Source organism: Fundulus heteroclitus, unplaced genomic scaffold (genome assembly GCF_011125445.2).
Source record: "Fundulus heteroclitus isolate FHET01 unplaced genomic scaffold, MU-UCD_Fhet_4.1 scaffold_68, whole genome shotgun sequence".
Lineage (NCBI taxonomy): Eukaryota > Metazoa > Chordata > Actinopteri > Cyprinodontiformes > Fundulidae > Fundulus > Fundulus heteroclitus.
The window spans coordinates 718,508-862,686 of NW_023397121.1; the positions used below are offsets into that span (position 1 = coordinate 718,508).

Below are 144,179 nucleotides of genomic sequence, written 5' to 3' on the forward strand. Positions count from 1 at the left end.
CTTTAGAGCCAATCCGATCCTGATTCTTCCTATATCAAATCAAAAAGGTGCATAAACCATAGATCTTTGTGTGTCTAAAGCAAACAGTTTCCATTTTTCCCCATAAAACCATATTGATCAACATGTTGTAACATTAAAGTGTAGATGTCATCACACCAACAGTCAAACATGTGAGTCAGTGGAACAGAGCAGTTAAACAAACAGCAACACAATATGAGAAGAGTCCAAAACGTCAAGAACGCAAAGTTAAGGAAGCCTTCAGGCCTTACATGCACAAGGCAGAAAATAATCTAATCGTGCTTAGGGTCTCTTCAGGCAACTCCTCCCGTTGAAGAATAAGGAATCAAAGTTCTCTGGCTTCTTTATCCCTAGTCCTCTTCTGGTTCCCCCTCGCAGGCTGGACGATTGAGCTGGATGGTAATGAATGTTCAGTTCTTAATTGGGCAATTAACCTTTTATTTTGCATTTCTCTCTAATAAAACACTTTGTGAAGATGGTCTGCAGACACGAGTCCTTGTTTCCACTGGGGAACAGAAACAAGGTGTAATTAGTGATCTTATCAAAACCCCCATTCATGTGTCATTTATTAAAAACGTCCTCTAAGCACTTTCACATTCAAGATATTTCTGTCCACAATTATTTAGCGCTCAGAGCTCTGCAATTTAATTATCAGTTAAAAGAGTAATCTTTAAGTTCAAATGTATCTGCAGTAAATTCATAGTAATTCTTAACAGAATGCTTTTAATGTGTGTCTTAACTGTTGTTGTCTGACAGCTGAAGTCCTCTGCAACATAATTTCATCAACATATTCGTTTCATGACATTTCCCGTTTTATTTTGAAAACCCAACTGAGAAAAAGAAAGCCTTTCCATGTGAAAGCCTTTTCCCTCTCTCCCTCTTTTTTTTTTTTTTAAAGAAAGCGAGGTGCTGTTCTGCACCGAAAAGACAAAACATTTACACCATGCTGTTACTGTTCAAGGATGCCAAGGTTCTACAAAACAAAGCAGTGAGCAGGAGAGAACAGGAGCTTTTTGAAAATGTTCTAACATTGTTGAACAACCAAAGCTACTTAAGCAAATCAGAATTAGTTCCCAATGTAATCCTAAAATAAAGTAAACCTTACATTGTGTACTTTGTGATTATTTATTTTCTTAAACTGAGGATTAAGGACTTTGATTAAGAAGTTCTTGGATGAACGCGTCTCTGCGTTCCTATTTGTCTAGGCCTCTGCAATCTGATCTATGATCTATGTATTCTGAGTGCCTGGTCAGGAAGGGTTAAGGTTCTCTGAAGCTTTCTGTTTTCAGCAACCCTGAAAACCCAGAACCCTTTACAGTCAGTGTTAGGTGTCAGGTAACCTGTGGGACCACCTCGTCGTCTCTCTGGTTCCACCAGCTGTGTCAAGTCCACAACAGCTCCAGACAACAGCAGCTCGTCCCTGGGTGCTGTGCTCCAGGGGTCTCCACACCCCCTGTGTGGAACATCTCTCATTGTAAGGATCTCACCTTACGTCCCGTTCAAGATGTTCTTTACACAACAGTAATTCCAATGTGGGGTGTCGTTGCTGCTTTAATGTTCCTCAGAGAAAACAGTCATTCACTGATATCACCTTCAAGCTGTTACCCTTTTATCATCACAGCCCCCCAACCATCCTGACCAGATCCAAAATGTCTCCATAATTTAATCTAATTAAATTAATCTAACTTCTTTACTGTATGTAAGAGAATAACCATTAAATTATCCTTATCTAAAAGCCCTCAAGTTAACAGTTAGCTAAAACTCAGTGTTATGTGTTTTTTCCCTCAGGGTGTTTTAACATCTGGTTAAAAGAGAACTACTGAGTTATTTGTGTTCTAGTGGAGAGATATTAAATCTCCATAAATATTGTAACCATTGTACACTGATGCTTTAATCCCAAAATGTACCCATGTTAGTGTTATAAAAATTTTATTGATGTATGTAACTCTGATCATATCTTGTCTGGATGCACCTGCATATTTCCCGTGTGAAAGAAGCTCTAATGCTCACAGATTCACTATTGTGTTTCCACATCCAAGGACACAGAGAGGAGTTGAGTTAGATAGGAACTGGATCGTACCAGTGGCTGCACTCCTCTGACGATAACTCCCACTTTCTTTGTTAACTCAGAATGTATAAAAGTTAGTGTGTTCTTTTTCTCATTGCTCTGTTTCCTGACTGCGTTGGGGGACAGAGACATTCAAACGCTCATGCCTTTGAATTAAAATAACTTAAAGACAAACGATGCATCATTTGTTTTCATGAGTGGTGTGCTCACTTAATTGATAATTATTAATATCCATAACAATGTTAGTTAGTAGGATGTGTCGTTATGCTAATTCTGCAGCCTTATCCATTACTTTAAGATGTTATTTAAATGTGGTGTTCGCAATTTCCTTCGCATCAGCAGGTAGTTTAAAGGTTCAGGTTACCCACTTAATTTATTAGGTTGCTCTATGATTCCATCAAGCTGCTTCTTTAAAAGTTTTCCACCTTTACATAATGGTAATATGTTTCGTAATGTGTGTTTTAATTGTGTACAACAAAATCTGAAGTGAAATGCATGAAGTCGTGTCTGCAGAACTCATCTGTGTTTGTTGTCGAAGATTGTCCGATGCCTCAGTCATAGTCCTTCAATGTCCATTTTCAGTCCAATGTCTGAGATCAGCAGCACAACATTCTCCTTCTCATCAAGAGTCCATCCTCCAGTCCTCACGCCTGCAAACAGAATTAATTCTGCCAGCATTTTTTGCCAAAGAAACGCTCCATAGGTAGAAAATAAATTACAGCAAAACAGTCACAAACATTTTAACTACAGTGTTCCCTCTAACATGACAAACATAAAAGAAAATAAAAAGATAAAAAAATAAAAGAAAAGTTTGTCTCTGACAAAATAAAACTCAAAACTGGATCAGGCTGAAGTCATAGACATCACCTTTAGTCCTTGTCCCAAGGATCAGCCCCCATGTCACTGTGGCATCGTTTTGGTATTCTCTCGCATCTGGGAATGTCTAAAATGAGACTAAATCTCTATGTTAGCACAATCCTATCATATTGACCAGGTTTATTTGCAAAGAAAAAGGAGCAGAAAGATAGAGCTGTTAATAGCAGAAAGCAACAAACATCTTTAAGACACCACCTTTCCTGCTGGAAGATCTGGCATAGCTTGGTTAAAACTAAGTATAATTTAGTATCCAAATCTGATTATAACTCCTTACCGCACTGCTAGCACTGTCTTTTCAGAGTCTTCTGTTGGCAGAAAGGTGGTGTCTCCTTTAATCTGAAAGCAATAACTCAGAGAAAAACAAGAGTGTTAATAGCATGCAGTTAAAACCCTGGTCCCCTTAGTGTCCCTTTAACGTGATGTTGTTCTGCTTTTTTTTTCTCTGATCCTGGGAAGGTTTCTATTCTTCCTTTGAAACTCTGTTCAAAACGCCTCCAAAAGAAAGAAAACAAAAAATAACCAAAAAACTAAAACAAAAATGTTTCCCAAGGAGCACAATTATGTCTTTTCCAATATGTCATACATTATTAACTTATTACAAACTTTTGATTTCTTTCTGGTCCTTTGACCATGTGTATTTGCTGTTAGTAATACTTTATTCATATATACCTTTTCAATCTAAATTGGTCAAGGGTGAAACTTTAAAGCAATGATTTTCCCTTTTAGTTTTTTTTTTTGCTTCCAGTGTTTCTCTATAAATGATAAGAGTTTTACCCGTAAGCACATTGAGAAGGCTACCCAAAACAAACCAAGATTAGAATTAGAATTTAACCTTTCAGAAGCTGGCTTTATTTTATTTTTTCCCCTCTGACATTGTTTTCGTGCCCCAGGCCAGAACACACAGACCCAGCCTCGCCATAAACATTCAGATGTTTACATCATGGTCAGATTTGTTTATCATATCTATTGTCCTTCTCAGGTTATACTGTCCCTCTGAAGTTCACCTCAGTTCAGCGTGTCTGGGTAACATCAGATGTTTTTGTAACTGATGACGCGTTTTAATGTGAACTTCTGATATTTTGACGCTTTTCAAAATTTCTCATTAGTTGCATTCAAATTACAAGTAAAAAAATAAATAAAATAAATGAATAGAAAACCCTTAGAAAATCAATTCATATTTAGTTCCATACAGTTTGTTTAAAGTACAGTTTTTCCTCATCTGTTTAAATAAAAAAAATCATGTATATCTAAACTTCTTTCAACTGGACTGGTTTGTGATGAATCATTATTATTACAAGCAATGAGATCTCAGTAATTTTAAATTACTTTAGGGCTAAAAAACAAGTTATAGGATCTAATTTCATACAGTAAACTCAAGAAGCTTTATGTAAAGCTTATTACCAGTTCCAATTTCTAACAAAGCTGAAATATTTTTGTTCAAGCCATGTTAATCTCTCCATGTATCAATTTAATTTGGTCCTGATATTTAAATGTAAAAAAAAAATACTTTGTTATTTAAATATCTCTTTTCCTTTACCTTTTTGTTAACATAGTCCATGCTTAAAATGTCATTTGAATTACGGAGGTGCAGTTCTCCCAAAACAAATGAACATTCTGAAACCATGAACATTACTTTTACCCCGAATTAATTCACACAGACGAACGTTTAGTTACATAGATTCATAATTACGTACGGTTACATACAAACGATGACATTCAGACAGACAAACACGTGCAGGCCTGCTTTTTCACCATCTTAAATAGTTCTATGTTTTTCATAATTTTTAAACGTCAACGCCGAAAGATGTTTTCAACGCGTTAAGTTCCCGCTTAGTTTAAAAGGTGGAGAGCGTGCGCTGGTTACGACCCCCCGATGCTTCGTCCACACGCGGTTTTACGCTTCAGTCCCGCAAGGATACAACTCTGTGTCTCGCAGACACTTGGACGCTTACCCATTTTTGAAAGTTATACGTCGCTATTAGCAGTTTAGACCAATTTTATCCACAACGGAAGTGCCTAATCGGTCCTCATGTAAACGCTTCCCCGGTGCAACGCCTTTTTAGTTCCGTTTTTATTAATTTTATTCAATTTTCGCTTTTCTTTTTTTCTCTTAATTATATTTTTATTATTTAGTAGCAGTACCGCAATAAATTAAAATAATAGTAATAATAATAATAACCCCTATGTGAGAAATGTCCATGTTTAATCAAATCATTTCAAATAATTTATGCATGTCATGCTTCTGGGCCCCTACATTTTTCAGCATGAAATCGAACGTCTCACCCTGGGGCAAGGCTTGACCCTGAGAAACTCTGCCTTTTACCCATTACACGGACTCTTCTGCATCCAGACTTTTTTTTTGTTTGTTTTTATTTAGTTTATCCTTTTTTTGTTTTTATTATTATTTTCTACTTGTCCTTAGCACGATCGACCAACTAAATGAAAGGCCTCACATCTGATGGTCGGCTTTTTGGTATAATGGTCGGGGTCCCCACTTATCAAAGCTGCAAACGTCTTCGCAACAGTCAAGGACTTAAGCATCCCTGCCGCTTTCATCCACAACAGAAGTGGTCAGCCTCTTGTACAAAACCAAGACAAGAGGACTTTAATGGACCAGCTGCAAACTGCTCAGCCGGTCACCTGTTCTCCAGGTGAAAATCACTCTGTTCGTGACGCCAAATTGTTATGGGAGTTCTGAACAGATAACTGACCTCCCTGAGTTACTGAAGAAGGAGACGATCGAGTGGATACAGTTCCAGCACTTTTATTGAGAAACAGAGCAGATATTCACATAGACGGAAAGTAATCGCACCCCACGGTTCCGCTGCAGTCTCTGTCTGCCCTGTCTCTGTCTGCCTCGCTTTTCGGGCTTCCCCTAATACTGCACCGTGGCCTTCCCATGAGACATAACAAAGACAGTCTATCATAGACAATAATCATTCTACGCAGCATTCAGCCTTGCACTCAGCAAACAGTGGAACTTATACACAGACATCAGGTCTGCAGGCCTCCTATGTCCAAGTGGTGTGAGGCCATAGTGACTTCAGAATAATAATTCTTATAACAATACTTCATTAACGGAACCAAGTAGAGGAATTCAGCTTGAATGACGCATTAAGCTGTATTACACTAAATAGGAAAAAATTAATACTCTTTTTCCTACTAATCGCGTGCATTTTCTTCAGTCTGGTAAAACCACAACAGACTATTATGACAAATCACCCGAATTATCAACAACTTTCCCGAACCCATGTTTAAAAACAGAACATAGAAGAACAGAAGATCTGTATTTCTGTTATAACAGTACAAGATTTCAGGCAGTTCTGGTACAAGACATCAGCAAAATAAAGATAAGAGGCTACAGCGGAGATTCCTGGAAAGGGTACGATTGGTACTTGGACAGCACCGGCCTAAAACAGTCAGGACATTATTTGGGAAATGTTTCTACAACCACTGGTCAATGGCCAGAATGGTCATATGGCCACTCCAATAGAGCTAAAATATGGAAAAGACGAATGACAATGCATCTAGCAGGAAAAGATTTAATTCTTACATTCAATACAACTAGTGAACCACTGCCAGAAAAACCTGAATCCTCCGGTTAATACATAAATCCTCCTTGTCATGTATTAATGCTTTGTATTAATACATGACACTTGTGTACTTGGAGAGAACATGAACAGGACCCCTGTGGATTTTAGGATTTTGACCTAATGTAACTGCCTTCAATGTAAGCAAAATGGATAACAAAATCTCTGAAGAAGGAACACTCACACGGGGACCCAAAACAGATTCAGAGATGGTACCCTTAATAATAAACAGCCCCCTTACTACCAATGAATGGTTTCAGGTCACAACAGGAGTCTCAGGACAACCAAACAACTGGCTGAGCAAGCTGCTAACATGTCCGGACAAAGCTGCGTAGTGTGTAAGGGGCCCAGGCCGCTACTCCAAGTTGTTCCAGCAGTAATGGATGCTGAATGTTTACTAGAGGTAATGAACAAAACTGTTCCAACTTCCAACTGTTCACAATGGACAAAATTTACCCTTTGGCTACAGCACAAGAACAAAAACCTTGGTTCTTGAATCAGCATTGAATCAGCATTGTGCTGGTGGTGTACTATCAACAAGAATATGGACAGAATAAATGACATTCATTACAATGTGCAACGACTAGTAAATTGGACACAGAGTGTTTTTGAAGCAATACATGGACAACTGGCTGCGACTTTACTCATGACTTTTCAGAATAGAATTGCTCTAGACATGTTACTGGCAGAAAAAGGAGGAGTCTGTGCAATTTTTGGTGAGCAATGTTGTACTTTTATTCCAAACAACCTAGCCTCAGACGGCAGTCTCACTGTCGCCCTCGAAGGCCTACGGTCACTGAATGGTAAAATGAAGGAGCATTCCGGTGTGGACACGTCCATGTGGGACTCATGGTTGGATGGTTTTGGAGAATACCGCACCCTTATTTCACCAGTGCTTGTGTCCACAGCTGTGTTTGCCGCCATCTTGACCCTTTGTGGGTGCTGGTGCATCCCATTTCTTCGAGGTTTAACGCAGCGGTTAATAACAACTGCAATAGCTCTTCCGCAGAAACGGTATCCTCTTTTTGCTCCCAGTGACTATGCAGATGACCAGGAAGAAGAAGACAATTGTAACAGAAAATGTTATTTGTCGACCATGCGTGAACTCACAACCCCTCCAGTGTACGTGGTGATGTTGCTGTTACTCCATGATCTAGCAGCCGAAAATCATCGATGAAGTGTCTGTTTAGTGAAAATTGTAATAGTATTTTTCATCTGACATTATACACCATAAACAGGGGGGAATGTTGGGATTAATGTTTATACTTCATTAATCGATTTATCTTGTTAAGATGTAGTAATGTAAGCTTCTGATATAATCATAATACTCACATGATAGATTAATCATGTCCCCTGTGAAGAAACAAAAGACACTCTGTTTCTTCTCTTCCTGAAACAAGAAGACTCAGCTACAAGATTATGTGCTGACTGAACGTGATTACTCAGCTGTGTATCTTTGTTGACAACTGAGGCTGTAAATTACCTGTTCCCCCACCCTTCAGTACAGCCTCAGTCATGTAACTAGGGAAACGCCCCAAACTTAATAAAACCGAGGAGAACGCTGAGACCGGCAGAGTGGGTTGGAGATTGTAAATGCACGGTCTTCTTCCTACTCTCCTCGAGAATTAAACCAGACTAATTGTCTTTGTGCCTTTCTTTCCCTGTTTATATGATGTTTTAGGTGCTTAGACCTGACATTGGTCCAGAGGGACCAAGAATGTTTGGGTCCCTTTGGACATAGGTGACAGACTGGCAGGTCTGAGTATTTCAGAACCTGCTAATCAAGAGGAGGGATTTTCACCCACAACCATCTGTTTTACAGAGGATGGCCTGAAAAGAGAAAACATCCAGAGAACGGCAGCTATCCTCTGAGCTGAGGTCAGAGGTCAATGGAGAACGGGCCGACTGGTTCCAGACGAGCAACCAGTGGCTAGCAGTTCCAGTGAAGGGTTGTAGAACACTATCTCTGAGGTGGAACCTGGAAGCAGATGTTCTCCAGCAGAGGAAGACCTCATCAGGTACTGCTCTTACCAGCTAACAGGAAGCTGAGGCTACAGTTCACACAGACTCACCAGAACTGGACCAGGTGGTGGTGTCAAGGTGATGGGGAATGTTTTCCTGTCACTTGGGTCCATCAGCACCACCTGGTCATCATTTCTGCTGCACAGCCTACCCAAGTATGGCTGGTGGAAATCTCCTTGCTTTTCTGGCCACAGTGGACCCATCATCTGATGGTTCCTTCCACCAAGATGCTCCAAGCCACAAAGCTCAGATCATCTCAAACTGGTCCCTATAACATGACCATGAGTTCCCTGGACTCCCATGATCTCCATGGATAGAACCCGATGTGCAACAACTGTCTGATACCATCATGTCCATTTAGACCCAAACCCATGAAGTTCCTGAAACCTGTTGTCAATTCAATTTTATTTATATAGCGCCAAATCATGAAACATGTCATCTCAAGGCACTTTACAAAGTCAAGTTCAATCAGATTATACAGATTGGGTCAGATTATACAGATTGGTCAAAAATGTCCTATATAAGGAAACCAGTTGATTGCTTCAAAGTCCCGACAAGCAGCATTCACTCCTGGGGAACTGTAGAGCCACAGGGAGAGTCGTCTGCATTGTACATGGCTTTGCAGCAATCCCTCATACTGAGCAAGCATGAAGCGACAGTGGGAAGAAAAACCACCCATTAACGGGAAGGAAAAACCTCCGGCAGAACCGGGCTCAGTATGAACGGTCATCTGCCTCGACCGACTGGGGTTACAGAAGACAGAACAGAGACACAACAAGACAGACAAACAAGCACAGAAGCACACATTGATCTAGTAATCTGTTCTATATTAGATGGTAGTAGCGGGTGAGCCGTCTTCTCTGGATGATGTCACAGCTAACAGAACGCCAGACCAGGTGTACCTACTATGAAGAAAAAGAGAGAGAGCAAAAGTTAAAAGCTGAAATGACGACAGTCATTTCAATGTAATACAATGCAAAACTGGAGAACAGTAGAACTCAGCAGAGAGAGAGAAATAGACCCTGATGTCCTCCAGCAGCCTAGGCCTATCACAGCACAACTATAGAGGTAGCTCAGGGTAACATGAGCCTGTAATGTTCTGTTTTGGTTTGGGTTTATTGTTTGGGTAGGCTAGTTCTCTCCTGCCTCTGGGTTTATTTCTGCAGTAGGTTCTGTCTTGTTTTAGATTCATATTTATTCTGTTTACTATTTCAGTTATCTGGTCTCTTTATTAGCTCTGTTTTCTATTATGTGTTTTGTTCAGTCTTAGATTTTATGGTCAGGTTTCTGTCAGCTCCCTCAATCGCTTCCACCTGTCCGTGATTAATTAGTTTAACTCTGCTCACCTGTTCGTCCGGTTATTTAAGCCTTCCTTAGTTCTCTGCTCCCTGTCGGTTTGTCACTTGTCACTCATAAGTTTGTTGCCTCAGTTTGGTAAGAGCTCCCAGCACATTGATCCTGTCTGTAACCTGATCTGTTTTGTTCTGCCCAGTTCTGTTTGCCGGTTCACAGTCAAGTTGTCTGGATGTCTGCCTTACCCTTTTTGGACCCTGTTCTGTTTGCCTGTTTTGATTCCCTCTCCTCACCTTCCCTCCATTAAAACACCGTCAAAAGCATTGCTACAGTGTTTGGCTGAATTCTGGGTTCTTCACCACACCATTCATCACAGAGCCACTCTGACTATAAGCTTTGTCACAAAGGAAAGTTTTAAGATTAGTCTTAAAAGTAGACGGGGTGTCTGCCTCACGGACCAAAACTGGGAGTTGGTTCCACAGGAGAGGAGCCTGATAGCTAAAGGATCTGCCTCCCATTCTACTTTTAGAGACTCTAGGAACCACCAGCAGACCTGCAGTCTGAGAGCGAAGTGCTCTGTTAGGAACATACGGGGTAATCAGAGCTCTGATATATGATGGAGCTTGATTATTAAGGGCTTTATACGTTAGGAGAATTTTAAATTCTATTCTTGATTTAACAGGAAGCCAATGAAGGGAAGCTAAAATTGGAGAAATATGATCCCTCTGGTTGATTTTCATCAGAACTCTTGCTGCAGCATTTTGGATCAGCTGAAGGCTTTGAACTGCATTTTGTGGACTTCCTGATAGTAAAGAATTACAATAGTCCAGCCTTGAAGTAACAAATGCATGGACCAGTTTTTCAGCATCACTCCTGGACAGAATGTTTCTAATTTTGGCGATATTCCTGAGGTTAAAAAAGGAAACTCTGGAAACCTGTTTAATATGGGATTTAAATGACATGTCTTGGTCAAAAATAACACCAAGATTTTTAACTTTATTACCAGAGGCCAAGTTAATGCCACCCAGATTAAGTGATTGATTAAGAAGTTTATTTTTTGAGGACTCTGGTCCAAAGATTACAACTTCTGTCTTGTCAGAATTTAAATGCAGAAAATTTAAATTTTCATTCTCTGCCATGAACAGTTCTGAAAGTTCTGATGATAAAACCACTCTGGTGCCAGCGAGGTTCACATTCTGTGCCCAGTGAGCGCATCGTTCCTCCATAAAGTTCTAGATCCTTCTGATGGGTTCCTACCAGCAGGGACCAGAAAACCTCCAAAGGGAGGTCCTCGAGATGGTCCTGATCAGCTGGACCTTCTCAGCTGACTCCTTCAAAGGAGGACCAGCAGCAGCTCTGCTCCAAGCTTCTCCTGGAGGATGAAGCTCTTTATCTTTATGGTTCAGCCCCTTCAGATTGTGATATCAGCCAAGAAAGACAAAATCACCCTGTTTCTGATTCTTAAGAGGCTGCAGGCATGAGGGCACTGCCCCTCACAGCAGGACCACTGCTATGAATCCAGGCTCTACGCCTCATCTTCCTCTTTATCCTTCAGTGGAGGGGTTCTACACTGGAGAGGACCACCAACGTGTTCTCAAGTTGGAAGCGAGGCTAAGTAAGCAGTCTGTCCTCTGCAGAATCAGACAGCAGAGGAAGGAACCAGCCTGCACTGAAACCAGCTTCTGTGATCTTTGTCAGCTGCTCCAGAAAAGCTGAGCCGAGACTAAAAGTGGTTCCTGCGGTTAGATCAAGCTAAGTACGTTGCAACTTCCCAGCACCAAACACAGCTGTGCTAAGACTGCAAAGTTCCCCGCAGCTCTGAGATCCTTCGTCACCGTTTGGTACTGAAGATCCTGGGCTGGGGTTCACAGACAGCCGGCCTGCATGAGGGACCCCAGAGCCGCCTCCTCACAGCTAGCTGCTGTTGCTGCTGGGACAGTCAGCTTTCCCTTGGAGGGATTCACTGGCAACTGGACACCCAGGGCATCTGCAAAATGCATGTTTAAACATAAATGCCTTGCTAAGCGTGCACAGACTGGATCTTATGTTATTTGGAAGTTTTGTCATAACTTGTGTCTGTTTTGTGTTAGCAAGATGGAGCCAGAACGTCTCACACCTGAAGCTGCACCTGTGGTGGACCAAGCAGACATAGAGAGGCAGAAGGTTGTGGTTGCCGACTTCATCAACTTATCTGCAGATGAGTTAAATAACTTAAACTGTTTTAACTTTGCTGCATGCGATAAAAAGATTAAGGAACTAATTAACTTTATTGCAAACCCAACTAAAGATGCTGTGATTACAGGTGTTCTTTGCCAGATCACCCTGCTGCATCAGCAAAGATCCCAACTGAAAGCTAAACAGTTTCTTCAGTTACAGGTTGAGCATCAGAAGGTTTTAGACAGAGTGAGTGCTGCCAGATGTGAGCTCTCAAAGGCCGAGGTGAGGATGGAGGAAGCTGAGACAGAGGACCTCAAAGCTCCTGATGTCAGCGAGGCTGCGTCTCACCAGAGAAGTGAGTCCTCCACCTTTCAGGTGATATCTTCACACAATCAGCCTCAGGAGGTTGATCGTGTGACTCATGTTGATCATACTCTTAAAGTCCCTTCAGGCATCTGGGGTTCTGGTTCCTCAGCGTCTGCCTCGGTGCTCTGGGGGTCTTTGGCTCTCTAACCACTACTGAGAATTTTTCTCATGGATAAACCTCACAGACACAAGTTCACTCTGACCAACACCTACAGGTGAATCCAGGTGCTACAGACCCACTTCTAGCCAGAAAACCCCTGTAATTATCTCCAGCTGTCACTTTCTACATGTCGTAATAATTAATCCTGTTATTATCTCCAGCTGTCCCTTTCTACATGTCGTATTAATTAATCCTGTTATTATCTCCCGCTGTCACTTTCTACATGTATTAATTAATCCTGTTATTATCTTCAGCTGTCACTTTCTACATGTATTAATTAATCCTGTTATTATCTTCAGCTGTCACTTTCTACATGTATTAATTAATCCTGTTATTATCTCCACCTGTCACTTTCTACATGTATTAATTAATCCTGTTATTATCTTCAGCTGTCACTTTCTACATGTATTAATTAATCCTGTTATTATCTTCTGCTGTCACTTTCTACATGTATTAATTAATCCTGTTATTATCTTCAGCTGTCACTTTCTACATGTATTAATTAATCCTGTTATTATCTCCACCTGTCACTTTCTACATGTATTAATTAATCCTGTTATTATCTTCAGCTGTCACTTTCTACATGTATTAATTAATCCTGTTATTATCTTCAGCTGTCACTTTCTACATGTCGTATTAATTAATCCTGTTATTGCCTTCAGCTGTCACTTTCTACATGTCGTATTAATTAATCCTGTTATTATCTTCAGCTGTCACTTTCTACATGTATTAATTAATCTTGTTATTATCTTCAGCTGTCACTTTCTACATGTCGTATTAATTAATCCTGTTATTATCTTCAGCTGTCACTTTCTACATGTCGTATTAATTAATCCTGTTATTATCTTCAGCTGTCACTTTCTACATGCCGTATTAATTAATCCTGTTATTATCTTCAGCTGTCACTTTCTACATGTCGTATTAATTAATCCTGTTATTATCTTCAGCTGTCACTTTCTACATGTCGTATTAATTAATCCTGTTATCTTCAGCTGTCACTTTCTACATGCCGTATTAATTAATCCTGTTATTATCTTCAGCTGTCACTTTCTACATGTCGTATTAATTAATCCTGTTATTATCTTCAGCTGTCACTTTCTACATGTCGTATTAATTAATCCTGTTATTATCTTCAGCTGTCACTTTCTACATGTCGTATTAATTAATCCTGTTATTATCTCCAGCTGTCACTTTCTACATGTCGTATTAATTAATCCTGTTATTATCTTCAGCTGTCACTTTCTACATGTTGTATTAATCCTGTTATTACCTTCAGCTGTCCCTTTCTACATGTCGTATTAATTAATCCTGTTATTATCTTCAGCTGTCACTTTCTACATGTCGTATTAATTAATCCTGTTATTACCTTCAGCTGTCACTTTCTACATGTCGTATTAATTAATCCTGTTATTATCTTCAGCTGTCCCTTTCTACATGTCGTATTAATTAATCCTGTTATTATCTTCAGCTGTCACTTTCTACATGTCGTATTAATTAATCCTGTTATTATCTTCAGCTGTCACTTTCTACGTGTCGTATTAATTAATCCTGTTATTATCTTCAGCTGTCACTTTCTACATGTCGTATTAATTAATCCTGTTATTATCTTCAGCTGTCACTTTCTACATGTCATATTAATTAATCCTGTTGTTATCTCCAGCTGTCACTTTCTACATGTCGTATTAATTAATCCTGTTATTATCTCCAGCTGTCACTTTCTACATGTCGTATTAATTAATCCTGTTATTATCTTCAGCTGTCACTTTCTACATGTTGTATTAATCCTGTTATTACCTTCAGCTGTCCCTTTCTACATGTCGTATTAATTAATCCTGTTATTATCTTCAGCTGTCACTTTCTACATGTCGTATTAATTAATCCTGTTATTATCTTCAGCTGTCACTTTCTACGTGTCGTATTAATTAATCCTGTTATTATCTTCAGCTGTCCCTTTCTACATGTCGTATTAATTAATCCTGTTATTATCTTCAGCTGTCACTTTCTACATGTCGTATTAATTAATCCTGTTATTATCTTCAGCTGTCCCTTTCTACATGTCGTATTAATTAATCCTGTTATTATCTTCAGCTGTCACTTTCTACATGTCGTATTAATTAATCCTGTTATTATCTTCAGCTGTCACTTTCTACATGTCGTATTAATTAATCCTGTTATTATCTTCAGCTGTCACTTTCTACATGTCATATTAATTAATCCTGTTATTATCTCCAGCTGTCACTTTCTACATGTCGTATTAATTAATCCTGTTATTATCTTCAGATGTCACTTTCTACGTGTCGTATTAATTAATCTTGTTATTATCTTCAGCTGTCACTTTCTACATGTCATATTAATTAATCCTGTTGTTATCTCCAGCTGTCACTTTCTACATGTCGTATTAATTAATCCTGTTATTATCTCCAGCTGTCACTTTCTACATGTCGTATTAATTAATCCTGTTATTATCTTCAGCTGTCACTTTCTACATGTCGTATTAATTAATCCTGTTATTACCTTCAGCTGTCACTTTCTACATGTCGTATTAATTAATCCTGTTATTACCTTCAGCTGTCATTTTCTACATGTCGTATTAATGAATCCTGTTATTATCTTCAGCTGTCACTTTCTACATGTCATATTAATTAATCCTGTTATTACCTTCAGCTGTCACTTTCTACATGTCGTATTAATTAATCCTGTTAATATCTTCAGCTGTCACTTTCTACATGTATTAATTAATCCTGTTATTACCTTCAGCTGTCACTTTCTACATGTCGTATTAATTTATCCTGTTACTATCTTCAGCTGTCACTTTCTACATGTATTAATTAATCCTTTTATTACCTTCAGCTGTCACTTTCTACATGTCGTATTAATTAATCCTGTTATTATCTTCAGCTGTCACTTTCTACATGTTGTATTAATTAATCCTATTATCTTCTAACAGATCTTTTAACAGAGTTTGCTGTTAAAAGATCACCAGAGCTTCAGTCATTTCTTTCAACCATTGTCCTGATATCAGCTGATTGGGCTGACAGACACAGAGTTATTTATTAAACATTAAATAACTTAGAACATGTGTAACAGCACAAGATGAAGCTAATTTCAGCCTCTTGAATCCCTCATCTTGTTTCTGAGGACATGATTGATATCTCAGGACCACAGCTGAGGGCTGGAAGGTGAAGGAGGTCCTATCAGAAGTGGGGATGTTTAACTAGTTCCATTTTATTGGTGCTTTGGGGAGAAATCTGACTTTTCTATGAGGAAATCTATAAACTAACTGGGGTGAAAAGCATCTGTAGATAATATTCTATGGAACTCCAACACCCAGAGCCACAGTGAGCAGGACTGATCAGTTCTGGACCATCTGAAGGTCTGGAGATGTTCCTCTGAGGTCTCCTGGTGTATTAACGGGCTGCAGTACTGCTCTGGTCCACATGGGGGCGCTGCGGCACTCCAGATCAAAGCTCTGTGAGGCTGACCTCCTGAACCAGAACCTCAGTCCGTTCTGCTGCTCTGCTTCAGATCTGCGTCAGCTTAGAACCCTAAAACTGGAAAATGTTCTTTAAGCAAAACATTACAAGTTAAGGGAATTCTGCTTTCCTTTCAAAATAAAAGCCTCTTTATTCTGGACTCTGGCTCATTATAGAAATAATGAGACTGGGGTCAAAAACAGACGTGTTGTGGTTGGAGGTGACGGTTTGAGCAGAACCACAGAGTTCTGGAACCCTGGAGGATTTAGGAACCACCTTTGGAACCAGGATGACATGCTGGACATCTTCAGACGGTTCCTCAGGACCAGCTGTCCTTCATGTCGTAGACGTCTCCAGCAGGCCTGGTTCTAGTGAGCGGGACCTCCTCAGCAAGGTTCCTCTTGGTGAAGAACCCCGGTCCCTCCTGCAGATGAACACCCCACAGCATGACGCTGCCACTGCTGTGCTTCACAGCATCTCCTGAGGCTCACCAGCTCCTCTGTTCTCCTGCTGATCTAACGGCCGTTTTCCAGGAGAGACTCCTGGTGTCTTCAGACCAGAGGAGACCAGAGGACATGTCCTAAGTCATGAAGGTCTCTGTCTCCATTTCTAATTAATCTGACTCATAGTGACGGCTTCTTCCTCCCAGGAACCCTGGACCACCGTTCAGACCCTGGTGGTCCAGGATCAGCATCTTCTCCAGGTCTTCTGAAGCCATCAGGGTCTGACCTTCAGAAGGTCCACTCAGGTCCATGTGAGCTACATCCTCAGTAAACAGCCACAGGACACCATCTGGACCTGGTTCTAAGCTGTTCTAATGGTTCTTCCATCTCTGATGTTCTCCAGGTTCCGCTGCACACAGGCGCGGGTTTTATTTTGAAAGGCTCGCGCTGGAAACGTCATCGACCACTTGGAGCCATTTGATCCATGAGCGCGTGAGCGGCAGAGAAAGGAGTCCGCGTGGGGAGGAAGAGGAGGAAGAGGAGGACGGAGCTGCAGACACTCGGGCGCGCGGCGGACCCACAAGAAAGGGAAGCACGTGGAATAACCCGCGCGCCTCTGTCCGTGGACCGTTCCCGCGTGGAGGAAACCTGCAGCTTTTGGAGCGGAAACTGTTTGGATGAGATTAACTGCTGCTGACTCTGCGCGCGCACGGGCAGAGGAGCGCGTGCACGCCGAGGTGTGCGCGTGCGAGCCGCAGGAAACTCATTAACGCCTCCCTTTGTGTTTACATGGAGCGCGTGCACGGAGCAGCAAGGCAGCGCGAGCCGCACGGAGGCTGCTGAGCGCGTGCGCGGCTCGGCACGCGCGGGTCGATGAGGATGGATCTGTGGGTTTATTTCCGGATGGAAAAGCAGGAATGTTCCTTTAAAAGTGGATCAGAGGAGATGGAGAACAGCAGGTTGGTCTCGTGGTTCCGCGGTTTTCAACCAGCAACTGTTCTAGATGAGATGAGTGAAGTTTAGGCACCAGTAGACCAACATTACCTGTAAAAGATCTCACGTGTTTCTGTTTCAACATATTTCTCTGCTGGAGTCCCAGCTGTTGTTACAACTCTTTGTTGTGCGGTGTTCCTACCTGCCGATCAGGTGGATCAGGTGGATCACCTGTGAGAACTGTTAGCTCTCAGTCTGCAGGTGAACTTCTTACAACAACCAGACGGTCAGATGTAGAAAGGTTGTAGAAGTGTTTATTTAATGCTTTTAGAACAACGAACCGAAGTTCAGTTATTATTATTATTATTATTATTATTATTATTATTATTATTATTCAATAAACTGATTCAATGACCCGATTCAATTAACCAGTTTCATGACCCGATTCAATGAACCGATTCCATGAACCAATTTAATGAACCAATTTATTGAACCGATTCCATGAAACGATTCCATGAAACGATTCAGATAACCGATTCAGTGAACTGATTCAATGACCCGATTCAATGAACCAGTTTCATGACCCGATTCCATGAACCGATTCAATTTTACCGATTCAATTTTACAGATTCAGTAAACCAATTCAATGAACCGATTCAATTAACTGATACTATGAACCGATTCAATGAACCGATTCCATGAACCGATTTAATTAACTGATTCTATTAACCGATTCTATGAACTGATTCCATGAACTGATCCAATGAACAAATTCCATGAACCGATTCAATTAACCGATTTAATGAACCGATTTAATGAACTGATTCCATGAACCGATTCCGTGAACTGATTCCGTGAACCGATTTAATTAACTGATTCCGTAAACCGATTCCGTAAACCGATTCCATGAACCGATTCCGTGAACCGATTTAATGAACCGATTTAATGAACCGATTCCATGAACTGATTCCGTGAACCGTTGGTCGGTTCTCTGCAGGAACGCAGTGAAGGCCTCAGAAACGTCTGGAAACGTCCAGTTTAGAGACATCTGAGGGAAAAACGTGTGTTTTCTGCTGTTTTGGTGAATTTTCCACTCTGGTTCTGTTCTCAGTAACGTTTCTATGATCAGTGAGGGAGGAGGAGCTGCCATCAGTCATGTGGGAGGTTGTGAGTTTGAATCCAGTTTCCCCATCCAGAAGGAAACCTTTAGTGTCTGCCAATAAATCCTCCACAGGGCGTTCTGCTAACATCTGGGCTGACATGTGAAGGATCGTCTGTATGAGGATAAATGAGTGAGTGGTGCCTCCAGATCAGAAATATGAGTCAATCAGTCAATTATAGACCAATCAGCAGCTCTGCTGACACCAGTCATGCCTCAGTGAACACCCCTGGCCTCGGTGTGATGAGTGCAGAGAATGCTGGAATAAATGAGTATTAGATACGATGTTATATCCATGAGGTAACACAGTTTATACAATATGAGCAGTAAAAGCGACCAGCTCTTTCTTTGGGTATAAAGTTAGGTTTTTCTAAGGAAACCCAGCTTAATCAAGCCTGTTTATTTCAGTATTGTTGTATCTCTACCCACAAAGGGGCCGGCGTGGTACTGTAGAGTCAGGAATCAGCAGGATGAAGAGTAGAGGACCGGACACACAGCCCTGTGGGACTCCCTTTTTAAGTTTAACAATGTCTGATCTCAGCTGACTGGAGACTCTGGTATAATGTTCAGGATCCAGGTAGAGTAGAGCTCACCCAACTCAGCCTAACCACCCGGTTCTGGGGAGAGGTAGTGGCTAAAGTCCAGGGAGAACATGCTCACGTCTTTATCCACATGGTCCAGGGGGACATGGTGTCCCCTGTGGACTGTAGAGGGACAGGGACTCTGGTCTGGGTCATCTGTGACCCGTCAAAGCACCTGTTCAGATGGTCAGGATAAGTTTCCTTAACGGACGTTACGGCATCCTGTTGGTAACCGACTGACCTGACAGTTTCCAGACCCCTCTGAGATGGAAGGGGGGGGGGGGGGGGGGGTATTTATATTGAAGACCTCTGGGGAGCTTGGTGGATCTCCTGAATGACCCAGGCTTAAGTTGTTGTCCTTTGAATCTGTGGGTCAGTTAATTGTGATGTTATTAAAACCTCAGAAACTGTGCTGATGGCTGTAACAGGGTTTATCACTGGCTTGGAGTCGCAGGTTTCCAAGGATTATGGGATTGAATCTGATCTGATAATTTTCCAAGTCTGGAAAAGTATATCAAAAATTGAGCGTGGAAAATTGTTTTGGTCTTCTGACTTGCGTTCTCGTTCTATGATACATAAGAGAATTTAAGAGCAATAGGCTGTTTTAATTGATTTACATTCAGATGATAACCTCCATTCATGAATGCACCTAAATAGAGCTTGCAGATGAATGCCAGGGTAAGTGACTCCTCCATGGGGATGGTTATCTGCCCCCATTAGGGGGGTTCGGTCAATGCTGAGGGCTGCTAGTGGGTTCATCTTGTGAGCTGTACTGGCATCTACCTGAAACATAAAAAGGAAAAGTCATTCTGATATACAGGTTCAACTGTTGACCTAAGGCCTGTATCCTCTCATGGTTTTATTCTAGACCTGTGGTTGTGGTGTAGATGGAAAACAGGATACCTCTGCACAGCATTTAAATGTCACATTAACGACAGACACAAAGACCTCATCATAAACTGAACAAAGAGGAAATTCTTCAGGAAACTTGGAGGATTCTCTGCAGATAATTTCCCCTCCGATGTAACCTGAAGCCAGGATTGTGTGCATTAGTGAGGACCTCCGTCATCAGCCTGTTTCTATGCATCCAGAACCCTGACGTGACCTCTGTACCCGGCTGGAATGTCCCACCTTTGATGGCTCTATAATGTGTCCACACAAGCCTACGAGGACGCCAGCACACACACACGGCCGTCCTTCAGCAGCCTGCAGATGAGAGCTGTTATTGAAATCCCAGCTCGCTAACAGCCATCAATTACTCGCCGTGTGTGAGAGCGTGTTTGGCAGCCCGTCAGGCAGCTGTGTGTATCCCTCCAGCGCCGTTGGTACGTTTTCTCTCCGTCAGATTATGAGTTCCTCGGGAAAAGTGGTGACGTGCCTTATCAGCCCTGCGGCTGTGCGATAAAACCGACGCACACATGCCGCGGCTGAACACAGGTGGGTGTTAGCAGCTGGAATGCAAAGCACACACCAGACTGTGCTGAGGAAATCTGACCTGCAGAGAAAAACAAAAGAAGTCCTCAGATGTTTGTCCAAACTGGCCTGCAGCGAAGATTTATGAAGCTGAATTTCAATTCACACAAAAACATGCTTTTATAATGGAGACATGGGAATATGTTGATGGTAATGATATTAACTGGAACAACATTTAGATGTTTACTTAATTAAATACCCCCAAACAGTGATAACAAGGGAAAAAAGTCTGTAAGAGCAGGATAATAGATGGTGACATGTATCTCAAAATTCTAACTTTATATGGGAATATTCTATTTATAGATGTACAGTTGTTTTGTCTAGGGCTGAATTAGTAATTACTTATTATTGCAGAATGTATTGTGACATTATCACTGATTGGTTAAGTAGCCTTTAAAAGGTCAATCTCTAATGGATCGTTTGGATAAATTTATTAGAGTATCATCAGCATAACGAGTGATCCCCTGCTGTCAGTGAACCTGGAGCGCCGACCCTTTCAGGACACTTAACTGACCGTTTCTCCACCTTTGCTAAGCAAGCACTAGTACCAGTACAAGGTATTCTGCTGGTTTAGTAAGCACTAGTACCAGTACAAGGTATTCTGCTGGTTTAGGGAGCACTAGTACCAGTACAAGGTATTCTGCTGGTTTAGCCAGCACTAGTACCAGTACAAGGTATTCTGCTGGTTTAGCAAGCACTAGTACCAGGACAAGGTTTTCTGCTGGTTTAGCCAGCACTAGTACCAGTACAAGGTATTCTGCTGGTTTAGCCAGCACTAGTACCAGTACAGGGTATTCTGCTGGTTTAGCAAGCACTAGTACCAGGACAAGGTTTTCTGCTGGTTTAGCCAGCACTAGTACCAGTACAAGGTATTCTGCTGGTTTAGCAAGCACTAGTACCAGTACAAGGTTTTCTGCTGGTTTAGCCAGCACTAGTACCAGTACAAGGTATTCTGCTGGTTTAGCCAGCACTAGTACCAGTACAAGGTATTCTGCTGGTTTAGCCAGCACTAGTACCAGTACAAGGTTTTCTGCTGGTTTAGCCAGCACTAGTACCAGTAAAAGCAGAAATTTCAGACTCTCTTTCTAGAAGTTTCAGGTTCATTCAGTCTGGTCCGTTTTTCTTCACAGGGCCTTAAAACCCTGAGCTACCAAGAATCTCCTCTTCCTCATTTCAGGCAGCCTCTTCTCTGTCTAGATAATGTCCTTATCACCCTGATAGCCAATCAGAGAAGCTTCAGCGTGCCATGTGACAGGAAATGTAATTAGAAGGCTGTTGTCTCCCTGACTCTCTGCTTCCTCTCCTCTCATCGCCCTCTGTGCCCACTGGATGTGTCTAGGAAGAGTCTAGGAGTCTCTCCTGGACCCAGTGTCAACCAGGAACAGACACATTGAAAGGAGTTATCATGTTTTTCTCTGTAATGGTAAAAGATAGCAGTGGAGAAACTCTTAAACACCAAGGCTGCTTTCTAGCTGTTGGTTTAACTGTCAGCCGTGATTCCACCCTAGTCAGCATAGTCTAGGTCCTTAAAAGGAACCATTTAGCCCAATGTTCATTTGAGAATGTAACTGCTGAGTAAATAAAGCTGCTGTGTATCAGAATGCTAATGACTTTGCCTTCTGTGTTTCAGGTAGATGTCAGTACAGCTCACAAGATGAACCCACTAGCAGCCCTCAGCATTGACCGAACCCCCCTAAGGGGGGCAAATAACCATCCCCATGGAGGAGTTACTTACCCTGGCATCAACCCTCTTTCTGCACAAAAGCCCCATGAGCCCGGCTCCTCCCTCCGTCTCGGTTATGACCTCCTGTATAAGCCAGGCGTGCCCCTGTTAGAAGGCCAGAAATCTGGAAATGGATGTGGGGAACGTTATAAAAGCCCGACTCCAGGGCTGCAGAAGCCTCTGCTAGTCTCAGCTACAGAAGGTGGCGGCTTTGGGTTGAACCACCGAACCCTACCCACTGAGAAGCAGTCACAGCAGAGTTTAAATGGTGCTGGTAACTTTTTAAGATTGCCATGGATTAGCCCTTTCATGGATGCTTCAATGTATCCCTTCTTGGACATGGCATACAAGACCTCCCTCCTGTCTGCGTCGTCTTTCTCCCAGCAGCAGCTGGCATATCATTCTATGTGTGTAAATGGAGGTAACATGCCTGGAAATGAAAGGCTTTTCTTCATTTCCCCCTATTCTCCGGCTCATATAGCCTCCTCTGTGGCTCCTCCCATCAGGATGTCCTCAGCCGACCTGACCCGTGCTCTCCTCTCCCCGCTGCCCCACAACCAGGAAAAGACCTCGCAGGGCTTTGGACCACAGCTGCCTCCAGAACTTTCTGCTTTCAGCACTGGTCCCCAGACCTGCCAGGAGCCCCAGATGCAGACTGAGCATCCTGAAGGTCCACATGATGGTGGAAACGGTGGAGTAAAGATGTGCCAGCCGAGCTCTACCAAGAGTTCTGCAAGCAGCGGTGCAGTTTCCCAGCCTCCTGGCTCCGTTCCTCAGTTCCAGTCCATCAGCAGTGCCACTACAGACCCTCAGAAGCATCATTACAAGAGTGCCACCTCGACCTCGCTCCCTGCTTCTCATCAGTTCTACCTTGGCTCCAAGGACAGCTGTTCCAAGAACTCAGGCAGCAGAAATACCAAAGATGCCCACTATAATGCTGAGACACATTCAACACGTGCAAAGAAGTCCCTGGACACAGCTGTACCTCAGAAAGCTACCAAAACCATGAAGGAAACAGCAAATTCTGCTGAAGAACCGCCTCGGTACGCGCTGGTAGCCAATCAGAACCAAGACCTCAAAGAGGGACGACCTCTACCCAAGACCCGGGATAAAGAAAGGATCTGTCCCTCTGCCTCTACTGGGGTTTCTTTGGGCCCTTGCTCAGCTGTTATCTCTGACAGTAACATTTGCTCCCAAACTATCAGTGCTGCAGACACCAGTCAAAGTCAAACATCTCCAGTCTCGACTGAATCTGCAGAGGGTCCGGTAACCAGTACCCTCAGTTCTGCTTCTGCAGGACAGTCTGCAGCAAATCACAAGTCAAAGCCTGAATCCAGGCTACTTTCTCCTGCTGGCTCTGATAAAAGCAGCAAACCCTACTCCAGAAAGCACGGTAAAACTCACTCTAAGCCCACTAAAGATAACCAGCCTGATCCGTCACAGTACATTCAGTTAAACCCAGAAAACAAAAACACCTCCAGCCACATCTATAGGGACTCTTTCCTACCTCGCAGCTTAGGCTACGCTAACCGCTACATCCCGTACGCGGTGGCAGAGACTGTGTCACTGCAGCCAGTGTCAGTGCCAAATAATACTCATGTGTATCCACATCCACTGCTGCTTAACAACAGCTTCTACCAGTCACACCCTGCACTAAAACATGGCCTCCCGTTTGGAATAGCATCTTATCAGAGCTCGGATACAATGGCCTCGACCTGTTCTGGGCTTGAAAACAAAGAACAAAGTCTTCATCTGTCTAAGTCCCATGATAAAATCAGAGATGGACCATTCCGGAACCAGAAAGGGCGAGATGCTAACCCCGGTCACAGGGAGGATGGTGACATGGATAAAGCCACAGAACACGCTCCAGATAAAAGCCTGTCTGTTGGTAGGGATGAAACAGTTTGCATAGATCGGGTGCGTGACGAGGAAAATCCCAACATCGGCAACAACTGCAACCCTTTTGGGGACGTTGTCCCCCATCAGGGGATGAGTGGAGGGAAGCACCTCAGAGGCCAGAGGCCCTGTCTGCCAGAAAGCTCTCATCAAATCCAGAACGGAGAGCAGAGTCTCAGCTCTCTGTCCCAGTCTCCAGCTAATGGTACGGCTTCATCACTACCTGGTAGGAGCCAAGAAATGCCAGAGGAGGAAAACCCACAGAGTCCGTCCCCAGACATCTGTGAAGAGCTGACGATGCAATGTGCCCGCACTTCTCCATGGCAGTTCTCTAGAAACGCTGAAACTAAAGCTTGTGGGGGTGAAGCCCCAGCAGTCCCAGCTGTAAATGGTCCTGCTACCAGCAAGCCCCAGCAAAGCCCTCCCAAGAATACCACCTGGTTGGTTCACAATGGCAACGATGGTAGACCTGGTGTCTTCACAGACCCAGAAACTCAGAGCGCAGGTATGAGGTCAAAGGGTCTAGCTCTTGGGGGTAGGGATCTATCAGAAGGTCCAGGTTGCACCAGTAGAGGACTGACGTCTAATGAGTCCAGTCCTGCAGTCAGTGTGGTAAATCCCACATTCAACTCTAGCTCTAAGCTCTCATTGTGCACCAGAATCAACCCTGAAGACCCAACATGCACCAGAGATGGTAGAAGCCCAGATGCTGTGAGATCAGGTTGCAGAAATGTCAGTGTGAGGGTCTCAGGGTGCGAACCCAGAATGTTCAGATCGACTGGTGAAAGTGGAAACGCCGTAGCTTCAAGCTGTGGAAACAGTGCTGAGTTGAGTTCTGGTGAAACCCACAACGCCACAGATTCTGGTCTCAGAGGTCCGGCATGTGGAAAAAACAGCCCTACCTGTGGCGATAACCCCTTAGATGGCCAAATGTTCCCAAATGGCAACCCCAGGTTCCCTCCACCCAGTCAGAACCTCTTCACTACCAATGGAGATGCTAACGACGTTCCCAAGGCTCTGACCCCACATGCTGACAGAGATCTTCTCCCCAAAGCCAGCGGTGAAAGAGAAGCCAAGACTCTGAACATCCAGGACCATGAGAATCTCCTAGAAGGTGATCCTAAAGACCTTGACTGCTGTGGAACCGGGCAGGCCGAGGTGAAGCAGCAGATCAGGACCTCGGCTGGCTGTGTAGACGACCGGTTAGAAGACGTGACCCCAGATCTGGTCTCTGATGTCAGCGAGCAAGGCAGCGAGCAGAGTGAACTGCAGGTAGGAGAACCTGTTGCTTCCTCCCTTCATCATTAAATACCTTTAAGTTAATGTTTGGGTGTCTGCTGAGCAGTCAGGCCACTCCAGCCTGATGCTGCGGTTCTTGATGTTCTAGACGTCCTTTTATTCTCAGATGTTCAGATGATCAGATGAGCAGGAGGGGCTGGTAATAAACGTAAAAACCTGCCCCACTGGAACAGAAACTGCTGGTTCTGGTACAGGGTAGGAAGTCAGAGCAGGTCTATGAAGAGTTGCTGACACCTCCTTGACCTTCTCAGCTCAGCAGAGGTGATCAGAGGTCCAGTCTGGAGGACCCCGTGAAGCTTTAGATGGCTGATATCCTGCTAGCTTCACAAACCTCTGGGCTTTATGCTGCCAGTGGTGTTTTATGTCTTCTGCTGTAGCTTTGAGTCTGTCCGCGGCGTTTCTGGAGTCTCCAGAGGTCCGCCTTTAGGGCAGGGCTTTGTGAGGAAGGCAGAAAGCTGTAAAAACCAACCTCGGTGCTTTCAGACCCAGACATCAGGAGGAGTTTGGTCAAACATGGGGAATGACAGTTTGTTTTCCTCCAGGAACTTCAGATGAACCGTTGTTAAGCCTGACTGACCTGATGGGTTCCTGTTGGGTTCTCCAGACGACTCAGAATAGCAACAGGTTGGCCGTCCTGGGCCGTGCTTTGCTGCTGGTGGTGATGTGAAGCTGAACACCAATCAGATCTGCTTATTCCAGGAACTGGAGGCTTCGTGCTGCAAAGACCTGCTGAAAGGTTTCCCTACAGCTTTACGGTGCAGTGTGGAGGTGTAGCCAACGGTTCCAGTGTTTGGCACCTACGTTACGTTCAGTCAGCCATCTTTAAAAAGCAAAGCAGGGCGGACTCCCAGCAACCAGTGATGTCCACTCAATGGGAACATGAAGGTTTCCCTACAGCTTCACGGTGCAGTGTGGAGGTGTAGTGAACGGTTCCAGTGTTTTACGCCTACGCTACGTTCAGTCAGCCAAAGCAGGGCAGTCTCCCAGCTACCAGCGATGTCCACTCATTGGGAACATGAAGGTTTTCCTGCAGCTAGTGGTGATGGAGACGAGCTACGAAGCTCATTATGCATAAACTAACTGGCATTAAACAACGTCAAGCCAAGAGCCTCAGGGATTCTCTGCGGTATCGGTTGTCCTGTCCCTTTAAAAGCTGGAACAGTTTCTTAGTAGAAAGTTGTTCTCTGAGTTCATCCTGGTCTCTGCAGGAGCGTCAGAGTCCAGCTGTTGCTCCTTCACCTCCAGAGGACTCAGCTGGACTCTAGACTCTCTCAGCGGTGCTCCTCTGAGAACTTCCTCAAGGTATGACTACGGATCAGACCCAGAACTCTCAGGACGGCTTCTTTGGTCCCTTCTGGGCTGAAAACGCCGTGGGTCGTCCAGGGGAGCCGGACAATGTTGCTGAGGACACAGATGTTGATGAATGGATGCTTTGTTTCTCCTGAGCTTTGGTCCCTTTGCATTTTTCTCTGTTTTAGTTGTTTTTCTGTGTTTTATATGCTTTGGTTGGGGTTTCCTCTGCTCACCTCAGTACGTCACGTCTAGATCCAGTTCTAGGGGCTATAAAAGCCAAAGACAGTCTGACTTCTGTAGAGAAGATCTACATCTTGTGTGATGTGAAGCTCTGAACATCTGGTGACATCTGCAGCACCCTGAGCCATGAGGAAAGGTTTGTTCTGATCTGAGCTGAGAGCAGGTGAGGTGGAGCAGTGCATCATGGGATCCAGGCCTTCTCTCCCCGGTGGCTGCTGAAGGACGACGCCGCTCTCATTAACTCGCTCGTCCTTCTCCTGCGGGCGCCGACAATCCGGGCGGAGCCGGCGGATGGATTTGTAGGTCGTTTCACGGGCCGTTAATTTTTAAAATGGGTTTGTGGTCAGGGCAGATGGAAGACCAGCAGGCCGAGGCGGAGGGGGGGGGGTACTGCCGGTTAACACGGTCAGAGCAGAGAAGGCGGGACAAACTGCTTCCTGCAGCTGGGAATACGTTTCAGAGGAAATCCTGAGAAGAGTTTCAGAGGAGGTTAGTGGATGCAGGAGGTTTCAGGATGATTATCAAACAGTTTTCTGCTGTTTTCTGGGTCTTTCCTGCAGTTTATCGCTGTTTACGGCTCTAATTAGTCCGTTTATATGCGCCTGTAGTTCCCCACCTCAACACAAAGCTGCTCAGGTGTTCTGCTGAGAGTCCAGTGGAACCTGCCGGTGGATCTGAGCCCTGCAGGACCGGCTCTGGTTCTCTGGAGCAGGTTCTCACCAACAGAGCAGGTTCTCTGGAGCAGGTTCTCACCAACAGAGCAGGTTCTCTGGAGCAGGTTCTCACCAACAGAGCAGGTTCTCTGGAGCAGGTTCTCACCAACAGGGAACTTCTGCACGTTCTCCAAAGCTGGACGTTGGGAGAACCTGCAGCGTCTTCTCAGACCTGCTGATGTCTGCAGCTGGAGCGCTGAACCAGTAAGCCGACCAGAACCAGCAGAGCAGGCTGTGGTAAACGGAGGAGCTCAGCTCTCCTTCAGGGAGGAGGTGGCAGGAGTTATCTAAGACCTCCTGCAACACGTTCCTCCGTTGTTTCACTCAACACAAACCTTCTCCTCATTCCTTCTCCCTCAGCGCGCCGTGCTGCAGTTCTCTGAGCTGGAGCTGAGGGAGGAAGGAGGAGGAGAGGCGGAGCTGGCAGGCGGCCAGCAGGAAGGTGGAAGAAGGGATGAAGAGAGGAGCGATGAAGAGGAGGGAGGAGGGGAGCGCTGGGAGCAGAGAGAGGGGTGGAGAGGAGGAGGAGGAGGAGGAGGAGGAAGTCCCTCTGCAGCCGCTGAGGCGCTGAGAGGTAAGAGGATTGCTGCCGGATGACGTGCACGCTCATGCACGCTCGTGTACGCTCCTGCATGCTCATGCACGCTCCTGCACGCTCATGCACGCTCATGCACGCTCATGCACGCTCGCCATCACGATAGGACATGAAAAGACACTTTATGTTTCACCTGCTGGAGTAGTTTTATCCCCCCCCACACACACACACACACACACCCTCTCTCTGTGAATAAGTGTCCAGGAGCGTCTGACACACACACACCTGAACTGTAAATGCACCCGTCTGTTTTTAAGGCCGAGCGTTTCACGCCACATTTAAGCTCATTAATGGAGACGAGGACTCGCTGCAGGTGGAGAGGAAGCCGATATCCAGGGTTCCATGTGGTTCTAAGTTCTGGCTGGCCCTAAAACACCATAACGTTGTTCTGTAATGTTCTTGAACGCAGCGGTGCTGCATCTTCAGGGTTAATCAGGAGTTTCCTGCCTTCGCTGTTCCATCATCAGATCAGAACATCTAAATAAACCTCCACTGGTTCCCTGCAGGCTGAGAGGTTCAGGCAGGATTAAGTGGATCTAAATGACTGACAGCACCTCTAGTCCCTGAATGATGATCTGCTGTGAGTAAAGCTGAACTGGGCCAACCGGACCCTCGTCAGAACCTCCACTGCTGGAGTCAGCAGAGTCCTACATGGACCTGGAACCAGCAGGTAGAAAACCAGCCTATGTTCACAGCACAAGACTCCACTGCTGAAGAAGAGGCGGGTTGAAGCTTGGTTAAGGCTTGCTGGACCACAGCAGAACCCACTCTGGTCCAAACGGACCAGAACTAAAGTCCTTGGATGGCATGGAACGCACCGTGGAGCAGGAATGTCTCTGAACCCAAACCACCAAACGACGTTTGGAGGCGGGTCCGTCACAGCGAGGGTCTCGTTCTACTCATCGGCTTCTTCACAGGAACAACGGAGGTTCTGTGAGTTTTCTGAGGTTCTGAGGAGGAAACGAGGGTTTCAGCAAGAAGATGACCCGAAGAACCCAGGAACCTCTCAGCTCTTTCACGGGTCAGACTGAAAACCTGAGGAATGAGTGCAGAGACGTAGGACTGGCTAATACAGCGAGATATTTTAAAGGGAAATGAGTCGATATGGTTTATATGGAGATGTTCTGTGACACCTTAGAGTTCTGCTTTTCTGGTCCAGTCGGTCATTTTTCAGCAGTTTCTCATGTTCATCTACAGCTGCTTGTTAAAAATGTGCCTGTGAGACATTTGGTGAGATTTAGAATTACTTTATGAAAGGAAAAACATCAAATATCTGCATCCAGCCTAAGAATATGGAGGTATTCCTAACCGGACCACCAGAACCTTCGGGATCTGACGGTACCTGTGGGGAGGAACGGCTGCAGCCCCCACATGGAGGCTGGTTTCCCTCCTGGGACAAAGTTTAAAGCCGTCGGCGGATAGATTTCAGTCTCTATTCTGCTTTATGGGCTGATAACTCTATGACTCAGCTGCCAGTCAGCTGTGTGTTCTGGCACAATGAGAGGAAACCATTAAAATAACATGGAGTCTGCTTTCTGTCTCTTTTCTGGCAGTGAGCAGCTCACAGATTCACATTAGCAGTCCCACCTCTGAAGCTGCTGCGCTCAGACGCTTTCCCTGTCTGCAGCCTTTTACAGGCAGAGGCTGTGGTGCGTAATGTGGCAGGAAGCAGCAGGAGGAAGATCTGCAGAGACTCTGGATCACTCTCTACAAATCCTGGAAATGTTTGATGGGAGAACCCAGTGTCAAGGAGAGAAACCTGATCTTTACCGTCTCCTGCAGTTTACCTGAAGTATTTTAATGAAACATTATTTATTTAGGTCATCGTTAAACACAACTGGGATGTTGTGCCTCATTTAGGTTCATTAATTACCCTTTAATCTGCTTTCAAAGCCTTTTTCCAAACCTTTTGAAGTTGATAATCGTACATAAAGACGTTCTGTAAGGAAATTCATGTCACTGTCATCAGACTGCAGAGGGCAAAGAGCTACAGCTCAGACTCTACATGCATCACTTTACGACTTACAAGACTCATTTAGTAAAGCTAAAGTTATTTCTTTATGGCAGGTTTGAATCCTCCTTCCTCCCACAAACATCAACTCTCCTGCCACCTGGACAAGCTTCCTGTCCTCAAAGAGAAGAGCGAGTCTTCATTGGAGGACAGCAGGAATGAAGACGCTGATCATCAGGAGAAGATAAACGAGAAAACGGGTTTTATCTCCGTGACCAACCAGCAGAGGCCTTTTGTCTCAGCATCCAGAGGTCCGTTTCAGGGGAACCGCCCCTCTCTGAGGTCAAACCCCAACCTGCCAATAAACCGGCGGCAGATCTTCAGCCTGGAGCCGTTTCATCAGAGCAGCATCGTCAGCAGCCGGCAGAAGAGAGGGAGGGACGATGGAGAGGCCGGGACAGGAAACCCCAACAAGAGAGTCAAGGCCACCAACGGTGAGTAGAATATCTGTGACCATTTATGACTATATGTGACTATATGTGACTATATGTGACCATCTGTGACTATATGTGACTATATGTGACCATCTGTGACTATATGTGACTATCTGGGACTATATGCGACTATATGTGAGTATATGTGACTATCTGGGACTATCTGTTACTATATGCGACTATATGTGACGATCTGTTACTATATGCGACTATATGCGACTATCTGTGACCATTTGTGACCATATGTGACTATCTGTGACTATATGTGACTATATGTGACCATCAGGGACTGTATGTGACTCTCTGCGACTATATGTGACCATCTGTGACTATATGTGACTATATGCGACTATATGTGACCATATGTGACTATATGTGACCATCAGGGACTGTATGTGACTCTCTGCGACTATATGTGACCATCTGTTACTATATGTGACCATCTGTGACTATATGTGACTATATGTGACTATATGCGACTATATGTGACCATATGTGACTATATGTGACCATTTGTGACTATATGTGACCATCTGTTACTATATGTGACCATCTGTGACTATATGTGACCATCTGTGACCATTTGTGACCATATGTGACTATATGTGACCATCTGTTACTATATGTGACCATCTGTGACTATATGTGACTATATGTGACCATCTGTGACTATATGCGACTATATGCGACTATATGTGACCATATGTGACTATATGTGACCATTTGTGACCATATGTGACTATATGTGACTATATGTGACCATCTGTGACTATATGTGACTATATGCGACTATATGTGACCATATGTGACTATCTGCAACTATATGTGACTATATGTTACTATATGTGACCATCTGTGACTATATGTGACCATATGTGACTATCTGCAACTATATGCGACTATATGTGACTATATGTGACTATATGTGACTATCTGTTACTATATGCGACTATATGTGACTATATGTGACTATATGTGACTATATGTTACTATATGTGACTATCTGTTACTATATGCGACTATATGTGACTATATGTTACTATATGTGACTATCTGCAACTATATGTGACTATATGTTACTATATGTGACTATCTGTTACTATATGCGACTATATGTGACTATATGTGACCATCTGTGACTATATGTTACTATATGTGACCATCTGTTACTATATGTGACCATCTGTGACTATATGTGACCATATGTGACTATCTGCAACTATATGCGACTATATGTGACTATATGTGACTATATGTGACTATCTGTTACTATATGCGACTATATGTGACTACATGTGACCATCTGTTACTATATGTGACTATATGTGACTATATGTTACTATATGTGACTATATGTGACCATCTGTTACTATATGTGACCATCTGTGACTATATGTTACTATATGTGACTATATGTGACCATCTGTTACTATATGTGACCATCTGTGACTATATGTGACTATATGTGACTATCTGTTACTATATGCGACTATATGTCTGTTTATCTTTTCGTATAAACAGAAACGTTTCTTTCATTTTAAATTTATTGCCTTTTATTTCTTAAGCATATTAGAACTGGTGTGTGTTTAATAAAGATGGTAGATCATAAAGTAATCCATTTTGTAAGGACTGCATCTTAAAAGTGAATATGTTTGAGCTGTAATTAGTGTTATAATAGAGTAAAGCCATTTAGCAGTACACAATGACAGCCCATTTATAATGTTATTTAAATAAGTCACAGGATGTTGAATGCTTCCTTTAACACCATATTAATACTAATTCCTCGTCAATCTCAAATTACTTTACACCTGCATAATAATAGTTAAATGTGTAACTGATATCCTTTAGCTTTAACTTTTGTGATCACTTAGATTTTCTACAATAAAACTTGTCCTTTAAATTCCAAATATATGTTTATCCTGTAAGTCATCCAGCTTCATGGAAGACAAATAATTAATGTGTTTTTTTAGTTTTCAGTGATGCTAAAACTCAGCATAGAGTCTCTTTTTATGTCCTAATTGGTTAAAAATGACCTTTTACTCCCATGATTGTGTAACAAAAGGATTTTCCTCTGACTGCTCATCTTTACAGACTCCTCTCTGGAGGATGTAAAAAAGCTGAAGGTCCGCATCGAGTTAAATGGCCTCCGACTAAACAAGCCCCGCCTCCCTGGAGAGCTCAGCCAATGGCTGCCCTCTGGGAAGAAATCGGCAGACTTGGACAGGAAGTTCTCACCTGTAAGGGAGAGGTCAGAGGTTACTGGAAGCTGGAGTGAGTCCCTGGTTCTCAGTCGGGACGTTCAGAGAGGTAAAAAATATTTATTTGCTTCTGTGTAGCAACGTGTGAATATAAACTGAATATAATGTGGAGTTTTACCGGTTCTGTGCAGAATAAAAGGGTTCAGGTAGACATACCTGTTCTTTACACTTTGAGTTTTTGTGTCACTTAGACGCAGGTGACACGTTTGCTTGTCATAATCCAGATTCATGGAGAAACCTCAGTGACACATGGTACAAAGCAGCCTGTGAGGAGCTTTTATTGTGAGGCTGAGCTGCTGCTGCTTCTGATGAAAATCTGCCTTGACTGTCTTCAGTGCCCTCCTCTTCCTCCCCCCGTCTTCCTCCTTCTCTGATTGCCAGAGCACACGCCTGGATCAACACCAGGCCATGTGTGTGTTCCTGCGCGTGTTTATGGACCCGTGGAGGCCTCGTGGCGTGCTAATAGCCGTCTAACATCTCCCAGATGGAGCTGTCACACCCACAGTGAGGCTCAGGGAATGTTTTAGCAGCCCTCCGCCCTTCCTCTCTTTGTTGAAGGCTGCTCTCACCGGTTCCACATGGTCCCATACGGTGTCCTCAGCAGACAAACTCAGTTTTAAATCCAACCACATACATGTAATTAAAACCAAACATACTGAAGCATTAAGGAGTTGGATCGCTGCTCATCCTGAGAGAACTTAGTAAATTCTCATTGTCAGAATTTGTGCAAGGAGGTACCTTGTCTGAATGTTTATTTATTTTTTATAAGCTGTTGATTTAAATGTGAATTTATAGAAAATATTAGCAGCTGGTTTATGAATTAGACTCAGTCATACAAACCTGGATGCATGAGAGTTTAACTGTATGGAACTATTTATTTTATAATTTTAAATAAATTTGGATTTAAACGCTTTCCAAAAAAAGTAAAAAACAAAACAACTGGTCTTGTTTTCTGTAGTTTGAAGACGTTTCGCTTCCTCTCCAGGAAGCTTTCTCAATTCAAAAAGTCTGGAGTAATGATGAGTAACAAGCTTTATACTACTGCCCAACAAAGGCCTTGTAATGTCTTAGATAACATGCAGATTCAACAGAAAGTTAGTAATTGGACTTCCCATTACTAAGGAATGGATGACCTGGATGACTGAGAATCTTCACCAGCAATTTAAACGCTTTTTATTTTAGATTTTTGTTAAGAAAAAATAATGTTTAATGCATTTTTTATGAACTTGATCTAATCAAACAACAGAGGAACAAGAGTTGAGCCCTGAGGAACTCCATTTTTATTATAACAACATCTCTGCCCAGCTGGTCTCGGAGAAAGGATTTATCAGCTTCAGGAATATTAAAATGAAAATAAATGTCTATAACTGGATTATTAAAGGCTTAAAAAGTTTAAAGAACTGAAACCTAAGATGTTAATTGACTATATTTCTCTGCTGCATCCCTAATTATCTCAAAAATTTTACATTACGACCTTCATTTAGAAGTCTACATAGGGGCCAATATTTAAAAAGATATTGTACAACTATTATCAGTCCTTTTAAAAAGAAGAACAATATTATACCTGAAATACCATGCATTAACTTCTTCAAACAGCTGGTAAATCATCCATCCATCCATCCCTTGCCTTCCAATTATCCAAGATCGGGTTGTGATGGTACCAGTTCCAGGAGGGAAACCCAGATATGCTTCGCCTTGGTGAAAACGTCAAGCTCATTCTGTTGTTCCAAGGTTTTCCAGGCTATCAAGAATATATAGTGACTTCTGGTCTTACCTACAAGGTCCAGAGTATGAAGACAAAAGTGAGTATGTCTGCGTATGTTTTGAGCAAAACCAATTGAATCTTGGATAGTTTTAAAGGCTACACTAAGGTTACCACATTCTGTGTCAACATGGATGTTAAAATCACCCACTATAATAACCTTATCAGTATTTATCACCAAACCAGATAAGAAATCTGACAACTGATCCAAAAACTGAGAGTAAGGGCCTGGTGGACGATACAAAACAACAAACAGCAGATAATAAATAATAATAAATCAAATCAAACCTTTTGAGCACCTAGTGGAAGCGTAACGTTAACATTGTCAGGAAAATCTAGCAAAGAACAGGAAGGAACGGTACCAGAACCATGCTTAAAATGGTTCCTGGTGCACGGCGACAATAATTCCATCCAAACTAAGCTTTCAGTGCATGATTTCCCCAGAAAAGTCAGTCCTACATGCACCCTTGAAGATGTTCCTCAGTTTTTATTTCCTCCACAATAATTTAAAGAAATGCTGAAATTCCGGAACAAATCTTTATTTAAGTAAATTAAATATTTGCCTGCGACCGTTTAATTTTGTTCCTGAATATAGAAATAATTATCTAAAATCTGCTGGTTTGTCGCTCTGATGAGATGATGTGGAGTTGAACCTATGAGTCTGTTATTTTTCCTGTTTGCCAGATTTAAACGTTTTCACCCAACAGTTTTATCTGAAGTGAACTCTGGTCAAATTAAATGAATCCTGGCACACGGGGGTCATCAGCTGATGGATGGGGGCGTGGCCAGTGGGTCCATATGATGATGTCAGAGTTAAGAATCAATGTGGTTAAGCCGTGAAATGAGCCGTTAAATGAGTGCGTCGTTGTTGTGCTCAGACTAAACGATGATTTCCTGTTCAGCGGCTCCTCACACCTGCATCCCCGCGGTACTGCTGCCCTGTGTGTACCTGGAGCTCTGAATAATTCAGCAGAGGATGGAAGCGGGACGCCCCGCCGGCTGCCGGCAGCTCCCCCCCCCCCTCCTGCTCTCCTCTCCAGCTTCAGCCTCTTTGCTCCTCTGCACGCTTTCTGCAGACCGCGGGTTTCTGCTGCTGCAGGACAAATCCTGATCAGGAGTTCAGAGAAACGTCCCGTTGGCAGACGGCTGATTCAGCGCTCCTTTTCTGGATGAATCAATAATAGATCCTTTCTGGGCATAAACGTCAGCGCATCTGATCTGGAGTCAGAGTGTTAAAACACGTTAAAACGACGTTCCTACTTAGATCTTCCTAGTTTGGTGCTGATGTTTTATTCTGATGAATATTTCTAAATGGAATAACTTTCTAATAAACTAACTTATAATTTCTTAGTCTCTTTATTTAAAGATCTGTTTAATAATGAGTGGCTATAAACTGGATTTTAGGGCTTAAAATATCCCTGAAAATAGCAAACATCTTTAATAAGAATACATTTAGAGAACAGGCCTGTATTGGCCAGGTTATGGTTACAGGAACCGGGTCTGTGCTGAGAATATTCAGCCCATATTCAGATAAATGTAGGCCCTGATGGCCCCATAAAGTCCCCGGTACCTAGAGAAGGTCCTGATTCCTGGGTTAGACTAATGCAGATCTTCATTAAGTATTTGGTTACAAAGCAACGCTGATCAGGGCAGGAGGTCAGGACTTAATATTCTGCAGAGGTCTGGGGCCTTTCAGACTTCTAGGACTCTAATCTGGTGGTTTTTCAGCCTGACTCCAGGCTGCTGGTCGGTTTTAGAAAGGATTCATCAGAATACTGAAGAGTTTTCTTCTTCATTTGTCCATAAAAGAACCACATGAAGCTGATAAATCCTCGTCTGTGTTTCGTGTTTTTTAGTTTTCCACGCCTCCTCTGATGGACCTCCGCTCCAGGAAGCGAACACCTCGGTCCTACGCCAACCAGCTTCTTCATCATTTCCCTCCCAGCTGCAGGACAGACATCAGACGGTCTCCTCTCTGTCCATGCTTCCTCTCTCCTCCTCCTCCTCCTCCTCCTCAGCGGACCATTATCTGTTTGGTTGCCATGACAACGGCCTTGATGTGCCGAAGGGCAAGCGTCCCTTCAAGATGAAGCACACGGAGGGAGGAAGTGATGATGAGGAGCAGAGGGGGAAGGTCAGCTTGGTTCCTTGTTTCTCTGATTTGTGAAACTGAGTGGATCTGGAAGAAAAAGCACAATATCATCAGCGTATAAGGAGATTTCACTTTTCTCTGGGGATCTGCTTTGGCAGCTGGTTCCTGGTGGTTTTACACGATTTCTATTTTATAAAAACACATTTTCCTCATGGTATAAAGCCACTGATCAGAAAAACAGCATGGTTAAAAGGTTAATATCTGTAATTCTGTATATTCACACATTTACAAGATTCAGTCCATGCTGAGTGTTTGAAACCCTTAATTCAAATAATCCAGTTTCTAATGAAACCAGATTAATGAATACTCTGAGTGTGTGAGAGCAATTATCAGTCTGCAGACGTAGTCAGAAAAACAGCCATGGGTCCAATAAAAGAAGTCCAGACTAACACACCAGACATCAGAAGAAGCTTTCAGAACCTGCCATTGGATCCGGTGTAACGGTAGAACTTCCCCCTTATGGACCAACGGAGGAACATTTGTTCTGATCATTTCAGGAAGACAGAACTTCAACACTAAAAGCTAGAAGTCTATTTCCTCTGTAGAACGACTCGGGTTTGGGTCCAAAGAGTTTCCTAATCCCGTCTGAAACACATAAATGAAGGGGCCACTTTATTAGCTCCATGAAGAGCCTTAAAAACACCACGATGATGAAGAAACGGAGGAAAAGCTGCTGAGATCGTCCTGACTGGGACGTGTTGGTGGTTCTGGTCGGTGCAGATTACAGCTGAAGGTCACGGAGGAGGAATCCCACACTTCCTGACTCTGTGTGATTCTGACAGCTGCTGCACAGGAGATGTCCTCAGGCACTCTTCCTCCTCCTCCTCCTCCTCCTCCGTCAGAAGGGCAGAGCTCACTTCCTGTTTGCTGATGCGTGGCGTCTGCAGCACGGTGCAGAAGCATCATCCGTCTTTACGCGCTTCAGGAGAGGCTGCTGAGGCGAATGTTGATGAGCTCAGCCTCGGTGATCGTCCTCGGTGATCAGCCTCGGTGATCGGCCTCGGTGATCGGCCTCGGTGCAGACACGCTGTCCTGAGGTAACGCTATGATTCTGGTGGACAGTAACGAGGAAAGCCTTTAGGTTTAGGGACATAACGACCTGCTGATCAGATTCTATGATGAAGCTCTGCTAAAGCAGGACTTTCATCAGGTTGCTGCTCTGGAGCATCCAGGTGTGTGCTAGTACGACGCCGAGGCAGAGAGACATGAGCAATGACCTCAGAGCAGCAGCTGCTGCAGCCCGTCTTCCTGTGGAGGGTTTAAATGTCATCTCCAGACCTGGAGGAGAACATCTCAGCAGCTTCCAGCCCTCCAGGATGGAGGTCCTTTCAGCCCAAGGTCAGAGCAGAATGTTTCTTCTCTCTGCCAAACACTAATCACCCCTGATGTCAGAACCATTAACGGGTCAGTTCTCCTCTCAGGGTCCAGACCGGGTTCTGGTTGTGCACCATGAGGTCCACTTGGTTCAACTGCTGCACACGCTCTGGTTCCTCCATTTATCATTGCTCATGCTAGCAGTCAGTACCGGCCTCACGGTTAGACCTTTAAACTTCCTCTTATCAGAAAAAAAGCTGCTGCTGCCTGGAGAATCACCCAAACCAGGTGCGGTCCGTTTCCCCACCGTCAGTCAGAACCGTGTTTAAACCGAGGGACAGACGGACGTTTGTTCAGGTTCCACAGTGGAATCTTCCTACAGCAGTTGTTCAATCATTGATTATCCAAAATAAGCCAAGTTGGCTGATACCGCCACGAAATGTTTACAGCTATGGTAAGAAAAACTGCAGCTTCGCTCTTTGTGTTTACTTTATTACTTCTATACGCCGGAAACTACCCCCATATTAAAGGGCAGCTATATTAAATAAAGAATAATAGCTCTAAATAAAAACATTTTTTCTGTTCGATACTCTTAATACAGCCTTTAGAGTTATAAAGGTAAACATATAACACAGCATTAAAGTTATTTCTGACCCCACAATTTAACTTTAGGCGCTGACTATGAATAATTTATAAAGGCTGTAAAATAAGATAAAAGTCACACTGGATTGACTGGTGCCACTAAAAGGCTAATTTAAGTCCTAGGGAAAATAATTAGTTATTAGCTGATATTGCAGCATATTCAGGGGAAAATGCTGCAATATCAGAGTTAAAGGAAAGACGGCAGCTGATTTACGGTGTGAGAAACTCTGCATGATGGTGCAGCGACAGTCCAGTTAGTGTCAGAGAGACGGTGTCAGTGATCCCGGATCGGATCAGAACCCGACCAACCATCTGGAGTCTGTGGGAGCAGCAGCGGTTCTGAAGTCCAGCCGCTGGAGGAAGGACCTGTGGAGGCGCTGCTTAGAGCATCTGGGATGCAGCCGTCTGCAGGAGCTCCATGCATGTGGGGGGGGGAGCTAATGGCTGCTTGTCTGGGGAATGAAACGATTGTTGAGGACCTGCTAACGATGCTGAATGTAGTTTTCTCCCCAAACAAACACCCTCAGGTTTCCCAGGAGGACCCCTCCCAGTCTCCTGACCGGCGCCCTGCCTCTCCAGAGACCCAGCAGTCTGCCCGGCCCGTCCCTCCGGAGGTTCGCCGCCTCATCGTGAACAAAACCGTGGGGGAAACGCTGCTGCAGCGCGCCGCCCGGCTGGGATACCAGGTGATGGATGCTCTGGTGTTTCAGTGTGTTTCCGTGCTCAGATCTCCTGGACTTTAAAGACTGGACATCAGAATCCTCCTGAGCTGTTTATTCTGGGCTGAAACCATGAATGGGAGGGAGTGGAGGAAGCTGCCTCTCATCTGCTCACATCCTCCTAATCTCTGGTTAGCCGTCAGCGCCACACCCAGGGGTCCTTTCCTCCCACTGATGTTCCTCCAAACTAAACCCAAACAGGAGCAGACAGCCTCAGTGTCCTGCTTGGTCTGACAGTCAGCAGCAGAATGAGTTGATCTAGATGAGGAAACAGTCGTCCCTTCATTTAGCTGCAGAAATGAGAGGACTTCCATGACGGTGGCTGATGGTTTCCTAACTGAGCTGCAGCAGGTTGTTAATCTGGTGCTGCTCAGTGCCTCGTTCTCTAAAATAATGGTATTCACCTTTAACTCTGATAACCTCTATGTCTGTCTGAGTAGAGAACTGCATCATCTGCATATAGAGTCACTTTGATTCCCAGTAAATCACATCTACAAGCTTTAAGCCTCCACGTCCTTCTGAATGAGCTAGATGATCAGACCTCCATCACCAAAGGTGGAACCACACCTGTCCTGAGGACCTCTGCTCTGGTTCTCCTGGTTCTAGATCATCCCTCTGGGAGCAGATCCTGGACTAGCAGAAGACTAGATGTTACATGTTAGTGTGGAGCATGGATGAAGGTTTTCTTTGCCTCGCTGATGGTGCTAAACCAAAGTCTGGTATTTCATTAACTAACTTTATTTTCCAGTCATGCTGACCACCCAAAGCGCTCTACGCTAGAGCCACATTCACTCGCTCTCACTAACACATTCATACACCGAGACGCAGCTCAGTAGGTTAAATGCCTTGCCCAGGGGCACATCGACAGGTGGCAAGGGTTAGGAATCGAACCCACAGCCTTCTGATTGCCAGACGACTACTCAACCCATCAAGCCACAGTCACTGATAGTGTAGGAGGCTTCAGCATCATCATCATCATCATCATCACCATCATCAGCATCATGACCATCATCATTACCATCATCATCATAATCATCATTATCATGACCACCATCATCATCACCATCATCATCATGACCATCATCATCATGACCACCATCATCATCATCACGACCATCATCATCATCATGACCATCATCATCATGACCACCATCATCATCATCACGACCATCATCATCATCATGACCATCATCATCATTATCATGACATCATCATCACCATCATCATCATCATCATCATGACCACCATCATCACCATCTTCATCATGACCATCATCATCATGACCATCATCATCATCATCATCATCATCATAATCATGACCATCATCATCATGACCATCATCATCATGACCATCATCATCATCATCATCATGACCATCATCACCATCATCATCATTATCATGACCACCATCATCATCACCATCATCATCATGACCATCATCATCATGACCATCATCATCATCATGACCATCATCATCATCATGACCATCATCATCATCATGACCATCATCATCATCATCATGACCACCATCATCATCATCATGACCATCATCATCATGACCATCATCATCATGACCATCATCATCATGACCACCATCATCATCATCACCATCATTATTATTATCATGACCATCATCATCATGACCTCCATCATCATCATCACCATCATCATCATCATCATCATGACCATCATCATCATCATCATCATGACCATCATCATCATGACAACCATCATCATCATGACCATCATCATCATCATCATCATGACCACCATCATCATCATCATCATCATCACCATCATCATCATCATCATGGCACTGCTGTTTGGTGGATTAGGTCTCAGGCTGCCAGTCAGAAGATCGGAGGTTTGAATCCAAGCTGTGCCAATTTCACAGAATTACAATTTTGGGGGGGTCGTGGCCGAGTGGTCAGAGCAGTGTGCTTGCACTCAGAGAAGGATGCAAGTCCCCGGTTTGATCCCCAAGGGGAGCAGTGTAATTTTCATTGTAATGTATGTTTCAATGACAATAAAGATGATGATATGATATCATCATGACCATCATCTTCATCACCCTCTAAACCTGCTGTAGAAAACCTGAGAGGCCCGCCTTAGGATCCAAGCACTGAAAATCACAAAGAGACGCCACACCACAAGCAGACAGGCGCACACTCAGCCACGCTGACACAGGCGCACACAGGCGCACACGCTGACACACTCTGGCACAGGCGCACTCACACACGTTGTGCTGTGTGAATTTTTCATGCATGGCGCGACAGCTCCTGTCAGCCCTCACGAGTGCCGGCCTCTCTCTCTCTCTCCTTGTTGAGGTGCAGCGGTGAAGCTAACGAGCTCCGTTTGCAAATGAAGCCGTCATTCATCGCTGCCTGCACACATGAACACACACACACACACACATGAACACACACACACACATAAACACACACATAAACACACACATGAACACACACATGAACACACACACACATGAACACACACACACATGAACACATTTTCCTGCTGCAATCAGCACAGGAGCGTTTCATTATGTTTCCTTTGTGCGTCTGACGATGGAGCCGGGCTTCACCCACAGAGCTTCTTCATCGTGTTCTGAGGTTTAACTCTTTCTCTGCTGCACCGGCACCACATCCTGGTTGGACCGGCGCCAGATCCTGATTGGACCGGCACCAGATCCTGGTTGGACCGGGACCACATCCTGATTGGACTGGCACCAGATCCTGCACTGCAATAAGGGAACTAAAAGGAAGCAACATTTTCTTGAAATTAGAGTATTTGTCCTTGGTTTGAACAGCAAGTTTAAACGATCTGCCAAAGAATTTTGTACTTAGAATGGGAACAAGTCATCTCCATCGTCTTATTTCATGTGAATATATCTAATTATCTTATTCTAGGGGTCAAAATACTCATTTCATGTGAATATATCTAATTATCTTATTCTAGGGGTCAAAATACTCATTCCATTGGCAGATAATCTTATTTAGCTGCTCACATTAACGGCATATACACGCATTACAAGACAATTTCAATCCCTTAGGTCCCTTTGTGCAGTGAGATCTGTTCAGAGTAGCAGAACTTGGCAGCAGGTCTCAGTGTTTTCCTGGTCTCTTTATTTATTTTATTTTATTTTTATTTTTTTTCTTGGTCTCTTTAGAAAACCATCTTCAGGTCCACTGTTTGTTCTCCTTGCTCCTCAGAGGAGAATCGTCTCACGCCTGGTTTGTGACCTGTGAAACTCAGCCGGGTCATGGTGCACGTCTTCAGCGAGGCTTAGAAAGATACACCATCACCTGAAATGTCAGGTTGTGTTGCCAGTTTTAGAAGCAGGAAGTGAGGTTTGTGTTTCAGCTGATGAGGGATCCCAGCTCTAGGGTAGGAATGTTTAGGATGCAGGTCCAACCCGGGACCGTAGGTGGGTTCCTTTCCAACAGTCTCACTGTTGTTGCACGTCTTCTGTTCTCCAGGAGGTGGTGCTGCACTGCCTGGAGCGGCGGCTCTGTGACGTCAACCACAGGGACAACGCCGGCTACTGCGCCCTCCATGAGGCCTGCGCCCGCGGCTGGCTGGGCATCGTGCGGCTGCTGATCGCGCACGGCGCCGACGTGGACTGCAGCTCTCAGGACGGAACCAGGTGCAGACCCGTTTGTTGTTGTGTGTGGAGCTCAGTGTCAGTGAGGGGTTTAATTCTCATCCGGGATTCACGCAGCTTTTAAAGGGCATCCTGATGCACAGCTGGGCTGTTATACAAACACACGTTTAAATTTAACTGGGTTATCAGCTCAAACTAAAAATGCTACGTCTGACTTGTTCTGGGAAACTGTTTTCAGTTGTGTGTAGAGAACAATGTGTCGTCTGCATATCGACCAACCTTCCCTAACAGGCCTGTTTGGGCTCATTTAAAATGCTGATCATAGATGATTTTTATGCAGTTACAATATATTAGTCGTTTGTGATGTTGTAGTTTATTACCATAAAAGGAATAAATGAGTTATACCACGTAAGTTTAACCAGGAATTAAGATGGAAATCACCTGATTTGTTGCGTTGCATCGTTTTTTTTAATGCTCACTTTAAAGTGTCGCATTAGAGTTGATGGAAAATGGCAAAACTTGAATTAACTCACTAAGTTTTGCCAAAACAATTACACTCATTTAGGTTTTTGACTTTTACAAAAAACGTTCATCTTCCTGCTTATTTCCATTATACTTGAAAACAGGTTTGGAGGCAAGAACAGGTACGAATGGACCAACAAAGAGACATCAGATTTCTAAGATAACATGTTTCATGAATTGACTATATAAATAAAATTGAATTGAATTGAATAAGACTCATCTGTGAAAGAAATAAAAATCTTCACATCCATTAATGCCTCGATCCTGCGGTCCATGCTAGTTAGCAACATTAGCGTCAACGTATGACGGCGTTACTCTGTGTGTCTCCTGGTTAATTCGCTACAAACCAGTGGATGGAAACACGTCTGATGAGCATTTTCTTTGTTGCAGTATTTTAAAGGTTTGCTGAGAATTTCCATAAATCCTGCATGGAAGCAGAGCTAATGTCACCGTAGCACAGAACCGCTGATGAACGCTCCTGTTTTCTGCTCAGACCGCTTCACGACGCCGTGGAAAACGACCATTTAGAGGTGGTCCGCTTCCTGCTGGCCTGTGGCGCTGACCCCACCCTCACCACTTACTCTGGGCGCGGACCCCTCAGCATGACCCACAGCGCTGCCATGGAAACCTTCCTGGAGGGTAAGAGCAGAGAAACGTGCTCTGAGCTCGCTTAAAGTCCGGCCTCTGCTGATTCTCACTGTTTTACAGACATCATCAGTCCAGACCCTCCATCTGCTGAGCTCATAGAGCGGCTTTTATCATGCAGACTAGAACAGGCACAAACAGGCCGTAACTGCCTTAAACTAGGGAATTGCACCAACAGCTTTCTGATTGCAAGGCAGCTATTGTTCTCAGTGTGCTACCCTGTAAATAGCACCGATACGTCCAACATGCAGTCATTTGTTCCACTTATTTCCTAATAAAAGCTGCCGCTGCCCTGCAGGTTCATTCCTCCGTGTTCTAATTAGCTTTACGGCCAGAAATCACAGTTAAAGAGCTGAAAGGGGGCATTTATTGAAGGGAATTATTAAATATGGGGAGCATAAAGAGGACGGCATCAGCAGCCGCTCTGATTACCATTCCCTGCCTGTATTTGTTCTGCCGGCTCTTTCTTCCTCCGCTCTCTCCAGAGGAGCTTAATGAGGCTTGGCGGCTGAGTCCCAGAGCGGCTTACTGACAAACGCACACATTCCTGCCAGCACCCGTCTGCTCAGCGCCGGGGAGACGGCTCCGTCTGAGCACCAACACGCTGCCGCTGCTGCCGCTGCACATCTCTCACTCTGTGTGGCTCCTTGTTTCAGCTTCCTCCGCTCTGACTGCCGCCTCTTTGATCAGCCTTAACTCTGCGCCTCTCTCTGCCTGCAGACTATCTGTCCGACATCCAGGGAAGGTCGGAGGGCGATCCGGGAATCTGCTGGGAGTTTCACGGCAGCTCCGTGTGCGGTTAGTTCACACAAACACAACACAGAGAGGAGCAGGGGGGCTGGGATGGGTGGAAGAACTTCACCGGTCTGCAGCAACTACACAGAGATGAAAGCAGGAAGGATAAGGATTAGTCCAGAACCTGAGGGAGATCCAGATGAAAGATTACGGTCTTAAACAGGAGAAGGCTGAGGAGGAAAAAAACACATCTGGGGAGGGGACGGGCTAATGGGGCTTTAACAGAACTCCATCACAGATCAGGGCTGGTTCTGATAAGTTCAGACCTGGAGAAGGTCGACTGATGGGGCCAAAGTAGGTTAAATAATATGTTGTTGTTGCTCCTCCAGAGCCGTCCTGTGAGGCGGGGGGGTATAACATTCTGGCCGACCCACCTGGACCCGATGAGGATGAGGAGGACCAAGAGGAAGACGTGGATGAAGAGCACCGGGCCAGGAGGGAGGTCTTTGAGTTTGAGCTTTCCGACCGACCTCTGCTTCCGTGCTACAACATCAAGGTGCCGACGTTTCACGGGTGAGTCGGGTCCTCAGGGTGGAGGTCTCACTGGAGGACATGTGCTGCCAGCAGGGAAGGCTGGAAAATGGGTTAAAATGTCACAAGAAGCTGGAAAAATGGGTTAAAGTGTCACAAAAAGCTGGAAAAATGGGTTAAAGTGTCACAAAAAGCTGGAAAAATGGGTTAAAGTGTCACAAGAAGCTGGAAGATGGGTTAAAATGTCACAAGAAGTAAAAAAAAAAAATGGGATAAAGTGTCACAAAAAGTAAGAAATGGGATAAAGTGTCACAAGAAACTGGAAAATGGGTTAAAATGTCACAAGAAGTAAAAAAAATGGGATAAAGTGTCACAAAAAGTAAAAAAAATGGGATAAAGTGTCACAAGAAGTAAGAAATGGGATAAAGTGTCACAAAAAGTAAAAAAATGGGATAAAGTGTCACAAGAAGTAAGAAATGGGATAAAGTGTCACAAGAAGCTGGAAAATGGGTTAAAATGTCACAAGAAGTTAAAAAAAGGGATAAAGTGTCACAAGAAGTAAAAAAATGGGATAAAGTGTCACAAGAAGTAAGAAATGGGATAAAGTGTCACAAGAAGCTGGAAAATGGGTTAAAATGTCACAAGAAGTAAAAAAAATGGGATAAAGTGTCACAAGAAGCTGGAAAAATGGGTTAAAATGTCACAAGAAGCTGAAAAAATGGGTTAAAGTGTCACAAGAAGCTGGAAGATGGGTTAAAATGTCACAAGAAGTAAAACAAAAAAATGGGATAAAGTGTCACAAAAAGTAAGAAATGGGATAAAGTGTCACAAGAAACTGGAAAATGGGTTAAAATGTCACAAGAAGTAAAAAAAATGGGATAAAGTGTCACAAAAAGTAAAAAAATGGGATAAAGTGTCACAAGAAGTAAGAAATGGGATAAAGTGTCACAAGAAGCTGGAAAATGGGTTAAAATGTCACAAGAAGTTAAAAAAAGGGATAAAGTGTCACAAGAAGTAAAAAAATGGGATAAAGTGTCACAAGAAGTAAGAAATGGGATAAAGTGTCACAAGAAGCTGGAAAATGGGTTAAAATGTCACAAGAAGTAAAAAAAATGGGATAAAGTGTCACAAGAAGCTGGAAAAATGGGTTAAAATGTCACAAGAAGCTGAAAAAATGGGTTAAAGTGTCACAAGAAGCTGGAAGATGGGTTAAAATGTCACAAGAAGTAAAAAAAAAAAATGGGATAAAGTGTCACAAAAAGTAAGAAATGGGATAAAGTGTCACAAGAAACTGGAAAATGGGTTAAAATGTCACAAGAAGTAAAAAAAATGGGATAAAGTGTCACAAAAAGTAAAAAAAATGGGATAAAGTGTCACAAGAAGTAAGAAATGGGATAAAGTGTCACAAAAAGTAAAAAAATGGGATAAAGTGTCACAAGAAGTAAGAAATGGGATAAAGTGTCACAAGAAGCTGGAAAATGGGTTAAAATGTCACAAGAAGTTAAAAAAAGGGATAAAGTGTCACAAGAAGTAAAAAAATGGGATAAAGTGTCACAAGAAGTAAGAAATGGGATAAAGTGTCACAAGAAGCTGGAAAATGGGTTAAAATGTCACAAGAAGTAAAAAAAATGGGATAAAGTGTCACAAGAAGTAAAAAAAAATGGGATAAAGTGTCACAAGAAGTAAAAGAAATGGGATAAAGTGTCACAAGAAGTAAAAAAAAAATGGGATAAAGTGTCACAAGAAGTAAAAGAAATGGGATAAAGTGTCACAAGAAGTCAAAGCTGTTCCTGGTCCAACACGCCTGACTCCAGTGACGGACTTGTCCTCCCAGCAGGCAGCTCAGGTCTAATGAACCTCATTATTCATCTCAGGCAGGTTTAAGCAGAGGCAGATCTAAGGCTGCAGGACGCAGACCCCCAGAGACCAGAGTTCAACGCTCTAGATGTGAACCGCAGTAAGAAAAGAGGAGGAAAACTGTGTACTGGACTTCATGGTCAAGCAGATGGTCCATCTACCTTCTCAGAGACCAGCCAGGAGACCTAACAGTTCCAGGAGACCAGGTTACACCCTGAGGTCTCCTCCCAGTGAGGAGGATCTCCCTGGGATAGAGTCTGATTACCAGATGCCCAAACCATCTCAGCTGCTTCCGTATCATCAGTGAAGGTCTCTCCTCCCCCGTAGCTCTTGACTAGCTCCAGCCCGCCTGTGGAGGAGGTTTGCATCTGCCAGGCAAACCCTCAGAGACCTTCATCAACCTGTAGACCCAACGTCTCAGGAGGTGCTACCAGGGATGGGGCCAAAGGGGGCTTAGGTTGACTGATCTCCAGCTGCTTTAGGCTAAAGTTCATAGGACCTGATCTAGGAGGACCTCTCAGGGAACATGGGAGGTTCCCTACAATCAAAACTCCAATGGTGTTGTGGAGGTTTGGGAGGTTCTGCTAGCTGTAAAACCAACAAGGGGAACAGTCATTAGCACCAAAGGCTCGGACCAAGGCCACTACAGGTACCAGCTGGTTGGGCCGAGCTGGAAACTGTGAAAACCTGATGAAGGTGACCCGTCGTGACGCGGACAGATCCACGCCTCATTTAGAAGGACTTCTCAGGTTTCTCCGGTTAGCATTCAGCAAAGGTTGAGACCTCAGGTGTAGGGTTAGGGTAGCAGCATCGTTGCTGCAGCACACTTCCTGCCACCTCCATCTCCAGGATATACTACTCCCATACGACCCCGAGCTTCATGCATCCAGTATGGTCGTAATACGCCCCAAAGACCCAGCAAGGACCAGCCGGTGTACCCGCTTCTTCATCCAGTGCAAAGGTCAAAGGTACCCATCCTCTGCTAGGTTCTTGATGGGCGCCACTGGGACGGGATTGGGTCCGATGAGACCAAAGTGTGATGGGAGGCTGAGCAGAGGAAGAGCTCTCCTGCAAGCAGCCTTTGTATTTCATTCCCTCGTTTTCTTCCTCACCTTCCTGCCGGTTGGTCCAACGCAATCTTTCACACCCAGACACCAATTAGGCTGCGAGGAGCCGCTCAGGCAGGAGAGGAGGAGGAAAAACCTCCTCAGAGGAGCAGAGGCAGGACAGACGGAGGGGTCGTTAACGAGGATTGGATCGCCGTGGCGACACAGCTAATTGGCTTCCCCTCCGTCTTCCTCCCGTCGCTCCTCTCCACCTCTCTCTTTCTCCTCTCCCTCTCCTCCGTGGCGTCTGGCGTCGTGTTAATGGCTCCTCCTGGAAACAAGGCCACCGGGCGGCGGCGCCGTTCACCGAGCTGCTTAACATTCAGGAGGCGGCCGACTCCAGAGCAACATGTGGCCTTGTCTCCCGCTGGGTGTGTGCGCTAATCTGGCCTTCACACACACTCTGAGACACACCGACAGACAACCACACACCGACAGACAACCACACACTGACAGACACACACACACTGACAGACACACACACTGACACACACACACTGACACACACACTCTGACACACACACTGAGACACACCGACAGACAACCACACACACACACACTGACACACACTGAGACACACCGAGACACACCGAGACACGCTGACAGACCCTGTGAATCAATAACACCTCGGCTGATGTTTCCAGCCTCAGCAGCTGAATATATAACAGAGAAGCCGCTCCTCCTCCTCCTCCTCCTCTCTTCCACCTTCCTGCTGCTTTGACATTTAAGGAGGACGTGGCTCTGGTTCTGGTTCTGGTTCCACCAAACTGGGTTAATATTCCTGCAACAGAAAAACAATATTCTGAAATATAGTGTCACGTCCTCCTAAACTCTTATTAAACGTCCATTTCTAACGTTCTCTGTCCTTCATTTAAAGCTGAACAGTTTTTAAATCCCAAACTTTGTTGTTTTAGAACAATAACAGTGAGAACCCAGAACTAGGTACCATCCTTAGCTACGTAGAACGTCTGGAACCAGGCTAGAAAGGGTCTCTGAGGAGGTTTTTTACGTTGTTGTCTCCTTAGGTTCCTCAGATGCTTCCTCTACTCAGGGTTTGTCTCCTTTCTTCCTGCAGAACCAGAAACTGGCTCCTCCTGGGAGACGTCCTGGGTCGGCTCCGGATGACGTCGCGCTCCTTTCGCCGCCTCTTCCCACAGCTCAACATCCGGTGCATCCCTGAAGACGAGTTCTACCGGCAGGCGTCGCTGTCCCAGCTGCTGACGGGTCCAGATGAGCAGCAGCTGGCCTCCTTCAGGCCAGATGTGAAGGACCCTCTGGAGCTGGTGGAGGCCACCCCTGAGCTGGCTGGCATGCTGGGCTCCTCCCTGGAGTTTGTTGACAGCCGCTGGGACTCCCTGGACGTTTCGCCTCCCCAGACACCCCCGCCATCCCTGGGTCCACCTCCATGTCTCACGCTGTCTTTACCTCCAGAACCACCGGAACAGGAGTCCGGTCTCAAGAGCAGGACTGCAGGGTCCGCCTCAGGACCCAAACATTCAGGAGGTTTTCTTCCTGCCGCTAAATTAGATTCCCACTCCCAGGAACAGAAACAACAAAAGAACAAGGTTCCAACCTCTGGGAAACCAGGAGTGACGGTTGCTGCTAACTGGTGGGAACCCCAGAGACAACGCAGCCAGAACCCTGGGATCCATGGACCTTCTAATCCAGACTCTATGAAATGGGAACGAGAGTCCAAAGAAAGAACAGCCTCTGGACCTGGGTGCATTAAATCCACCTCTTTGGATGGAGGAACAAAGTGGGAACAACAGCGACTGGCGAGCAGAACCAAAGAGGTCGGTGAAGAACTGAAACCAGTTCAGGTTCACGATCAGAAGCCAGGACATTTAAATCCTCCACATTTAAAACAAGAAATGACGTCAAACACCCAAGGGGGCAAAGCAGGGACCGATCCGGATTCGTCTGCTTTGACTGACGTTCCGCCGCCAAGTGAGAAGCCTGAGATCTCCTCTAAGCTGGACCTGGTGGATCCTCAGGAAATACAGAGACCCGGTGGAACCACCACAGCAGCCAGGAGAGACACCAACATCTGCAAAGGGCTAGCAGGAAGCACCTTGAAGCTGGACGCCGCCTGGCAGAGGAACCTGACCAACGTCAGGGTCCACATCAGGGACCTGGGCATGAAACTTGCTAGCATGCAGAAGGAGGTGAAGAAGGACTCTGGGAAGGGGGTGGGGAAGGGTTCTAGGGTCCGAACAAGGTCATGAGCTCATGGTAGATCAACAGGAAACAACTGGTGATGTTGGCATGTCTGTATACTTTGTAAAATCTCCCCTGGATGATGTTCTGTGTGGGCGTCTGTCAACTGTAAAGACTTTTCTATTTATTGGCAGAGATCTGATCTTTGCTGTAAATATCACTGGGTCTGTGTTAGCATGGTGAGAGCGTCGGGTCTGTTCTGCATCCTGTTGGTTTATTGTCACTGTTCAATAAACAACAACGCAAAGAAACAATGAAAGCTTGAATTACTCCCATTAACCCCCTCACCACCAGCACCGCAATGGATTCAGTCATGTAGACAGACGGTAACACGCCATCATGCTTCAGACGAAGGATGACCAGGTCCACGAGATGTTTGATGATCTACCGTCACCGCTCTAATGTTCAGGTGTATCTTGATGAGTGTGGTGTCACAGATTGGGGTTTACCACCGTCTGCTGCACCAGACCTAGTTCTACCAACACATCCTGTCTCATCTGCCTGGGCACAAACTGATGGCATTTGAGGTTTCGAGGGGGTTTCCAAGGGTTAGTTTTTTAAATGAAGGAATGTTAGAAACATTCAAGACCTAAAGTCTGGGTACTTGGAAATGAGGTTCAGTTCCTTGATAGGTATGGTTGAGAAGAAGCTTTGGCCTAGTACTGGCTGCCAGGTTTTGGCCACATCTGCAGCAGTTATGTTGCCCAGACTGCTCAAAGGGAAAAGCTCAGAGAAGAACCTGTTGAGATTTCTTGAACACATCCTTATTAAAACCCAACCAGGGTCTTAGGCACCTTCTTGTTGCATTTCTTTAGTGCTGGGTTAGTTTTAGACTTGACCAAAGCTGAGAGATGTTGTGTACCCCACCAGAGAGATCTACCCCTCAGGCTGGGAGATCTTCAATCTATGTCCAACACCTCACCAGTCATTGAGGTTCTCTGTGGTTCAACACACCCCAGTCAGATAATTAGGTCTTTGGCAGGAGTCAGCCCTTTAATTCAGGTTCACTGGACCAGGGAGACTTCTAAAGGTTGAAGGACACTGGCCCTCAGGATGGGTTTGGAACCTCTGGTCTCTGTAGACCATGCTGAGCTCCAGTCTTGGTGTCCTGGGGTTCCACCATGCTGGGTTTGTGGTGAAACTGTCTGTGACAGAGGCTTCAGACAGAGAACATTGTTTTGGGTCATTTAAAAGTGATGGTTGGACACCTTTTTTCCAAATGTGGCAGAAGTACTTTGCAGCAGAGTTTTATCAGCTGAAGGATGATGCGTCTTTCTGATAGAAGAAGCAGGGAAACGTTAAAGGTCTTCTGACTGCTTGCAGCAGCTGCACTTCAAAGATTAAACTGAGATTGGATGGAGTATGTTGAGACCACTTAGGTTCATGTGCCTGTATTCATAAAGGTCCTCAGAGTCTCAGAGTTAAGATCCCTGCCTGGGAGCCTCAGCCTCAGGATTCAGACGCTGCCGAGAGCAACTCTGAGGAAGGAGACGAAGTTATATGTTATAGAGGAGGTGGGGGTGACCCCGTTACTAAGTGGGGTTGACCGTGTTACTAGGTGGGGTTGACCGCGTTACTAGGTGGGGTGACCCTGTTGCTAGGTGTGGATGACCCTGTGTGGATGACCCCATTACTAGGTGGGGTTGACCCTGTTGCTAGGTGTGGATGACCCCATTACTAGGTGGGGATGACCCCGTGTGGATGACCCCATTACTAGGTGGGGTGACCCCATTACTAGGTGTGGTTGACCCCGTTACTAGGTGGGGATGACCCCGTTACTAGGTGGGGATGACCCCGTTACTACGTGTGGTTGACCCTGTTGCTAGGTGTGGATGACCCCGTTACTAGGTGGGGTTGACCCTGTTGCTAGGTGGGGATGACCCCATTACTAGGTGGGGATGACCCCGTGTGGATGACCCCATTACTAGGTGGGGTGACCCCATTACTAGGTGTGGTTGACCCCGTTACTAGGTGGGGATGACCCTGTTACTAGGTGGGGGTGACCCGTTACTAGGTGGGGATGACCCCGTTACTAGGTGTGGATGACCCCGTTACTAGGTGGGGTGACCCTGTTGCTAGGTGGGGAAGACCCCGTTACTAGGTGGGGTGACCCCATTACTAGGTGTGGTTGACCCCGTTACTAGGTGGGGATGACCCTGTTGCTAGGTGGGGATGACCCCGTTACTAGGTGGGGTGACCCCATTACTAGGTGTGACGCTGTCTTCTAAGAGCTGATTGGTTGATTGTACAAGAAAAAAAACACAAATGAACTATAGAGAAATTCATTGATTAGACTGGGTTAAGAAATGTCATCATGATTAAACTTACAATTAACTGACCCATGGCATCAAAGAGTTTGAGTGCAGCTTATTTACATCTTCATCGTACTTTGACCTGCATATTTATTGTTACTCGTTTTCCTGCTGTATCTATTTGGTGTCAATGACCTGTCAGCATTTTACAGAAGATGGAGGAAAAAAGGTGGCACTGATAAACGGAACCGGACCGCTCCGTCCAGCTCGCAGCGCTGGTAGGAGGATAAAGGAGTGTTGAAGGGTAAATGGTCCCTGGATCACAGACTTTGTTGCCACAGATCATTGCACCTTTTTCTCTGCTTTGCAGCAACCTGGTGAGAAGCGCTGCAGCAGCAAAGAGATGGCATCAAGCTAGCAGACCTCCAGACGACCATTAGGCTTCTGACATTATCATGCAATACAGGAAATATTTTCTCTCCTATTTTATATTTATTCTTTGTTCTGTTTACTCCTGATTATTCAGTATTTTTTCAGTTATTTATTTATCCTCAATAAAATTATGTTATTAGAGCCGGCAACCTGTCAGGAAATTAATTTCCCTCAATAGGGACGATGACGTCTTCTCTGCATATTAATAACTGGTTGTTAAAGAAGTTAATGAGGTTATTTCATCCATTGTTCAGGTGGTGATCAGCCAATCAGCTCTCTCTGTTCAGGGTGGATCAGCCAATCAGCTCTCTCTGTTCCACCATCTTCCTGCTTCACGAGGCTCACTAGAAGTCCTCCTCACTCCAAACCATTTTTCCACTTTAGGAGCTCTCTGAAGGACTGAGATGGTTTGTGAACAACAAAGATTTTTCCCCTAAAATGACGTCACTGAGAGCTCCTTGGATCAAAACTCGACTAAAACTCCAAACTAACCCAAGCAGTTCATAATGCAGGTTATTCTAAGCAGAGGTTTGCAGCTGGGAACTTCCCTTCTGTGGGAAGGTGTCTGATTTACAGCACCTGGAGCCCATTCCAGATGTTGTTGAGTTTGTGCTGCTTCCTGAAGGCTGTAGATGTCCAAAGCTTCTGGAGACAAACCCCAGCAGGCCGGAAGCCAAAGGAGCTTCTGCAGAGTCAGAAGTTTACAGAGCCGGTTACTGAAGCCCAGCCTGGGTTTCTGAACCATGAACAGGGCAGACCACAGCAGCAGGTTGAGTCTGAGACGGCGGCTGGTCATGTTAGACACCCGTTGGGTTTTACACCACAAACACGGCAGCTGCAGGTCCGTACCACGGATGTGTGCTTCCTCTGCTGCTCGCTCTGAGCAGAGTTTGATCAGAACTGACGACAAACCACCGACACCTCTCCTTCCTGCTGCGGCTTGGCGTCACAGCAAACCAGCCGGGTGTCTCTGACACTAGGGGCAGCTCTGGTTTCAGGTTCCAGATGGGCCGATTCATCAAACTGTGAGCTAACTTTGCCAGAATGGCTCCTAGAAATGCCCCGATCCATCCGTGCCGTGGATGTGGGTATCTGTGGCGGTGTGGCTGCCTGGAGCCATGCAGGAGACGGCAGATTGAATTGCTAATGCGCCGCAGGGTGTGTGCGCTCCGTCTGGCTGGCAGCGCTGAGGCGAGCGGCGCTGCTGATGAATATTTAACCAGAGCGAGGCAGAGCGGCCATCATTTATTGATGCTGCTGAAGGCAAAGATGAATCGGCTGTCTGCGAACACAGCAACAGCCGGCATCCAGGCCAGACTCCGCTGTGGATGAGAGGCGGAGAGCAGAGGCTTCCTCACCAGCATAAAACACTTGTATCTGCATGAGGAACTCAGCAGATGTTCAGCTTCTGCTGGAACACTCAGGAACATTCAACGTTCCTGACGGTACTTCCTGTTTTCATTGCTTCATCCTTCCAGGGTCACAGTGAGTCAGGTGACTGTCTCCAGAGGTCTCTGGACCGGAACCGGGGCACTAACTAGACCGCTTTAACATTATTTGTAGGTCCATACAGGTCTTCCTGCTTGTTCTGGACCTGGATGCCCTCCCATGGGGATTTGCCAGAACCCTGCCCCCCTACCCCCCTTCCCTCCCCACACACACACACACACCAGTCACCCTAATGATATCTACGCCCTGAAGTTGGGTTCACACCGTGGTATCAACAGCCTTCTGAGACAAAATCTGCTCTTGTGAACATTGTGAGAATATCTGTGGTTTGGGTTGTGCAGATGCAACAAGCCCAGATTTAGCGTTCTTCTCACCCAAACCGACCGACAACAACCATCAGTGTCGACATTATCAGGACTAAATCTGCAGTCTTCAAGTGTCAGCACCACTCCCATAAGTACTTTCCTTCGGTATCTCTCCATTTTTTCTCAGTCTGACTCCAAAACTGGAGCTACCCACCTGTGACTTAGTGTCCGGTACCTGCTGGGCTGGTACCTCTGTCAGAAGGTTCTGACACAGTTCTGTTGAAGGCAGAACAGACCACAGGTCAATGAATATCCTGTGGTTAGTGTCTTTGTTTTATCTGAAGGACTTAAATGTGTAGGTTACTCTGCTGACCACTTCAGATCCACAGAGACCGTTCGTTTTAACCTAAAATACTCTTTAAACATCTCTAAATTTATGTTTAAACCGAGGAAATTACACACTGAAGTTCTAAACCTGGACCAGATCTACTGGCTTTCATCCACAATCTAACCGTCTGCTGTCTTACAGGCCAGTTTGGGTGTAAGTTCCTCCTCTGGGTTGGTTTCTGGTTAGCCATTACAGCCCACAGCGCCCCCTGCAGACCAAGCTGTACACACAACTTTATTCACTCAGGCGGTAGAACCATCCTGAAGAGAAGTCTCTCAGAAACCTCCCGTCTCTGCTGTGGACCTCTGCAGCTCCTTCAGGATGAACTTTGACCTCTGCACCTCCTTTAGGATGAACTTTGACCTCTGCACCTCTTCAGGATGAACTTTGACCTCTGCAGCTCCTTCAGGATGAACTTTGACCTCTGCACCTCCTTCAGGATGAACTTTGACCTGTGCAGCTCCTTCAGGATGATCTTTGACCTGTGCACCTCCTTCAGGGTGAACTTTGACCTCTGCACCTCCTTTCAGGATGATCTTTGACCTCTGCATCTCCTTCAGGGTGAACCTTGACCTCTGCACCGCCTTTCAGGATGATCTTTGACCTGTGCAGCTCCTTCATGATGAACTTTGACCTCTGTGCTGCTCCTTCATGATGATCTTTGACCTCTGTGCTGCTCCTTCAGGATGAACCTTGACCTCTGCACCTCCTTCAGGATGAACTTTGACCTATATGCTGCCTCTGATTAATGCGGCCCTGACCCGGTCTGTGTGTTCTGGTGGGCGGCCCTCTCTGGGCTGTGGGCGTCTGGAAGGTAATGGGCTGCAGAAGGTTTTTAGGGGCTCTATAGCAACGGGGGTGGAGCTCATTTTAAGTTTATTTTATATATATTTGTAGTTTCTCCTCGTCTGCTGAGGCTGGTTTGTGCAGATCCACCGCTTCAGGTGAAACGCTTCCATCACAGGGTGGAGTGTGCCTGAACAGGTGAAAAGCCGGGGAGTGAATACTTTTACAAAGACTCGGGTTTCATGGTGGACCTTCAGAGACGCGCTAACAAAAGAGAGAAGAAGAAAAAGGCTGAGACACAAGGCTCCCATTGGCTCGTTCGCCCTCTGCCTCTTTCTCTCTCTCTCACACAGGAACATTTTCACAATTAATGAGGATGTCAGCTCCCCCTCTTCCTCTCCTCGTTCTCCTCATCTCCTCTTCTTCCTCTCCTCCTCTCCCTCTCCTCCTCTTCCTCTCCTCTTCTTCACCTCCTCCTCTCCACCTTCTCCTCTTCCTATCTTCACCTCCTCTTCTTGCTCTCCTTCTCTCCACCTTCTCCTCTTCCTATCTTCACCTCCTCTTCTTGCTCTCCTCCTCTTCCTCACTCGGTCACCAGGGAACTCTTCCTCAGTTTCTGAGGAGGCTGAAGGATTTCCCACCATGCATCACTTCCCTGCATGTTGCTGAAAACGTCTGGACTGTGTCTTTGGAGGAACCGTTCCCTAAGCTCCTGCTTTAGTACCGACCGTGGTTCTGTTCTGGTGTCAGCAGAAGGTGCTCCAGAATGACTCGTGGTTCTGGGCCGAGTCGGTCCAGAACGTCTCTGTGACGCTGGATCCCTGTTCGGGCTAAAGTTCTGTGGGCCTGCCAGAGCTGGGTCCAGTCATCAGAACATGTGGTTCCGGTTAGAAAGCTCCTCCAGCTGCCTGCATCCTGCAGCAGTGGTGATGCCACAGCGCCCCCTGCTGTCCTCCCTCATTACTGACGCTTCAGCAACGCATGAATCCTGAAGAAATCAAACCAGAAAACAGTTTATTAAAGGATAAATCAATGAATTAAAGGCACCAATTATTACTGTTAGAAACATAATTAGCATTTTTAGTAACATAATTATTAGAAACATGATTATTACTGTTAGAAACATAATTAGCATTTTAGAAACATAATTACTTTATTGGAAACATAATTATCATTTTTAGTAACATAATTACTTTATTAGAAACATAATTATCACTGTTAGAAACATAATTATCATTTTTAGAAACATATTTACTTTATTAGAAACATAATTATTACTGTTAGAAACATAATTATCATTTTTAGAAACAATTATCATTTTTAGAAACATAATTGCTTTATTAGAAACATAATTTTCATTTTTAGTAACATAATTACTTTATTAGAAACATAATTATCATTTTTGTAACATAATTATTTTATTAGAAACATAATTATCATTTTTAGTAACATAATTACTTTATTAGAAACATAACTATTACTGTTAGAAACATAATTATCATTTTTAGAAACATATTTACTTTATTAGAAACATAATTATTACTGTTAGAAACATAATTATCATTTTTAGAAACAATTATCATTTTTAGAAACAATTGCTTATTAGAAACATAATTTTTATTTTTAGTAACATAATTGCTTTATTAGAAACATAATTATCATTTTTATAAACATAATTATCACTGTAAGAAACATAATTATCAGTTCATTAAAAACATAATTATCACGTCACTAGAAACATAATTATCGCTTTATTAGAAATATAAATATCATATTACTAAAAATCATCACTTTATTAAATTAAATGTAAACAGTTAAACACTTTCCTAATTTAATGATTTAATCACTGAATACGTTTTAAATGATGATTTTCCTGTCAAATATAATAAAAACATGAATTGTAGATTAATGTGATCTCTGTCGTCAGGAACCAGAACATCAGCTGAGTTCTGGTTCCTCCAGTAGAACCTCTACTGGGTTCCAGGCCCATTTACAGGAGGTTCTGATAAAGATCAACACTCATAAAGTACCTCTGGCATCATGGAAGCAGAACTTTGGCCCGGTCCAAAGTCAGAGCTCAGAACCAAAGCTGAAGCCCGGTCCAGTGGCTGTATGTTCTGACTAGAACTCTCCATGGGAGGAACAGAACCAGGGATGGTACCAGATCAGGTTCTGACCTGGAAACGGGGATGTTCCTGACTGAGGGCGCTCACAGCAGCTGTGCGTGTAGAGTCCCCACCGGGCCCTGATGGGCCAGGTTCTGATAGAACCGGACCCTGATGGACCCGCTTTTATCAGAACCGGACCCTGATGGTCCCACTTCTATCAGAACCGGACCCTGATGGTCCCGCTTCTATCAGAACCGGACCCTGATGGTCCCACTTCTATCAGAACCGGACCCTGATGGACCTGCTTCTATCAGAACCGAAGGTGACTGATAGTGACCCTCTGTAACAGGAGCTAAAACAGGGTTTGACGTTGCCTTAATTGAGTTAAGTAACTTTACATTAGATAACTGTCTTATGTCTTAATTTCTCCATCCATCTTCTAACACCTGTCTCCCTGCTGGGGTTGTGAGGGGAGCTGGTGGTTTCCTCCATGAAGAAAGACCCAGGGATGGACTTGAACCCAGAACCTTCCTGCTGCAAGGCAGCCGCAGTACCTGCTGGGCAATTTAGTTGCTGTTTAATAAGCCTTCTATTTACTCAATAAACTTTATTTACCAATTTAACTGTTATATCATCAGAGCTTAAACTTAATAATCTCTTTCAGGGTAAATGTGATAAATTATTAGGTTAGTATAATAATATTTATTGTCATTGCAACATACATCCCAATGAAACTTGTTCCCTGCATTTAACCCATCCCCATGGGGAGCAGTGGGCTGCCCCTGTGCAGCACCTGGGGAGTAATCGGGAGTTAAGGGATGCAAGTACAACGCTCTAACCACTAGACCATCACTCCACCAAGTTTCCTTGGTAGGTCAGCAGGTAGAGAATCCAGCTGGCAGTTCCAATGATCCAGAGTTTAAATTCTGATGTAGTTCACCCAGTCTTTATGTTTCTGATCTGGTGGATAGAGTGGTTATGGTCTCATGGTGTACTGGTGATATTGATGGTAGTGAGACTGGTGTTCCAAGTTCTGAGGGTCCTGAGTTCAAATCCTGCTGATTCTTTTGTTATCAGAATGATGGGGAAAAACTTTAAAAAATAAATGCGCTAGGAGAACATGTTAGAGAGAGAATGTCCTTGTGGTGTAGTGGTGATGTTGATGGTACTGAGAAGGCTGTTCAAAGTTCTGAAGGTTCTGAGTTCAAATCCTCTGAAGTCTTGCAAGGTTTTAACATCAGAGAGGAAAACGGATAAATGTTCTAGGAGAACAGGGCAGAGAGGGAATAGTCTCATGGTGTAGTGGTGATGGTGGTGGTACTGAGGACTTCATTCTAGGTTCTGAAGGTCATAGGTTCAAATCCTGCTAGTAATCACTACATTTTATCAGAATGATGGAAAGAAATGAAAACAATAAATGCGCTGGTAGAACACACTAAAGAGTGCATGGACTCATGGTGCAGTGGTGTTGGTACTGAAAAGGAGATTTAAGGTCCTGGGTTCAAATCCTGCTGATTCTTACCAAGTTTATTTTATCAGAATGATGGAAATAAATGAAAACAATAAATGTTCTAGGAGAACATGGCAGAGAGGGAATAGTCTCGTGGTGATGGTGGTGATACTGAGAAGGCTGGTTCTGGTTCTGAAGGTCCTAGGTTCAAGTCCTGCTAGTTCTGTCAAAGTTTTATCAGAATGATGGAAATAAATGAAAACAATAAATGTGCTGGTAGAACAGGCTAAAGAGTTCATGGACTCATGGTGCAGTGGTGTTGGTACTGAAAAAGAGATTTAAGGTCCTGGGTTCAAATCCTGCTGATTCTTACCAAGGTTATTTTATCAGGATGATGGAAAGAAATGAAAACAATAAATGTGCTAGGAGAACAGGTCAGAGAGGGAATAGTCTCATGGTGTAGTGGTGATGGTGGTGGTACTGAGAAGGCTGGTTCTGGTTCTGAAGGTCCTAGGTTCAAGTCCTGCTAATCCTTACATGGTGTTATCAGAATGGTGGTGGATAAAGTTAATGTGCAATGGGTACAGGTTAGAGAGTGACTGGTGGTAGTTAGATGGTGTGTGGTGTTGTATAGAGACAGATACTCCTGTGTTGTGCTGGGTGTTATCAGAATGGTGGTGGTTAAAGTAAATGTGTAAGTGGTGGTGGTAGTTAGAGTGTGTGGTGTTGTAGAGAGACAGATGTTAGAAGGTGGTGTAGGGTTAGTTCCATCAGTGGTGCTGTGTCTGGTACAAATCCTACCTGAGCCTGGATCAAACCTCTCTGTGGTGGGTTGGGGAGGGAGCTGTGTCTGAACTACATGTCCGGTACGTGAGGAAGGGGACAGTCTCCCTCCCTAACCCACCACAGAGGGAGGTTTGATCCAAGGTCAGTCTCCTGACCTGCACCAGATGCAGCACCCCTGGTGGAACCTACACTGCCACCACCTACCACCCACAAGACTACTCCCCTTTTCATTTGTAGCCCCAAATAGAATTAGTCCCTACACCACCCACAAAATTTTAGTGCACCATTTCCTGGTAGCACATTTTGTTTCTCCTCCCCATCAAAACCCAGGATTAGGGAGGGAGGCCCTTCAGTTTTGCCTACCATCATCAACAACAACAACAACAACACCATCACCACTCTGAACTTCTGCATAACCCTCTCAGCAGCACTACACCATTCACTCTCTAGCATGTGCTCTGAGCCTGGATCAAACCTCCCTCTGTGGTGGGTTGAGGACAGGACTGTCCCCTCCCTCACCCTGGACATGTAGTTCAGACACAGCTCCCTCCCCAACCCACCACAGAGGGAGGTTTGATCCAGGCTCAGGTAGGATTTGTACCAGACACAGCACCCCTGATGGAACTAACCCTACACCACCTTCCAACATCTGACTCTCTACAACACAACACACACACTTTAACCACCACCACTCTGATAACACCCTGCACTGGTGGAACTAACCCACTACAACACAGGACCTTCTAGTATCTGTCTCTATACAACACCACTACACCATACTACTAACTACCACCACCAGTCACTCTCTAACCTGTACCCATTGCACATTAACTTTATCCACCACCATTCTGATAACACTCTGTAAGGATTAGCAGGACTTGAACCCAGGACCTTAAGAACCAGAACCAGCCTTCTCAATACCACCACCATCACCACTACACCATGAGACTATTCCCTCTCTGCCCTGTTCTCCTAGTGCATTTATTGTTTTCATTTATTTCCATCATTCTGATAAAACTTTGTCAGAACTAGCAGGATTTGAACCTAGGACCTTCAGAACCAGAACCAGCCTTCTCTGTACCACCACCATCACCACTACACCATGAGACTATTCCCTCTCTGCCCTGTTCTCCTAGAACATTTATTTTTAATTTTCTCCTATCATTCTATTAAAAACTAGCAGGATTTGAACCTATGACCTTCAGAACCTAGAATGAAGTCCTCAGTACCACCACCATCACCACTACACCATGAGACTATTCCCTCTCTGACCTGTTCTCCTAGAACATTTATTGTTTTCATTTATTTCCATCATTCTGATAAAACTTTGTCAGAACTAGCAGGATTTGAACCTAGGACCTTCAGAACCAGAACCAGCCTTCTCTGTACCACCACCATCACCACTACACCATGAGACTATTCCCTCTCTGCCCTGTTCTCCTAGAACATTTATTTTTAATTTTCTCCTATCATTCTATTAAAAACTAGCAGGATTTGAACCTATGACCTTCAGAACCTAGAATGAAGGCCTCAGTACCACCACCATCACCACTACACCATGAGACTATTCCCTCCCTGACCTGTTCTCCTAGAACATTTATCCGTTTTTCTCTCTGATGTTAAAACCTTGCAAGACTTCAGAGGATTTGAACTCAGGACCTTCAGAACTTTGAACACCAGTCTCACTACCATCAATATCACCAGTACACCATGAGACCATAACCGCTCTATCCACCAGATCAGAAACATAAAGACTGGGTGAACTACATCAGAATTTAAACTCTGGATCATTGGAACTGCCAGCTAGATTCTCTACCTGCTGACCTACCAAGGAAACTACTCTAACCTAATCATTTATTTATCACATTTACCCTGAAAGAGATTAAGTTTAAGTTCTGATAATATAAGCCATCACACCATAAGATTGTTCATATAAGTCACTGTTCTACATTCAGGATTCATCGTGGAAAAAGAACTGGCAGAACGGTTTTATCTTCATAGGGAGAGAAATGTTCATTGTTCCTGGTTTCCCTCCCTCCTCAGAATGATGATCTGGACATACGTCGTCCTATAAAACAAGAGAAATTTAAACATGGAGGATGTTTCTGTGAGGATGTCATCTGGCAAACAGCAATTATTTACTTTTTAACAAGATCTTAATGCAAAGAACTTATTTAGGATTTCATACTAAACCTTTACTTAACCAGGAAAGTCACCATTGATAATCTGTTCTTAAGGAAGAACTGCCAAAAATGAAAAACTATTGTAAAACATGTTATATACCATATTTTCCAGACCAAAAGGTGCACCAGGTTATAAACTGCATTAAATATTCTCACCAGGTGTGTAATATCTCTCCTCCACGTCCACAGCTCTCTGTCGTCTCTATCAGGAGGACAGAGTAGCTGCACTACACTGCCCTGTTTCTACCATAAGGCCTAAATAAACTTTATATTGAATTAACTTACTAAGTTTATTGTTGCTAGCGCGTATCCAGGCTGCCTCACATGAATGCTCTTCTAGTTCAGACATTACAGTCAGGCAGTCTGTAGACAGCTCAGGGGTCCTCAGGTAGTGACCTAATGCTCTGTTGCTAACCAAAGTCGTACTTACACATTTTAACATATTTTTGAGTGATTGTGCCACATAAACTAAGTCAGTAAGCACAAGTATGGGAATCATATATAAGGATTAGCTTTAATTGTTTTTAGAAAATGTAAGGATTTTTAAGTGTGCCTTATAACCTGAAAAAACACGGTAATGAATATTCACATTGACTATTTAAAAAAGAAAACTGTAAAATGTTACTTTAGACAGAATGAAACACAGTTTAAAGGAGTAATCTCTCAGACCATCAAACTAGCTCTGATTTATATGTTTTATAAACGCCTTCCTGTTAAATTCTTTCAGTTTCTTATCTTTCTCTCCATGGTTTCCACTGTTAAACATGGAATAACACTGATCAGCTGTCTAGTCATTAACACTCATGAGGTGCTGTGCATTGAGTCTCTATGGGTGGGTAGAACCTGGAAAACTAATGTTCAGGTTAGGCTGCATGTCCTTCTCAGTGATTGGCATAATTAAACGTTTGTATGGATTCTATACAATGTTTTAGAAATGAGACCCCGGGTCATCATTTTGACAGTTGATTGCACGTTTGCTTTAGTGTCTAAAAACATCTGCGCGGTTCCGTCCTCACGTTTAACTAGGGTTCTAGATTTAAAGCTAGAATCAGCTCCACAGATGTAGTGATGTCAGCAGCTCTGTCTCATTAATGCCTCCTTAGGGAGTCACAATAGTGAGTTTCTCAGTCTGTTGATTTTTCAGGCTAGCAGTTTATTAGATTAGCGTTCAGTTAGTTTATTTAGGATTTATTTACTCTGTTCTAGCAGAGCAGGGTGTACGCTGGACTGCTGGGCATCTTTTGCTTTTGCCACATTTTTCAAGTACTTGAGTTCTTGTTTTAATCTTTATAATGGACTCTTAAAGATGAACTCCTAATAATTTCCACACCAAATAAGCTCCCCACCTGCTGAAGCCAGCAGCTCAGAACAGTGCAGCTTTGTCAAATGTCTCCTTCAGGAGATTCTATGCATGTTTCAGGGAGTTAAGCTGCATTATGGAGTTTTAAGACAACTCTGGCCTTTTATCAACCAGCACACTTGCCAGAGTCTGCCGTGCTGCTCTAATGTTTACCTTCTCTGTTTCCTGAGTAAGAACCCAAAGAAATGGCAGTGCTCCTTTAAAGCAGGATGTTTCTCCTCCATCTTTCTGCATAACTGCAGTCCATCAGCATTCTGGAGCTTGAAAGACACCGTGTAGGAAAAGGAATGTGAACAGCCTGTACACAAGAGTGAAGCAGTGTTCTGTATAGGGCTTGGGATCCGCGTTGCATTGTGGGACGTGGCGGCCATATTGACAGCAACGCAACGTTAAAATACCTCTGACATAACGTTGTTGAACGAAGAGACGTAGAAGTAGAGTTGAGAAAGAATAGATCTAAAAAATATGTTAAAATCCCGAAAAGGATCTGAAATTTACCGGGACACATTAAATAGAGAAATCAGGGACCGGTATGTTGACAAAATCAGCATTATTAATAATTTGGATCCATATGAAGTTCCAAACGATGAGTGGAGCGCCCGACGACGACTTGTTGCCACTGTTTTGCATATCAGACGTCTTCGGCTGCCTTGTTTGTGGTGTGAGCGCCTATACTTCATAAAAGTTCCAAAGCTACAAATCCTTGGAGTCTCATGCAGTTCATGAATGGATGGGTTCAGGAGCTGCAGATCATAAAGCCAGCAAACAGTGGGAACACAGTAATTCATACAAAGGTAAGCTGTGCTCAGACGGGCTCTGACACCTGCTAACCGTCAGTGCTAACAACCACTCACGCATGTAATGTACTTTTAACTAGCTGCTATGTGTTTCAAAGGTTTAGTTAGTAACGTTAACTGCCAAACCTCCCTAAACCCTCCGGGTTTCTCACGTATTTGAGCCTTTTCCCGCTGCTGTTTTAGTATTTATGAGCATGTATGTGGTGTCCCGGTTGAAGGAAAGAAACAATGTAGGCTATAAAATAGAATGTCCGTGCGTCTTTAACTTACCAGAATGAAAATGCAGGGAACACATTCTCACTGACATCGGGATACTGTGGAAAGTTATGATCGGTCGACTTAAAGCCGCGATCCAAGCGAGCCGACGACTCCATTGCGCTTGCTGTCTCTCCCGTGGTTCCGCCTCCAGGCAGGAAAGCGGTGGAAAGTTAACCCGTTTTCTATGTTTTTCCCATGGCGATCATGTGTTGCGCTGTTACAGCCCACAACACAGCAACGGTTTACCATGGTTGAAATGAAGTTACGGTAAAATTAATCAAATTAAAACACGGCTGAGAGAGGGAGTACAGTACGCGGTAGTCATAGGCAGTAGTCTGAGTAGCGGGGGCGGAGCCGCGGAGGCTTTCAATATGGCGGCCACACAAAGTAATACGTCATGACGACCAAGCCCTATTGCTGCTAATGGCAGTATGATCCCTGTGAGGAGCCAGAGAAGGTGGATTTTTTCACAGATTATCTGTTTCATATGTTACAGTTTTAACACATATGTATGAAAAAACAACATTTATAGAGAACTTACCTACTGCATCTATAAATGTTCCAAACATCCAAGGTCTAAACCCCAGAAGCCCACTGCTGGGATCTTACGTTCAACCCTAACTTTGGATTCTAAAATTAACTTTCTTAACTGTGGAAATGAAAAGAAAGTGAAACTCTCTTTCTACGGCTATCTGACACTAGAGAGAATCAGATGTAAAGGCTCATTTTATTTTTCCTTTTTTGGTAACCAGAGAATATGAGAATTGACTGAGGTTTGAATCTGTTTTTACAGGAGGTCAAGTGATGCTAAGCAAACTTAATTAATTGCTAATTATGGTTGCAGAAAGATAACTCAGCCTTCTCATGTTTGTGTGCTATAATCATGGTCCATCAGATCAGAATCAGAATAATATGATTGATTTTGACTTTGTAAAGTGCCTTGAGATGACATGTTTCATGAATTGGCGCTATATAAATAAAATTCAATTGAATTGAACACATCCAATTCACCACAGACATCCCATTGTGACTGCTTGGCCAATTAATGTTATTAAAGCAGATAAAAGAGCCATTGATATGAAGACAGCATCAGTGCATGGCTCTCCTTGATGTTTTTGATGCTTTATCTTTAAATGAATGTGTTGTGTGGATTGTGCTCACCACAGGCTCCTGGTTATGGCTGCTCAGTACCTGATGATCAACCATTCCAGGCTGTTTTCCACACATCCTGGGTCCTTCCTTATGCAGCAGACCTCAACCTCTGCTGGGATTATTGCCTCCTCTGTCCTCCAGTGGAGTTCTCTGAACCCATTGGTAGGACTTCTATGGCTTATGGGGCATTACATTGACATGTTGCAGAGACGTGTTCTTTCCTGATGTTCTTCTAGAACACCTGAGAGATTGATTCAGCAGGTGTCATCTTCCTGTTTCTTCCTGATTGATGGTCTGCTTGGTTCACATGCTGCACTTTGAACCATCCATGCCTTAGGCTCCTCATCACTTTCTTTCATATCTGCAATTAAGGCTTGGTCTACTAATTAAATTATTTGAATGAATTATTTGAATGTGCTGGAGGCATAAATATCTTTGCTAACTTCATGTAGCTTCATACTGTTCAGCCGTCATGGCTGTCGATGGTCATAATTACTGCAGGCGCATATTCTGCGTCTAGTGAGTGATGAAGAAAAATGGGAAACAATGAAAACTGGGAAAAAACAAAACAGCAAGAGTTTCAGACCAAAACAGGAAATGTAAAGTAAACTGACACAGGTTAAACCTTAGGAGGACTGTTTTAGATTTAAATTGTTACTGACTGTTTCAGACAGGCTGATGATGCTGCTGACTTTTCCAAAAGTACCACAGAAATGTTTCCTACCATTCATATGCTGATGATATCCAGCTGTATTTCTCTTTTCAACATCCGAGACTTTTCAACATCTTAAATATACCCAGTCTGAACTGGGTATATTTAAGCACCAAGCTGGTGTCTTAGCGCTCCACCAACATGTTCTTTGGCAAGAAGAGGGAGCCAGTGAGTCAGAGTTAAGGTTTCAATGAAGTATCTTTAGCACAATATGAATCTGAAGTTTTTTTGTGTGTTTTGTTTAAAAGCTAAAACACAAAACAATTATCAGGAAAAGCATGCCCCCAGTCCAGGATAACGTTGTCCTTGGTTTCTAATCATAGGATGCTTAAAATTTCCACTGTGTGACGTCTATGTTTGTCAGAAATCAAAACGTGGCTGTACAACAACTATCTCCAGTTAAAGGAAACAAAGCTGAAGCCCTTGTTATCTCTCCTGATAAAATTCCTATAATCAGGCAGCATCTCACTTCTTCTTTAACCTCTGAATGGGGGTGTCATGTTTCACAATTCCTTATCCTTTGACAATCATTGTAAATCAATAGTAACTGCTTTTATCATTTAGGGAATATTTCAAAATTAAGAGCATCCATGTTACAGATTGAACTAGAAATGATCGCTCATGCTTTTATGTCTTCCCATTGCAATAAGCCTTTTAATTTAAATAAAGCCTTCTTGGCCCGCTTTCAGTTAAAATGCTGCAGGAAGGCTGCTGACCTCTGACCACATACTCTGCTGACCTCTGGGCACATATGCTGCTGACCTCTGACCTCTGACCACATATGCTGCTGACCTCTGACCTCTGGGCAAATATGCTCCTGACCTCTAACCTCTGACCACATATGCTGCTAACCCCTGACCTCTAGGCACATATGCTGCTGACCTCTGACCTCTGGGCACCTATGCTGCTGACCTCTGACCCCTGGGCACCTATGCTGCTGACCTCTGACCCCTGGGCACATATGCTGCTGACCTCTGACTCCTGGGCACCTATGCTGCTGACCTCTGACCCCTGGGCACATATGCTGCTGACCTCTGACCTCTGGGTACATATGCTGCTGACCCCTGACCTCTAAGCACATATGCTGCTGACCTCTGGGCACATATGCTGCTGACCCCTGACCTCTGGGCACATATGCTGCTGACCTTTAACCTCTGGGCACATATGCTGCTGACCTCTGACCTCTAGGCACATATGCTGCTGACCTCTGGGCACATATGCTGCTGACCTCTGACCTCTAGGCAGATATGCTGCTGACCTCTGGGCACATATGCTGCTGACCTCTGACCCCTGGGCACCTATGCTGCTGACCTCTGACCTCTGGGTACACATGCTGCTGACCCCTGACCTCTAAGCACATATGCTGCTGACCTCTGGGCACATATGCTGCTGACCCCTGACCTCTAAGCACATATGCTGCTGACCTCAGACCTCCAGGCACATATGCTGCTGACCTCTGACCTCTAGGCACATATGCTGCTGACCTCTGACCCCTGGGCACATATGCTGCTGACCTCTGACCTCTGGGCAAATATGCTCCTGACCTCTAACCTCTGACCACATATGCTGTGGACCTCTAACCTCTGGGCACCTATGCTGCTGACCTCTGACCCCTGGGCACATATGCTACTGACCTCTGACCACATATGCTGCTGACCTCTGACCTCTGGGCACATATGCTGCAAACCCTGACCTCTAGGCACATATGCTGCTGACCTCTGACAACATATGCTGCTGACCCCTGACCTCTAGGCACATATGCTGCTGACCTCTGACCACTGGGCACATATGCTGTTGACCTCTGACCTCTGGGCAAATATGCTCCTGACCTCTAACCTCTGACCACATATGCTGCGGACCCCTGACCTCTAGGCACATATGCTGCTGACCTCTGACCTCTGGGCACCTATGCTGCTGACCTCTGACCCCTGGGCACATATGCTACTGACCTCTGACCACATATGCTGCTGACCTCTGGGCACATATGCTGCTGACCCCTGACCTCTAGGCACATATGCTGCTGACCTCTGGGCACATATGCTGCTGACCTCTGACCTCTGGGCAAATATGCTCCTGACCTCTAACCTCTGACCACATATGCTGCGGCTTTCAGTCACCTGAAGGTTCTCCATCAGGAGACGTTCTAGATCACCTTCATTATAGAAGATGTACCAACCGAGCTGAACAGCACCCATTTGGATCTAGGTTCTAAAAGTGCCCTCAGCCCAGTTTTATCTGTCAAAGAACGTTCTGATGACGGTCCAACCTTTCCCACGTTCCTCCAGCTACAGACAGAAAAGTCCGCTCAGCGGTTCCCGGTTCTCTTTTGGTTCTCGCTGAGGTTGGCGGACTAAAGACTTCTGGTGTTTGTGCGTCAGGGAACCGACTGGGGGTTCCAGTTGGGTTCTGCTACCAGCATCTTTGCATAGTTCAGTTTACAGCATGACGGGACACCTGGAGGAACCGCCCGGCCCAGTCCGGGTTCTTCAGCACAAGCTAACGGGCCTCCGTCTGCAGAACGTCCAGAGAGCAGACGGTGCATTCAAGGACACTTGTAGATCACTGCAGCGAGGAGGAACCTGAACGTATCGGACTCCTGTCGGTTCTCCCTGCACTCGTTACTGGGTTCTCTCCAGTTCTGCTCCTTATAAACATCAGAACACCAGGAGGAGCAAAGGGAAGGACATGTTCTCCCTGACGTCCGGAAGAACCAGCCTGTTGTCCTGAAGGAACACGTTCTCCTGCATCAGGAAGACATGTTTTCCTCCAGCAGGAACTCATGTTCTCCTCCAACAGGAACTCGTGTTCTCCTCCAGCAGGAACTCGTGTTCTCCAGCCTCAGGAACTCATGTTCTCCTGCATTAGGAACTCGAGTTCTCCAGCCTCAGGAACTCGTGTTCTCCAGCAGGAACACCTGTTCTCCAGCAGAAACATCTGTTCTCCAGCAGCAGGAACTCATGTTCTCCAGCCTTAACACCTGTTCTCCAGCAGAAACATGTTCTCCAGCAGAAATGCATGTTCTCCTCCCTCATAAACATGTTCTCCTGCCTCATAAACATGTTCTCCAGCATTATAAACATGTTCTCCAGCAGAAACACATGTTTGACCGTGACTTTTCTCTCTCTCTCTCTCTCTCTCTCTCTGTCTCTCTCTCTCTCTCTCTCTCTCTGTCTCTCTCTCTCTCTCTCTCTCTCTCTCTCTCTCTCTCTGATCTCAGAATTGTTGCTGTGCTGTGGTGGAGTTTACATTTTACAGTGTTAATAAATTAAGATTTTGGAAGTATTTTAAGCGTCCACTCTCACTAATTTCCATTAACCTGGCCTCAAGGTATTGCACAGTTGGTATACACATTCAGTACCAGGGCCGTGCAGAGACCGTTGGAGGGGCAGGTGCTCAGAGTTAAAGAGGGCACATGGGGCACGGATTTAAAACATCATACAGAAACATACCTTGCTATACATCCGGCTGAAATGTACCAACCCATACTATAAAGAATGTAACATGGAATCAAGGGCGTAGGTTTGATTTGAACTTTAACCCTAGGGACACTATTGGCCCAAAGCTTCATTGGTCTGACATCATTGGTCCTACGCAATATGCATGCTCCTATTTCTTTATGCTTGACTTTAGCATTGTGACGCGTTTCTTCTGTCTAAAGAGAAAAGCAGTATTTCTTGCTACAATTATACAAATTTTATAAGCACGACACACACTAGATGCTTTTTCATACATACATACATATATGTATATATATATATATATATATATATATATATATATATATATATATATATATATATATATATATATACACATATGGAGGACCAAGTCTTCCATATATAAAAATAAATACAGAAATAAATAAATGCTCAATAAATAAATAAGCATACAATTAATTGCCACCAATGAATGAATACATGTATAAATTTAATTGGCTTCTTTATTTATTTGCCTTTGTAATAATTACCATATTTATTTATTGTCCGTTATAATCTTTAACTTTATTTATTAATTACTTATTTTTTAAAGTATTTATTTATGTGCATGTTATAATATTTTTGTCTGTTTTATTCTTCCTTTGTATTTTTTTTACCCTATATATTTCTGTGATGCTATTTATTTCTGTCTGTTCTTTTTACATTTCTGTATGCATTTCTGCCTCATTATGCAAATGAGGAGGGGCTGTGTCTTAAGGGCTTAACTTCTTCCCATTGGTTGGTTAGCATTTTACTGCGTCGGTCAAATCTACATGGCTTTTCCCCGACATGAACATTGTTTAATAATGTCAAACTCAGCAGGCAGACGTTCAGTGACCGACCGCTTAAGGGAAGCTGCTACTAGACTGGAAGAATTAGAACGCTGTACGCAGGGTCCGAAATTAACACTCGCCAGACAGCAAATACGAGTAAATTTCCCGTTTGGCGAGTGGATTTCAGAGGGCTAGCTGCCACATGGCGAGTAAATCTTTGTGACCGCGGTGAAGTCGGTTTGAAGTTGGATATTGGACATTCAAGCTCCACGGAGTCAACGGGATCTAGCTCATGGTTGATCCGGTTGAGGGACTCCGATTTCGGCCAGTGTCTCTCAGCTGCTCCCTCCTCCCACACGCGGTGGTGCAGTTAGGGACCGTCAAAAAACTTTTGAACCAAGCTCTCTTGATAAACAAAAATAAATAAATTCCTTATCTTGTGACCAGCTGTATGAATCAAAACTGAAATCTCCGCTCCAAGTAAGCACCCACACGGACGCAATAGAAAACAGCCAATCAGAAAGAGGGAAGGCGGGATTTAAAGCAGTATAACCAATGACAGTGGAGTTAAACACGTGTGCTGCAGATTTAAAGGGGCAGGACAGACCGGCCAGCGCGAGGCAGCGGAGCTGGGAGAGGAAAAGTAGGGCAGAGTGAGGGGACGTTATGTGGATCATGTAACCAGCCACGGTAGATCTAAATTATTATGATTTTGGACATGCACACACACACACACACACACACACACACACACACACACACACACACACACACACATAAAAAAAAAAAAAAAACACTGACAAAAGGGCACTTTGGGCACCAAGGGGCAGGTGCTCAAGCCCCCCCCCCCCCCCCCCCCCCCCCCCCTGCACCTCCCTGACAGCCACTCATACATTTTTATAGTTTTTTTTTTTATTACTATATGAACAGACACATTGAAACCAAAGAACAAAACACAGGTCCGTTTTACAGGTCCAAGCATTTGTTTAACAAATAAAAGTACTGTATGAGCGTTTTTTTGTGTGTGTTTTTTACAAATAACTACTGTGCTGTAAAATAATAATTTTAATCATCATCATTTTAATCTTGTGTTTTTATCGGGAGAAGAACATAGTTATCGGTAGTTGTTGTCGCTCTTCTTACCTCTGGGCAAAATGATTCTGCTCTGATGCCTTCACGGAGTAGATGCAATTTTGGAGAGACTAAGTCACAAAAACTTGGACGTGTAGACCTGTATCTCTCTACCTAATATTAGAAAAATCACATTACAATATAAACAATTTATTTTCATCTGACTTGTGAAAAGTTATCCCTCGAGCCCAGACGTCAATAGTCCCTCGATTTAAACAAAAATAATCCGCACAGTGCTGAGGTATCATTAGTGTGTTCAGCTTGAATCAACAGGTTAGGGTAGAAGGTCGACCGCCCCAAGATGGCGGCGGTGATTCCTGCGCAGCGACAGTCAATGCGGGATCTACTCTTATATGATGTCTATGGGCAGAACCATAGACGTCATATACGTAGACGCCCCATTGTACGCTGCCGGCCGCTGGGCCGACGTGCCTACAGGGCGGCCATCTTGGGTCAGACCACAGATCAGACAGCTGCTGTCAAAATGAATAGGAGGAGCTCAGATCTCATTTTAATCATATGTGCACAGTGATCGTGACCTTTCAGACAGATTACACCCCCCCCCCCCCCCCCGCACCCCACTGGAATCATGTCTATCCAGTAATTTAGGACCATTTTGTTGTTTTTTGGTGTTTAATGTACTTTTCTCTGCTTCCATCCCTGCTACCCATTAGCACATATTGTGTTTATGCCGGAAAAACTGTAACTGTAAAGCATGAGGAATATCTATTATAAAATCTTACTTATGGAAGGTAATTCCCCAGGATCTGGTTCCTAGTGTCCTTTTATGTGCGCACCCATAAGCGGAGTAAAAGTCGGGCTTCCTGGGACGTAGCTCTGGAAGTTTGCTTACTTTCAATACAAAATCGAAATTATTTATTAAGTTAGACAATAATTTAATTCTATCAATTGGTCCCATGTAGCCCCTAAAGGGGTGACGTTTCAGTCAGTTGATTTATCTGGAAATCGATTGAGAATTCACCGGATTCAGAGTGTCTGAAAACATAAAGTACATTTTCCTGAATTGACGTGTATTCTGTCTGACTGCAGCTTGGTCTGACCTAAGATGGCCGCTCTGACGGCACGCCTCTCACCCGAGGACGCGGCGTCTACGTATTCATGTCTGTGGGCAGAACCCGTCCACCGAGGCGTCTACGTTTATTATGAGGCGAACAACTCATCCGATCGCGCGCATTGAGGAAGTTCACAGCTGAGAACAACAAGGTGGAGAGATGGATCCCTCAGAGAAGGTAGCGACTTTATTTTATTTGACTTTCTTAACAGGCATTATGAGCCATAGATATGTGGACTATCTTCTTTATAATTATTTTTTATAAAGTCCAAAACACATTAAGTCCAATTTCGAAATACATTATAGACTAAACATACAAGGAGCTAAATAAAAATACATATTATATATTATATACAAAATATATATTATAAAATAATAAATAAGTTCGGTGGTAATGTGAGGTTTTTCAGAGTAAATATTAAAACACCAAGATCATAACGATGAGAGCGTTTCCTCGCTTCCCTGAACAAGAAACCAAAGCAAACGTGGCGTTTTGATGAACGCCCTCATTGTAGCGCAGCACGAATTTTCTGCGTACGTCTGTAATTATTTCAACGCAACGGGAACAAATGTTGACACGTTAAAAGCAAATAAGTCTGGATTCACATATTTAGTTTTGCCTTAACCTTCCTTATTTGTCTCTAAAAGAGTAATAAAAAAAAAAACTCTGGGACTTGATGGCAAGGCGATACAGGAATAAAACTAAGTTTTATTAGTTTTATTAAGTCCCAGTCAGAGTTTTATTACTGTATGGCTTTCTAAAGTTTTATTTTGAAATACACAACAGGATAGCACTGTCTCTTTGAACAAGTTGTCTAGGTAAAAGTCAAACTGGTTACCTTGAACAGAAACTTTATACGGTGAAATTATTCAACAATACTTGCAACGCTTCCACGGGAGTTTTTTTTTTCTTCCGTTCATTTTATTGCTGAGTTGTTTCTGTTCCATGTTAAGACTTCATGTGAAAATCAGCTAAATCTAGTTTGGTTACTTTCTCATCTGTTCCCCTAGGCCTTTATTTTGGCAGATAGTCTGTAATTATTCTATTTTTCTTTCTCAAAGTGCATTCATAGCACTTTCTGCACCTTAACCGATGAAGCCATTGTTGTCAGTAAGCAGTTTACATATGTACGTATGAGGAAATATTGTATTTATTTGCTTGTTGTTGTTTCAATTGACAGGAAAACAGAAAGGAGGAGTTTCCCCCGTAAGTATCAGTTACTTATTATGAGTGAATGATGCCAGTGGTTTCAGCATGTGGTGAGTCTGAGTCAGTCTGGAACATTTTCCACTGCAGCCGGATTGGCAGCATTTGGAGAGAGAGAGAGAGTTTGCTGTTGAAAGTCAATGTTCCTCCTTAGTAAAGTGGCACTATGATGCCGTACGCTAGAAATAAAAGCTGAGGACGAGGCCAAACTCAGCATTTCCCTACAAGGTGATGTGATCGGTGGATAACAGGAAACTGCTTTGGCGGCGCAGTCGGATCACCTTTCATTTGCTTTTTGAAGGGCTTGTACCAGCCCGTATGCGTCTAGAGAAAGTAGCCGCCTCGCTCGGTTGCCCGCTCCGCCCGTACCAAAACCCACTGCTGTTGTGGTCTCATGTCGTCCTGCTGTTCTTTGCACACGGTACGCAGGTGAAGGGCCTTGCTGCTCTCCACACCTGAAAGGTAAATCAACTCTGAAAATTGACACTAAACTGCACAGCCAAAGACAAGCTGGTGTCTAAACGTGAACGAAGATGAGAAAAGTCATGGGCTGGCGAGTGCTAGCTGGCGAGACGTCAGGGAGAGAAGAGACGAGAGGAAGAAATGTGACGAGCAACCTGGGCTTCCTGAAGACCTTAACAGAGCCACAGGCTGAGCACCTGCATGCCACGCCGCATTCATGCAATAATTCCTGCAAAAAGAGCCCCAAACAAGTATTGGTGCATAGAAATTAGCACGCTTTTCTCAGCGCTAGAAACGCGTGTGTTGCCTCGCGGCGCTCGTCTGTTGCACCCGTACATGTAAACGTGTTGCTCGGCCCCTGCAGCGTTTGAAAAAGAAACGGCTGCCGTAGTCTGAAGAATGTTGCATTTCTACACGTTAATCTGCAAAGTCAACGCCACGATGCAGGCGACTGCCCACTGTCGCCACATGCTTTTTCAGGAGTCAATGATGCAAGTTAATCTGCTGCTTTTCCTTTGATGGAAGACTTTTTAATCTGGCTGGATGATTCGATTGAAATGACTTCGTAAAGCACCATGAGATGACGTCTTGTCAATTGACGCTATTCAAAGAGATAAAATTGCACTGAACTTGAAATCTGAAAGACCCGGCCGACAGCTAGAGGGGCAAACGTTGGTCCTGAGGCTAAAGGGGAAAGCCTAACCTCTGTTGAGCGCGGGGCAATGCCATTCATCGAGTTGGTGATGCCACTTCTAAGCAGGACGGACAAGAATGAAAGAGAACAATAGTGAAACGTATGCTGCTGACCCCAACAAAGAGCCTGGATAAGGCTGGTTGCTTGACTGGGGCATTTTATGACGTTTTATCTGTTTTTTCTATCTCTCAGATTGAGAGCGAGTGATTTGCTACGCAGCGAGGGTATAAAAGGTAAGTTACATACACCTGTACTGATTATTTTTGAAGTTTTGTGTTTTTTCTTCCTACTTTGCTGATGTCTGTGATGTGCTTCAGGTCCAGAGTATCTGAAATGGGTGTCAGAGGAGGTTTCTAAGAACAGACGCAAAAGCTTCAGCCTAGAGAGTCCTGTTGGGGCCACGCTGACCATAGCCCCTGTGGAGGACACAGAGTACAGGGACCTGCCTGCGGTGGTGAACGGATGGGGCAAGTTCTACTTTCCCACCACGGTCAAGGTGCAGGTCCTGGGTTACGTGACGGGAACGTCGTACCCCTGCGAGCAGCTTGTCTTGATGACATGCGAGGACCAGCAAGTTTACGGCTACGACGAAGAAGAGCTGCACCTGGTGGCCTCCAGCCTGGATCAGTTGTTGGAGGAGGGAATAGCCTACCCTCCATCCAAGAGCTATTACCATGGAGAGGCCTTCAAGGACATGGTGAGCCACTGACTGGGAATGTGTGAGCGTGCGTTCTGACCGCCAGTCTGGGACTCTAATGTTTTGGTGTTGTCTGCTACGCTTAGACCAGCGAGGATTGGGAGAAGGTGAAGCAGAGCCCTGTGGGGAAACAGTTGGATGAGAAGCATCGCGATCTGGTGGCTTCTTACAAATCCAACATGCTGAAGAATCTGAGACTCATCAGAGAGAAACAGAGGTGGGTGTCCTTCCATTAGGTCCCCAGTCAAAAAGAAATGCTGCAAGTGTAAAAAATGTTTATATAAGTAAAACAAAACCTGAGTTTCAAACTAGAAATGGCAAAGTCAACCAGTTAGCCTGACTTTAAGCATGCAAACTCTGTTCCATGCATCGTGTGTCTGAATGTAGCAGTTTAGGCTAAATGCAACATGATATGCAGCTGGATTCATGAGAAGCAGTGGACATCCACATGTTACACCTGCTGTGTGACGGCCAGCATTGTAATCCTTCTGTCCTGCTCCCTGTAGGTATCATGAACAGCACGGCCGCCGCCTCCCTGAGGACGTCTGGTCCCAGTTTCAGACCGCTGCAATGCGGGGGCACAGCAGTGACCCAAGGGTCAGCCATTGCACCCCACATCCGGAGGTTGTACCCCCCGGTGCGGCGCACCCATGATCCTTTGCTGCATGTCTCTCCCCCTCTCTCTGACCCCCGTTCTGTTCAGCCCACACTCATTTATTCATTGTATTATATTTACATTTGAATAAAAAATGATTTTTTAATTTGTTTTTAGATACAGTCAATAAATAATGTGAACCTGTATCATTACGTAATAACCTCCAAGTAAACATGTGTGGCTTTTTTTTTTTTTTACTAATCTTTATTAAAAAATTAAGTTGTCTCAATGTTTTGATATCGAGTCTGTTACGCGGGTGAAGATTCTCCGTCATCAGGTCATGGTCATTCCAAAAAAAGGTAAAAAACAAAGCAACTGGACTTGTTTTCCATAGTTAAAGACGTTTCGCTTCCTCTCCAAGAAGCTTTCTCAATTCATAAAGTCTGGAGTAATGTGGACTAACCAGCTTTATACTACTGCCTAACAAAGGCCTGTAATGACTTAGATAACATGCAGATTCAGCAGAAACAGGTCCACTTCTTAGTAATGGGCGGTCGTTAAAGCCGTTAAGCCAGCAGATTGGACAGAAACTGGTCCACTCCTCTGTAACGAGGAGTCGTTAGGGTCGTTATTAGCCTGGCTTAAAGGAACGATGTTTGATCACCTGAATGAGGGTGAGAGTTAAAGTGATCTTGTGCTCATTGTATGGAGGTGAGCATTGAGGTGAAGTTTGGTAGGAATCAACCCTGTTGCTGTGTTATAAATTTTAGAGAGTTGGAACCTAAGGCCTCCTCCTCTGTTCAAAGTTGGTTAAACAACCAACCTAGAAGGATTGGTGACCCATGGCGAAAAGATGAACATATCAGTTATTTCAATAACACACACCAGCCCATCATTAATTGCATATGTTGCAAAATGGTAACAAAAAAAAAAAAAACAAAAAACCGTGGTTTCTCATTATTTTGTTTAAAGTTCAGCTTTATTTCCAGATGCTGTGCGTGAATGCACACGCGTGCAGCTTAGACGGACCAGAACACTGCTTATAAACGCCATAGACATCATAAATGTAGACGCCTCGGTGGGCGGGGTCTGCCTCTGCTGCGATGCGTCAGAGCGTCCGCCATGTTGAATGTGGCAAATCTGCCACTGCGTCTCTTAATAAAGGTTTTGGCAACAATTGCTCGTTTTGTCAGGGTGACGGCCAAAGTATTGAACATTAATTGTGGAGTGTTCTCATGTCACAATACTTCAGTCGGAATTGCAAAGAATCCTTGCAGAAAGAAATTTGGTTCATCAAAATTGTAAGTATTGCTAATCTTTAACAATTGGGCCTTTCCTGCAGATGAAATATATTTATAAATCCTAGCAAAAAATTATGTCCACAACATGAAATTATATGGAAAAACCCTCATATAATGATTTTAATTAAATGATTTATAAGCGTATGCTGCATCTGTTGAAACAACTTGCAAAAACAACTTTATCTCACACACAGATCCCTCGTTTATGTTTTTACTTTTCTTTTTGCTTTAACTGCCCATTTATCATATGTTTTATTTTATGTATTTCACTGCTTGTGCTAAGAAGCATTTATAGACTGGAATAGATTAGATTAGTATAGACTAAAAGGCGCACAGTGTTTCATTTTACCCATTTTGCATATGTTTATTTTACTTTTACTTTTTATATTCTACTCTGTAGACTGTAGCTAAACAACTGTATTGTACATGTTGATGTTTAGTTTATCTTAATTTTGTTATTCTATTCTGACTGAATTGTGTTGAAGGTCCTCTTTGTAATGTTATTTGTTTGAAATAAAGTTGGGAAGACAAAGCAAAATAACATAACTGTCAAGGTTATTTTCAATAAGAAAAACACATCTCGCTGAGTTTCATGTGTCGGCATTCTACTAGACACTATAAATTTAAAGTACTGGCCTAATCCTGCTTCGCTCTGAAGGCCCATTTTTACCCCGGTTTAAGATTTGACAATAGATGAGACTTAGACTTAGACAACTTTATTTGTCATTTTGTATGCACAGGGTGCGTACAGCTTGTAAATTGCAGTAAACATTAGATTACAGTATAAGGTGCAGCAGTGATTTAAAAGTAAACAATATAAATGTAGACAATGCAGGAGAAGTCACAGTGTACAGGTAAGTATTTTTAAAACCATTTGTATGTACAGAATTAGATTGTGCAAAGGGTGTAATGATTTGTGATCAGAAGATGAACCCGGTATTCAGCCAGACACTTGACTTTTATGCTTCACAGGATTTATTGGAGTGATGACGAGGGAGGATCAGGCAGGTATACAGAAAACAATCCACAGCCAGGTACAGAGAAGACATCCAAGGAGGGCAAAAACAAAAATAGACGAACCGGGCAGACTCAAAAAATAGGCAATGGGATAAGGACAAGAAATCAGACAGGCAAATAACAAGAATGCTGGGAAACTCTTACCGGACAGGTGGATGAGGAAAGCAACACATATGTGACGTTCTGGCAGGGAGCAGAGAACTGAGGCAGGTATAAATAGGCAGGAGAACAAAGGAGAGAGGGAGAGCTAATTAAACACAACAGGTGGAAGTAATCAGAAGGAGAAGAAGTGGCTGAAAGAGTGACAGGACAAGTGGCAGGAAACAGGACAGAACTGAACTAGACAAAATACTGAACTAAAGTAATCATACAAACTACACCCTAGAAAGAAAACAAAAACTAAGACAGAGCAAAAACACAAGCACCTAATAAAAATCAGAAACTAATGTAAGTACAGGAACCATGACTAAATAAACTAAAACTTTGCAGAAGCTATGAAAGAATCCAACACGAGACCTAGACCAGAAATAAAACCGGAGGCAGGAGAGTGAACTAACTGATCAAAAATTAAACATAAACCAAGATGGACACCAGAATATTACAAAAACTAAGAGTTCGGCAGCATCTGTAATGCTGGGATGGAGATGCAATGATGCAAAATGTGGAAATATGTGAATGTTGTGCAGAGTTTATATTTTATAGTTCAGCAGTTCTACAGTCTGATGGCAGCAGGGAAAAAGCTGCTGCAGAACCTGGAGGACCTGCAGAACCTGGAGGACCTGCAGCACCTGGAGGACCTGCAGAACCTGGAGAACCTGCAGAACCTGGAGAACCTGCAGAACCTGGAGGACCTGCAGCACCTGGTGGACCTGCAGCACCTGGAGAACCTGGAGGACCTGCAGCACCTGGTGGACCTGCAGCACCTGGAGGACCTGCAGCACCTGGAGGACCTGCAGAACCTGGAGAACCTGCAGAACCTGGAGGACCTGCAGCACCTGGTGGACCTGCAGCACCTGGAGGACCTGCAGAACCTGGAGAACCTGCAGAACCTGGAGGACCTGCAGAACCTGCAGAACCTGCAGAACCTGGAGAACCTGCAGAACCTGGAGGACCTGCAGCACCTGGTGGACCTGCAGCACCTGGAGAACCTGGAGGACCTGCAGCACCTGGTGGACCTGCAGCACCTGGAGGACCTGCAGCACCTGGAGGACCTGCAGAACCTGGAGAACCTGCAGAACCTGGAGGACCTGCAGCACCTGGTGGACCTGCAGCACCTGGAGGACCTGCAGAACCTGGAGAACCTGCAGAACCTGGAGGACCTGCAGAACCTGCAGAACCTGCAGAACCTGGAGAACCTGCAGAACCTGGAGAACCTGTTGGACCTGCAGCAGATGCTGAGGAGCCTCTTCCCAGAGGGCAGCAGGGAGAACAGTCCATGGTGGGGGGGTGAGGGGTCCCTGATGATGTTACGGGACACACAGCGCTGAGATGAGAAGTCATTGATCAGAGGTAAACATTGTAATATGCATATTTAATTCATTAGGAATTGCCAACGGAGACAAGAGTTACATTACCAGTGAACCTACGTGCTTCTCCCAGACATTGCTGCTTTAGTCTGATCTAAGTTCACAAAGACATCCTTTACTACACTCACTGCCCTCCTCCGCTGAGTTACCTGCCTCGCCTGTCTATGTGGTCCTTTACAAAGAGACTGTTCTGCTCTGCAAAGCGTCAAGCCAAATGACCCCCCCCCCCGCCGCCAAAAAACCCAACTGCATGTTTACTCTCCCTGAAAGAGGGAGACAGTCAACAACCCCGCTCTCCCATATGAATACAACTAAGATATTTATTTTCCTCAACAACACTCAGCCTATGGCAAAGCTCTCATGGTTCTTTCAGTTCTGGATTTAGATTCAGGGTGGGGTCCACTTCACTCAGGAACCCAGTTTGTTGAGTCGAAGGGGAAGGACGTTATACTTCTGCTAGTTTCATTTATCAGGAAGCAACGATGGTGAGTGGCAGCCTTTATGGGGTTATCTTTGTTTTCATGTTTAGGTTTACCTCTATCTTTAATATTTCTCTATTGGTATAAATACATGGCCATCAATTAAATGCACACTATTATAATGTATTTCTGATATATCATTTACAGGATGCTGGGCCGAATGACCGGTATGTAAGTTAGTTTATAGGAACATGAAAGATTATGTTGTTCCCTGGTTTTAAATTTTCCTTAATTTCACAATTTTTCTTATTGATTTAGCGTTCCTGTAGAGTTCCTGAGAGTTAATGAACCTTTCAGAGAAAACGCCTTTCTACTTATTGATATGATGTTAAAAATGGCTCCAAAAACCCGAGAAAACACTTCACAACTGGTGGATGAGGTTCGTCATGTGATTGTGATCTGATGCTTCACACTCAGTGCACCCTCATGCAAATAGAAAATCAGATTTCTATGTATGTTTTTCATTTTCTAGATTCTTCACAGCATTTTCTTTATGGGGATGATTCATACAAGACCATTTTCCCCCGGAGAAATTTTCGCTGGTCACGATGAGATGTTGGCAGAAGTACAGAACACCTACCCCGAGCCTTTCAGACGGTATTTCCGTCGCCTGCCAAGACGGAGTCCGTTTTCATGTGTGCTGGACATGGTGAGATGTTTTCATTTGGTGAAGTCCTACATGTAATTCATAGCCCTAAACTTTCTCATATCTTGAGACTTTACAACCCCTAACATCCATGTGACAGAACAACAGGGGTAAATAATTATGAATAAAATGACACAATAATAATTCTTTATGTTAAATGCGCTCTAAAATGTAGACGGATAAACTGGCCAAAAGAAATCCAGCTCGAGTATGTTGGTGTAGAAATCTCACTCTCACCTGCAATGTGTTTTATTGTAATTTGCTTGTATCGTAAACCATCTGCTAAATTGGACTTTTATAACAACTTAAAACTTCTTCTTAATCATTGTGATTTAAATTAAAAAAATTATAATTATTGGAGATTTTAATGTAAACTGGAATGATAAGAAAGCTAGAAAGAACCTAAAACAAGTTACTGAACATCTTAATTTTAAACAGTTAATAGAACAACCTACTCGAATAACTTCGCACTCCAAAACTTTGATAGACTTGCTTTTTGTAAATAAACCTGGAAGAATTATCAAAACTTTTAATTATGTGACTGGGTTGTCTGACCATAATGCCATCTTCTTCTCAAGAAAACTTACAAAAAAACGATGATTCATATAGGCCAAATGCAAAAGTCTCACCCAAAACAAGAATTCCCAAAAAATTACTACTAAACCTTGTGGAAGCTCTGCAAAGTTGTGATTGGAACGAAATCACTCGAAGTAAAGATGTTGAAAATAGCAGCTGCCTATTTCACAAGAAAATTAACGAAGTAATGTTAAATTTTACCAAAAGGGGCAGCCACAACAAAAGAGAGAGATGTCTATTATCATGGATGAATGAAGAATGTAAGAAATGGATGAGAGACAGAGATGAGCAACTAAAAAAATATATGAAATCCCGTCTCATCACTGACAGACATAAATTTACCTCATTAAGAAATAAGGTTACTCAAATTATGTGAAAGGTTAAAGCAACTTTTTTCATGAACATCATTTCTGAAGCAAATGGAACTTCCAAAAAGATCTGGCAAAGTTTAAATAAATTAACAGGGAAGGATAAAAAAGCTAAACAAGAAATTGAGCTAAAAATTAACAATATTGCTGTGACTGATAAAGATCTACTGACAAAAGAATTTAATAATTATTTTCTAAATTCTGTGAGAGAAATAAGTGAATTATTTCCATCTCCTGATCTCAAACCAAGGTCCATTGATCTCACACAGCCTGTTTTTAATTTACGTGAAATAAAAGGGCCGGAAGTGTCCAAAATTATTGGTTCACTAAAAAATTCAAAACCTAAAGACATTCATGGACTAGACACTCATCTCCTAAAATTATGCAAAGAGTCCCTTATTGCACCAATAACACACATGGTTAATTTATCACTTAAACAGAGAATTGTCCCATCATCCTGGAAACTGGCCACAGTCACCTCAATCTTTAAATCTGGTGACAGTTCAAATATATCCAATTACCGACCAATCTGTATACTTCCAGTTGTTTCCAAGGTTGTTGAGAGATGGGTAGCAAATATTATAAATGAACATTTAAATAATAGTCCCTTTAACCTACATAAAATGCAATTTGGCTTCAGAGTAAACCACTCCACTGAATCAGCAAGCAGCTTTTTTATAGAAAAGGTGAAAAGTAAATTGGATATATACCCCTGTGTTGGTGCAGTGTTCCTTGACCTTAAAAAGGCTTTCCACACTGTCAACCATGAAATTCTTCTAACAAAATTGTCAGACTTCAATTTCTCGTCAGAGGCAATTCAGTGGCTTAAATCATATTTATCCTCAAGAAAACAATGTGTAAAAATTGACAGTATAAAATCATCGGTCGTGGATGTCTCTGTCGGTGTACCGCAAGGATCAATACTTACCTGTTATTCTCCCTGTTCATAAATGATCTTCCCAAAACATGTAATAATGTAAATTTTCAAATGTATGCAGATGACGCTGTAATTTATACTCATGCAAGGAGTGTTAAAGAGGCAGCTTCTATTCTGACCTTAGCCATGGAGCAAGTAAATGACTGGCTTTTTAAATCATGTTTGCTTCTCAATTCCAAAAAAACGGTCTGTTTGATGTTCTCAAAGCAATCAAAAGAAATAAAAAGCTCTGGAGTATTCTTGAGAGGAGAAGAATTACAACTTGTCACAGAATTCAAGTACCTCGGCGTGATACTTGATTCAACTTTGTCTTTCAAAAATCATATTAAAAAACTTGCCAATACTGTCAAATTTAACTTTAAAAATTTTAAACAAATCAGGTCTTTTTTAACACTTGGTGCTGCTAGAATGGTTCTCCACTCAATGGTTTTATCTCACATTGAATACTGCATCACAAGTTGGTCTCTCACCACAAACCAATTTAAAATTAATTGAATCACTGCACAAAAAATCTCTTAAAGTGTTTGACCAAAAAAAACAATTCTTTCCATGTATGTAATATATTGAACAAGTACAATCTCTTAAATTTAGAAAATTTTATAAATTTTAAGTATGTACGCTTCATTTATAAAGCGCTACATGGACTAGCTCCACCTCCTTCAAACCTCAGATTTAAGTGGCCTGAGAACCAGGTTCTCCTCCAGAGGAGCAGTGAGGTTCCTCACAGGAGAACCTTTGGTCAGAACACTCTCTCTCTGTGAGAGCCACTAACATCTGGAACATCTGGAACAGTCTTCCTCTGCACTGATCAGCTTTAGAGCTCAACTCAAACTATGGATGGTCATGTGACCACTAAACTTTTAACATTTTCCTTGTGATGCTTATATTGTAGATTATATGTTCTTTCTTATGTATTTGCCTGCCTAGGGACTACGGATGAAAACTAGCTTTGTGGCTATAATCCAGCATATTTACATTTGTTTTTATACTGATGTTCATTAATGTGCTTTGTCCCTACTCAAATAAATAAATAAGATCTAAACATGTTGGTGCGTGTTTGTGCTCACGCCCCTAGACTTTGATTCTCCTAAATAACATCAAGGTCCAACCACCTGCCTTCAAGTTTTACCTCAGCAGTAAAGTGAATGCCTGTGTGTATTTTGAGGCGTGTTGATGGCTTGTTTTTAGTTTGCTAACGCACAGGGTGGGGAAGTAGCAAACGTGTGAAACAACTTCCTCTGGTTAGACAAGACCAACATGGATTTTTTTTTTTTTGACGTTCATAAATGTGCTGTAGCAAAACTCCCACTATACAGTTGCACATTAAGCCATATGCATCATCAGAAATGCCCCCCCCCCCCCTGGAATAATAATGTGCCTTTTTGATTTTTTGTTTCATTATTTTTGTTTGACCTCAGGTTGTTTCTTGGCGGGGTCAGGAGAATGAAGAAGACATAAGAACGAGGCTGCAAGCAATAAAAAATAGGTTGATCCAAGACTATTTAGGAAGAAGACCGTTGTCCTCCGCCATGCTCTGCGTCTCTCGTGTTATTGACCAAAACGAGTCGAAGAGGCACTACGGAGTCTCCATGTCCGCCCCCTGGTATCCTTCACGCCAAATCCTGATTGCTGCCTCCTGTTTTAGCTTCTGGAATGAATTTGTAGCCGATGCTGTGATGACCTTCTATCCTGAAAAAGTGAGGAGGGAAAATTTTGATGGCACCTTCTGGTTGGAGCCACGTGTAAACTGTCAGGCCTTTGACATCAGCTGGGGACAAAGAAGGAGCCCTTGCCTTTCTTGTCATAATATGTTTGGCTTGACCACGATTGACACACGGGAGTACCCCTATGGCAACTGTGCTGAAGCAGAAAGTTTAAGCAAACTGCTTACAGAGGGAGAAGCTAGAATGAGAGTAAAAAGATCTGCAACCTGGAATGAAGAAAACAGGGTAAGGGTTAGACAGGAAGTTCGCAGCTATCTTGTGCGTTTACTGAGGAATGTGAATGGCTTTGAATGGGATAATAATTATTACACTCCACAAAGGGCCAGACTTTAAAGTGGAGATGGTTTAACTGTAAAATCCTACTCAATCTCTGTGACATGTCTTATGTCAATGGTTTGGAAGTAGAAAATATTTTTTCGTGATTTGTTTCTGCAAAATATGGGACAACATTTTTGAAAAGTAATATTACTGAGTTTAAAATGAGACCTAATGAGCATCTTTAGCCTCATTTTACAATGACATGTGCCTTTTATCTAACATAAACTCAGCTGTTGGACCGTCATTGCTGTTGTAGGTCCTAAAATGTAAAATAACTTTAATTCAAGCTTTAAACAGAGAGCTTTTTTTCTCTATCTGTAAATCTGTCTTTTTCTCGCTTTGACTCTCTGACCCCTTTTGTGATGGCTTTATTTTGTGTTAATTGTTAGTAGGTCTGTGCTTAATGTATGGCTGTTGCCAACCTATTTAGGTATTTGTCTCTCTACCTTCTCTTGTAATGTATGCCATGTGCCTCCTGTTAGTTTTGAGTTATTTCCTTTTGTTTCTTTCCAGCTCTTTGGGACAGTGCTGTTGTTTAAAGAGCGTCTCTAATAAAGCTGGATTGGGCTTTGTTGGAGATGAGCGATAGTAATTATATGTCATACTGTAAATCTATCTATTGCAAAATTCAATAAACCTTTTATGACTTCTTTTTTTGGTCTCGTAATCAATGGTTTAAATTTCTTGATTGATTTTTCTGTGTAACCAATATTCAAGGTTTTGTGTACCGAAAAATCAGACAATAAAACTATGTCCACCTTTAAAGGTTACATATATTGTTTGTAACTTACAAAAATGAAACGTTTTAGAGAGAAAAGTCTAAAGAAGAAAAAAGCTGATAACCCTGCTTGCTTGACTGTGCATACACTGTTAAACTACTCCTCTGTTGAAGCACCTGTTGCTTCAATTTCAGAACTTGGTTTTCTTTGGTTGGAGTCAGATGGCATCCTATGTCCTGACTTCACAATGTTTTCACAGTTGGAAGGGTTCTCCAGATCTATCAGAATGTGAGTACATGGCCTATTTACAGCCAACTTCAGGCGTTTTCTCTCAGATTTGGTTCTGGGCTCTAGACAGAACCAAATCTTCTTTTCCTCCAGTGAGGTTCATGTTTTGTTGATATGAACGCATGATTGGACTCACTGTGGTGAAATATAAAATCCCTCCTCACCTTCGTGACCTGAAGCATTTGGAACTTAAAACCTTTCTAGTTCAACTTAAAGAAAAGATCATCCCATAGCATGATGCTGCCTCTAGCATGTTTTCATGTAGGTATGCTGTTCTTTTAATACAGCTCAGAGTTATGTTTATGTTGTTTGGAATTGTGAGCAAAAGTTAGAGTTTGGTGTCTGAAGACCATAGCCCATTCTGCCACAATGTTTTAGAAATCCGGCCAAACCTGAGTCTTATAACTCTACGTCTTAGCCCAGCCTTTGGGGATGCAGAATGTAAAAAAAATGGTGTAAAAAGTCACATTTCTGTTATTTAGCAGACTTCAAGGTTTAATCCATATCAACATTTTATGTCTATATTGATATGTTACACCTACTTCAATGTCCTATCTCTATGTGTAAATGAATAGTTATATCTAAATCTCCATAACTTTCCCTCCTGTTTTTTCATGTTAGTATTGCTGTCTTGACCTTAGCCAACTGGTATTAATACCTAAAAGAAGAAGAAGACTTTCCCTCCAAAACGCTTTGTGTAGAATGGGGAACTCGGCAGGCAGACCTTTGGTGTCAGGGGGAGGTCTACTGGAGCCCTTGTTCTTGCCGCACACTGAGCAGACAGATAAAAATTCGGCAACATCTCAATTAAAAGATGGCCACCAGAAATATCGCCGGATGAAGACGATGGTATGGCTCATAGTTTGCATGCTGGATCATAGTTTGTATTAAACCTTCATGTTGACTTAATTTAAAATAATTTTGTCAACAGGTTCCACAAAAGTGTTTTATGTTAGTTAAAAACAAAATTGTTAAGTTCATCTTTTGTAACTTGTATTAAGTTAACACAATGTGAATTGACGCAACTAGATACAAATAATTATGATCAACAAGAGATCTTTAAGTTAATCCAATCTAATTCAGTTATGTTACATGGACATAAATAATATACTTACAGGCTACATATTTTACATTTGTCCTTTAAACGTGTATCAAATCAGTAGAAGTAAAATATTAAATTTAAGTTCAATTTATTAAAAAAGGTTTTCATCCCGGATACAAGCGGCTGAAATGAGTTTTCTCCGTAGTGTGTCTGGGCTCTCCCTTAGAGATAGGGTGAGGAGCTCAGTCATCCGGGGAGGACTCAGAGTAGAGCCGCTGCTCCTCCACGTCCAGAGGAGCCAGTTGAGGTGGCTCGGGCATCTGGTCAGGATGCCTCCTGGACGCCTCCCTGGAGAGGTGTTCCGGGCACGTCCCACCAGGAGGAGACCCAGGGGAAGACCCAGGACACGCTGGAGGGACTATGTCTCTCTGCTGGGAACGCCTTGGGATTCCTCCTGAGGAGCTGGCCCAAGTGGCTGGAGAGAGGGACGTCTGGGCCTCCCTACTGAAGCTGCTACCCCCGCGACCCGACCCCGGATAAGGGGAAGACAACGGACGGTTTTCATCCAATTTACTTTATACTGATTAATGTTACCTAATTCTAGTTTGTCAACAGATTCCACACAAATAAATTCAGTACACCCTACATATTTTTGGTATTTCCTTTATTCAACAATATTCATTTAACATTTTGTTGTCACTGGGTCCAAAATACAACCCCACAAATAATCCTAACAGACATAGGGTGCAGCATGGTTCAACACCAACAGTTGTAAACTGCCTTTATGCAGTCCAATAGACCAGTGTTAGGATATCAACAAGGTCAAGTGGAACGAGCTGTTTATCCCAGAACTGCATGGCACACTTAGATGGCACTGACCCAAAAGATTGGCACATATCTATCAGATACCACCCTGGAGGTGACACAGCTTCCCTGCTGATGTCACAGTTTGGATGTGTACCGCCCTTGTATGGGTGTGTCCCGAGATCCCTTTATAATGTTTGTGTGATGAGCACTCGAGGCCTCCTGCCGATCAGGGGCCCATCAGCGCTGGTGTGACTGTAACTATTTCTCTGTCTTTACCTAGATAAAATATAACTAAAAGCATACTTGTCTGTTTTATGCGTCCTACATTCAGGGTGATAAGTAAGTGGGGGTCGCCTGACTGGGTAAAACGAACTGGGTCCACCGAGGGTGCTTCACCGTAGATGGGACACGGTGAAACAGTAACAAATTGGTGTTTCCACCCGGACCCAAAAGGCGGCATACCACCTTCCGTTTTCCGGCCAGGACGTCATTCCGGAAGAAAAACACACAGCTTGCGGCCGCAAAAAAAGGTAAGGAGATTTTATTCATCTCCTAGTGTCTTTTTCTTCCTGGAGGGCCGACTTTTTGTATTTCTAAAGGCAGAGAAAGGTTTGAGGATAATTGTTTGCAAACGTGTCGATAAGAATTTGGGATTTGCGTGCGGTCACAGAGGTGAGAGTCCGGGAATCCTTGGCCAGGGTTCCGAAAATACTGTGCACCTTGAGAATTTAGGGTTTAAAAGGTCCCCTTGTTAGGCACAGAGGAAAATACGTGTTCCTCTGTGTGTAGCATAAAAGCGGCCATTCTGACAGACACGCCTGTACGCGTGGCTTCTAAAACATCGTGTAGCCTAGAAAATGTGGGTTTAGATGCCCCCTTATTTTCCGCGAGGACGAACCTAAAAGTCGTTTTTGCGGTAATATAAAAGCAGCCTTTTTCGAAAAACGAGCGCGTACGACCTGGCTAATACACAATAGTATGAATGCGGTGGTTTGACGTTTTGTTAAAACCCCGATTACAGACGAATATAGAAAGAGAAAAAAGCCAGTGGACGCACACACAACCAGCAGGACCGGAGGTACGTACTGAGTTAACTAAAGATTGGCCAGAGAGTGTATGTGTGTGTGTGTGTGTGTGGGACACGTTACTATCTTTGAGCCGTGGAAGTGAAGGGTATGGGTGCACCTGTTCAGGTGACATATGACCTACTCATCCTGAGTACACTGGCTCATTGAAACTGCCGTGTAAAAACACAATAATAAGGCATATAGGAACATAATAAGTTTTGGTGTCTGAGAGATAAAAAATAAGCTCTCATTGGACCGGGGTCAGGACGCTGTCCCAGCAGGTTGGCCAAGACGTGTGAGTGCTGGAATGGCTGAGAATCAGGCAGAAAATGAGCTCCAGGGGGGTTCTTTAGGAACACTGCTGGAGACAGGAAAAAGGAGCATAATGGCAAACTTCCCACACAAAGATGCTGAAAACCATTTAAAACAATTTGAGGAGTGGTGTGAAAAAATGAGGAGAGACGGGGTTTTTGGTGATACACAAGGACCTCCACCCGATGCCCAAATGTGCACTTACTATTTGCAAATGTTAAAAAATAGACTAGCCCAAGCACAAGTAGAAACGGCTGATGCAGGTGAGTTTGTTCGAGAAAAATACCAAAAAGAGGAAATCAAAATAGCAGGCATGATAAAACTAACTGAACATTATTTCAGCACTTGCTTCTCAGGCCTCGACAATCAACAAGAGAGTGAAAATCTGCAAGGGGTAAGGGAATCATCTTCTTTCAAACAAGAAGGTAAGTACACAACTCTCCAAAGTGAAGAACTGTTATCCAGGAATGTGGTGACTTCATCAGACCCTTCGGTGCATGTGCCTGGTATAGAATTATGTGGGGGACAGGTAAGCTGTGACGTAAGACCCAGATGTAACCTGCATTCTAGCGAAACTGATCTTTCTTTACCTGCAACAAAACAAAGTGTGCAACTGCCATTGTTTCAGACTCACAGTGCTACAGGACAGGTGAATGCAGCTGTTTACAGCCCTCTTTCATGTGCTGACAACGTTCATCTGAGGCACATGTTCCCTGATCCCAGAAAAGGGGCGCACCTTTGGATCCAAGCATTCGTGGAGACTTTAAGCGGGTATGTATTGGCTATTGGTGATGTGAGGACTGGCTTATCAGCATACCTGGAACCACAAGAGGTACATGCGGTTGAAGTCTCTGCTGGAACTGACGAACTAGGAACAGCTGCCCCTCTGGCCCCGGTGGCACGGCAACTTTGGAGCACACTGAGGGCGTTTTATCCGGTAAGTACGGATTCTGGCCTTTTAAATGACACTACACGTTGTGCAGGGGAGTCAGCTTCAGCATATGTGAACAGAATGTTGAAAATTTGGGAAAACCACACAGGCTCTCGCCCGTTATCAGTCACGCTGCAGCAACTCTTTAAACAAGCAATGTTAAAGGGCCAGGTACAGGATGTTAAGCAGAACATGTATAGAATGGTTGCGAGTTATGATATGCCTTTAGATCAATGGATGGCAGCTTTGGTTCATCAGCTGGATATAGATGATAAAAACATGAAGCAACTTAGCAGTGATATACAGAACTTAAAACAACAACTCGTAGCTGAACAGCTACAACAGCTGAGAGACAATCAAAGTAAAAGGAGGAGGAGGAAGAAGAATGTTGCAAAAGCTCAGATGGTTATGGCCCCGACACCTGTGTTTGGTTCAGACCAGTTTGTGGGATCCCTCCCTCCAGAAGTACCATTTCAGATGTATCAGAGTCCTCCATGGGGACAAATTCCCAGCAGAGATACACAGCAGTACAGAAATCATAGAAAGGGACCAACCAAAGGTTATGATATGCCCTTGTGCTGGACGTGTGGTTACCCAGGGCATTTTGAAAGAAGCTGCCCTAACCGTCGTTAGGATCTGACCAGCCCTTCCTCCCTGTCAGAAGTAAAGGCCTGCGTGTGTTTGTTTGTCTGAATGTCGTCAGTTTCTATGTATCTGCATGTATGTGACTGTATGTAACTGTACGTATGTATGTGTCGTTTGTAACTAAACGTTCTTCTGTGTGAATTAATTAATTCGGTTAAAATTATTGTTCATGGTTTCAAGATGATCATTTGTTTTGGGAGAACTGCAGCTCCGTAATTCAAATGACATTTTAAGCATGGACTAGGTTAACAAAAAGGTAAAAGTAAAAGAGAGATTTAAATAACAAAGTTTGTTTTTTTAACATTAAATATCTGGCCAAATTAAATTGTTACACTGAGATATGCTAACGTGTCTTAAACAGAAAATATCCCAGGGCTGTAGGAAATACTTGGGACTGGGGATAAAGTTTTTTTAGTTTGGAGCTTAATTATGCATTACAGCAACCGGAGGCGTTAGGGCTGTATTCAGTTATGCTATTAGATTGCGTTTGGCTTGTGTTTGTCAATGAATTCATGACAGCTGAAATAATAACAGAGTAAAAGCTTTTATATTGTAATTTTGGAACATTAATAAAATGGCAAACAGCATATGGGGAGCATATGGGAGAATGTTTGGGAGAAATGGAACTGGATGGGATATGTTTAAAGGGGAGATTTTTAACTAAGGATTTTACAGCTGCCTAAAAAGAAGAATTTAAGAGCATTAAGATATACATGATTTTTGATTTAAATAGATGAGACAAACTGTGCTTTAAACAAACTGTATGGGACTAAATATGGTTGCTTTTCTAAGGGTTCTGTATTAATTTATTTTATTTCTTTTTACTGGGGATTTGAATGCAGCTAATGAGAAATTTTGAGAAGTATCACAAGGCCACATTAAGCATGTCATCGGTTACAAAAGCATCTGATGTTATTAGTTGTGCTGAGCTGAGGCAAGCCTCAGAGAGTCAGTTTAACCTGAAGCAGGACAATAGATATGATAAACAAATCTGACCATGATTTAAACATCTGAATGTTATGGCAAGGCTGGGTCTGTGTGTTCTGGCCTGGGGGCACGAAAACTATGTCAGAGGGAAAAAATAAAATAAAGCCAGCTTGTGAAGAGTTAGATTCTACTTCTAATCTCTTTGTTTTTGGGTAGCTTTCTCAATGTGCTGAATTACGGGGAAAACTCTTATCATGTATAGAAAAACACCAGAAGCTCAAAAGCCTGAAAGAGAAAATGGTTGCTTTAAAGTTTCACCCTTAACCAATTAAGATTGAAAAGCATTAATAACTAAGTTTGCATGATCGAAAGAGCTAGAAAGAAATCAAAAGAATGCTATAAGATATTGGAACACACATGATGCACGCTTTGGGAGACTTTTTACTTTCGGGTTTTTATTGTTTTGTGTATTTTGATTATTTCTTTGTTAAATGATTCCTTTGCTTTAATTTTTGCATCACCAGTGACAAAGAAGTGACAATATTTAAGGTTGTTCGGCAGATAATTTAAGAAAAGGAGAAGTATTAATACAAAAACGCTGAAAGAAAAGGAACAAGAGATTCCTACCTCCCCTGGACCAACCAAGAACTTAGACACATCACGTTAAGAACCAAGACACTAGAAAGACCAGGTTTTCTTTTGTCACCTAATACACTAACAGAATTGTTTTTCTCTGAGTTACTTCTTTCAGATGATGTGAGATGAAACTGTAAAGCCACTTTGTTCCGACAGAAGACTCTGGAAAGTGAGCTCTTTCAGGCCGTATGGTAAGAAGTCATGATCTAAAATGGACATGCAGGGATTGACAAAGGTGACTAAATTATGCTAAGTTTAACAAACTTATGACAGGTAATATCGAGACCTTCTAGGCAAGGCAAGGCAAATTTATTTATAAAGTACAATTCAGTATTCAGTATCCTTCTAGAGGTAAGAAGGTGGCTTTGGAAATTGTTCATGTACCCCTGCTGCCCTCTCTACTGACTCACATTAACATTTCTATCCTGTTTTCTGCTTTTTTTCTTGCAAGGAAACCTGGTCATATATAATTGGAATGTGCTAACGGAGAGATTTTAGTCTCTTTTTAGGCATTCTCAGAGACAAGTTAGTACGGTGCCACAGTGGTCCAGAGGACGGAGAAAAAGGTGATGTACTTGACTCCTGCATAATCCAGTTTTTAATCAAATTTTGAAAAAAAAATAAAAAAAAAAAAAAATATCAGTAATTTTTGCAGAAGCTGCATAGAGGTTTAATGGGGAATGTGATGCTACAAAGTTAAGAGAAATGTTTTTTATCAATGAACTTATACAAAGAGGTTGAACTGTCTGTAAAATATTTTGCTTGGATAAATTTTTAAGGGATCAAGATCTGGGGTAAAGGTGAAGAACTTCAAGAATAATTCTGTTTTAGAGGGAACGATGTGGTTGATTTTGTTTTGAGACAGTTTTCTTGTAATTTTTGTTTTGATTTTTTTTCTTTTCAACTTATTTACACTACACTACGGATGAAGATAGACAATTCTTGTATTGGAAAATTTGATTTTGGACAAAATCCATATCGGCAAAATGCTGGCAGAATTCCTTGTGGTTTCAGACACAACGATTGAAGAAAGAATATTCATGGACAGCGCTTGTCCTGGAACGATGTTGTGCTGCTGAACTGAGACATGAGGACTGAAAATGGACAACTAATTGCGGGGGCAAAGACAGACGCATCGGATAACCTTCAGTGGACCGCAACACGAAACAAAGATGAGTTGGCAGACACCCCTTCTGCATTTCACATCAGATTTTCCTGCACATAATTAAAACACAAAACACGCATTAGAAACATACACATTGGCGGATGCGCTTAGGAGAAAACTTTCAGATTAAAAGCAATCAAGATTATTATTAAACCCCTAGGATGTTAATTGTTTTAAGTCAGAGCTGTTATTAACGAGCGATAAGAGGGTCAAACGCATTCGGACAAGTGGTACTGGTCTGGAAACAAAGATGGTAGAGATTTTGGGCCGCTAATAAGAGGGATTTTGTTTTACTTTTCTAACAAAGTTTTTATTTAAATCATTTAAGGTACATATAGATATGTTTTGGAATTTTATTAACCCCACAAGGGGTTTTGAAGTAGATTCAAAGAGGCACCTTTAAGATACAATAAGCTTCATAAAATACATCATGCATGAGAAGAAATAGGGGGAACCGCTAAAAGACATCCATTTTGCACCAAAATATTAAGTTACGGGATGAGAGCATAGAGCAGCTTAAGTAATTATGCTAAACCTAAAAGGTTTGACAACTTATATTGGGGATTACAGTAAGGGGATTACATAGAGGGGCCGTTTAAACGTAAAAGGAAAGTGGATAAGAACAATGTATGCTATAACATCAATGGGCGATAATTATGATCATGAAAAAACTAGTGGGCGAAAAAGTTAAAGTAGGCATTACAGCAACAGTTAATAGCATAACCGACTGAACGAACGAGTGAGCAAGCTAATTTTTCAATATAAGCAGAATAAACTCTAAACCTTTTAACCTTGTTCAAGCGAAGGAGAAATTGTGAGCACAACATTTATTGAGTATCTTAAAGTAAGCAGAGGCGCAACTAAGAAATTAATTATTAGGATGTAAAGCAACACAAAGGTTAAGGACTTAAATGGATAAAACTGCAGGTTTAGAATAATGCCTTATTCTAATAAATAACTTGGGTAAATTAGGATTAAAGCACCAATGTAAATAGTTTGGAATTGTACGCAGTTACCTAAAAAGTGTGAGGAGACTTAACAACTATCTGTTTGAACAAAAAATAGCACAATAATTGTTCGTTAACTAAATGTTAAAACATCCAGAAGAAATAAACCCACATAAATATAGTTTAGCCATCTATTAACCTAGTGGTCTTTTAGACCAGGATAATCTAACGATCGTCCTCTTGTACATCTATTAACCTAGTGGTCTTTTAGACCAGGATAATCTAACGATCGTCCTCTTGTACATGCAGAAAAGTAATGAGGTCAATTAGATTAGTTGGACGTTTGGTATCTGGTCAGGACAGCAGAAGCGACTCCTGGACACAAGATGATGAGGAAGGATAACAGCTTCAACATGATATCGATGCATGAAGGTTGGCTCTGAGGAACATCAGAGCTGCAATGGCATCAGACAGTGACACTCCTGCTGTGATAAAGAAAATCTTGAAAAGAACTATGCATGACTGCTTTGCTTCACAGGTGATGGAATTCAACTACAAGGTTTCACGAACATGACATGGAGGGGTTGGCGTTCAGGAAACGTACCTAGAACACACTCTTGGACTTTTTGGGGTAAATGGGCTCTAAAGGGGGACACTTAACAGGAGATAAACTGAAAGCCTGGGCTTACGACGAGAGACATTTCAGACAGGGGGTGTGGACACCCAGGAATTGCTGCTGTGGTTTGTCAAAGATCTGTCGCAGGTGGTGGAGTGTTTCAATGACCCAGGCGCTTGGAACAAAGGAGACGACGTCGTGTTCCCACAGGGATTACCTGTAACCTAACACTGACTGTGAACAATTTTATGTTTGGGTGTGCTGGGGTTGCCAAAAGGAGCATCGGAGATGACTTTCTCTATCCTGACCAGGTTCACACTTAAAATGCAAAGAAAAAAAATTATAGAGGCCAAAACAAATACGGACACAGAGAAGGGTTTATACAAAGAATTCCACTATTCGTCAATTAAAGGTGCAGATACTAAGGCTAAACAAAGAACTAGATAAAGGGCGAAACTTAATGCTGATCATTTACCAATGGGTGGTCAATATTTAAGAGGGTTTAAAGGAACTGCACAATTTCTTCAATAATCACAACAGACCGTGATTGATGAAACAAAAAAGCAAATTCTAAAATGGGAATTTTTAATCTGCTGGGACAAGACGGTGCAAACATAAAATAAGGATTTATAGATCACTGGGTGATATAAGTTAACAAAACACAGATCCTAAATTTGGACAAACTGTAGAAAAAGCAACAGTAGTAATAATGGATAAATGACAAGGTAAGAAAATCACTCGGAGTAATGTCTGCTTAAAGTTTTTCAAGGATAAACTAAACACATGAGAACAAGAACTAGATACTTGTTAAAGGGTTGAATTACTTGGGGATATAATTGTGCTTGGATGTATTATCAATTTAACTAATGTTGAAAGACTGAAAAAGGTTTAAAGACCTAGAGCAGTATGGAGCTACTTACATGGTCAGGGGGCGATGTGTTTAATAAGCAACAATGAGTTACTGCTCACAGCATACTACAGTTTAAAGGTTTGTTTCAAACAAGATTCAAACAGGGGGACATAAGATAAAACCAGGGTTGTTTACAAAAGCTGTCTGTTAAAACAGGCAGAAGTGATTAAAAAATCAAGAATTAATGGGGTTAGAATTGCTCTTCGCTTCAGGTGGAGGGCGCATTCAACTACAAGTCTTTTGGTCTGATGCACGTCAAGCTGAAACTGATTCACAGAACTACTTCCTGTCTCCGCCCTGGGCTACACCCACTTCCTGAATAGCAACCAATCACAACTCCGTGTGGGCGAGGGGCATGCACACACTTCCTTTCTCTTAGCTGAGTTTTTCAAAATAAGATAAGAAGTACATAGGGCTGCTTCTGATTAATATCACAACATTATTCTGCAAATATATATAGTAGAGCTTTCTTTTACAAACTTAAGGGTTTTTCTGTTGGACTTTTTAGAAAAATGTGAAGTATTTTGGAGCTGGTTCAGTAAGAAGTTTCTGAAAGGTTTTAATACAATTCCTTGTGTGCTAGATAAATTGAGATAAACTAGTCACAGTGAAACATATGATGATAAATTTCTATTGCAGAGATTGTTCAACTGTTGGACAATTGTAAGGTGAGACACACATGGGAAAGAATTATAGAGAAATGCTGCTGCAGATAACGTTGAACTTTCAGATTTCTCTTTTATATAAGGGTAATGCAAGATCTAATGATTACAGTAAAGGAGGTTAAGATAAGAGCATAATAATTGTGAACGGAAATATCTGGATGTGAAAGTGTTTGAAGAAGGTAAATGAAAGAAGGATTGGGAGTCTTGATAAGAACACTAATTACACCTTGTTTCTGTTATCCAACAGTAAACAAGGCCTGGTGTCTGCCAACCATCTCAACAGAGCATTTTCCTGGGGATAAAATGCTTCTTGCCTGAAAAAGGACAGGACACTCATTACCATCCAACTAAATCGTTTTTGTCCATGCTGAGGAACCAAGAAGAGGACTTAAGAAGTTTGGGAGTACATGCCAGAGACCTATGATTTTTTTATGTTTTTTCTTTCTGTTTGCCATGAAGGAGCAGTTGCCTGAGAACACTGAGCTGACCACTTATGCGCGATGTAATAGATTCATGTCTGCCACGTGCTCAGACTGGCCTGACGTTTTTTACTTGCGTTATTGACGTACAGACTCTTTTTATATCACAAACCGATTTTTTCCTTTCTCTTCTCCACTGACTTCCATCACCATGTTTGATTTTATGTGTTATGATGTTTATACTGTGATGTTGCATTATGTTGATCACTATGGCTTTATGACTAAGAATGAAAACTCTCTGTTACAGACACACACACCAAGACCTACAGTTCTTGCAATCTTTTTGCTTTGTTATATAGAGAACCAGGATCTGATGGCTATCACAGATCCATAAATTACTTGGTAAGGCTAATTTTTAGATTCAATACAGGGTGTCTTCTCGCTCAGATTGGCCCAGAGTGGGACTCCCCTAGACTGGGCTCTATCAGGTTTTTTACCATTTCTTAGAGAGATGGGGTTTTCCTGCTTGAGGCTCAGCCTGCCCTCTGATGCCCCCTACTGGTACTCTTGGATTTGTGAGGTGTGAAGGTGATGGATCGTTGTCCATAGGAATGGAGAGTGGAGGACCGAGTAGGAGGTTTCTTGGGGTGGGGGTAGAGTAGACGAATTTGGCCTTGATTAAGGTACATCTTTAGCTTATCTGGTCTAAAGTAAACTTAAAATAATGTGCGCATAGGAACCTAAAACAGGCCTAGCTCAAATAGTTGAACCCTAAATTGTAGTTAAAATGCTTGGACTGTGGTGTTGAGTAAAAAATGCTGAATTATGAAGTATTCATGCTGATTGATGCTAAGATGTTTCCATTGTGGTTTGTCCGGCCCATTCCTTGGAACTGTTTTCGTTGTGATGTGCCTTTGGGGCACACCAACAGGGGGGGCTAACGGACAACTGGACTGTTTTTACAAAGTGCTTTTCAGTCACACCAGCAGAGATTGTGTGACCCCAGAGACTGAACCACACTATCGACTGCCATGGAGATCACAGATGGATGGACTCTGGAAGCCGGAAGCTGACGTGATTGGATTGCTTGGACTGGACGGAATGACCGACTGTTCTGGGAGAGAGACAGACTGAGAGCTGTCGTTCCACTGGTTGATCATCTTTGGTGATGTGCCATAATGACACATCATCAGGGGGACTGTTAGGATATCAACAAGGTCAAGTGGAACGAGCTGTTTATCCCAGAACTGCATGGCACACTTAGATGGCACTGACCCAAAAGATTGGCACATATCTATCAGATACCACCCCGGAGGTGACACAGCTTCCCTGCTGATGTCACAGTTTGGATGTGTACCGCCCTTGTATGGGTGTGTCCCGAGATCCCTTTATAATGTTTGTGTGATGAGCACTCGAGGCCTCCTGCCGATCAGGGGCCCATCAGCGCTGGTGTGACTGTAACTATTTCTCTGTCTTTACCTAGATAAAATATAACTAAAAGCATACTTGTCTGTTTTATGCTTCCTACATTCAAGGTAATAAGTAAGTGGGGGTCGCCTGACTGGGTAAAACGAACTGGGTCCACCGAGGGTGCTTCACCGTAGACACGGCACGGTGAAACAGTAACACCAGTTCATTGTTATTGTGTTGATGAGGGTTTTTCGCGCATGCGCGCTGGACTGGTAGGCAAAAGACGAACACAATGGCGGACGCAAACAGAGAAACTGACGAGTTCTCCAGGTATTTTTCTTCTTTAGATAACGTATCACAAGATCGTTTTAAGAGTAAGTTGATGGTTGATGGTGTCAGGTTGCCAGATCCACACAGCAAAAGCCTGAAGGGACGGAGTGAGTCTGTGAAATGCTGGCCAAGGGTTTCTACCGCGACATATACAGCTGCTTTATAAACACGCCAGTACAGACGAGAGAGCACGAAAGCCCCTGAAATCACTGGACGGCTACAATTATTTTATATCAGGAAAAAGGCTCCAGCAACGCCCGCGATGCCATGAGGGATTAAGCGGTCAGAAAATGGATGAATGTTAACACATGTTTGTGTAACAGCACAAAGCGGAGTCGGACACAGATGCCGCTCAGCAGAGAGGAAGACCCGCCCGGTAGGTTTAAAAAAAAAATTGTTCACTACGGATTATTTTGGTGTTTTTGTCTTATTAATCCTTTCCACAGACTCATGCCAGAGGGTTTGCATACATTGTACATGTACGTATATTATTACAAAACAAACGTTTACGTCTTGACTTAAATATATATCCTAATTTTTTATTTATATCATTATTTAAGTAGAACAATGACTAGAGCAGAATTAAGTTGTATTTACCGGAGATGAAGTGTAGACTGCACATTCTGTCGTAATATGATGGCCCCCCCAGTCCACTGGGAGTGTCTGCCTGCGCTCTTTTCATTGAAAATATCCATTTCTTTCTTCTTTCCTCATCCTTCGGTAAACGACAGAAACGTACATCCAACGATTTGGAATGCCTCTCTGTGCAACCAGGAGCACAACAAGTCGTAGGCATTGTTTAGATTCCAAAAATAAACTAAAAGTACGCTCTAAATCACCCGTTTTGTCATGTAGTAGACGAGAGCAGTTCTGTTTCTGCCTACAGGACCCGGATGTAGCGCTGACGTCACGCGTTAATTGGTCTATTCGCGAAGCCTTTGCGTGACGTCAGAAACGATGCCTGCGCGCTGACTGGTTGGCAAAACATGGCTGATAGTGTAAACAGGACGAACTCGAGTGAATATCTTGTGCCTTTCTCCGCGTATGCGAACTCCCTACCTTCAGATGCTAAAGAGAGATATAAGATAAAGTGATTGTACAACGCTGGTACGTGTTCCTTGCCCGATCCATATAGTTTAACGGAACAATGGAGCAAAAATCCCGACGAGTGGCCGGACCTAACGTTTACTGCGGTCAAGTGAGCCCTCAGTTGATTTTGTTGGTCTCGCAAACACTAAGGATTACGGCAGTGACGGCTGAGACTACTTTTCAAAATAAAAGCAGCATGTTAGCCGTGTATCAACCACGTGTTTTTACTAGGGCTGGGCAAGTTAACGCGTTAATTTCGCGTTAACTCATTAGACTATTAACGGCGATATTTTCTTTAACGCGCATTAACGCATGTTGGTCACATGCTTTTATTTTGTGAAGGTCTGTTGCTGCGGTGTAGGGGTTTGAATCAGAACAGTAGGTGGCGATAATGCGCCAATAACCTCGCTGTCAGCCAAACCTCGGATTCAAAGAGGAAGAAAGGTGCTGGCCGGAAAAAAACACAGCTGACATGCGGAAGGCGGTGTTTCCCGCAGGTACCGCGAGCGAGCTTAGGCGAGGCGAGGCGGTGAGTTGGCGGCCGGAACAAGTTTTGTGCGGAGCGGAGCGGGGGGGGGGGGTCTGCATCGACGCCGTCGGTGAAGTCGCTTCTCGTTTCAAAGTATCCATGTATTTTTGCCTGTTTTCCCCCTGCCATTCACTATATGCACGCGAGAAAGCAACAACAAAAAACCGCGTGTCAACGTCAAATAAACGCAAGCATATCGAGTTAGCAAGCATTTCAGTTTAAAGTTCTTCCAGCATGGAATATGACAGAAACAAGTTAGTTGTAACCACTGCCAAGTTAAACTTTGGTATTGAACATAAAATGGTAATGCTGCTCCCTGCTGTTACCTCAGAAATTGCCTGTTTTTGGTAGATTTTTTCCCCATAAAGAGAATTCCCTGTCATTGGCAATAAGCTTTAATTTATTATTATTGCTATTTTTTGTTTTACATGTTTAAGTTGAGCTTTACACTAAATATGTGTTACTGATAAGTGCTACAAATGTTACAACACTTTTGTTCATATGGCAGCAGAACATTAAAATAAAAGTGCTCTTTACACTACTTTTGAATTCATTCTTGGAGTTTGTAAATACAATGCGATTAATCGCGATTAATCGCGATTAATCAGTGCGATTAATCGCGATTAAATATTTTAATCGTTGCCCAGCCCTAGTTTTTACACATATTTACATCAGTTATATTAAATATTTTTCTATGCTTTATGTGACATTTCATGTGACACTCTTTAGCCTAAAAAAATACTCAAACAACTTATTTATTTTACCAGGTGACTACTTTCACTTACAGATGACAGATGATGATCTCCAGAAGTCAATCTACATGATTTGAGATTTAAAATAATGGCATTTAAAAATCCCTGCATTGACTCTATTTGACCTGTTCTGTTGTAAATGTTGCTACAGAATTGGACGTTTTCTGTGAATACTATTACATCAGCATGACAATAGAAAACCTCCTGATGTTTCTCAACAAGTGTCTGTGATGAATTTGGATGGACCCAAGAAATACCCAAAAACAAGTAAGTAAAAACTTAAACAGTCTTTATTTAGATGCTGGCGACGCGGACCCCTGGCACGGCTCGCACTCTGCGACTGGCAACTCCTGAAGGCAGAGTGGTGGGTTAGTGACCAGCAGGAACAGACAGAAAGGTGAGAGAGAAGTAGGGTCACTAACCTGGCCACACTGTGGGCAGAACTCTGACTCCAGATGTTGATGGGGTGTGAGAGGGGGTTATCCAAGGCTCTTAATCCAGGTCCAGTCCGGGTCTATGTCCAGGGGGAATCCGTTTAATCCAGGCAGCGGTGTCCAAGGGAGAATCCAACAGAGTATCCAAATCCAGGTCCGGGTTCAAAATCCAAAAAGCACCGACAGAATGGGGGCAGGCAATCTCGTTTACTCACAGACAGGCTGGGGTCAGAAACACGGAGAGGCAGTCCAGTTCTCTGAGGCTGACAGGCAGAACCCAGGCAGGCAGACAAATCCAAAAGGGGCAGACTGGTTTCAAAAACAGAGGCAAAAACAGGTCGAGAGGCAGACAGGAATACAAATAACAAGGCTGGAAGCGCTCACCGTTTGGCTAGAGACGTTCTGGCACTGGAGGCTTCTTCTTCTTCTTCTTCTGATTTTTATTGGCGGGTGACATCTAACGTTTAGATGTATTATCGCCATCTACTATGCTGGAGTGTGGACCAGAGTATCTCCCTTTACTAAATCCTTACATACAACCCTGTTTCCTTTAAAAAATGTATAACTGCTTTATTTATTTTATGTTTAATTAATATTTTATTAAGATCTATTCTCCCTATATCATATTTCATTATTTCTTGTTTTAGCTTCTCTCTACTTATCTTATACTTCTCACAATGAATTATCACATGTTCCACTGTTTCCATCCCCCTTCCACATTCACAACTACCTGTTGGATGTTTACCAATCATATTTAAAGTTTTATTTAACCCAGTATGTCCTAATCGTAGTCTTGTCATTACTACTTGATCTTTTCGATTCTCTCCAATTACCTCCATTTTCCCTACTTTCTTTTGTATATGAAACAAATGACGACCTTTAGTTCCTTCTTCCCATAATTGTTGCCATTCAGAATTGATTTTATTTTTAATAATTGATTTAATTTCTGATTTACAATACTCTATTTTCATAATTCTAGTTTGTTTTAAAGACATCTTAGCTAATTGATCTGCCATTTCATTTCCTTCTATACCCTTATGAGCTGGTATCCACATAAATCTAATCTCTATTTGCATTTGTCTCATTCTGAATACAGCTTCATAAATTTCGTATATCAAGTCCATGCGACTTTCAGATGAAATATTTAATATAGACATTAGTACTGATAATGAGTCTGAACATATAAGAACTTTTTTAGTTTTATTTTCCTCTACCCACTGCAAGGCCATTTTTATCGCTATCATTTCCACCGTGTAAACCGCTAAATAATCAGGTGTTCTTTGTTTCATACATATATCTAATTCAGGAATAACATAAGCAAATCCTGTTTTGTTTGTAACTAGATCTTTTGAACCATCTGTATATACAATTGTATAGTTATTATATACTTTATTAATTCTATCACTTACAAAATTTACCCAGTTATTATCCTTATTAACCTGCATTTTTTTACTAACCTCTAGGTCAACATTTATATTTGGAAACAGCCAAAAGGGAGTAATTGGGTAAGGCACCACAGCACAGTACGTCATTCCTTGTATTCCCATTTCCCTAGCGTATTTATTTGCTGCCCATGCAAAACAGTCTCTTTTTGCTTTTCCACTCTCCCAACATGTTCTCAGTATTCCTACTGCTGGATTTTTCTCCTCCTCCTGTCCCTGCAAACTCACCCAATAATTAAGCATTATTTGTTTTTGTCTTAAATATAAAGGCCTTTCTCCCATTTCAACCTGTACTGCCAAGGAAGAAGACGTTTTCAAAGCTCCACAGCATAATCTTAGAGCCTGATTTTGAATTACTTCTAATTTATTAATTATAGTTTTTGCAGCTTGCTTATAAACTACACATCCATAATCTAACACTGATCTTATCAAGGCTATATCTTTTTTAAATTTATTTTATCTGCTCCCCAATTTATACCTACTAAACATCTCATTATATTTATAACCTTTTTACATTTCCCTTCAATATACTTTACATGATCTCCCCATAAAAGTTTGGAATCAAACATAATTCCTAAAAAACGAAATTTACTTACTTTTTCTATTTTTTCTCCATACATTTTTAATTCAATTTCCTCTATTTTCTTCCTACTAAATACAACTGTCTTTGTTTTATCTACTGAGAATTTAACTCCCCAGTTATACGCCCAATTTTCAACAGAATCAATAGCCTTCTGTATTTTCTTATATACTATTTTTACATTTTTCCCTTTCCTCCACAAAGCTCCATCATCAGCAAACAATGATTTCATGACATCCTGATCTACTTCTTTAAAGACATCGTTAATCATGATGGAAAATAATAATGGACTAATAATACTTCCTTGTGGAGTTCCATTATCAATTTTATATTTATTAGATAATGCTATTCCCATCTGTACCTGTATATCTCTATTTGACAAAAAATCTTTAATCCAATTATAAGACCTTCCCGTAATCCCCATTTTATATCATTTTATAAGCAATCCGTCTTTCCATACCATGTCATATGCCTTCTCTATATCAAAAAATACTGCTACAACTACTTCTTTATTAATTTGAGCTTTTCTAATATCTGTTTCCAGGCACACCACTGGATCCATTGTGCTCCTTCCTTTTCTAAATCCACTTTGACATGAATACAATAAACCTTTACTTTCTACATAGTATGTAATTCTTTCCGTTATCATTCTTTCCATTACCTTTCCTAAACATGAAGTAGGTGCTATTGGTCTGTAACTTGAGGGGTTTGTTGGATCTTTTCCTGGTTTAATGATTGGTACTATGACTGCTTCCTTCCAATTAGACGGTACTCTTCCTTCTTCCCATACTTTATTATATAAGCCTAAAAGTTTTTCTTCAGCTTGATCCCCTAAATGTTTTAGCATAATGTAGTTTATCTGATCCTTTCCTGGAGCTGTTAATCCTGTTCTAGATATTGCTCTCTTCAGTTCTTGTTTAGAAAAATAAACATCCATGATATTTTCTGATGTTATTCCATTTCCTAGAATAAAATCATTTGCCATCCTTGTTTTTTATCTTCTCATTTTCCCCTGTTCATTTAAATTATCCGAACTATGAATCTTTACAAATGTTCTTGCCATTATTTCTACTTTCTCTTCATTTTTTATTATTATTCTTTCTTCGTGTTTTAGTATTGGATATGTTCTCATCTGTGTATTTCCCCTCATTTTCTTTATCATTCCCCACACATTGGCTATAGGTGTAGATCTACCTATTGAATCACAAAATTCTCTCCACTTTATTTTCTTTGCTTTCTTAATAATTTTCTTTGCTTGTGCTTGATCTTTTTTATATTCAATTAAATTTTTGTAATTATGTGTTTTCTTCAACACTCTAAAAGCTCGATTTATTTTCCTTATTGCTTCACTACACTCAGGCGTCCACCAAGGTACCCCTTTCTTTATGTTTTTACCTTTGCTCACCGGAATTGTTGTTTTTGCTACTTTTATTATAACTTCCCTTATCTTATTCTCTATACTTTCTATATCTAACTCTAAATTTACTTCTGCCATGGATTTCTCACACATATATTTAAATATGTTCCATTTTGCTTTATCAAAAACCCATCTTTCCTTTCTTCCTCCCTCTCTCTTCTTTTTAGGAATAAGGACTTTACAATAAATTGGGAAATGATCACTCCCTACTGTTGTTTCTTGTTCTATTTCCCATTCACATAATCCAGCTAAATCACTGGACACCAAAGTTAAATCTATTGCTGAACATTTTCCAGTATGCACATCTACTCTTGTCCCTCTTCCATCATTCATACATACTAATTGATTATCTTCCAACAATTGTTCTATAATTTCTCCATTCGCATCAGTTCCTTGTACTCCCCATAAATTGCTATGGGCATTAAAATCCACACACCAAATAATTCTATTCCTATTTTGTCCCTGAATTTCTTTTAATTTATCTAACTCTAATTTTTTCCCCGGATTGTAATAATTTACTACAATATATGGTTCTGCATTTATCCAAATTTCCACCATAACGTACTCTTCTTCTCTCCCTTTCTTAATCACTCTAAATGGTATTCCCTCCCTAATGAAAATAATACATCCCCCACCATTACCTTTAACCCTATCCAATCTAACCGCTTCATAACTTAATATTCTAAATTCTAATTGCGGTTTTAACCAAGATTCTTGAATACAAATAACTTCTGGAGCTTCTTCTAATTCATTAATAAAATGTTTTAATTCCTGTCCATTTGCTATTAGACTTCTTGCATTCCATTGTAAAATCAAGACCATATTATACCTATCCTATCGATACTGCTTCCTGACTGGCCTGAGCACTAAGCTCATCTCTCACTTCCTCCCATGTTATTTCATTAATGCTAAGGTGATTTGCTGCTGCTTTCACAATAATTTGAATTCTTTCAGTTTTTGATTTAATTTCCATAGTTGCATTTATAACCCCTGCAATGAATGTCACTAGCTTTTTTAAGTCCACATATACTTTATTTTCTTTAGTTTGGTTCAATTCTGTATCCACTCTATTTTCCACCTCAACTTCTGTTCTTTCCTTTACTACTTTAACAGCTTCTGCATAGGATAACTTGTTTCTTACTCTAACTTGTTGAACCTGCACTGCTCTCTTCATTACTTCACATCCCCCATATGCCACACTGTGATCACCACCACAATTACAACATTTTGGCTGCCTGCTCTTATTGCATTGTTCATATTCATGATCCTCTCCACATCGTGCACATCTTCTCTTTCCTTTACATGCCTGTGCTGTATGTCCAAATCTTTGGCATTTAAAACATCTGATCGGTTTTGGAATATATTCTCTTACATTATAGGTCAAATATCCTAAATACACTCTATCCGGTAGTCTTTCTTCATCAAATTCAATCAGAACACTTTCACTGTTCTCCTTCTTTCCATTTTTAAAGGTCTGAATCCTTCTTACCTCTTTAATTCTTCCCCCTCTGATATTTGATTTTATTTCTTCATTTGAAACCTCAATTGGGATCCCCCAAATCACTCCCTTCCTCCACTTACTTCCTTCTTGTACCAAACTCACGCTTGTCACTTTATACTTTCCAGCTTCTTTCATCCTACTTGCTCTGTCTTTTTGTTCCTCTGTATTACAGATTATCATTAAGTTACCATCTCTCAACACTCTTGCATTTGTAATATCTCCCACTTGATTCTTCAGAATCATAGATAGTTTAACTGGACTGATTAACTGCAATCCCTTCTCCTCGTTCTAATAATCACTTTGAACTCTCTTGTCTCCCTTTCCATTTCTTCCTCAGACTCATCCCATCTTTTTTCCACTCTACCTCTCTTCTCTACACCTGCTTTCGCTAAAGAATTTCCTCTTTTTAAGCTCATCCTTTCACTACTTGATGATTCACTACTTTCGTCACTTTCAATCTCTATACTATTTCCCCACTCTGATCCATTCACAGCACAGCTGTGTCTACCCGCCTTATGTTTTGTCCACAATTCTTTCACCAATCCACGGGTCTTCCCAACTGGATCCTGATCATTTCCTCGATGTCGGCTTACTTGAGTCCAACTTAGTCTTTTTTCTTTATCTTCATCAGTTCCTCTTTCACTCCTTTTCTTTGTCTTTTTAACCATCTACCTGTAACTCCCAATTCCAACTCGTTTAGCTCCTCCGACCTCACAACCATCCACTCACTGTCCGAAACCTGGCACTGGAGGCTGCAAAGAGCAGAGCTTTTAAGCAGCTAGGGCGGAGATGGAACAGGGGCGCTGATTGCAATTAGCAGCTCCAGTGCCAGAAACGTTACAGTGTCACACAATTCTGATGTGGAATTTTAAAATAAGAGCCACATAAAAACTGTATTTATTAAGTAATTTCGACCAAAGTTGCTGTCACTCTAGCAACTAAATGAAAGATAATCAATCAATGCTGCCACTTCAGCAGGATAGTAAAACACCCCCAGATGTGGCTCAATAAGTTTCAGCCAATTTTGATGTGGAATTTAAAAATCAGAGCCATTCAAAATCTCTACATTTAGTCACTCTGAACCAAATTGTCAATGTTGCTACTATTGTGTAAGTTTTCAGAAATTTTTTTAAAATAAAAGGAATCATTGAGATGCGCCCTGGGTAGGTCAGCAGCACATCACCCCCACTATAAACAATAAATGAATATATATATATATATATATATATATATATATATATTCATTTTCTGACCCGCTTAATTCCTCATGGGGTCGCGGGGGTTGCTGGTACCTATCTTCATATATATACATATATATATTGTCAGGGTGTGGTATGTGTGTTCCTGCTCTGAGTTTTTTTCCACAGGTGGTGGTGGTGTCTGAAGGGGCGTGTCCCACACCTGCGGCTCGTCAGTGGCAGATTCCTCTGGCTTCTTAAGCAGCGCACAGACAGACGGAAGATGCCAGAGCCTTAAACCAGTCGTGGTACGACGTGGCCTCAGACCAAGCCTTGGATTCTGCCTACTGTGAGTTTTGCCTTCTCTGACTTTGGACTAATTTTGATCTCCTATTTTTTTGTCACAGTTTTGTGTGCATGGATGCACTCACCTGTCTTGGAGTTCTGAAGAGGATTGTGTACCAGTGGAGTTCTCTGCTCAGATGTTGCTCTGGCGTTTCCCCCTCTTACTCCCTTGGCATTACCAAGTCGGGCCTGAGGTTCCCCCTCCCGGATTCCACTGGCATCCACAAGCCTTCCGTACTCTGGCTAATCCATCTGTTCGCTTCTGCCTGCTGTGGTTGTCTCGGATCTCTCGCCAGCTCCATCTGCCACCACCCACCTACTAGAGTAGGCACACTCGTTCCCTCGGCACTTACTCTTCCCCGGTTAGGTCTCTTCGACTAATGGTAAGCAGCGCATGTTCTGGCAAATTCCTGGATCTACCTTTTGACTTATCATTCCCTTCTTTTGCAGTCATGTCCGCCCCGACGTTCAGTCTCCTGTTTGTGTCTGCATGTGGGCTAAGCATTTAGGAAAAAAAAAAAAATATATATATCTATCTATCTATCTATCTATCTATCTATCTATCTATCTATCTATCTATCTATCTATCTATCTATCTATCTATCTATCTATCTATCTATCTATCTATCTATCTATCTATCTATCTATCTATCTATCTCTATCTATCTATCTCTATCTATCTCTATCTATCTATCTATCTATCTCTCTATATCTATATCTCTCTATATCTATATCTCTCTATATCTATATCTCTATATCTATATCTCTCTATATCTATATCTCTATATCTCTATATCTCTATATCTCTATATCTCTATATCTCTATATCTCTATATCTCTATATCTCTATATCTCTATATCTCTAACCAGAAAAAACTAGACAAGAGACCTGACACGCCATGGAGGAGATATCTGCAGCTGGCTCCTGCAGTCAGACCTGAGTGGAGGTCCTTCTACAAACCTCCACTCTCTAAAAGACATGCAGACATCCATTGGAGAGTCCTCCATGGGGTTATTGCAGTGAACTCTTTTGTGTCCACTATAAACCCAGCAGTAGAAGGCAAGTGTCCCTACTGCGACAAAAGAGAAACCGTGTTTCACTGTTTTTATGAGTGTCTTCGTCTTTTACCCTTGTTTCTGTTTTTACAATCTGTTTTCACCAAATGTGGAGAGGTTTTTACCAAGCAGTTATTTATTCTAGGTTTTAAATACACACGCCAGCACAAGAACAAGTGCCAGCTTTTAAACTTTGTTTTAGGGCAGGCCAAGATGGCGGTGTATTTTAGCCGGAGGAGGAAGGTGGAGGATGGTTTTACTGTTGAACCTGTCACTGTGTGTACAAATATGATGAAGTCCAGACTCCTTATTGATTTTAATTATTACAAAGCAGCAGGAGATCTGGACTCATTCCAGCAGGTTTGGTGTTTTAATCAGGTGTTATGTTGGGTGGAAAACCACACACTGCAGTTTGGAGATGTGCTCATGTGAATTAAGTATTTATTTATTCATTTATTATTTACACTCTGAGGAGTAAGGTTGTATAAATATGTCATGATCAAATGATTGTTTGGAAATGAACGGAAAATAAAGTTGTTTTAAAAATCAAAAAAAAAAAAATCTCTCTCTATCTCTCTCTCTATCTCTCTATATATATATCTCTATCTCTCTATATATATATCTCTATCTCTATCTATCTATATCTCTATCTCTATCTATCTATATATATATCTCTATCTCTATCTATCTATATATATCTCTATCTCTATCTATCTATATATATATCTCTATCTCTATCTATCTATATATATATCTCTATCTCTATCTATCTATATATATATCTCTATCTCTATCTATCTATATATATATCTCTATCTCTATCTATCTATATATATATCTCTATCTCTATCTATCTATATATATATCTCTATCTCTATCTATCTATATATATATCTCTATCTCTATCTATCTATATATATATCTCTATCTCTATCTATCTATATATATATCTCTATCTCTATCTATCTATATATATATCTCTATCTCTATCTATCTATATATATATCTCTATCTCTATCTATCTATATATATATCTCTATCTCTATCTATCTATATATATATCTCTATCTCTATCTATCTATATATATATCTCTATCTCTATCTATCTATATATATATCTCTATCTCTATCTATCTATATATATATCTCTATCTCTATCTATCTATATATATATATCTCTATCTCTATCTATCTATATATATATATCTCTATCTCTATCTATCTATATATATATATCTCTATCTCTATCTATCTATATATATATATCTCTATCTCTATCTATATATATATCTCTATCTCTATCTATATATATATCTCTATCTCTATCTATATATATATCTCTATCTCTATCTATCTATATATATATCTCTATCTATATATATATATATCTCTATCTCTATCTATATATATATATCTCTATCTCTATCTATATATATATATCTCTATCTCTATCTATATATATATATATCTCTATCTCTATCTATCTATATATATATCTCTATCTCTATCTATCTATATATATATCTCTATCTCTATCTATATATATCTCTATCTCTATCTATATATATATATATCTCTATCTCTATCTATATATATATATATCTCTATCTCTATCTATATATATATATCTCTATCTATCTATATATATATCTCTATCTATCTATATATATATATATCTCTGTGTTTTTGTATATAGTAATAACAAAAAAATTATTAAAGTGTATGAGTGGCTGTGTTTTGCAACATACATAAATTCTGTCAGAATATTCAAATGGAGCTAAGCGAAAATTCAAACTGAAGAAACTCTATTGCCTACCTCCATCAATCAGAGACTCATCCGCCTCCGACGCAAGCCAATCAGCTTTGACCTGCTCCTCCTTGAAGCCAATCAGCATCCTGGGTTCATCTTAAAAGAACTCCACATCCTCGTCTCAGCCTTCTCCTCAGCGAGCAAGCGGTGGCTGATCTGGACTCTGATGATTGGATTCAACCCACCTCCATCCCCTTCTCCACCTCCATCCCTTCTCCACCATGGTAGCCAAGCTCCATCTGGCTTTCCCATGGTGCTCCTTCAACCTCGTCCCTATCAGAGTGGAATTCCTCCTGGACTCTGACTGCATTCCCTGTCACATCTCAATGGGTCCGGCAGAAGACCGCCATGTTGAGCCTGGTTCTGCCAGAGGTTTCTTCCCAGAGGGGAGTTTTTCCTCTCCACTGTCGCTTCATGCTTGCTCATCATGGACAGGTTGATGCAAACCTGTGTTTATCAAGTTGGACATCTATCTCAAACAGATCATCATATGGACTGAACAAACTTTATTTATCTCCACTCCACCACCAGTTTCAGGCCTGGGGGGAAACATCCCTGTTCTCATACGCCTGCTTATGCATATTAAAGGAAAATTCAGCGTGAATGTTTCCTGCTGAGGTCTGAGCGCCAAACTCTTAAAATATTGTATCAATAAAATTCTTCTAATTGCCTTTTCTTTCTGTGTGAGTTTTTCAGATTCAATTACTTTTACCCACACTAAGAACATTTAAATGCACTGAACCATTTGTTATAATAGCTATAGCTTTTAAGTTTTCAGAAAACAACAATGTGAAAATGAGTTCAACATTAAACAGTTGACTAAAATTGATTCTGCACCTGGTTAGCACATTAGACTGAGCGGAGTTGTCGACCGCCCCAAGATGGCGCCCCTAAATCTCGTCAGCGCCTATAGGCGAGAGCGGTCGATGCGGGGTCTACTCTTTATAAATGTCTATGCTAGTGACTGTGACAAGAGCACCATTTTTAAAACAGAAGTGGAATTTCGTTGTTGTAAACGGTGGAAAGTGATGAAGAGCTGCTGTGTCATGGTAAGTGTGTTAATCGATTAATTTTATTTGGATCGATAAATGTTTGGTTTGTGTCCAGGTTAAAAAATAGTCGAAAAGACAAGACCACAAGTTGCTGCTCACATCAGTAAAAGACACTCAGATAAAATATAACAGAATGATAAACTCCTTGTAAGGCGCTAATCTAGTACGTTGGTTCTCCAGGGATCTACAGGGGTTCCTCTAAAGATGTTTTAGAACTGATTGGTGAGCTTTAGTTTATATTTCATATAGTTAGAAGTAGAGTTATTACTAGTTGATTTGCTGATTTATGGTTGTGATTTATGAGCATAAACTTCCAGTTTTAGATGTGCTTTTCTACTGCTTAGTTTGGATTTATGAAAGTTCCTCATGAAAAAATAGGAGAACAAGATCTGCATGATCAGAGAATGATGGAGGAAAAGCTAACCGCCTGTTTAATGTCCATTTATTATGTTGTTTTTGCTTGTAGCTCCAAATATTGTGGTAAATAGATTTGTAGTGTTTAATCAGATGATATAATAACAAAAATAATAATTGGAAGTTTTCATGTTGTACATTCTAATGTTTTTGGAACTGATTTTAATTATATAATGTCTGTTTTAGTATAATGTAAGATTGATACAAGAGGAGAGAGGAAGAGGATAGGAAGTCAAAAAGATTAAATGAGAATTGAGGAAAATAGGAACACTGATGGAAAGAACGATTGATAATGGAAAAAATTTTACTTAGAGTATTAATAAAGTTGAAGTGATAAAGCGTTGACATGATTTAAGTGATAAAGTAACGTATTGAGTAATGTAGTGTGTGAAGTTTACTATGTAAAACAGAGTGACTCAGGTTTGAGCTGAGAAGCCTAATTGTCTGAGGATATAACCTCTTTCTGAGTCTCTGCACTGAACATGAGTTTCACTGCACTTCCCTAGCTGTGGCAGAATGAAGAGGCAGATTAGTTGTATCTTTTTCTTGTGTCTTAAAAATGTCTGTTCTGCCCATAATACATTCTCTTCTCCTCTTATTTTATCCAGACCTCTGGATACCGGGGCTGATGGCTCTTCAGACACAAAACGCCTTGAAGAAACCAGAGATAAACTCATGTTAGCTGACTCACTGACCGGAGTTAACTCACCTTATAGGACCAAACAATATACTCACACATCAGCTACTACCATACACATAATGTAGTTATATACACTTTATGTAAGTTTATACATGCTCATGCTGCACTACACACACAATCACCTGCATTCATGTCAGGAAGATTTCCAAGTCTGTGCTTTTTTAACATGTTTAACACCTTTTCACCTCACATCACCACAACCTATTTCCTCATCCCAAGCAGGCTCTATGCACAGCTCCACATCTTCCTGAACCTCAGCATCTCCTTTGCTTCCTGCCTTTCATTATAAACTGATTAATCCAGGTGTGTCTGACCTCAGTAACCAGCCAGACACACCTGGATGAATCGGTTTATAATGAAAGACAGGAAACAAAGGAGCTGCTGAGGTTCAGGAAGTAGTGGAGCTGTGCTTATAGTCCATGTGGGGCGACGTGGCACAGAGGTTAGGGAGTTCATCTTGCAATTGGCGGTTTGCTGGTTCGATCCCCCGCTCTGACTGTCTCTGTCGTTGTGTCCTTGGGCAAGACACTTCACCCACATTGCCTGCTGGCGGTGGTCAGAGGGACCGGTGGCGCCGGTGCATGGCAGCCTCGCCTCTGTCAGTCTGCCCCAGGGGAGCTGTAGCTACTAACATAGCTCACCACCGTCAGGGTGTGAATGTGTGTGTGAATGGGTAAATTACTAAGACTGTAGTGTAAAGCGCTTTGGAGGTCGTCAAGACTAGTTAAAGCGCTATACAAGTACAAGCCATTTACCATTAGTAGGATAAATGAATCTGCTTCTTAGAGACACACAGACTCCTGATGCAGCCAGGTGACAGTAAGAAACATTTATCATGCTTGAACTCTGCTTCTTTTTTATGTTAATGCAGAAAAACCTATTGCTCATAGGTATATAGATGTGAACAGAATAAGTATTTGTTGCACTTTTTTAAAAGGTGGAGGAACTCTGTCTTCACAGACAGCCACAAATGTTTTTTATTTACTGGTTCTTCTTTTTCTCATGTCCCTCTCTCCTTAGGAGGTGGCAGAGCTCTGGAAAGCCCTGCTAACCACCTTAGACCCCTCCACCCCCCCCCCCCACTTTGCCCCAACCCAGAGACACAGTTCTAGTTTTCTATTAATAACACTATCGATTTATTCATTTTATTAATCTTAGGATATACTAAACGTGTGCACAGGCACATTCCTGGCTTTTACACTTGATTTTTGTTGTTTAAATATTAATAAATATGTAAAAATAAATGAAACCATTACTGTCCCCGTTTCCTAATTTCATCTTGATGAGATGTATTGATTTTTACCCACGAGCTAGAAATGTCCCCAGATTTGATTTCAGAAATCTGGTCACCTTACTTAGCGGCCCAGGCTGGATGGGACGCCTGCGCTTTAAAGGCGGCGTAACTCAATGCTCTCTCAGATAAATTAAAGGATGAGCTGGCTAGTCGCGATAAGCCGGGTAGTCTCGAGGATTTAATTGACCTCACTATTCAGTGGATGAGCAGGTCTGGAAGAGAGCTCGTGAGAGACGAAGTCAGAACCAACCTTCCGCTCCACGTCCCATTCCTTCAGCCCCTAATACGTCCCACCCCCGACCGATCCTCCTGATAGCCAGCCCATCGACGAACCTATGCAGAAAGGTAGAGCCCATTTATCAGCAGAAGAAAAGGACAAACGTATAAGAGATAAATTGTGCCTCTATTGCGGCGCCGTCGGGCATTTCCGCTTATCTTGTCCTCTTTGCCCAAAAGACCTGGCCCGCCAGTAATTCAGGAGATACTGGAGGGCACATGCACTGAGAACCCCAGTCCTAGGTTCCTGTTAGAGGCTGTAATTTTCCTGCAGGATAGTCGGCACCCAGTTTTAGCCTTAGTAGATTCCGGCTCCGAACAGAATCTTATTGATCCCACTCTGGTTCGTCGTTTTCATATACCGGTTTGTACACTGCCTTGCCCAGTTTCAGTTGTTGCTTTAGATGGTAGTCCGCTAGCCACAATAACACAAAGAACTCTTCCTTTTGAGTTTATTACTTCCGGAAATCATAACGAATCCAATTCTTTTGTTGTTTTCCCCACCAAACATTCTCCCATAGGTTCAGGTTACCCCTGGTTAACTGCTCACAATCCTCACATTAATTGGGACCTTGAGCTCCAGTTGTCTAGCTTCATATCTTCTGTCAGCCCTTCCCCATTCTTCGGCTGCTCCCGAGGTTCCACCTGATCTGTCTCACGTTCCACCTGAATACCACGACCTCCAGCGGGTTTTTAGTAAAGATCTGGCCCTTTGTCTTCCGCCTCACCGCCCTTATGACCCTTATGTTCCATTGATCTCCTCTGCCGTCAGCACGTCTCTATAAACTGTCCAAGTCAGAACAGGGTTCTATGGAGAAATATAACAACGATTCCTTGAAAGCAGGGATCATTCGGCCATCGTCCTCACCACTCGGGGCAGGGTTTTTCTTTGCCAAGAAGAAAGTTAAACACTGCGTCCTTGTATTGATTACCATGGGTTAAACCAAATTACAGTTAAAAATAAGTATTCTCTAACCCTCCTGGCATCAGCTTTTGATACGGTTCGGGGAACCACTATACTTACTAAACCGGACCTCCGCAACGCTTATCACCTGGTCTGGATCCGAGAAGAGGATGAATGGAAGACCATTGGTACTGAAATCTCGGAGTCAAGTAAGAGTACCTCTCCAAAATATGACTTTGGTAAAAGTCCAAGTCACTGACTGAAATGTTGAGTTAAAGTCTTGAAGCATCTGAAATGTCTTTTACTTAAGTACAAAAATTACTGTAAAATAGATGTACTCAAGTAATGTAATGAAAAGTATAAGTAGAAAGTAAAACAAAGCAAATACAGTTTGAATGACAATTTTTAGATTTTGGTAAACTTTGAAGGTCCGTCCGTCCGTCCGTCCGTCCATCTTCTCCCTCTTATCCGGGGTCGGGTCGCGGGGGTAGCAGCTTCAGTAGGGAGGCCCAGACGTCCCTCTCCCCGGCCACTTGGGCCAGCTCCTCAGGAGGAATCCCAAGGCGTTCCCAGCCGAGAGACATAGTCCCTCCAGCGTGTCCTGGGTCTTCCCCTGGGCCTCCTCCCGGTGGGACGTGCCCGGAACACCTCACCAGGGAGGCGTCCAGGAGGCATCCTGACCAGATGCCCGAGCCACCTCAACTGGCTCCTCTGGACGTGGAGGAGCAGCGGCTCTACTCTGAGTCCTCCCCGGATGACTGAGCTCCTCACCCTATCTCTAAGGGAGAGCCCAGACACACTACGGAGAAAACTCATTTCAGCCGCTTGGATCCGGGATCTCGTTCTTTTCGGTCACGACCCAAAGCTCGTGACCATAGATGAGGGTAGGAACGTAGATCGACCGGTAAATCGAGAGCTTGGCCTTTTGGCTCAGCTCTCTCTTCACCACAACGGATCGGTACAGCGCCCGCTTCACAGCAGACGCTGCACCAATCCGCCTGTCCATCTCCATCTTCCTCTCATTCGTGAACAAGACCCCAAGATACTTGAACTCCTCCACTAGGGGCAGGCACATCCTCCCCAACCCGGAGAAGGCACTCTACCCTTTTCCGGTTCAAGACCATGGTCTCGGATTTGGAGGCACTGATTTTCATCCCGGCCGCTTCGCACTCGGCTGAGAACCGCTCCAGTGAGAGCTGTAGATCACGCCCTGATGAAGCCAATAGGACCACGTCATCCGCGAATAGCAGAGACGCAATCCTAAGGCCACCAAAGCGGATCCCCTCAACACCTTGGCTGCGCCTAGAAATTCTGTCCATAAAAGTTATGAACAGAATCGGTGACAAAGGGCAGCCTTGGCGGAGTCCAACTCTCACCGGAAACGAGTCCGACTTACTGCCGGCAATGCGGACCAGACTCTGACACCGGTCGTACAGAGACCTGACAGCCCTTATTAAAGGGTCCGGTACTCCATACTCCCGGAGTACCCCCCACAGGATCCCCCGGGGGACACGGTCGAATGCCTTCTCCAGATCCACAAAGCACATGTAGACTGGTTGGGCAAACTCCCATGCCCCCTCCAGAATCCTGCTGAGGGTATAGAGCTGGTCCAGTGTTCCACGGCCAGGACCAAAACCACACTGCTCTTCCTGAATCCGAGATTCGACTATCCGACGGACCCTCCTTTCCAGAACCCCTGAATAGACCTTACCAGGGAGGCTTAAGAGTGTGATTCCTCTGTAGTTGGAACACACCCTCTGCTTTGATGGTCAAATTTAATTTAAATAATATACACAACCAAGTGCAGGAATAATTAAGACCAGGTTTAGACAGAAAATACAACATTTTTGTAAGCTTTCAGTTATCCTTCTTCAAGTAAGGTCAGTGCTAAGCACTTTAAAATTGTACACAACCAAGTGCAGGCAAAGGGGGTGTATACTGTAGCCCCATTTACACTACCCTTGTTAAACCGATCCGAGCCGAGACCAGTCCGAGCTTGGATCAGTTAACCAAGCCAAGACGACCGTTTACACCACTGAGCTATATTATACACTGGAGTGCTAATCACCGTCTGTTTGAACGAGTCGCTTTGAAGCCACCAGCCGCCATATTGGTACTCCCTATTTCCCCCCAGTAACTAGGGAATATGTGCGCTACAGCATCGAATAACGAGGATTTTCTCATGTTCAGGGGGGGATTAAAACTTTTAAAATGTCAAATGCCATATAGTTTTATGTTATGTTCTAAAAATATCAAGTACTGAGAAAGTCATGTGCTGAAATATTTTGCATTTTATTAATTTAAATATATATGTTTAAAATGTATAAATATATAAATAACAATATACAAAAACATATATTTACATATGTGTATACATATATATACATATACACATACTTATATATACATATATATATATTTAATATGAATAACATGTAAAATATTTCAGCACCTAATTTCCTAGTAGTTGATAGTGTTAGTACATCCACTGACTGTAGAATTACCTGTGAAACGTTTTCACTCAGCCAGAAAACTGCTTGTTGTTGCAACCAAATCCTGTGGGATTCTGTGAGAGTAGGGAGGAGCAAGATGGCGGCCAGTGACTTCAGTTTTTCGGCAAAATCAGCACTCCAGTGTATAGGCTATGTGCACAAGATGGCGCCCGCTAACTTCCGGCCAAGCGTGGTGATGGCATCCACTTCCGGTTGTAATAGAACTATTTTTGTCAGTGAGACAAAACTTGCTAAAATGTCTAGTTTGACAGATGTTTGACCTGGTTTAGTTCTGTTTTCGACCATTTTCATCCTTGTTTAGTTAGCTTAAGTGATTTTCCACAAACTAATTTAGTTGTGAAATTATTAAAATGTGAACATAATAAACGATCCCGTCTCTGCCCCCTAGTGACTGAATTGAGAATTGTGCTTATTTCTTATTTTCCCCTTGTGAAGTTTGTTATTTGTTTGTAAAGGCCACAAATAAAATACTTTATAAAACCAATACTTCTTAATTACTAATTACATTAAAACACTGTTTTGGGGAAATCTACATTAATAAACAAACTGGAGTACTCAAACAACAAACTTTTATTGTGCTGTTTAAATTCTTAGCATCGTTTTTCTTACATTTGCAAGATACCTTAGCAAAACATGGGTTTTTAAAAAAACTCTTAAAAGCTACTAAATCCACAACATGGAATATAGTGGTAAGATGTTAGAACAGAATTAACTAAATAGGACAATAGAAAATTAGTGTACTAAACCATTACTAAGCCATACATAAAATAACAAAATACATAGTAACAACCTCAGACAGTAAGCAATAGCAGTAATAGTAATAGCATCTTTATTGTCATTGAAACATACATTGAAACATACATTACAATGAAATGTGTTCTCTGCTTTTAACCTATCACCCTTGGGGAGCAGTGGGCTGCCATGTGCGGTGCACGGGGACCAATCTGGGGTTAAGGGTCTTGCTCAGGGACCCAGAGTGCAGGCACTGGGGATCAAACCGGGTACTTGCATCCTTCTCTGAGTGCAAGCATGCTGCTCTAACCACTAGGCCAACACTCTCCCGTTTGACAACCAAACAAACCAAAATTAGTTTGACCTGCAACCTTGGCATTTTGGAATTTTGGAATCTATGGACAAGACATGGCTACGACAGACTTCCCTATCTCCTCCGCTTATAAAGCTGTGATCTAATCCTGTTTACATGAAATAAACCTGCTCGTCAGCAGGCTTAAGCTGGCGCACATGTTGCTATGACAGTAAGTCCAGGAAGAGTTTCGAAGAACCAAACGATCCAAGATCATGCCAAATCGTCAATAATCAAACCCAGCTGAGTTAGCGACGTACGAAGAACGGATCCCTGGACTTTACCAAACGCTGAATCAACTAAAGGGACATCAGCACTGATTGCCGTGGTAGTAATGAGAGGTGCAAGGTCTGCTGAAAGTCCTGATACACCTCTGCTACTCTGAGAACATCAGGGTCTGGTGTGTCTCCTCGCACTGATTTGTAACGTTTGCTCCTTCAAAAAAACAAAACAAAAACAAGACATCCAAGTAATACATGTTACTCAAAATAAGTATTCAAAGAACATATTCAGTTACTTCAACCTTACATTTACAATAATTACCTTACCCCATTTCCAACTGTGCGCTGCTGTTTTGGTGTTGCAGATATAAAAACCATGTCACGCACGCGGCCTGGTCTAACACCCTGTAAAACAATTAAATGAAATGCTTAAAAATAATAACATTGATGATAAAACACAGAAAAAGTACAAACCCAGGAAAGCTCCATCAACCTTGACAGAGTTCAGAGAGCACGTGTTCCTTTTTTTAACACTTACGGTTTTTGTAAAAAGTTGGTTCAATAATGGGTTGTGTTTGAATCCATTTATCTAAAAATAGGTAATTAAGCAACAACATAAAATGGCCAGGGCTGCACTTAAAATGTATATTTTGATTGTCATAATTTTTTAGCAAGCCGAAAAAAGACTGGAAGAAAGTGCAGGACAAAAATTTGCTTATTTTTTTAAACCTTAGCCGATTTATGCTCACGTCTGTTCTTAATAAAGATGAATGAATGCACTTTGGGTTGACACCCCAATTCTTTTTTTTTTTTATAACTATTGTCAAAGATACAAATTAAAGTTTGCAGTTGTCTGCAGAGTAAGAACTATCTCTGCAGCACAATGCGCTTTTGGTGATCAGTGTTTTTAATCAATTTCAAGCTTTTTTATGCATCACAAAGCGTCTTAAACTACAACTTTGAGCAGGCTTATACGAACGAATGTGAAATCATCACGTCAGTGACTTTGGTGGGCACCACGCATATTTTTAATAAGTAATAGTACAATGAAGAAACTTTGTTTACAAAAATTAATGCTTCCCTGGCGTCATAACTTAAATAAGATGGACATTTCTGAACATATTTGCCAACCAAACGCACGCAACGTAAACAACAGACGTCGCTCACATAGAAACTGCACACCGCGGTGAAGTTGGTTTGATATAGAAAATTCAAACTCCGCGGAGTCAGTGGGATCTGGCTCACGGTTGAAGCACTCCGATTTCGGCCAGCGTCTCAACAAATCTTTGAACCAAGCACTCTTGAGAAACAAAAATCAATAAACTCCTTATATTGTGACCAGCTAACATGAAACTAATATAAATTGATCCTGATGAGTCCGCGGAGCTTGAATCTCCAATAGCAAACCAACTTCACCGCGATAAACTGCCCTGTGTTCCAGTCTTTAAATTAAGTAAAAAGAAGCAAAAGAGCAGAATGAACAGGCCTAGGAACTGGCCTTAGCATTAACAGAGTCATATATATTTGAACTTACAATATAACAAAAATCTGCAGTCATAACAGACTAGCTTCTGGGGCTCTCGTGTAGCTAAGCTAATGCTAAAGTTAGCAACTTATGTGCGCTAATACTCCAACACACAACATCTATAAATACTTACAACTTACGCTGCACGGGAGCTACATAAGACCCCTAAAATATAGTCCTCTTTGCATAGAACAGATCATCATTTTATGTGATTTCACCCTACTCTTAGTTCATGAGGCTTATCATTTTTGCGCACCGATCTGTAACAGACCGCTCTGACGCTCACTCTCCCTGACGAGTCTTTGTTGGAAACTGTGGTTAAAACATTAAAACAGAATCTGAAACAGTGGCTTTGAAGTTATGTTAAAACAAATATATTATAAGTGAAAACGAGACAGTATATGTATGTACAGAATAAAAACCACTACCTAGGTAGTCAACATTGGCTCAGCAGTGACCGACTGGTACATTACTTACCTTCAAAGTTTTCAATGTAGTTCGACACGTAAAAGTTGAAGCCTTTCTCTTTTTTACTCCGTGGAGCAGATGATAAGGTTCGTATAAACCGGAGGACGTCGTTAATTGTTATTCTTGGAAGGTCCTGCAGGCAGCGTGTAGCACGCCATTGCTTGCCGTGGGTGAACAGCCTAACCGGAAGTATACTCCCTTACCCCTTTCAGTTAGCGGAAGTTGCGTAGCAACATCGTGCACATAGCCTATTATATAGCTCAGTGGTTTACACACCACACTATCTCGGTTCCTTGGTTGCTCCTCGCCTCCTAGTGACGATCTGCGGTACTGCTGCTCTCTGGGATTGAAGGCGGGACCGAGCAAATCAAAATGGCGGCCCCCGTAACATTCAGGATGGTATGGTTAGACAGAGTCGGCTTTTGGGACGTTGATAAGACAAACGAACGTCTAATAAGGATTTACAGACGCAGGAAACAACGACAGACGCTGAGGTTCATCACACTGCTAAGCAGAATCATCTCTGGAAACCGTGTGGCACGGTAAGCTAGTATTATTATGAATGTCTGAAATTTGTCTGAATGGAGTGTGAATCAGGACGTGCAGCCAGACACGCCGGGAAACCCGCAGACAGTCAGCTGACTGTAAGGGGATGACGCGGTCTGCTCATGCGCTCTTCGTTATCAGATAACCGGGCCAAAAAAAAACAGGCTGAGACCTACTCAGGAACTGGTCTGCAGTTAGCGCGGTCCGGTTATGTCTAGCTCGGTCCAGTTCAGTCTGCTTACCGTTTACAATCAAGAGTTATCTCGGTTACCGAGCTCGGACTGGTCTTGGCTCAGTTAAAAAAGGGTGGTGTAAACGGGGTATATGAACATGGTTAAGTGATAAACTAGGCTTATTTAACCTACAGGAAATGGCAAAGCTACTCATAGATACACCTGCAGGTATCATTTAGTTAAGACAATTAGGACTCCTGGTTCTGCTATTAGATGCTTTACCTATACCACAAGGTTAACTTAAACTGCTTTACTACTGAACCAGCTTCTTAGTATACCCACCAGGTTTAGACAGAATATACAATTTTTCCTTCAAGTAAGGTCATAAGTACATTACACCACTGTCAGGTCTAAGCACCTAGAACATCATACAAACAGGGAAAGAAAGGCACAAAGACAATTATTTTGGTTTGGCTCGCGTGGAGAGTAGGAAGAGACCGTACAGTTACAATCTCCAACCCACTCTGCCGGTCTCAGCGTTCTCCTCGGTTTTATTAAGTTTGGGGCGTTTCCCTAGTTACAGGACTGAGGCTGTACTGAAGGGTGGGGAAACAGGATAGTTACAGCCTCAGTTGTCAACAAAGATACACAGCTGAGTAATCACGTTCAGTCAGCACATAATCTTGTAGCTGAGTCTTCTTGTTTCAGGAACGGAAGAAACAGAGTGTTTTCTGTTTCTTTGCACAGACATGATTAAGCTATCATGTGAGTAATATGATTATATCAGAAGCTTACATTACTACATCATAACAAGATAAATCGGTTAATGAAGAATAAACATTAATCCCAACAACCACTTAGGAAAGAAGTTACCTCGATGTGTTTCTTCAAGTTGGACGGGGAATTTTTGTAAGATAGAATTTCCACGTCTTTGGGCAGGCATAATAGACACTTCATGCGGTACGACAAATCTTTAACAACCTCGAAAGAGTACATTGTGTTTAAATAAGGTCACGGGTTCTCATCACTGACTGGTGGTTCCCTTGTAGCCGAGCCCAACATTGTTGCAGTCGCTGTCGTTGTCTCTGTCTCCTCTTCCATGTGGCTGCTGCTGATTGTGAGACTGGCTTAGTGTTTAATGGGAGAAGTGAAAAAGGTGTATCCTGTTGGTGAAGATCTTAACTTGATCTTTTTTTTTTCTTTTTTTCTTCCCCAGTGTCCTGTCTAACAATGTGGCAATAAGAATTGATGTCTTAATGTCAGATAGAGCTCGACAGATTTTACTTTCACAAGTGGAGCGAACAGCTTTCGCCATAGTGCTCCACTTGATTTATGCTTGTAAATAGCTTTATTGTGATTCCTGCAGGGAAAATTTCAAATTATACGGACATTAAAATGGGAGAGTAAAAGAAGAACAAGAAGAGAGAGAAAAAAAAGAGAAAGAGTAGAGGTGAAAGAAAGAAGAGATAAGAGGAAGAGAATGATAAAACGTCCTCTGTCTGCTCCATCACCTGGAAAGAGACACAAAAAGAACAGCACAACCAACAGACATAAAGCAACAGATATAACACCTTGATACCATTGCTAAATCATATATATTATTATGTAAGCTGACATGTGTAATGTGATACCTTAAAAAAGAAAGTGAAAGAAAATAAATAAATAAATTATAGCCTTTCTGTATATAAGTGAACATTTAACACCTGGGACCCAGGACCTGTGGGAGATTGTGAGAGTGCACTAGTTTAGGTGAAAATTATCCAGAAGGAAATAGCTTGATAGTGATTGTGGAGAACCGAAGACCCACCTTCCCCGAGCACAGAGGCAGGAGTCAGGGGACCCGTAACCCCTGACTCCCAAAGGGGCCCCTAAAGCAGGGCACCCAAGAGGGGATGACACAGGATATCTGCAACCAACCCAGGAAAGAGGAGAGACGACCCCGAGGTCTAGCTCCGTGGTCTAGGTGCGGGCCTGTTTTCCTTGCTCTCTCTTCTCTGCAGGGTTGGACGGGCAGGTGTGATTCATCAGAGCTAATTGCCACCCTTTATAAGGAGCTGGAACCAGGAGGAGGGCGTCAGTTCATTTGCGCTCTTGCGTGGTACAGACCTACCCTATGATCTCTCGTGATTTCCTGAAACCAGTTACTAACCTTGTTCTTGTTGCCTCTTTGCTCCAGAAACCCGTTCATCTTACCTCAGCCTGGAAACCTCGTCACATTATCAGAAGCCAACCTGGACCAGTCCTCAAGAACCGAGCTGAACCTACAGAACCCTGTTTGCCCTCCTGCCTGCGCTCACCTGCCTGTCCACCCTCCAGCCAGTCACAACACCGAGAAGGAACCAGGACTTGCACCGACAACCCGGACGTATGCTCAGTACCTCTCCTCTGCACCAAACCCAAGCTGCCGCCTAAAGGCCCATTCATACCTCACGTAAAAGACGGATACGGATACGTGTGGAGTGTTTCATACGTTCTAACCGTCGATTTTCGTCCGTATTTTGACACGAAACAGATCAATACGGAGCAATACTACCGGAAACTGTGGGGGCGCTATTGAGTTTGTAGTACAAAATGTCAACAAAATCACGAAGAAGGTTAGAATTCTGGGCTTTAAACAATGGTGAGATTCGAGGAACAACTTGCGGAGCTTTTCGGCAACTACCCACACATATGATGTGTCGTGTCCGGGGAACAGGGCCAAACAAAAAGTTTACTTACGGAGCAAACACAACAAAATCACGTCTTGGACCGTCGCCATGTTTGATCAGTGACGAATCATTGGCGCTCAGCACTGCCACCTAGAGGAAATACTGGTTATTGCGCACCTCAACGGACGGAGGTTTGAAGGAGTCAACGGATAGAACGTACGGACAAAAATACGGACGTGTAGGCCAAACGTAGGGTATGAATGGGCCTTAAGTGAGTTCCCGACCAAGTCTCATCTTCACAATAACCAAGCTCAAGTTGTTCACCACCTTCTCCATCTTTCTGGCAGAACCCGTGAGACCTTCAAACCTCAGAAAGAACCATCCATTTCCAACCATACAACAAACCTTTTAAAATCTACCTTTTCGTCAGTCATTGCGTTCTTCAGAGTCACATTTACATAAATATGACACCCCACCCTGAATCTAAATCCAGAACTGAAAGAACCATGAGAGCTTTGCCATAGGCTGAGTGTTGTTGAGGAAAATAAATATCTTAGTTGTATTCATATGGGAGAGCGGGGTTGTTGACTGTCTCCCTCTTTCAGGGAGAGTAAACATGCAGTTGGGTTTTTTGGCGGGGGGGGGGGGGGGGTCATTTGGCTTGACGCTTTGCAGAGCAGAACAGTCTCTTTGTAAAGGACCACATAGACAGGCGAGGCAGGTAACTCAGCGGAGGAGGGCAGTGAGTGTAGTAAAGGATGTCTTTGTGAACTTAGATCAGACTAAAGCAGCAATGTCTGGGAGAAGCACGTAGGTTCACTGGTAATGTAACTCTTGTCTCCGTTGGCAATTCCTAATGAATTAAATATGCATATTACAATGTTTACCTCTGATCAATGACTTCTCATCTCAGCGCTGTGTGTCCCGTAACATCATCAGGGACCCCTCACCCCCCCACCATGGACTGTTCTCCCTGCTGCCCTCTGGGAAGAGGCTCCTCAGCATCTGCTGCAGGTCCAACAGGTTCTCCAGGTTCTGCAGGTTCTCCAGGTTCTGCAGGTTCTGCAGGTTCTGCAGGTCCTCCAGGTTCTGCAGGTTCTCCAGGTTCTGCAGGTCCTCCAGGTGCTGCAGGTCCACCAGGTGCTGCAGGTCCTCCAGGTTCTGCAGGTTCTCCAGGTTCTGCAGGTCCTCCAGGTGCTGCAGGTCCTCCAGGTGCTGCAGGTCCACCAGGTGCTGCAGGTCCTCCAGGTTCTCCAGGTGCTGCAGGTCCACCAGGTGCTGCAGGTCCTCCAGGTTCTGCAGGTTCTCCAGGTTCTGCAGGTTCTCCAGGTTCTGCAGGTCCTCCAGGTGCTGCAGGTCCTCCAGGTTCTGCAGCAGCTTTTTCCCTGCTGCCATCAGACTGTAGAACTGCTGAACTATAAAATATAAACTCTGCACAACATTCACATATTTCCACATTTTGCATCATTGCATCTCCATCCCAGCATTACAGATGCTGCCGAACTCTTAGTTTTTGTAATATTCTGGTGTCCATCTTGGTTTATGTTTAATTTTTGATCAGTTAGTTCACTCTCCTGCCTCCGGTTTTATTTCTGGTCTAGGTCTCGTGTTGGATTCTTTCATAGCTTCTGCAAAGTTTTAGTTTATTTAGTCATGGTTCCTGTACTTACATTAGTTTCTGATTTTTATTAGGTGCTTGTGTTTTTGCTCTGTCTTAGTTTTTGTTTTCTTTCTAGGGTGTAGTTTGTATGATTACTTTAGTTCAGTATTTTGTCTAGTTCAGTTCTGTCCTGTTTCCTGCCACTTGTCCTGTCACTCTTTCAGCCACTTCTCCTCCTTCTGATTACTTCCACCTGTTGTGTTTAATTAGCTCTCCCTCTCTCCTTTGTTCTCCTGCCTATTTATACCTGCCTCAGTTCTCTGCTCCCTGCCAGAACGTCACATATGTGTTGCTTTCCTCATCCACCTGTCCGGTAAGAGTTTCCCAGCATTCTTGTTATTTGCCTGTCTGATTTCTTGTCCTTATCCCATTGCCTATTTTTTGAGTCTGCCCGGTTCGTCTATTTTTGTTTTTGCCCTCCTTGGATGTCTTCTCTGTACCTGGCTGTGGATTGTTTTCTGTATACCTGCCTGATCCTCCCTCGTCATCACTCCAATAAATCCTGTGAAGCATAAAAGTCAAGTGTCTGGCTGAATACCGGGTTCATCTTCTGATCACAAATCATTACACCCTTTGCACAATCTAATTCTGTACATACAAATGGTTTTAAAAATACTTACCTGTACACTGTGACTTCTCCTGCATTGTCTACATTTATATTGTTTACTTTTAAATCACTGCTGCACCTTATACTGTAATCTAATGTTTACTGCAATTTACAAGCTGTACGCACCCTGTGCATACAAAATGACAAATAAAGTTGTCTAAGTCTAAGTCTCATTTATTGTCAAATCTTAAACCGGGGTAAAAATGGGCCTTCAGAGCGAAGCAGGATTAGGCCAGTACTTTAAATTTATAGTGTCTAGTAGAATGCCGACACATGAAACTCAGCGAGATGTGTTTTTCTTATTGAAAATAACCTTGACAGTCATGTTATTTTGCTTTGTCTTGCCAACTTTATTTCAAACAAATAACATTACAAAGAGGACCTTCAACACAATTCAGTCAGAATAGAATAACAAAATTAAGATAAACTAAACATCAACATGTACAATACAGTTGTTTAGCTACAGTCTACAGAGTAGAATATAAAAAGTAAAAGTAAAATAAACATATGCAAAATGGGTAAAATGAAACACTGTGCGCCTTTTAGTCTATACTAATCTAATCTATTCCAGTCTATAAATGCTTCTTAGCACAAGCAGTGAAATACATAAAATAAAACATATGATAAATGGGCAGTTAAAGCAAAAAGAAAAGTAAAAACATAAACGAGGGATCTGTGTGTGAGATAAAGTTGTTTTTGCAAGTTGTTTCAACAGATGCAGCATACGCTTATAAATCATTTAGTTAAAATCATTAAATGAGGGTTTTTCCATATAATTTCATGTTGTGGACATAATTTTTTGCTAGGATTTATAAATATATTTCATCTGCAGGAAAGGCCCAATTGTTAAAGATTAGCAATACTTACAATTTTGATGAACCAAATTTCTTTCTGCAAGGATTCTTTGCAATTCCGACTGAAGTATTGTGACATGAGAACACTCCACAATTAATGTTCAATACTTTGGCCGTCACCCTGACAAAACGAGCAATTGTTGCCAAAACCTTTATTAAGAGACGCAGTGGCAGATTTGCCACATTCAACATGGCGGACGCTCTGACGCATCGCAGCAGAGGCAGACCCCGCCCACCGAGGCGTCTACATTTATGATGTCTATGGCGTTTATAAGCAGTGTTCTGGTCCGTCTAAGCTGCACGCGTGTGCATTCACGCACAGCATCTGGAAATAAAGCTGAACTTTAAACAAAATAATGAGAAACCACGGTTTTTTTGTTTGCAATTAATGATGGGCTGGTGTGTGTTATTGAAATAACTGATATGTTCATCTTTTCGCCATGGGTCACCAATCCTTCTAGGTTGGTTGTTTAACCAACTTTGAACAGAGGAGGAGGCCTTAGGTTCCAACTCTCTAAAATTTATAACACAGCAACAGGGTTGATTCCTACCAAACTTCACCTCAATGCTCACCTCCATACAATGAGCACAAGATCACTTTAACTCTCACCCTCATTCAGGTGATCAAACATCGTTCCTTTAAGCCAGGCTAATAACGACCCTAACGACTCCTCGTTACAGAGGAGTGGACCAGTTTCTGTCCAATCTGCTGGCTTAACGGCTTTAACGACCGCCCATTACTAAGAAGTGGACCTGTTTCTGCTGAATCTGCATGTTATCTAAGTCATTACAGGCCTTTGTTAGGCAGTAGTATAAAGCTGGTTAGTCCACATTACTCCAGACTTTATGAATTGAGAAAGCTTCTTGGAGAGGAAGCGAAACGTCTTTAACTATGGAAAACAAGTCCAGTTGCTTTGTTTTTTACCTTTTTTTGGAATGACCATGACCTGATGACGGAGAATCTTCACCCGCGTAACAGACTCGATATCAAAACATTGAGACAACTTAATTTTTTAATAAAGATTAGTAAAAAAAAAAAAAAGCCACACATGTTTACTTGGAGGTTATTACGTAATGATACAGGTTCACATTATTTATTGACTGTATCTAAAAACAAATTAAAAAATCATTTTTTATTCAAATGTAAATATAATACAATGAATAAATGAGTGTGGGCTGAACAGAACGGGGGTCAGAGAGAGGGGGAGAGACATGCAGCAAAGGATCATGGGTGCGCCGCACCGGGGGGTACAACCTCCGGATGTGGGGTGCAATGGCTGACCCTTGGGTCACTGCTGTGCCCCCGCATTGCAGCGGTCTGAAACTGGGACCAGACGTCCTCAGGGAGGCGGCGGCCGTGCTGTTCATGATACCTACAGGGAGCAGGACAGAAGGATTACAATGCTGGCCGTCACACAGCAGGTGTAACATGTGGATGTCCACTGCTTCTCATGAATCCAGCTGCATATCATGTTGCATTTAGCCTAAACTGCTACATTCAGACACACGATGCATGGAACAGAGTTTGCATGCTTAAAGTCAGGCTAACTGGTTGACTTTGCCATTTCTAGTTTGAAACTCAGGTTTTGTTTTACATATATAAACATTTTTTACACTTGCTGCATTTCTTTTTGACTGGGGACCTAATGGAAGGACACCCACCTCTGTTTCTCTCTGATGAGTCTCAGATTCTTCAGCATGTTGGATTTGTAAGAAGCCACCAGATCGCGATGCTTCTCATCCAACTGTTTCCCCACAGGGCTCTGCTTCACCTTCTCCCAATCCTCGCTGGTCTAAGCGTAGCAGACAACACCAAAACATTAGAGTCCCAGACTGGCGGTCAGAACGCACGCTCACACATTCCCAGTCAGTGGCTCACCATGTCCTTGAAGGCCTCTCCATGGTAATAGCTCTTGGATGGAGGGTAGGCTATTCCCTCCTCCAACAACTGATCCAGGCTGGAGGCCACCAGGTGCAGCTCTTCTTCGTCGTAGCCGTAAACTTGCTGGTCCTCGCATGTCATCAAGACAAGCTGCTCGCAGGGGTACGACGTTCCCGTCACGTAACCCAGGACCTGCACCTTGACCGTGGTGGGAAAGTAGAACTTGCCCCATCCGTTCACCACCGCAGGCAGGTCCCTGTACTCTGTGTCCTCCACAGGGGCTATGGTCAGCGTGGCCCCAACAGGACTCTCTAGGCTGAAGCTTTTGCGTCTGTTCTTAGAAACCTCCTCTGACACCCATTTCAGATACTCTGGACCTGAAGCACATCACAGACATCAGCAAAGTAGGAAGAAAAAACACAAAACTTCAAAAATAATCAGTACAGGTGTATGTAACTTACCTTTTATACCCTCGCTGCGTAGCAAATCACTCGCTCTCAATCTGAGAGATAGAAAAAACAGATAAAACGTCATAAAATGCCCCAGTCAAGCAACCAGCCTTATCCAGGCTCTTTGTTGGGGTCAGCAGCATACGTTTCACTATTGTTCTCTTTCATTCTTGTCCGTCCTGCTTAGAAGTGGCATCACCAACTCGATGAATGGCATTGCCCCGCGCTCAACAGAGGTTAGGCTTTCCCCTTTAGCCTCAGGACCAACGTTTGCCCCTCTAGCTGTCGGCCGGGTCTTTCAGATTTCAAGTTCAGTGCAATTTTATCTCTTTGAATAGCGTCAATTGACAAGACGTCATCTCATGGTGCTTTACGAAGTCATTTCAATCGAATCATCCAGCCAGATTAAAAAGTCTTCCATCAAAGGAAAAGCAGCAGATTAACTTGCATCATTGACTCCTGAAAAAGCATGTGGCGACAGTGGGCAGTCGCCTGCATCGTGGCGTTGACTTTGCAGATTAACGTGTAGAAATGCAACATTCTTCAGACTACGGCAGCCGTTTCTTTTTCAAACGCTGCAGGGGCCGAGCAACACGTTTACATGTACGGGTGCAACAGACGAGCGCCGCGAGGCAACACACGCGTTTCTAGCGCTGAGAAAAGCGTGCTAATTTCTATGCACCAATACTTGTTTGGGGCTCTTTTTGCAGGAATTATTGCATGAATGCGGCGTGGCATGCAGGTGCTCAGCCTGTGGCTCTGTTAAGGTCTTCAGGAAGCCCAGGTTGCTCGTCACATTTCTTCCTCTCGTCTCTTCTCTCCCTGACGTCTCGCCAGCTAGCACTCGCCAGCCCATGACTTTTCTCATCTTCGTTCACGTTTAGACACCAGCTTGTCTTTGGCTGTGCAGTTTAGTGTCAATTTTCAGAGTTGATTTACCTTTCAGGTGTGGAGAGCAGCAAGGCCCTTCACCTGCGTACCGTGTGCAAAGAACAGCAGGACGACATGAGACCACAACAGCAGTGGGTTTTGGTACGGGCGGAGCGGGCAACCGAGCGAGGCGGCTACTTTCTCTAGACGCATACGGGCTGGTACAAGCCCTTCAAAAAGCAAATGAAAGGTGATCCGACTGCGCCGCCAAAGCAGTTTCCTGTTATCCACCGATCACATCACCTTGTAGGGAAATGCTGAGTTTGGCCTCGTCCTCAGCTTTTATTTCTAGCGTACGGCATCATAGTGCCACTTTACTAAGGAGGAACATTGACTTTCAACAGCAAACTCTCTCTCTCTCTCCAAATGCTGCCAATCCGGCTGCAGTGGAAAATGTTCCAGACTGACTCAGACTCACCACATGCTGAAACCACTGGCATCATTCACTCATAATAAGTAACTGATACTTACGGGGGAAACTCCTCCTTTCTGTTTTCCTGTCAATTGAAACAACAACAAGCAAATAAATACAATATTTCCTCATACGTACATATGTAAACTGCTTACTGACAACAATGGCTTCATCGGTTAAGGTGCAGAAAGTGCTATGAATGCACTTTGAGAAAGAAAAATAGAATAATTACAGACTATCTGCCAAAATAAAGGCCTAGGGGAACAGATGAGAAAGTAACCAAACTAGATTTAGCTGATTTTCACTTGAAGTCTTAACATGGAACAGAAACAACTCAGCAATAAAATGAACGGAAGAAAAAAAAACTCCCGTGGAAGCGTTGCAAGTATTGTTGAATAATTTCACCGTATAAAGTTTCTGTTCAAGGTAACCAGTTTGACTTTTACCTAGACAACTTGTTCAAAGACACAGTGCTATCCTGTTGTGTATTTCAAAATAAAACTTTAGAAAGCCATACAGTAATAAAACTCTGACTGGGACTTAATAAAACTAATAAAACTTAGTTTTATTCCTGTATCGCCTTGCCATCAAGTCCCAGAGTTTTTTTTTTTTATTACTCTTTTAGAGACAAATAAGGAAGGTTAAGGCAAAACTAAATATGTGAATCCAGACTTATTTGCTTTTAACGTGTCAACATTTGTTCCCGTTGCGTTGAAATAATTACAGACGTACGCAGAAAATTCGTGCTGCGCTACAATGAGGGCGTTCATCAAAACGCCACGTTTGCTTTGGTTTCTTGTTCAGGGAAGCGAGGAAACGCTCTCATCGTTATGATCTTGGTGTTTTAATATTTACTCTGAAAAACCTCACATTACCACCGAACTTATTTATTATTTTATAATATATATTTTGTATATAATATATAATATGTATTTTTATTTAGCTCCACTATGTTTAGTCTATAATGTATTTCGAAATTGGACTTAATGTGTTTTGGACTTTATAAAAAATAATTATAAAGAAGATAGTCCACATATCTATGGCTCATAATGCCTGTTAAGAAAGTCAAATAAAATAAAGTCGCTACCTTCTCTGAGGGATCCATCTCTCCACCTTGTTGTTCTCAGCTGTGAACTTCCTCAATGCGCGCGATCGGATGAGTTGTTCGCCTCATAATAAACGTAGACGCCTCGGTGGACGGGTTCTGCCCACAGACATGAATACGTAGACGCCGCGTCCTCGGGTGAGAGGCGTGCCGTCAGAGCGGCCATCTTAGGTCAGACCAAGCTGCAGTCAGACAGAATACACGTCAATTCAGGAAAATGTACTTTATGTTTTCAGACACTCTGAATCCGGTGAATTCTCAATCGATTTCCAGATAAATCAACTGACTGAAAACGTCACCCCTTTAGGGGCTACATGGGACCAATTGATTGAATTAAATTATTGTCTAACTTAATATATAATTTCGATTTTGTACTGAAAGTAAGCAAACTTCCAGAGCTACGTCCCAGGAAGCCCGACTTTTACTCCGCTTATGGGTGCACAAATAAAATGACACCAGGAACCAGATCCTGGGGAATTACCTTCCATAAGGAAGATTTTATAATATATAATCCTCATGCTTTACAGTTACAGTTTTTCTGGCATAAACACAATATGTGCTAATGGGTAGCAGGGATGGAAGCAGAGAAAAGTACATTAAACACCAAAAACAAACAAAATGGTCCTAAATTACTGGATAGACATGAATTTAGTGGGGTGCGGGGGGGGGGGGGGGGGGGGGGTTAAAATATTATACAGTTTTTGCTATGATTTTGTAATGTATTTGATTCTAAGATGCGTTATTAGGTTTTTTGTTGATTCCGCCCCCCCCCCCTCCCAGATCGTGGTTTGTAATATATAATTTTTAAATGCTGTTATGAGCACCTTTGCTCTCACTTGTCTGTATATAGTTTTGCTCCTATGTAGATCAGTGCTGTTGTCTGTAGATCGGTGTCTGTGTGTGTATATATATATATATATATATATATATATATATATATATATATATATATATATATATATATATATAGGAAGAAAGAGAGAGAGATTTATGTGTGTATAATTTGTGTGTATATTAGATTAATATGTAACTGCAAAATATGTAAGTGCGTGCACATTTTTCATCCAGTTTGACTTCAGTTTAAATAGTTTTGGTTCTGAATAAATATGTGTAATCTGTCTGAAAGGTGACCAGCATTGTGCACATATGATTAAAATGAGATCTGAGCTCCTCCTATTCATTTTGACAGCAGCTGTCTGATCTGTGGTCTGACCCAAGATGGCCGCCCTGTAGGCACGTCGGCCCAGCGGCCGGCAGCGACCAATGGGGCGTCTACGTATATGATGTCTATGGTTCTGCCCATAGACATAATATAAGAGTAGATCCCGCATTGACTGTCGCTGCGCAGGAATCACCGCCGCCATCTTGGAGCGGTCGACCTGCTACCCTAACCTGCTGATTCAAGATGAACACACTAATGATACCTCAGCACTGTGCGGATTATTTTTGTTTAAATTGAGGGACTATTGACGTCTGGGCTCGAGGGCTAACTTTTCACATGTAAGATTAAAAGAAATTGTTTATATTAAAATGTGATTTTTCTAATATTAGGTAGAGAGATACAGGTTCTACACGTCCAAGTTTTTGTGACTTAGTCTCTCCAAAATTGCATCTGCTCCGTGAAGGCATCAGAGCAGAATCATTTTGCCCAGAGGTAATTATGTTCTTCTCCCGATAAAAACACAAGATTAAAATGATGATGATTAAAATTATTATTTTACAGCACAGTAGTTATTTGTAAAAAACAAAAAACGCTCATACAATACTTTTATTTGTTAAACAAATGCTTGGACCTGTAAAACGGGCCTGTGTTTTGTTCTTTGGTTTCAATGTGTCTGTTCATATAGTAATAAAAAAAAAACTATAAAAATGTATGAGTGGCTGTCAGGGAGGTGCAGGGGGGGGCGGAGGGGGCTTGAGCACCTGCCCCTTGGTGCCCAAAGTGCCCTTTTGTCAGTGTTTTTTTTTTATTTTTTTATGTGTGTGTGTGTGTGTGTGTGCATGTCCAAAATCATAATAATTTAGATCTACCCTGGCCGGTTACATGATCCACATAACGTCCCCTCACTCTGCCCTACTTTTCCTCTCCCAGCTCCGCTGCCTCGCGCTGGCCGGTCTGTCCTGCCCCTTTAAATCTGCAGCACACGTGACTGTGCTCTGTGCTGTTTAACTCCACTGTCATTGGTTATACTGCTTTAAATCCCGCCTCCCCTCTTTCTGATTGGCTGTTTTCTAGTGCGTCTGTGTGCGTTCTTGCTAGGAGCGCAAGATTTAAGTGTCGATTCATACCGGGATACTGCGGTTACCACAATTAATACTAGACTACGAAACTAGTCCCAGTTAAGAAGCTAAATATTATCAGCACTAAAATAGGTGAAAGCTGCTGAGTGCAGTTCTGTAAAGAAGCAGGAGAGACTGTTTGGATTTGTGGAACTTGAGAAATGTAAGTAACCAACATTAGCATCTCAAAATAGCATCAAATGCTGAAGTATATGTAATATTCTGAGTTCTATTCTGGTTTATGTTAGTTGTTAGTTTTCCTTCTCTCTCCTGTCTTTTATTATCTGACTGTTTTGAGTTCTGTCTTGTCTAGATTCTTGTTTTTCTGTTTTAATTTATCCTGTTAGGTCTTTAGAAGCTTCTTAGTTTAGGTTTGGTTTTTTTGATCTGTTTTTGTTTTGAGCCTCACCACTGATGTCTGGTGTCAGCTTTTGACCAGCGGAGGCTCCACGTTGAATATAGAGGCAGGACCATCAATAACTTTTGAGGTGGTTTATTTAAGGACTTGCACCACACACACTGAACAACAACAACAATGTCTGCCTTTTATAACAGTGCACCCTGAGTGTCTTGCTAGCATGAACCAATGAAGGGGATGATCAGAAAATAATAAACAACCATACTTACACAAATCAACACCCAAAAACAATAAATGAAACCTAACAAATATTTACATAAATGCAAATCATTTTAACTAAACAACTCTAAAGTCAATCAAAATAATACTTCAAATTAAACATAATTCCTTAAAGCCCTACCCTCCTTCCAAATGGTTTGCTCCAAGAGCTTTCAGCAGCACCTGCAGCTTGTTTCTCCCTTGGTTGAACAAGCTAGCGACACGTGGCAGTTAGCTACAGAGCGTCGTGTGGAGAGTGGAAGCATTTACGCGTTATTTTGGCGAGTATTAAGGTGGTTTTTGGCATAATCTGGGCTGTTAGTGGATCTAGATGGCTAGTTGTAGTGGAGGGTGTTCAGAAGATGAAAATATGGATACAGGATGGTCTATGATAGAAAATAGAAGAGGGGGAGGGGGAAAGGATAAAGGTAAAAAGGGAATAAATGCCGGTAAAAGGTCTCTTGAAGATGAGGAAGAAAGAGTTGAAATAAAAAAGAAAATAATGATGGAAGACTTTAAAGTTATTTTAAAGTTTAAGGCTGGACAAGATATGATTGGGATAAGTCCCATCAATCTATCAAATGGATTAAAGAAAGTTATTGGAGATGTAGAACTAGCTAAAGTTTTAAGAGATGGGAGCCTGCTTATTATTTGTAAGAATGCTGAGCAAAAGAATAAGGCTGTAAAACCACAAATGGTATGCAAAAAAGAAGTGTTAGAAAGAAAGGTAGTGGGGGAAGAAAGAGGGGTGAAAGGGGTAATATCAGGGATCCCTGTTGGAGAAAATTTGGAAGAGCTTAAGAAAGTAATGAAAGGAGGAGAGATTATAGGCATCAAAAGATTGCAAGCTTTTAGGAATGGGGAGAAAATGGACAGTACATCTATTCTATTAGATTTCAAAGATAAAATTCTGCCTGATAAGGTGATGGTTGGTTACATGAGTTTTAATGTAAGAGCTTATATTCCACCCCCTCTAAGATGTTATAAATGTCAAAGATATGGTCATACTGCGAATGTTTGTAAAGGTAAACAGAGATGTGGTAGATGTGGAGGTGAACACTCTTATGGTGAGTGTGGAAATAACCCAGTTAAATGTTGTAATTGTGGAGGAAATCATACTGCAGCATATGCAGGATGTATGGTTAGGAAAGAAGCAGCTGAAATTCAAAAAGTTAAAATTGATAAGAGAATTACATATGCTGAAGCAGTGAAAGAGGTGAAAAATATTGGAAATGATCCAAAAACAAATTATGGAAAAGAAGAAGGGATACATAAAAATCAGTGTAATGTCACGTTAGAAAAACTAATTCCTTTTCTTGCGTATATCATTAATGCTCAGAACAAGCAAGAACTAAGACTGAAAAAAAAAAAATTATAGTAAAGGCAGCTACAAAGTTTTTTAATGTCAAAGATCTGTCGTGGGAAAAAATTCATGATGAACTTAGACATGGGGAAGGATCATCTGAAAATGAGGCTTCTTTAATTGTTGCGTAATTCAAATTCTACAATGGAACGCTCGAAGTTTAATAGCTAATGGACAGGAATTTAAAGGTTTCATAAATAATTTAAATACAAAACCAGACATAATATGTATTCAAGAAACATGGCTTAAATCATCACTGAAATTTAATATTCATGGTTACTCAGTTTTACGTAAAGATAGAATAAATGGGAATGGAGGAGGATGTGCCATATTTATAAAAGAAAATATTAAATTCATTCAGCTTCAAATAATAACAGACCTAGAACTTATTGCTGTAGAAGTTTGGACAAATAATGGAAGTATCAAAATAATAAATTATTATAATCCTTGTAAAAAATTGGAAAAATTAAAACTTGAAACAATCCTAAGACATTGGAGAGGGAAGATAATTTGGTGCGGGGATTTTAATGCACACAGCACTTTACGGGGAGAGCAAGATGATTATAATGGAGGAGTTTTAGAAGAAGTGATTGAAGAAAAAGAATTGGTAGTGTTAAATAATGGTGTAGGCACTCGGGTGGATTTGATAAGAGGGAAAGAATCAGTTATTGATCTGACTTTGGTGTCGCAATCTTTTGCGGATAATTGCAGCTGGAGAGTATGCAAAAAAGTACAATAGGAAGTGATCATTATCCAATTTTTATTGAGGTAGATACATAGCACGGAGAATCTAAATAGTAAAGAAAAAAAGGACGTGAAATTACATTACAGAATCAAAATGAATTACTGTGTAATGATGAAGATAATGAGGACATTATTAATATAAATTTCTCTTTAATAGAATTGAATAAAGCATTGGAAAATTCCAGTAAATCAACTCCTGGGAATGATCAAATTAGTTACAGTATGCTAAGTAATCTTAGTGAATTGAGTAAAAAAATATTATTAGAATTTTATAATAAGGTATGGAAGGAAGGAATATTACCTGACAAGTGGAAAGAAGCAATTGTTATACCTATTTGTAAACCTGGTAAAGATCCTCACTCAGCTGAGAGTTACAGGCCAATAGCTTTAACATCATGTATTGGTAAGATTATGGAAAAAATGGTAAACAATAGATTAATTTATTATTTAGAGTTGAAAGAGAAGATTAAATCCTATCAATTTGGTTTTAGAAAAGGTAGAAGTACAATAGATTCTGCATTATGTCTGGAACATGAAATTAGACGGGCTCAGATTAATAAGGAGAGTTTAATAGCAATTTTTTTAGATATAGAAAAAGCTTATGATATGTTATGGAAAGAAGGATTGTTAATTAAAGTAAAACAAATGGGGATAAGGGGCAGAATATATAGATGGATTAAAAAAAATTTAATGGAAAGAAATATAAAAGTAAAGGTAGGTGGTGAATTAAGTTCAAGGCATCAAATAGAAAATGGCACTCCCCAAGGTAGTATAATAAGTCCTATGCTATTTATTATAATGATTAATGATATTTTTAATAATATAGATAAATCTTTTGGTGTTTCATTATTTGCAGATGATGGCCTTATTTGGAAGAGGGGAAGAAATGTTGAATTTGTAAATAGGAAACTACAAGAGGCGTTACATAGTATAGAAGCTTGGGCTTTAGAATGGGGATTTAGAATCTCAATATCTAAATCTAAGGTTGTTGTTTTTACTAATAGAAAGTTAAATATTATTGCAAATCTCAAATTATATGAGAATGTTATTGAAAGGATAGATCAAATAAAATATTTAGGATTCTGGTTTGATAAAATACTTACATGGAAGACTCATGTTAATAAAATAGTTGGAAAAAGTAAAGAAATCTTAAATATAATGAGGTGTTTAAGAGGAAAAGAATGGGGAGCTGATAGGAAAGTTTTAAAAACAATTTACACTGGTCTAATCAGGTCAGTTTTTGATTATGGATGTATTTTATATAATTCAGCTTCAAATAGTTTATTAAAAACCATAGATAGAATACAATATAAAGCATTAAGACTTTGTTGTGGAGCGATGAAAAGTACCCCAATTTCAGCTCTACAAGTTGAGATGGGTGAGATGCCGTTGGAGCTTAGAAGGAAACAATTAGCCATAACTTACTGGGCAAATATTAAAGGACATAAAGAAAGTTATCCTCCATATATGATGTTACAACCTTGTCAAGAAAAAGAAAAAAAGCAAATAAATAGTTTTGGATGGATTATAAAAAATGAAATAAGAGAGATAGGATTAAATCATAGTTTAATTAGTCCTGTGATTGTTATTCCTGTTATTCAACCATGGATAATTGAGCTAGCGGAAGTTGATTTAAGTTTACTGGAAAAAGGAAGACAATTAGAAAAGAAAGAGGTGGAAAATTATATTGGAAATGAATATGCGGAATATATACAAATATATACAGATGCCTCTAAAATGTCAAATAATAATATAGGAATAGCTTTTGTAATTCTGGAATTAGATATTATGAGAAATAAAAGAATAACAGACAAATTAACAGTATATACAGGTGAATTAATGGCTATTTTAATGGCTCTAGAATGGGTTGAGGAAACAAGAGAGAGAGCGGTTGTAATCTGTTCAGATTCAAGTAGTGCATTAGTAAGTATTGTAGAACAAAATTCAGAATCAAGGCAAGATATTATAGTTGATATTAATCAGTTAATGTTTAGGATTAAAAGTTATGGATCTCTGGTCAAATTAGTTTGGGTTCCTGCTCACATTGGAGTAGTAGGGAATGAGCTGGCAGATAGTTTTGCTAAGAATGCAGCAAAAAAGTCTATTGTTGATTTAAATATTAAAATGAGTAAAAATGAGGTTAAAAATATTAGTAAAGTGTATATTAAGAATAAATGGCAGGAACAGTGGGATAAAGGAAGCAATGCCAGATTTTATTATAGCATCCAAAGAAAAGTTGGAGAATTTAGGAAATGTAGCAGGAATAAAAAAGAAGAAGATATTATATCTAGATTAAGGTTTGGACATACAGGTTTAAACAGTACTCTTAAAATAATTAATAAACATGATACAGGTTTCTGTAGTTATTGTGGGAAATTAGAAACAATACAACATTTTTTTTAGAATGTAGTAAGTATGTTCGAAAAAGGAAGGAGTTAATTAGAAATTTAAATAGGAATAAAAATAAGTGAGATATTAGAAGTTTGCTTCAAAGATCATCGGGGGATGTAGTTTTTAATAGTATTTTTAATTTTCTAAGGAGAACAGGTATTATGGGAAGATTATAGTGGTTTTACATCTGATCCATACTCCAGTCTAGAAGGTTTCGGTAATGCACCTAAAAGTTGTTTGCCAACCGCCATTAAAAAAAAAAAAAACAAGAAGAAGAAGAAGAAGAAGTTTCTCCCTTAAGCTGCCACACCCTGCTGAGAAGCCAAACCAGGAAGAGGTAGGTGCTTACAACTAAACAAGAGTTCTGTCAAAACAAGAAAATAAACATCTGGAAATTTAAGGAAACATAAATTGACATTCATATATTGACACTTCCTTCACAGAACAGATGGCCAGTCCCCCTGCATCTCAAGAAGGTACACCTAAATGTCTGAACAAAAATACAACAAAAATAATACAACAATGCAACTGTTTAGACTGTAATTCAATCAATAATTTGTTTCTTGATGTAATGGAAGCTATCTCCATTACATCTGGTCTAATTACTTACTCTGCACACCTGCCTAACTCCACCCCTGCTGCAATCACCTCTCACCGGCTTCACCTGATTCCACCTCCATATAAACTGTTGAGACCAGACATCAGAGCCAGGTCGTCTGTTTGAGTATGGGTGAGTCTCCTCCTGCAAGTTCTGTTATGTTTAGCTTTTTGAATTTCTACCACCTTGTCTCCAAAAACCTGTGCCGTTCTGTCTGTTCCTGCCTGGCCTGCCCCGTGAGTCTGTCTGTTTCTGTGCCGTCTTTTGGGTTAACGGTTCCTTTTGGTTTTTGTCCCTGTTTCACTTTTTGTTAATAAAAGAAGATTCTACACTGAACCTCTGCTGGTCTGGTTGTGTTCTGGGTCTCCTGCTCCGATCTTTACAGTATAATGCATTTATCAACAGAAACCTAATCTGTTTTATAAAACTAAATATATAAAGATTTACTGCACATTTAAACATTAACAACTCACTATTGTTAGGGAAATAATTAGTTGTCTGAGAGGATGTAGGTAAGGAGAAGCGGTTATCTACACTTCAGATATATGATGTAAGAAATGTGTTTGGAATGTTAAGATAAATTACACGAAATGGGCTAAAGAGAGTAACTACAGCCCAGTTGTACTTTTGTTGAAGTTTGAATTTAATATTTGAAATGCTGTCAGTGTCAGTGACACTTCTACTTCCAGTGCAAAGTAAATACAATACATTTATTTGCAGTCCCTTGAATGTACAATTTTGCTGTGTTTTATGATGCAGACAGAGATTAAGAAAATAAGGTTGGGGTTTATCTCTGCAGATTTCTATATCTTCTAAAGAAAATACAGGATATATCTAGACAACAGACATATTTTGAATATATTTGGTTTAATAGGCACGTATTTACCATCTGTCTCTGTTGCTGGTAAGTTCAAATGCAAACTTTTTCAAAGTGGGGAAAAAGTCCCAATTCGACATTCATCAGATCGGACCCTGCTTTATAATAATAATTGAACTTTATTGATCTAACAATGGAGAAATTCACTCTGCATCTTTACCCATTACCTTAGGGAGCAGTGGGCTGCCACTGTTCAGCGCCAGGGGAGCAATCAGGGGTTAAGGGTCTTGCTCAGGGACCCAGAATGGTAGTCTGTGGGAGTTGAACTCAGAACCTCTGGGACCCAATCTCAATGCTCTAACCACTAGGCCACCAGATTAACAAAAAGCATCTAGTGTGTGCCGTGCTTATTAAATTTGTATAAATGTAGCAAGAAATACTGCTTTTCTCTTTAGACAGAAGAAACGCGTCACAATGCTAAAGTCAAGCATAAAGAAATAGGAGCATGCATACTGCGTAGGACCAATGATGTCAGACCAATGAAGCTTTGGGCCAATAGTGTCCCTAGGGTTAAAGTTCAAATCAAAGTTCAAATCAAACCTACGCCCTTGATTCCATGTTACATTCTTTATAGTATGGGTTGGTACATTTCAACCGGTTGTATAGCAAGGTATGTTTCTGTATCGTGTTTTAAATCCGTGCCCCATGTGCCCTCTTTTAACTTTGAGCACCTGCCCCTCCAACAGTCTCTGCACGGCCCTGGTACTGAATGTGTATACCAACTGTGCAATACCTTGAGGCCAGGTTAATGGAAATTAGTGAGAGTGGACACTTAAAATACTTCCAAAATCTTAATTTATTAACACTGTAAAATGTAAACTCCAGCACAGCAACAATTCAGAGAGAGAGAGAGAGAGAGAGAGAGAGAGAGAGAGAGAGAGAGAGAGAGGTAGGTAGGTAGGTAGGTAGGTAGGTAGGTAGGTAGGTAGGTAGGTAGGTAGGTCAATCACACATTATCACGTTACATCATCATAGTTATACAAGAGCAGCTTTGTCAGCAACCCACTCTTCTCAGCCACCTTATCTATCACTGTGTCTGTGTCTAATGCCATGAGGATGTCTTTTCAGTGGCCATCAACAGAAATGCCTCCAGCTTGCTTGCAGACAGCTTGCTCCTAAGTCTGGACTTGATGAACTTGAGCGTAGAGAAGGTTCTTTCACAGGCCACTTGGGTAAGGAAAGGCTCAGCAAGAACTTCTAAGCAAGCCCAAGGAGATGATAAGCATCTGAGAACATGTTAAGCCGCTGTAGAATCTGGTAGCAGCACAGTGGGCAATTTTTACAGGAGGCACAGGTTTTACCCCCTATATCCGTTTCCTCTTCTTGT

At 42.3% G+C, this 144,179-nt stretch overlaps 5 protein-coding genes and 1 long non-coding RNA gene across 7 annotated transcripts; 5 read left to right on the forward strand and 1 right to left on the reverse strand.

Annotated features, from left to right (window-relative positions):
• The first annotated feature begins 16,977 nt into the window (after window positions 1-16,977).
• LOC105921873 (BCL-6 corepressor) lies at window positions 16,978-51,132 on the forward strand. Its single transcript, XM_036133853.1, has 12 exons — window positions 16,978-17,425; window positions 22,243-25,503; window positions 28,137-28,350; window positions 30,439-30,816; window positions 32,908-33,123; window positions 36,693-36,970; window positions 39,472-39,630; window positions 43,143-43,309; window positions 44,283-44,428; window positions 45,155-45,232; window positions 45,559-45,742; window positions 49,739-51,132. Exons 2-12 carry the CDS (start codon window positions 22,267-22,269, stop codon window positions 50,886-50,888), a joined length of 6,207 nt encoding a protein of 2,068 aa, XP_035989746.1. The 5' UTR covers window positions 16,978-17,425; window positions 22,243-22,266; the 3' UTR covers window positions 50,889-51,132.
• A 22,708-nt stretch (window positions 51,133-73,840) lies between these two features.
• Window positions 73,841-77,763, forward strand: LOC118561625. The gene is made up of 6 exons (XM_036133866.1): window positions 73,841-73,928; window positions 74,932-74,957; window positions 76,306-76,346; window positions 76,431-76,810; window positions 76,897-77,027; window positions 77,317-77,763. Exons 1-6 carry the CDS (start codon window positions 73,911-73,913, stop codon window positions 77,462-77,464), a joined length of 744 nt encoding a protein of 247 aa, XP_035989759.1. The 5' UTR covers window positions 73,841-73,910; the 3' UTR covers window positions 77,465-77,763.
• Window positions 77,764-81,522: 3,759 nt separating this feature from the next.
• LOC118561623 lies at window positions 81,523-86,951 on the forward strand. The gene is made up of 5 exons (XM_036133858.1): window positions 81,523-81,734; window positions 81,876-81,895; window positions 81,987-82,107; window positions 82,201-82,377; window positions 85,674-86,951. Exons 1-5 carry the CDS (start codon window positions 81,732-81,734, stop codon window positions 86,310-86,312), a joined length of 960 nt encoding a protein of 319 aa, XP_035989751.1. The 5' UTR covers window positions 81,523-81,731; the 3' UTR covers window positions 86,313-86,951.
• Window positions 86,952-130,131: 43,180 nt separating this feature from the next.
• LOC105931974 lies at window positions 130,132-134,053 on the reverse strand. Its single transcript, XM_036133865.1, has 6 exons — window positions 133,966-134,053; window positions 132,938-132,963; window positions 131,549-131,589; window positions 131,085-131,464; window positions 130,868-130,998; window positions 130,132-130,578 (listed from the first exon to the last, which is right to left on the reverse strand). Exons 1-6 carry the CDS (start codon window positions 133,981-133,983, stop codon window positions 130,431-130,433), a joined length of 744 nt encoding a protein of 247 aa, XP_035989758.1. The 5' UTR covers window positions 133,984-134,053; the 3' UTR covers window positions 130,132-130,430.
• A 3,144-nt stretch (window positions 134,054-137,197) lies between these two features.
• LOC118561624 lies at window positions 137,198-138,408 on the forward strand. Of its 2 annotated transcripts, none has more exons than XM_036133859.1 (2): window positions 137,198-138,131; window positions 138,301-138,408. In XM_036133859.1, the coding sequence occupies exons 1-2, from the start codon at window positions 137,211-137,213 to the stop codon at window positions 138,313-138,315; spliced, it is 936 nt and encodes a 311-aa protein (XP_035989752.1). In that variant the 5' UTR covers window positions 137,198-137,210; the 3' UTR covers window positions 138,316-138,408. The 2 variants fall into 2 exon arrangements, with proteins under 2 accessions (XP_035989752.1, XP_035989753.1); XM_036133860.1 differs by having other exon boundaries at window positions 137,198-138,137; window positions 138,307-138,384.
• A 2,638-nt stretch (window positions 138,409-141,046) lies between these two features.
• Window positions 141,047-142,406, forward strand: LOC118561629. Its single transcript, XR_004930178.1, has 3 exons — window positions 141,047-141,714; window positions 141,821-141,853; window positions 142,076-142,406. It is a non-coding gene; the product is annotated as an uncharacterized LOC118561629 (long non-coding RNA).
• Window positions 142,407-144,179: the final 1,773 nt, after the last annotated feature.

Coding starts and splice junctions, on each gene's coding strand:
- LOC105921873 (XM_036133853.1), top strand. CDS start 22,267: ATGAACCCACTAGCAGCCCTCAGCATTGACCGAACCCCCCTAAGGGGG. Junction 36,971..39,471: donor ATGAGGAGCAGAGGGGGAAG/GTCAGCTTGGTT, acceptor AAACACCCTCAG/GTTTCCCAGGAGGACCCCTC. Junction 45,743..49,738: donor AAGGTGCCGACGTTTCACGG/GTGAGTCGGGTC, acceptor TTCTTCCTGCAG/AACCAGAAACTGGCTCCTCC.
- LOC118561623 (XM_036133858.1), top strand. Junction 81,896..81,986: donor GATGCTGGGCCGAATGACCG/GTATGTAAGTTA, acceptor TTATTGATTTAG/CGTTCCTGTAGAGTTCCTGA. Junction 82,378..85,673: donor TTTCATGTGTGCTGGACATG/GTGAGATGTTTT, acceptor GTTTGACCTCAG/GTTGTTTCTTGGCGGGGTCA.
- LOC118561624 (XM_036133859.1), top strand. CDS start 137,211: ATGGCTAGTTGTAGTGGAGGGTGTTCAGAAGATGAAAATATGGATACA.
- LOC118561625 (XM_036133866.1), top strand. Junction 74,958..76,305: donor AGAAAGGAGGAGTTTCCCCC/GTAAGTATCAGT, acceptor TCTATCTCTCAG/ATTGAGAGCGAGTGATTTGC. Junction 76,811..76,896: donor GAGAGGCCTTCAAGGACATG/GTGAGCCACTGA, acceptor TGCTACGCTTAG/ACCAGCGAGGATTGGGAGAA.
- LOC105931974 (XM_036133865.1), bottom strand. Junction 131,465..131,548: donor ACGCAGCGAGGGTATAAAAG/GTAAGTTACATA, acceptor GATGTGCTTCAG/GTCCAGAGTATCTGAAATGG. Junction 130,999..131,084: donor GAGAGGCCTTCAAGGACATG/GTGAGCCACTGA, acceptor TGCTACGCTTAG/ACCAGCGAGGATTGGGAGAA.